Source organism: Spea bombifrons, chromosome 8 (assembly GCF_027358695.1).
Source record: "Spea bombifrons isolate aSpeBom1 chromosome 8, aSpeBom1.2.pri, whole genome shotgun sequence".
In the NCBI taxonomy this organism is placed as follows: Eukaryota; Metazoa; Chordata; class Amphibia; order Anura; family Pelobatidae; genus Spea; species Spea bombifrons.
Genome location: NC_071094.1, coordinates 360798 through 484406, shown reverse-complemented (window position 1 = coordinate 484406; position 123609 = coordinate 360798). Strand labels below are relative to the sequence as shown.

At 50.3% G+C, this 123609-nt stretch overlaps 16 protein-coding genes and 2 long non-coding RNA genes across 43 annotated transcripts; 8 read left to right on the top strand and 10 right to left on the bottom strand.

Annotated features, from left to right (window-relative positions):
* The first annotated feature begins 3210 nt into the window (after positions 1 to 3210).
* Positions 3211 to 9643, top strand: LOC128503384 (leucine-rich repeat neuronal protein 1-like). The gene is made up of 2 exons (XM_053473457.1): positions 3211 to 3482; positions 6575 to 9643. The coding sequence occupies exon 2, from the start codon at positions 6666 to 6668 to the stop codon at positions 8850 to 8852; it is 2187 nt and encodes a 728-aa protein (XP_053329432.1). The 5' UTR covers positions 3211 to 3482; positions 6575 to 6665; the 3' UTR covers positions 8853 to 9643.
* Positions 9644 to 14365: 4722 nt separating this feature from the next.
* Positions 14366 to 18271, bottom strand: ELK1 (ETS transcription factor ELK1). 3 transcript variants are annotated; one of them, XM_053473465.1, is made up of 7 exons: positions 17924 to 18271; positions 17705 to 17831; positions 17142 to 17350; positions 16451 to 16882; positions 15757 to 16146; positions 15505 to 15606; positions 14366 to 15326 (listed from the first exon to the last, which is right to left on the bottom strand). In XM_053473465.1, exons 3-7 carry the CDS (start codon positions 17346 to 17348, stop codon positions 15228 to 15230), a joined length of 1230 nt encoding a protein of 409 aa, XP_053329440.1. In that variant the 5' UTR covers positions 17349 to 17350; positions 17705 to 17831; positions 17924 to 18271; the 3' UTR covers positions 14366 to 15227. The 3 variants fall into 3 exon arrangements, 2 of the variants coding, with proteins under 2 accessions (XP_053329440.1, XP_053329441.1); XM_053473466.1 differs by having other exon boundaries at positions 16715 to 16882; XR_008355221.1 differs by lacking the exons at positions 14366 to 15326; positions 15505 to 15606 and having other exon boundaries at positions 16014 to 16146; positions 16451 to 16580; positions 16715 to 16882; positions 17924 to 18269.
* Positions 18272 to 20452: 2181 nt separating this feature from the next.
* Positions 20453 to 23658, bottom strand: UXT (ubiquitously expressed prefoldin like chaperone). Its single transcript, XM_053473475.1, has 6 exons — positions 23476 to 23658; positions 22980 to 23061; positions 22743 to 22810; positions 22144 to 22251; positions 21961 to 22024; positions 20453 to 20676 (listed from the first exon to the last, which is right to left on the bottom strand). Exons 1-6 carry the CDS (start codon positions 23544 to 23546, stop codon positions 20644 to 20646), a joined length of 426 nt encoding a protein of 141 aa, XP_053329450.1. The 5' UTR covers positions 23547 to 23658; the 3' UTR covers positions 20453 to 20643.
* On the top strand, positions 23627 to 26362 carry LOC128503392 (ER membrane protein complex subunit 3-like). The gene is made up of 8 exons (XM_053473468.1): positions 23627 to 23822; positions 24064 to 24121; positions 24837 to 24930; positions 25203 to 25307; positions 25660 to 25741; positions 25815 to 25894; positions 25967 to 26049; positions 26166 to 26362. Exons 1-8 carry the CDS (start codon positions 23668 to 23670, stop codon positions 26265 to 26267), a joined length of 759 nt encoding a protein of 252 aa, XP_053329443.1. The 5' UTR covers positions 23627 to 23667; the 3' UTR covers positions 26268 to 26362.
* Positions 26363 to 26432: 70 nt separating this feature from the next.
* CDK16 (cyclin dependent kinase 16) lies at positions 26433 to 37344 on the bottom strand. 3 transcript variants are annotated; one of them, XM_053473463.1, is made up of 18 exons: positions 37244 to 37344; positions 33769 to 33900; positions 32450 to 32608; positions 31432 to 31562; positions 31175 to 31300; positions 30972 to 31028; positions 30689 to 30803; positions 30082 to 30176; positions 29781 to 29843; positions 29469 to 29592; positions 29261 to 29381; positions 28961 to 29058; positions 28268 to 28373; positions 28153 to 28195; positions 27941 to 28031; positions 27773 to 27844; positions 26830 to 27549; positions 26433 to 26787 (listed from the first exon to the last, which is right to left on the bottom strand). In XM_053473463.1, exons 2-17 carry the CDS (start codon positions 33890 to 33892, stop codon positions 27509 to 27511), a joined length of 1566 nt encoding a protein of 521 aa, XP_053329438.1. In that variant the 5' UTR covers positions 33893 to 33900; positions 37244 to 37344; the 3' UTR covers positions 26433 to 26787; positions 26830 to 27508. The 3 variants fall into 3 exon arrangements, with proteins under 3 accessions (XP_053329438.1, XP_053329437.1, XP_053329439.1); XM_053473462.1 differs by lacking the exon at positions 37244 to 37344 and adding an exon at positions 34962 to 35079; XM_053473464.1 differs by lacking the exons at positions 32450 to 32608; positions 37244 to 37344 and adding an exon at positions 34962 to 35079.
* Positions 37345 to 38749: 1405 nt separating this feature from the next.
* Positions 38750 to 40455, bottom strand: LOC128503391 (endonuclease domain-containing 1 protein-like). Its single transcript, XM_053473467.1, has 2 exons — positions 40092 to 40455; positions 38750 to 39355 (listed from the first exon to the last, which is right to left on the bottom strand). Exons 1-2 carry the CDS (start codon positions 40392 to 40394, stop codon positions 38792 to 38794), a joined length of 867 nt encoding a protein of 288 aa, XP_053329442.1. The 5' UTR covers positions 40395 to 40455; the 3' UTR covers positions 38750 to 38791.
* A 675-nt stretch (positions 40456 to 41130) lies between these two features.
* LOC128503394 (immunoglobulin kappa light chain-like) lies at positions 41131 to 45245 on the bottom strand. 2 transcript variants are annotated; one of them, XM_053473471.1, is made up of 4 exons: positions 45154 to 45245; positions 44197 to 44248; positions 43416 to 43760; positions 41131 to 41546 (listed from the first exon to the last, which is right to left on the bottom strand). In XM_053473471.1, exons 2-4 carry the CDS (start codon positions 44228 to 44230, stop codon positions 41221 to 41223), a joined length of 705 nt encoding a protein of 234 aa, XP_053329446.1. In that variant the 5' UTR covers positions 44231 to 44248; positions 45154 to 45245; the 3' UTR covers positions 41131 to 41220. The 2 variants fall into 2 exon arrangements, with proteins under 2 accessions (XP_053329446.1, XP_053329447.1); XM_053473472.1 differs by lacking the exon at positions 45154 to 45245 and adding an exon at positions 44900 to 44972.
* A 915-nt stretch (positions 45246 to 46160) lies between these two features.
* Positions 46161 to 48109, top strand: LOC128503396 (lysozyme C-1-like). The gene is made up of 4 exons (XM_053473474.1): positions 46161 to 46318; positions 46699 to 46857; positions 47379 to 47457; positions 47939 to 48109. The coding sequence occupies exons 1-4, from the start codon at positions 46183 to 46185 to the stop codon at positions 48003 to 48005; spliced, it is 441 nt and encodes a 146-aa protein (XP_053329449.1). The 5' UTR covers positions 46161 to 46182; the 3' UTR covers positions 48006 to 48109.
* Positions 48110 to 48574: 465 nt separating this feature from the next.
* Positions 48575 to 49561, bottom strand: LOC128503115 (olfactory receptor 5V1-like). Its single transcript, XM_053473136.1, has one exon. It carries the CDS (start codon positions 49559 to 49561, stop codon positions 48575 to 48577), a length of 987 nt encoding a protein of 328 aa, XP_053329111.1.
* Positions 49562 to 53653: 4092 nt separating this feature from the next.
* LOC128503113 (extracellular calcium-sensing receptor-like) lies at positions 53654 to 57917 on the top strand. Its single transcript, XM_053473135.1, has 6 exons — positions 53654 to 53856; positions 54224 to 54515; positions 54855 to 55685; positions 56127 to 56354; positions 56654 to 56777; positions 56926 to 57917. The coding sequence occupies exons 1-6, from the start codon at positions 53654 to 53656 to the stop codon at positions 57828 to 57830; spliced, it is 2583 nt and encodes an 860-aa protein (XP_053329110.1). The 3' UTR covers positions 57831 to 57917.
* A 5923-nt stretch (positions 57918 to 63840) lies between these two features.
* LOC128503112 (olfactory receptor 5V1-like) lies at positions 63841 to 64776 on the bottom strand. The gene has a single exon (XM_053473134.1). It carries the CDS (start codon positions 64774 to 64776, stop codon positions 63841 to 63843), a length of 936 nt encoding a protein of 311 aa, XP_053329109.1.
* Positions 64777 to 86899: 22123 nt separating this feature from the next.
* Positions 86900 to 88064, top strand: LOC128503111 (olfactory receptor 5F1-like). The gene is made up of 2 exons (XM_053473133.1): positions 86900 to 87004; positions 87099 to 88064. The coding sequence occupies exons 1-2, from the start codon at positions 86900 to 86902 to the stop codon at positions 88062 to 88064; spliced, it is 1071 nt and encodes a 356-aa protein (XP_053329108.1).
* A 3331-nt stretch (positions 88065 to 91395) lies between these two features.
* LOC128503110 (olfactory receptor 5A2-like) lies at positions 91396 to 92343 on the top strand. Its single transcript, XM_053473131.1, has one exon. It carries the CDS (start codon positions 91396 to 91398, stop codon positions 92341 to 92343), a length of 948 nt encoding a protein of 315 aa, XP_053329106.1.
* A 1250-nt stretch (positions 92344 to 93593) lies between these two features.
* MBD1 (methyl-CpG binding domain protein 1) lies at positions 93594 to 104189 on the bottom strand. The gene is made up of 16 exons (XM_053473130.1): positions 104121 to 104189; positions 99822 to 99951; positions 99351 to 99462; positions 99134 to 99270; positions 98727 to 98812; positions 98523 to 98563; positions 98175 to 98318; positions 97348 to 97488; positions 97061 to 97117; positions 96873 to 96950; positions 96434 to 96598; positions 95957 to 96046; positions 95778 to 95837; positions 95393 to 95518; positions 95229 to 95303; positions 93594 to 95066 (listed from the first exon to the last, which is right to left on the bottom strand). Exons 2-16 carry the CDS (start codon positions 99929 to 99931, stop codon positions 94620 to 94622), a joined length of 1869 nt encoding a protein of 622 aa, XP_053329105.1. The 5' UTR covers positions 99932 to 99951; positions 104121 to 104189; the 3' UTR covers positions 93594 to 94619.
* A 3473-nt stretch (positions 104190 to 107662) lies between these two features.
* CXXC1 (CXXC finger protein 1) lies at positions 107663 to 113625 on the bottom strand. Of its 3 annotated transcripts, none has more exons than XM_053473436.1 (14): positions 113497 to 113625; positions 112956 to 113065; positions 111585 to 111685; positions 111096 to 111229; positions 110493 to 110648; positions 110145 to 110300; positions 109957 to 110064; positions 109572 to 109756; positions 109266 to 109473; positions 108967 to 109077; positions 108721 to 108770; positions 108436 to 108532; positions 108189 to 108341; positions 107663 to 108045 (listed from the first exon to the last, which is right to left on the bottom strand). In XM_053473436.1, exons 1-14 carry the CDS (start codon positions 113497 to 113499, stop codon positions 107899 to 107901), a joined length of 1719 nt encoding a protein of 572 aa, XP_053329411.1. In that variant the 5' UTR covers positions 113500 to 113625; the 3' UTR covers positions 107663 to 107898. The 3 variants fall into 3 exon arrangements, with proteins under 3 accessions (XP_053329411.1, XP_053329412.1, XP_053329413.1); XM_053473437.1 differs by having other exon boundaries at positions 110505 to 110648; XM_053473438.1 differs by lacking the exon at positions 110493 to 110648.
* Positions 113626 to 114503: 878 nt separating this feature from the next.
* Positions 114504 to 117079, top strand: LOC128504041 (uncharacterized). Its single transcript, XR_008355313.1, has 3 exons — positions 114504 to 114582; positions 115888 to 116236; positions 116983 to 117079. It is a non-coding gene; the product is annotated as an uncharacterized LOC128504041 (long non-coding RNA).
* A 3339-nt stretch (positions 117080 to 120418) lies between these two features.
* LOC128503401 (uncharacterized) lies at positions 120419 to 122584 on the top strand. Its single transcript, XM_053473478.1, has 3 exons — positions 120419 to 120547; positions 121300 to 121889; positions 122196 to 122584. Exons 1-3 carry the CDS (start codon positions 120479 to 120481, stop codon positions 122479 to 122481), a joined length of 945 nt encoding a protein of 314 aa, XP_053329453.1. The 5' UTR covers positions 120419 to 120478; the 3' UTR covers positions 122482 to 122584.
* LOC128503402 (uncharacterized) lies at positions 122467 to 123451 on the bottom strand. 19 transcript variants are annotated; one of them, XR_008355235.1, is made up of 7 exons: positions 123258 to 123324; positions 123074 to 123134; positions 122997 to 123026; positions 122845 to 122965; positions 122722 to 122783; positions 122615 to 122691; positions 122467 to 122584 (listed from the first exon to the last, which is right to left on the bottom strand). It is a non-coding gene; the product is annotated as an uncharacterized LOC128503402 (long non-coding RNA). The 19 variants fall into 19 exon arrangements; XR_008355238.1 differs by having other exon boundaries at positions 122722 to 122844; positions 122905 to 123017; positions 123094 to 123117; positions 123319 to 123451; XR_008355233.1 differs by having other exon boundaries at positions 122722 to 122874; positions 122905 to 123017; positions 123094 to 123134.
* Between the last annotated feature and the right edge of the window lie 158 nt (positions 123452 to 123609).

The window sequence follows — 123609 nt, the reverse complement described above, 5'->3', positions numbered from 1 at the left end:
TCGCTTCAAATGCACGCTGTGACAGGGCCAAGTTAACGGGGGATGCCCCGGACCTCCTGTCCCCGGGCAGAGACAGACGTTCTCGTGGGACTCTGGGTCGGGGGGCAGTTTGCACTAAGTGTTTTGGGGGTCTGTGTTGGGGATTGGTGTGCGGTTTAGCCGGGTCATGGAGCGTCTGTGTCCTGGTTCTGATCACATGACCCGGTAATATTTTGTAACCGGCCCAGAGACTGAATGTGGCTGCAGCTCCGGCCCTCAGAGGAACAATCAGGTAACCCGGCTGGGGCTCTTAATCAGCCAGCACAGCCCTGTCGGCCCCGCCGGCCCCCGCACTACAGGGGGGATAACACAGGTGGGGGAACCCATTGTATCCCTTAATCCCCTCACCTGATACATCCCCTGTATACTGATGGGATTTGTGATGGGATGGGGGTGATGGGATTGGGGGTTGGGTTCGGTGCGCAGTGAATTGAGATTATATATAAAGTTTGTTTGTAAATAAAGTTCTTGTTTTACTGTGAATGGCGGTCTGACTGATCCGTGGATAGCAGGAGCTCCGTATGAGGGACTGACTGGTGATTCCTCAGCCCTCAAACAGGGGGACCCAGTCTTGGGGACGGTGACCCTGTAACACTCACTTTATGGAAGTCGCTGCAATGAGCACCCAAAGTGGGGCAGTCACCATAGCAACTAATGGAAAGTCCCTGCTGATCGCTACACTTTTGCTCTTGCATTGTGTTAACTTTCTGATCTGCTGGCCGATCGCGGGGTTAATCCGGGGTGACCGGAGGACTCATGGCAAACATTCCACTCAAACTTTAATATTTACACAACCTTGGGGGCCACATCAGGCCCTCCCTGATACAGTAACAGAGAGACAGCCCAGGGACAGCCAGAGAGACAGCGTGGGACAGTCAGAGAGACAGCGAGGGACAGCCAGAGAGACAGCGAGGGACAGCCAGAGAGACAGCGTGGGACAGCCAGAGAGACAGCGTGGGACAGTCAGAGAGACAGAGAAGACAGCGAGGGACAGCCAGAGAGACAGCGAGGGACAGCCAGAGAGACAGCGTGGGACAGTCAGAGAGACAGCGAGGGACAGCCAGAGAGACAGCGTGGGACAGTCAGAGAGACAGCGAGGGACAGCCAGAGAGACAGCGAGGGACAGCCAGAGAGACAGCGAGGGACAGCCAGAGATACAGCGTGGGACAGTCAGAGAGACAGCGAGGGACAGCCAGAGAGACAGCCAGAGAGACAGCCCAGGGACAGCCAGAGAGACAGCGAGGGACAGCCAGAGAGACAGAGGAGACAGCGAGGGACAGCCAAAGAGACAGCCGGGAAGAGTCAGAGAGACAGCCGGGGAGAGTCAGAGAGACAGCGGGGAACAGCCAGAGAGCCAAGGAGATAGAGTCATCTGGAGAGAGACAGCCATGGACAAACAAAGTGACAACTGAGGGACAGAGAGACAGCAAAAAACAAAAAGAGAAATAGCAGGGGACCAACAGAGACACAGCAACACTAATGTGCCCATAGGCGATGCTGAGGGCCGACCCTGATGCCAGGAGCCCCATCAGAAGATTCTTCATTCATTCTCATTATGGTTCATGCTGCCCGTGTGAGGTTTGGGGTAACCGCATCCTGCCCCCAACCCCCATCACTTGAAGCCAGGCGGAGCTGATATTGTGAAAGGGCAGCTTCCCGGCAGGCAGGAGACCTCGAGAGTCTAAAGTCCGGCAAACGTATCATCGGGGGGAGAAAAACACGACTGGGGCAATTAGGGCACAATGTGAATGGGGCAGTCCCGCTGATTCAGTGTTTTTAGCGTGAGTCCCGTATAGACAGATTTATTCCCCTGGGGGCCCTTTAACCGTGTTACCCTAGGGCCCAACCGCATCCCGAGCTGCCCCTGCATCAGGATGATAGGAATGGGGGAAATGCACGGGCACTGAGGACGATGTTGTACGCGGGTGCACACACAGGCAGACACACACACTGACACATACACTGACACATACACACACACTGACACATACACTGACACATACACTGACACATACAGACACACTGACACATACACACACACTGACACATACACTGACACATACACACACACTGACACATACACACACACTGACACATACACTGACACATACACACACACTGACACATACACTGACACATACACACACACTGACACATACACACACACTGACACATACACACACACTGATACACACACACTGACACATACACTGACACATACACACACACTGACACATACACACACACTGACACAGGCAGACACAAATACACTGACATATGCAGACACACACTGACACATGGAGACACACACTCACACAGGCATACACACACGGACACATGGAGACACACATCGACTCACAGACACACACACGTGCATGCACAGACACATTATGAGTAAGCTTCTCAGGAAGAGCCCCACGTGCCCCATTTTCCCCGAACGCCCTACCGAATTACACAACAAAACAATAATGAGGTCATCGTTCCCCGGAACAGATCACATAACGTGCGGAGATTAACCCTGCGCTGGTCAACGAAGACACAACTCTGCGGAATATGATGATAAACATCACCTGATAACAGCAACTCTTCCCTCTGAACGTACAAAGAGTGCGTGTGTGTGCATTACTACACATCTGTTACACACAGCGATACACACACAGATACACAGTGACACACTGTTACACAATATACACACACAGGTACACAGTGACACACTGTTACACAACATATACACAGATACACAGTGACACACTGTTACACAACATACACAGTGACACACTGTTACACACAGCAATACACACACACAGTGACACACTGTTACACACAGCGATACACACAACGATACAAACTGACACACAAAAGGTTGACTGTGCCCCCTTTCTGAGAAAGAGCTGCTGGTAAACATGGGGTTAATGAGCTGGGGCCCTTTGTGGTGTGACTGTGCTGCCCGGCACCCGCACACGTATGATCCATATCAATGATATCACCATGTGCAGTCAGCTGCTATATCTGGATCTTTACACCAATCCATACTGCCAGGACATCCCTCCCCGCCTGGCTCCGGATTGGCCAAACTCAGAACCAGCTCCGCCATCCCATTGGCTCCGGGGCCGCTCGTCACGTTTCATGTTCCTTTTATCCATCGGAGAGAAAAAGCCACAAAGAGAAGCATGAGGGGGAGAGAGAGGACCCACCGACGAGCTGCCACGGACCCCGACAGACACTGACAGACAAAGGGAAGGAGGGTGAGGACTCCAGGAAGCCACCAAACAGATCGTCACGGCAGCCAACCAGCAAGCAACCGACAGCAACGGGAGACACGAGGACAGACAGCCACAGACAGACAGACAGAGAATGAGACACTCCAACAGATAGAAGGACAAGGAGCGGAAGGGGAACTGAAGTGAGAAACACCCCAAGGATTGAGGAGCCTCGTCCAGAGGGTAAGAGCATGTCTGTGTGTCTGTCTGCATGTCTGTGTCACGATGGCTGCTTACTCTGTATATAACGAGACACAGACTCACGCTCAACAAACCCAGACTCTGTCCCTCCAACTCACGCTCAACAAACCCAACTCTGTCCCTCCAACTCACGCTCAACAAACCCAACTCTGTCCCTCCAACTCACGCTCAACAAACCCAACTCTGTCCCTCCAAGTCATGCTCAACAAACCCAACTCTGTCCCTCCAACTCACGCTCAACAAACCCAACTCTGTCCCTCCAACTCACGCTCAACAAACCCAACTCTGTCCCTCCAAGTCATGCTCAACAAACCCAACTCTGTCCCTCCAACTCACGCTCAACAAACCCAACTCTGTCCCTCCAACTCACGCTCAACAAACCCGACTCTGACCCTCAAACACATGCTCAAAAAAACAGACTCTGTCCCTCTAACTCATGCTCAACAAACCCAACTCTGTCCCTCCAACTCACGCTCAACCAACCCGACTCTGACCCTCCAACTCACGCTCAACAAACCCAACTCTGTCCCTCCAACTCATGCTCAACAAACCCAACTCTGTCCCTCAAACTTGTGCTCAACAAACCCCACTTTGTTCCTTCAACTCCCACTCAACAAAATTGACTCTGCCCCTCCAACTCACGCTCAACAAACCCGACTCTGTCCCTCAGCTCGCGCTCAATGAGCCGAATCTGTCCCTCCAGCTCACTCTCAATAAATCTGACTCTGTCCCTCCAACTCACGCTCAATGAACCCGACTCTGACCCTCACCCCATCTAACGTGTCACCGCATCTAGCAAGTAACTGCATAACGCCAGACAACGGCAGCCTCCAAGGACCAAAATAAGTGGGGGATTTGATAAACTGTCTCGATGTGTCCCGAGTGACCGCGTCCTCATAACACCGGCAGACTCCGCGTCCTCCCACACGATGTATATACCTGGCCGTAGAGACCCCGATGGGGCCAGCTGTCTCTGGGCGTCCTCCGTCTCTTGTAAATCTGATATAATTAGGGTAACTTGTCATTTTTCTGTAACGAATGAACAATTTGATAATTGGAGCACGGTGAGAAAAGCGCTGAGCGTCATGAATATTAATTCCCTCATTAATATGGAGGTGCCAACGAATCAGGGAGAAATTAATGAGCACCAGGAGAAGGAGAAAGATGAGGATACAGAGCTTCGGTGACAGCCGCCATGAAAGAGACAGCCATAGTGTGACCATGTAATCAAGTATTTCTTCACCAAGAGGGTGGTAGATAAGTGGAATAGCCTCTCAGCAGTGGTGGTAGAGGGTAATACAGTGAGGGGATTAAACATGCATGGGATAGACATACGGCTCCTGAATCTAAGACGAGACCAACGACAGATTAATGTCTGAGCTCTTACTGTAAGTAGGGAAAGGGTCTGAATGGACCTTAAATGTCGTCTTAATTTTTGGGGTCTTTTCCCCCTGGCGAATTAGGACGCGGGGAGTGAAGTCTGGGAGGTAGCATTGGAGTGACGCTCTACCTCCCCGGTTCTGTCCCCAGCGAATTGGGACATTTGGGAGGTAAGCGTTTGAATAATTAGGCCCCCCAGGGGCAAGTAGACTGATCAGTAACACATAATGCCCCCCCCCCCACTGGCCTGGAGCCCCCCGCAGCCCCGAGACTTCCAAGTCTATCAGAATATTGTGAATATCGTAGGCATCGCTGGTCCTGTTTGGGTCCGGATCAGGCCCAGTCATTGGCTCAGTTTCTATCTGTGAATATCTGGGTTTTACGGACGGAGGAGACCCCATAAACCCGATGGGGGGGTGTCGCAGGTCTTGCTGCTCAGGTAACGAAGAAAACGTTACGTGGAGGCTTTCTGGCAAGGGTTAATTACAAGAAATAAACCCCGTCTCCATGCCAGAGCTCTCCCTGGTGCTGAAACATACAGCCAAATGCAACTGACTGGGGGTGAGTGCAAGCAGCACAGTGTTAATTGACTGGGGTAAGTGCACTAACTGCCCCCCCCTCCCCCCGATGAGCCGTTACTCTTGGTGGTTTTTACCCTGTCAGTAACCGGGGTCACATGATCCCCGGGGTCGGTCACACGTGGTGCGCTGCCGCGTTCAGAAGTCCATATTAGACACGGAACCTGCGGATGAATTGGCTAGTTAACCCTTTGTGTGCTGGGAGGGCGAGCGATGCATTGCAGAGGGTTTTTTGTTGTCGTTGCAACCTTTGGGCTGCGACTCCCCAAACACTCAGCTGTCGGAAAGGCTGAGCGTCATCGGAATTGCAGTCCGCGCGGCGAGGGTGCCGGGGGTTTCCTCCAGCCATCTGCCCCCCCCCTCAGTGCCGCGTGAACGGCTGGCGATGTCGTTCCTGTTTCCAGTTGCCGAGATAGAAAGCGCTCAGGGTGTTACCATGGCAACATCTTAGCTGGAGATAAAGGAGGCGCAGGAGACCGTGAAGAAGATTGGAGGGGATCGGCGAATGCGAAATTAGGCAACCAACGGGAGAGGGTGGGCTCAAGGCTGATGGATGGGGGTCCGCATTGTGTTGAGGCAGATGGATAAAAAAGGGTTAACAACAGGGAGGGGGTGGAAGTAAAAACACTGCAAGGAATCCAAAATATCAAAATGGCGGAGAGCGAGAGGATCCGAGTGAAAATTTAATCACTTCATTCAAAACAAAAATGTGACCGGTAATATTCTGGGGTGTACGGTGTCTGGGGGGGCTCCAGCGCTCAGGGGGCGGTCAGACGGCGGCTCCGGTGGGGGAGGTAGGCTGATCCGCCATTAGAACGTCACAGGCTGCGAAATAAGGGCAGGACAGCTGGAGACTGCGATAATATTCTGATTACGGATAAAGAGACATCCTAATCCGGTGAATTCACGAGAGACTCCGTGGCCGATCCCCTGACTTGGGTGACAAGGGCAGGAATATTTAACTATCTATTTTTTTTGTTATAAATTTCATATTCCATTTTGCGTTGGAGTTAAAATGAGTGCATAAGACGCAGCTTTCTGTTCACTTTATGAGTTAATCTGTGTTTTGAAGCCGTATTCCCTGCTTTTCATTCAATCTGCTTTTTTGTTTTATAGACCAACTCCATCACGTACTGGATTATCCTCCCATCGAGTCCCAACGAGCGTCCCATCTCCTGAGGACCAGTCCCATCTCCTGAGGACCACGATGACCCGAGGACCTTCCTGGACCAAACTGTCCCTCTGTTTGATTGTGTTACAATCGCAATTCCTCTGTTATCTTGGATTCTGTCCACCCCAATGTGTGTGTGAGACAAGGCCCTGGTTTACGCCACAGTCGGTCTACCACGAGGCCAAGACAGTTGACTGCAATGATCTCCTCCTCACTCATATTCCAGAAAACCTTTCCATTGACACCCAAGTCTTACTGCTTCAAAGTAATAAGATCTCGCGCTTAGGGTGGGAGCTCCAGGAACTGACTAACCTGACTGAGCTGGATCTGTCACAGAATCACTTTCAAAGCATCGAAGACCTGAGCGTGTCCAACCTTTCTCATCTTATTACGCTTTATTTGGAGGAGAATCAACTGACTGAGCTTCCGGACTACTGCTTGAAGGATCTGGAAAACCTTGAGGAACTATACATTAACCATAATCAAATCAGTTTTATTGGTCCTCGTGCCTTCTCTGGCTTGGGAAAACTTTTAAGACTTCATCTAAATGCCAATCGTCTAAGTGTGATAGTTCGAAGGTGGTTCGAAGATCTACCAAACCTGGAGATACTGATGGTAGGGGAAAATCCGGTGACATCACTTCAAAACTTGAACTTTCAACCGCTGGGGAGACTACATAGTCTGGTTTTGGCTGGAATGGAGCTGGAACACATTCCAGAGAACGCGTTTTTTGGACTGGATTATCTGGAGAGTCTGTCATTCTTTGATAATCGATTAACAGAAGTTCCCAAGGAAGCTCTAAAAAATCTAAACTTGTTGAAGTTCTTGGACCTCAACAAAAATCTCATTAGAAGGATTGGAAATGGTGACTTCAAGAACATGCTGCACCTGGAGGAACTAAGCCTCAATTCAATGGAGGAATTGGAACGTGTGGATTCCGGCTCCTTCCAGAACCTACCTGAGCTCATAAAGCTAGAAATCTGCAATAATCCCAGATTAACACACCTGGACCCTGAGGCATTTGGTCCAAATGTGGGCTCCCTGAAGACTTTACTTCTCAATAATAATCGACTCGCCATGGTGCCTCTAAAAGTATTTCAGTCGCTCCCAGGGCTCGCTGAGATTAGTTTATATAGCAACCCTCTCCGCTGTGATTGCCAAAATAACTGGAAAGCTCTTTCCTCCCTAAGACTGGTGGAAGCGCAGGCCACCCTGTGTACAAGCCCACCGTTGGTCAGTGGACACCTGTTCCTGGAAATCCAGGGCCAAGCGTGGTTAAGCAGATGCCCACCCTTAATAGATGCACACTCGTTTCCTTCTCAGCTTTACCTCTCCAAGCACCAAGTTGTAACCCTCACTTGCCATGCTAGTGGCCATCCACAGCCAGAGATTTACTGGGTGACCCCACATGGAGAAAGAATATCTGGGGCCACTGGTAGAGTCAGAATCCATCCAGAAGGATCATTGCAGATCATGGATGCTATAGAAGAAGACTCTGGGTCCTATATGTGCCAGATATGGAACTCAGATGGAACTGACAGCAAGAGCGTGGTGGTCTACATTAACGGCACTCAGGAGCAGGAGCCGATGACCCTTCTGATGGTCTCAAAGAAGGTGCATTCGAGTTTTGTGGTGGTGGAGTGGAAAATGCTGAGTGGGTCAGGAATGGCACCAAGTGTCCTTGCCCCAGTTCAGTGGTCCTCAGCAACAATGAGAATACACAACCCACATATCAGTTACACGGCCAAGGTCCCCCTGGAGATACAAGAATATAATCTAACACACCTTCAGCCGGCCACCAAGTATGAGGTGTGCCTCACTGTTTCTTCTGTATCCCGGCCAAGCCAACAGTCGTGCCTCAATGTCACCACTAAAGATGCTTCTTTTTCTATGGAGGTGGTGGGCAAGCCAGTGAGCATCGCCCTCTCTGCTGCCCTCGCTTCCCTAGTTGCAGGATTATGCATGGCCGCAATTATCGTATATGTGGGACACCACCTCCGGCACAAAAGCTGTGGACACTCGCTTAAGAAGTACATGCAAAGGGCCTCCTTCATTCCACTCAATGAGTTTTACCCTCCGCTCATCAGCCTTTGGGACGGAGAGGTGGAAAAAGAAAGAGAGAGCAGCTTGGAGCAGCCAAATTTGGTTCCACCTGAAGATGACAAGACGTTCCCTGCTGCAGCCCAAATCGACACCTCAAAGACTTACATGTGGCAGCCTTGAACCCGTGTAGGACTGAGTACAGGATCATCATCACAAAGTAAAACTTTGAGGTGTTGTAAACTCCGTGTGTAGGCACAATGTGGAAGTCTTAGAAGTGTTTTGTGAAAAATGGGGTGATTTTAGCACAATTTTACCCCAGTGGGTGTGGAAGGCACCGGAAGCTCGGAGACAGTCAAAGAACTATTTGTTGACTTTACCATGACTTTCCAGTTCGAGTTCCTTCTAAAAACACAAACTGTTCGTGTTTAGGCTAAAAAAAAAGCTAATTGGCCGGGGAACTGGATGGGGCAAGAGGGGCAAAATCTTCAGTGCCCGGGAAGTATCTAAGACCTTGCAGAGAGATTTAATGAAGTCCAGATGCAGCGACCGAACCTCGATCAGCGGGGTCCAGACCAGCATCCAACCTCATCACACAGATAACAAAGTAACACGGACATGTCACATGCGTGTTATCTTCACATGCACCACACACGCACACCTTCACAAGCACACGAAGCCGCAGAGCAATGGTTACGCTGTAAGTGGGTGTTTGTACCTGGAGAGCAGACAGGTTGCTCGATAATTGCGTATGACTTCTTTGTGTATCTGAGGAGACTCGGGCGGGCGGCGTGTAGTTACATTTATCTCTTAGATGTCGGAGATGCCTGTTTGTTCCAATAATTAGTATTTCTACGTGTTCTAAGTGTTATCGGGGTGAAAGAACAAAACGTTTTATAGCAGTTACAGAAATGGACGACGGATGTGAAGGATCAGTATCCTCTTTTCTCGAATAAACCTTGTATTAAAGCTGATTCTGGTGTGTCTGCATATTTCCATGGAAAGCCTGAAACTGATAGAGAGGGGGGAGAAAAAAAGAGAGGGGGAGGTGAAAGGAGAGAGAGGGAGAGACAGAGGAGAGAAAAGAGGATAGGGAAAGAGAGAAAGGAGAGAGAAGGAAAGGAGAAAAAGAGTGAAAAGAGGGAGAAATGGGGAGGAAAAAGATTCAGGGAAAGGAGAGGGAGGAGAAACATTTCCTTCAGTTACTTACTTGTGAACTTTCAGTATTATACTTTTCTCTCGGAAGGGATCTGGACATCGATGAATACAATTCATATCTGATTTTTATTTAAGGGAGAAATATACAGAAAGGAGGGGAAAATGGTGAGAGAAAAAGAGGGCGAGAGATATAGTAAAAGGAGAGAAATAATGAGAGAAAACAGGGAAATGAGAGAGGAGAGAACAGAAAGTGAGAGAGTACGCACTCACACCATTTCCGCCAAAAATATATATATTTTGTTGGTAAATTCAAAGAACTGATATTTATTAAAATCTTTTATTTTATGAGAATACATTTTTCAGCAAATGCGAGAAATACATTTCCCAGTGACAGCATAAATAATATACTTTATAACAAACATCACTAAAGTCAGCAAAATAAAGTTTAAGACTTTAGCAGAAACTTTCCCGTTCCGGAGACTTTTCCCCAAATGCGCATTTTAAGATCAGAACACACAAAATATTGCATAAAACTTTTACCTATCACCTGAAAAAAAAATCTGAAATACCAAAAACTTGCATTCAGTTCTCAATGAGACCCAAACTGCTCCGGATCCCCGAGCCCCGCGCAGAGATCGCCCTTTTTTTTGGCACGCAGACGCGGATCTTTCTCCAAGACCCCGGAAATGGCGATTGGCGAAGCCGGACTATTAGAAAAAGATTCAAGAAAAGGAAAGCTTTGCCCGGGGGAGGGGGGGCAGACCCAGCCCCCGAGGAACATAAAAGCCCTGAAAGTTCTCTTCTATCCTCCAAGGTGCCTTCCCAGCATGTGTGGGGTTAAATAAATTGGCCCAAGGTTACGGCAACCTTAACAGCTCTCGTGCAAAGGCCACTGGCAGCGAAGGGTTAAACAATCTTACGCACTAAGACTTCGAAAAGCTTTAAAATATTAATATTTGTTACATTAGTTTTACCAGTTTCTGTCCCAAACGCCAAATTCTTTAGCTAACCTTAATAAACCAGTGAAAGGGGGTTTACAGACCTGCGCATGTTTTACACGTTAGGGTGAGCGGGCTTTACCACGGACGGGACACGTCTAGAGAACACGTTAAAATCGCTGGTGCGAGGTGCATTTTTTAGCGTCTCCGTGACAAGCGCTCGCCCGACATCAAAGCCCCTCTTTATCTGTTTGCCGCTGAATTTGCATGATAACCCCTCCCCATTCTGTTGCCCCTCCTCTTTGGTTCCAGAGAAGGGGGGGTTATTCGTTATGCAGGATTAGCCCTGCTGGGGGGTAAATACTCCCTTCTTGTTAAATAAATATCTGAACAGCGAGAGGACCGATTGGAGGAGAGAAAACGCCGGCTGCGGAGGGCTTAGGAAATACGGCTACTGATGAGAGTCCTCGTTCAGGGCAAATCCCGGCGATTACCCATCCTGCGTCGGCCGATACGCGTCACTGGGGGTCACTGGGGGTCACTGGGGGTCACCAGTTTGGGACAGAGAAAGATTTAACTGCTTTAATCCGATTATCCGCCGGGGTGCCGGGGCTCTATCAACACCAACCTGCATTTGGAGGCTCATGGGGTGTGTAACGAAAACCCTTCTTTGCCCCATTACCCGGTTAATTAACCTGTTCCCTGCCAGAGGCCTGCACCACATCACCGCGCTGCCCCCTAGTGGAGAACGAGTGACTGTTCCTTTAAAAGGCGGCTTCCGACATCTCCGTCACATCGAAAACCGGCGCCAAGGAAAAGCTTCTCAAACCCGAGCGTTTCCTTCATTTTCCTGGAATGTTGGAGGCTTCCGGAATTATTACATAAATTACATAAAAACAACAAAAAAAAAAACCCCCCAAAAACTTGAGGTTTACGAAAAACCCCAACTGGCTGAGAGAAACCGCAGCAACTGGCAGAACAAGCAGCGATCACAAGCAAGAAAACCCCAGGAACACGGCGCACGTAACACAAGCCGCGAATCGCTCGCCCTCTGCCGCGGGGTCAGTCGCCTCGGACCGCCACACCGCGCGCGACACCGGCAGCAGCACTGAGGCTTTGTCCTAAAAGCTTACAATCTAAAGACACAAGCAGCTGACGTGGCTTTCAGTGGATGCCGGTTGGCGCATATATTAAGAAGATATAAGGCCCTGGCTCTCCTTCCCTTATTAAAAGCACGTTTCGCGCATGTTAAAACAATAAGGCTCCAACCTTAAAATAATGCGCACGACGCCCAGAAAAAGCCAAAATCTGGCTCATATTCCCACCACGAAAACGCACAAAGTTGTCCCTTTAAAAAACATATTTATATTCTTTCACGTCCAATGGGATCGCGCAGGCGCAGTCAGGACCCCGGACACTGAGAAATGCGTTGAGTAAAGCACAGAGCGGGTTGTATGTCGTATTCTGTTGTGCTTGGAAAAAAGAGCAGCAAAGTGAGAGTCTCGGAAACTCAGCCGGTGAGACGCTGGAGACAGCGCGGCCTGACACGGAAAGAAACAAAACGCGCATCGCGGCCGCACCGCGCAGGAAAATCCGGGGTTTTCCCAGAAGCCCTTTCAAGGACAAGACGCCCATGTGGTTAAGAGAAAGGCCTCAGGAAACAGGAGGGAGAGACCCGAGGATGCACTCACTCCCGTCAATTAAAAAAAGTTACCCTGACCAGTCTGTGCTCAGGAGGTGTCGCCGGGCCCCCCTCCCACATCTGGCATCAATGGAACATTCCTGAGGAGTTCTTTGGACGGGTGATCTCAGACCACCGGTGGGAATGGGACTTCCAGCCTGGTCCGTGGTCGTCTACAGAAAAGGGGGTGAAACACAAAGTAAGGAATGGAGTTCAGAGGATCACCTGTCCACGGAAACTCTGAGCGGCGAGACAGAAAACACGGAGCAGAGGAGGCTGCGGTGTGCGAGGGGCAGGAAGCCGGGCCGGGGACCAGATGTCGCTTCCCCTAACGGCAGGAGGGTAACATAAAAAATGGGGTGCATGCTAAGCTGAGTACCCCGTTTAGTTTTAACCTCTGTCTGCTCCGTTCTGAATGAGGTGCGATTATGACCAGTTACTTTTTAACGAGCGGAAAAACCTGTTTTTGTGACTTTACCATTTGTGCCCCATTGCAACCTTTATACCCCCTTTTTTTATTCTACAAGGTGCGATGGTCCTGGGTGAGCACACCTCACCCCCCAAATAATGCTTTATAGATTAATGCAGAGGTAGAAAGCTGTAGGCCGATCGAGGAAAGCATTAATGGTTTGATGGTTTGGAGTGAGAAGCTGCCGCGCATGTGAGGGGAAAGCAGGCTGATTTAATGCAGGTTAAAGTGACAAAATGTGGCGGGAAAGACTTACAAGCGCGAAGGAGAAGATGGGTGACAGCACAGTCCAAAGAGTCACCTACGGTGAAAATATGCACGAGGAGCTCAGGATGATGACATCAGATGAACTTTATGAGGTGAGAGGGAGACCAAAGAGTCTAAAGTTCAAGGTGGCTGATCTTCATACTGCTCTTAGTAAGAAGGCGGCATTGGATAGAGCGTGCAGAAAGTAAGAAGCCCAGGCTGCTCCAAGTGCCCGTCAGAGTAAAGATTCACTATCCCTGGAACATGAAATGCAGGCGTGAGGCTTCCAGAAAACATCACAAAAACAGCAGCGGATAATTGTAGAAAAGTTGTGTGTGGACTTCAAGAATCACTCTAATATATCTCATTGCTTAGTGTAAATGACAGCCATCTTCTCCTGTCTATCTAGAAGCCATCATCTCCAAACCATCTACAGGCCAGTATCTGCAAGCCATCTAGAGGCTATCATCTCCAAGCCATCTAGAGGCTATAATTTCCAAACCATCTAGAGGCCATCATCTCCAAACCATCTAGAGGCCATCATCTCCAAACCATCTAGAGGCCATCATCTCCAAGCCATCTAGAGGCCATCATCTCCAAACAATCTAGAGGCTATCATCTACAAACCATCTAGAGGCCATCATCTCCAAGCCATCTAGAGTCCATCATCTCCAAACCATCTAGAGGCCATCATCTCCAAACCATCTAGAATACATTGTCTTCCATCCATCTAGAGGCCATCATCTCCAAACCATCTAGAGGCCATCATCTCCAAACCATCTAGAGGCCATCATCTCCAAACCATCTAGAGGCTATCATCTACAAACCATCTAGAGGCCATCATCTCCAAGCCATCTAGAGGCCATCATCTCCAAGCCATCTAGAGGCCATCATCTCCAAACCATCTAGAGGCCATCATCTCCAAACCATCTAGAATACATTGTCTTCCATCCATCTAGAGGCCATAGTCTTCTGTCCATTTGAAGGCCATTGTCTCCCAAGCAGAGGATGTATTCTGGATTCTCTCAATAAAGAAAACTCCAGGCGACTGAGATGTGCCTCCCCTCCATGTTCACCCGACATGTTCTACAGCATCCAGGTTTTGACTTCGGCTCCCTTGTTTGTCACATATTAAGACCTCTGCAAAGCTTTCAGTAAATTCCCACAAATATTACAGACACCATGTTTTTTTCTTTCCTCTAACTTTACCCTTAAAAAAATATTTTACAAATTATTTTCCACTGTCTGCTGAAAGATAAAAATAGAAAAGCTCGTGATCTCTGAGGCCGCTCCAGAAACCCGAGTAAAAAGGGGGTTTCTGAAGATGAAATATTTTAGTAAAGAAATAATTATCCAAACTATATATTTCTCAAAAGGGAATTCATGCAAAATATATCTCCAATTTCTACGCAAATTCAGGTAGCAGGAATCCCCCACAGAATATCTCGGGGCCACCGAACATTTCCCTGATAAACTCGGTGGCCACCAAGTAAATAAACATTAAGATTTCTACCTGAAAGCCAGCAGTGACCACGTCTGGCCTGCTTCTGCTGGCCCATTAGTGCCATCTCTTTGGGTAGCCGCTCATCTACCTTCCCGTAGTGCTCTTAAAAAAACCTAATGAATTCAGTCCTTTCTTCAAGTCCTCCTTTTAATAGCATGTGCTGTCCTCACCAGAGCAGCGAAAAATCACGCGTGTGAAGCACACGTCAACAATTCTCGGCTTCTTTCTAAACCTGATTAGAATTCTGTTTGCAAACTTGACGAGAGACTCGTTTTATTCTCTTGTAGGATAGACAGGAGCTGGATCAGAAACACAATTCCAAAGCGGGCTTCACAAGGAGCGGGGGTCTTCTCGTGGAGACAGAAGGAGCCAGAGCTCACGGGACGGGCTGTGTCCACACTGGTGTCAAAGCACAAAACACGCATGTCCTTTAATAGTTAGACACAACGCAATCTTGGTATTGCGGCGGATTTCGTCCTAGGAAGCTCAAGTATGGTGAAATGGCGCGTGTACTGTAAGACATTTAATCTCCGTGAGGAATCGATGGGCCGGTATGGATTCCTTATGGCTTCTGAGGTCCAGGAGAGAGGACAACCGGGGTGGACAGCCCATCCACGCTGAGAGTTGGCACGTGAATCTGGTTACTTCCATTGGTGGGAAACTGAAACAAGAGAGAAGGGCATGAGATACTTCAGAGGGGTGCAACGGAGATCAGAAATACACATGAAGGCCGTGTCCCTGGCTTTACAAAACTGTCCCCAACCATCAACGGCCACATGTACGCTCAGGATCGTAACAACTAAGAATCGTAGAATGCACTTCTCAGGAGACGTGTTTACCTGGAAGGAGAGTTTGGCCGGGCTCCGTGGAGCTATCGGGCTGAGGGTACTCCAGAAATGAATAGATGGAGGCAGAGAACTTGGGGTGAGTAGCAGCGGGGTCTGAAAAAACAGAGATCTTATTTCAGAAAATGTATGAACTTCAATAAATGCCCCTTGACTGCATCATTATAAACTACATTATGTGCACCCCCCCCACCAGCCACTAATGGAACCAAAGCGAAGGTCCACCATGGAGTCTTCTGGACTGACCAGAGAGTGAGACGTGATCACAGATGACGCGCTCCCAGGCGGCAGCAGCGAGTTTACTCCAGGGTTCATCTTTTCCTGGCCAAGCACAGCAGAGAAGGGGAGTTCTAAATCTTTTGGCTTCTTCCCCTTTCCAGGAGGCCCCTCGTTGGACGTGGCTGGAGTAGAATCCTCCTTCTTCTCTCCTTCCTGGGATTCTGTCTTCATGTTGAGGTCTTCTTTCTCTGGAGAGTCTATGAGTACCACAATCTCCTGCGTATGTGGTTCTTCTGAGCTTTGGACCTTTAACTCAGGTAAAGACGTCAGGAAAACCTGTGGCTCCGACATGTCCTCGGTTCCAGCGAGCGCAGTGTCCTCTACTTTAATATCAGGCGTAGGGGGGTCCACAGTGACCTGTGACACAAACCAAAGTGCCCAATAAACATGTCCATCTCACTTTGGCCATCAAGATTTTTACCTTCCTGCTGTAGGGTGATGTCTAGGTATATAAACTCATAGCACTAGAAGCCACGTATGGAATCTATACCCCTACCACATAGTGACATATAGTTATGTATTGTAGCTAAACGACACAGAGACACTGCTGCCCTCACCATTTTCAAAACCTACATTTTTGGAGTTAGTTTCGCCCCTAAGCTCTGCCACCCAAGACGTAACAGTGACATACTAGGACATATGAACAAACAAAGCGTGTTACGTGTAACTGGAGTTCGTCTGAGCTGTGAATGTTGACTTCCACAGACAGGGCTCCATCATCCTGCTCGGCCGGCTCGAGCGACGAGACGTCCATGTCTGGTCCTTTGGTCTCAACCGTGGACATCGGCTCGCTGGTCGGAAAAGAGTCCAGTTTGTTAGTCCTGGCTGGGCCGCTTGGCGGGCCTTGCAGAGACTGGATGGTGAAGGTGGAATAGAGGCCAGAACGCATGTACTCGTTACGACTGGTCTTCGAGCTGCTCCTTACCATTTTGGGGACATAGGGAGAGCTGTCTGCGGATTTGGGGGGTTGGCTCGGGTCACTCGCAGACTCTCTACATTTTCCGTCTTCTTTTGAAACCTCGTTGCCACCGGGATCGGGATAGCAGACGAACTTGTACACAAACTTTTGCCCACTCACTTTCTTGATGATGTTCTGTACAATGAAAGATGATGTTATTAGTCTGGGCCGCGCCAGGTAACCACCGCAGCCACATCTCGATTTCCAAGATGGGCTGCAGCCCTCAAGCGAAGCGTGCGTGGGGCAGATGGAGAGCAATCTGCCACCTGAAAAAAGTTCACATAAACCACAAGCACATAAAACAGTTAAGATAACGCGTGTGACACGTGGGGCAAGTGACCAGATCCCACCCAGACACAGTCCGGCATGTCCAGCTGTCTCGCCGTCGGCTCACCTTGTCGTAGTAATACCGCAGAGCACGGCTCAGTTTATCGTAGTTCATGTTCGTTTTGTTTTTGCGGAGACCCCAGAGCCGCGCCACCTCCTCGGCGTCCAGGAGCTTGAACTCTCCGTCGTTGGACGTCCAGGAGATGAGATGCCGGTGACTCTGCTCCTCTAACAGCTGCAGGAGGAACTGCCAGAGGGTCCCAGAGGGGTCCATCCCTGCGCGCGAGACAGAGAGGGTGTCAGAGACAGGACACGTCCACGAAAGACAGCGGACATGGCCGGTGGGGGAAAGACAGTACATGTCCCACGGAAGGAGGAACCAAGAAAGTGCATTGGAGAGCGCACGCTCCGTGGTGAGAGAGCGCGAGAGTGCGTATCGCACTGAGAGAATAAGAGAGCTGAACATGCAGTGTGACAGTGACACCGGGAAGAGAGCGCTTTAAGCAGCATGTGACAGAGGCTTTAACAGAGAAGGAGAAGACGAGATGTTGGATAAGCGGCAGGGTTCAGAAGCCGGGTTTGCGCGAATATTTGGGGGGCGCTCGGCCCCCAGAAGCATTTTCTTCTCACCTGACTCTTTCAGACTGCTCCATGCCCTCTCACCGCTCAGTACTCTCCCCCACTCCTCCACTCTCCCGCTGGCTCTCCCCCGCACTCATCATGTTTACAAGGAGATGATGTTGTGGAGAAGCGGACACTGCGATGGCAGAGAAGCGACAGTGTGGGAGGAACGTGGACATAACACAGCAACACAAGCCCCCCCCCCCATGTTTGTCTCTCCTCTCTCACCTGTCTGCAATCCGAGCTGTCTTACTGGCCGGATCCTTTCTGCCCCTGCGATGTCTCAATGCCCCTGCGAGTCCATGCACGCCGGAGGCTGCGGGGCAACAAGCCAGCCCTGGGCATGGTACAGGGAGGAGAGCAGGCTGCACCCCCTCCCCTGCTTCTCTCTGGCCTATATCGCTGCTCTCTTTCCTCAGTCCTCTATCCACTCCTCCCCATCGCTTTTGATCCAATGGTGACCCCTCCCCGGGTTTAGAGCTCTACTTTCTGCCCCTCTCTCTGTGTCTCTCCCCTTCACCCCACAAACACCGGAGAGAATCCCCGTTTTACGTCAGAGGGAAGAAGAAACAGTGTAGGGGGGAGAGGGAGGAGAGGAGAGGGAGGAGAGGAGAGGGAGGAGGTGACAGGGGAGGGGAGAGGGAGGCAAGGATCCATGTCCCTCTACAACACAAGTGAGGAAGAGAGGGATACTGGGATCATAGGGAGATATTGGGATCTACGGGGGAGAGGGATACTGGGATCATAGGGAGATATTGGGATCTACGGGGGAGAGGGATACTGGGATCTGACAGGAGGAAAGGGGAATGTGGAGATTTGTGGATGGAAAAGGGGATGCTGGGATCTGATGGATATTGGGGGATACTGGGATCTGATGGATATGGGGGATACTGGGATCTGATGGATATTGGGGATACTGGGATCTGATGGATATTGGGGATACTGGGATCTGATGGATATCGGGGATACTGGGATCTGATGGATATTGGGGATACTGGGATCTGATGGATATTGGGGGATGCTGGGATTTGATGGATATTGGGGATACTGGGATCTGATGGATATTGGGGGGTGCTGGGATCTGATGGATATTGGATGATACTGGGATCTGATGGATATTGGGGGGTGCTGGGATCTGATGGATATTGGATGATACTGGGATCTGATGGATATCGGGGATACTGGGATCTGATGGATATTGGATGATACTGGGATCTGATGGATATTGGGGATACTGGGATCTGATGGATATTGGGGGAGTGCTGGGATCTGATTGATATCGGGGATACTGGGATCTGATGGAAAAGGGGATGCTGGGATCTGATGAATATTGGGGGGATGCTGGGATCTGATGGATATTGGGGGAAACTGGGATCTGATGGATATTGGGGGATCTGATGGATATTGGGGGATACTGGGATCTGATGATATTGGGGGATACTGGGATCTGATGGATATTGGGGATACTGGGATCTGATGGATATTGGGGGGATACTGGGATCTGATGGATATTGGGGGATACTGGGATCTGATGGATATGGGGGATACTGGGATCTGATGGATATTGGGGGGATACTGGGATCTGATGGATATTGGGGGGGATACTGGGATCTGATGGATATTGGGGGATACTGGGATTTGCTGGATATTGGGGGATACTGGGATCTGATGGATATTGGGGGATGCTGGGATCTGATGGATATTGGGGGGGATACTGGGATCTGATGGATATTGAGGGATACTGGGATCTGATGGATATTGGGGGATACTGGGATTTGCTGGATATTGGGGGATACTGGGATCTGATGGATATTGGGGGGATGCTGGGATCTGATGGATATCGGGGATACTGGGATCTGATGGATATCGGGGATACTGGGATCTGATGGATATTGGGGGGATACTGGGATCTGATGGATATTGGGGATACTGGGATCTGATGGATATCGGGGATACTGGGGTCTGATGGATATCGGGGATACTGGGATCTGATGGATATTGGGGGGATGCTGGGATCTGATGGATATCGGGGATACTGGGATCTGATGGATATTGGGGGATACTGGGATCTGATGGATATTGGGGGGATACTGGGATCTGATGGATATTGGGGGATGCTGGGATCTGATGGATATTGGGGATACTGGGATCTGATGGATATTGGGGATACTGGGATCTGATGGATATCGGGGATACTGGGATCTGATGGATATTGGGGAGATACTGGGATCTGATGGATATTGGGGGATACTGGGATCTGATGGATATTGGGGGGACACTGGGATCTGATGGATATTGGGGGATACTGGGATCTGATGGATATCGGGGATACTGGGATCTGATGGATATCGGGGATACTGGGTCCAAGGATTTACTGGAGTCTAAGGGGGGGGTTACACGCAGTTCCTGTCTGGTAGGAAGGGGGGGATATAAATTCCACAGAAATGGCGGCACAAATCGCCCCATTACAGGCAGTGACAAGGCCGAGTTACCATGGTAACAAACAGAGCGCTGGGAGGCAGCCGCTCTCGGAAAGCGCTGTATCTCTTAACCCCTCAACTGCCAGGACCCAGCATCACTTAACCTCTAATCTGCTGCAGCCCCGCAATCCTTAACCTCTTCTTTGCTACAGCCCAGCACATAATCCCACACAGCATAGAGCTCTGCTTAACCTCTCATGTGCCAGAGGCCAAATCGTATTCTTTTGGAGCGCACCCCTTAACCCTTTCACCACAAACACAATCCATAGAGCAAGAATGTTTTTAATCAATTTATTAGAGAGACGACTTACATATAAATAAGGCTGAAATGCTTGATCATGCGCACACACACGCACATACACCAACACACACGCACATACACAAACACACACATACACACACACGCACGCTCCTCTGACTGTCGCGTGTTCGTGGGACGTTCACAGCCTTCTTATTAGAGACACCGCGTTAGTCTGAGAGATCCTGCAGCTCCCGCAGACCCTGGAAGAGAAATAAAGGATAAAACAGAACGTCTCGCCCGGCTTTCTATGTGTGACCCCTCGGGGGCGGACTGTCACTTTACTCCTGCTGTAAAACCCACCCGGACACGCTGAGCGGACTGTCACTTTACTGCTGCTGTAAAACCCACCCCGACGCGCTGAGCGGACTGTCACTTTACTGCTGCTGTAAAACCTACCCGACACGCTGAGCGGACTGTCACTTTACTCCTGCTGTAAAACCCACCCGGACACGCTGAGCGGAGTGTCACTTTACTGCTGCTGTAAAACCCACCCCGACGCGCTGAGCGGACTGTCACTTTACTGCTGCTGTAAAACCTACCCGACACGCTGAGCGGACTGTCACTTTACTCCTGCTGTAAAACCTTCCCCCGACGCGCTGAGCGGACTGTCACTTTACTGCTGCTGTAAAACCCACCCCGACGCGCTGAGCGGACTGTCACTTTACTCCTGCTGTAAAACCCACCCGGACACGCTGAGCGGACTGTCACTTTACTGCTGCTGTAAAACCCACCCCGACGCGCTGAGCGGACTGTCACTTTACTGCTGCTGTAAAACCTTCCCCCGACACGCTGAGCGGACTGTCACTTTACTCCTGCTGTAAAACCTTCCCCCGACGCGCTGAGCGGACTGTCACTTTACTGCTGCTGTAAAACCCACCCCGACGCGCTGAGCGGACTGTCACTTTACTGCTGCTGTAAAACCTTCCCCCGACACGCTGAGCGGACTGTCACTTTACTCCTGCTGTAAAACCTACCCGACACGCTGAGCGGACTGTCACTTTACTCCTGCTGTAAAACCTACCCGACACGCTGAGCGGACTGTCACTTTACTGCTGCTGTAAAACCCACCCCGACGCGCTGAGCGGACTGTCACTTTACTGCTGCTGTAAAACCTACCCGACACGCTGACCGGACTGTCACTTTACTGCTGCTGTAAAACCCACCCTGACGCGCTGAGCGGACTGTCACTTTACTGCTGCTGTAAAACCTTCCCCCGACACGCTGAGCAGACTGTCACTTTACCGCTGCTGTAAAACCTTCCCCCGATGCGCCGAGCGGACTGTCACTTTACTCCTGCTGTAAAACCTTCCCCCGACACGCTGAGCGGACTGTCACTTTACTGCTGCTGTAAAACCTTCCCCCGACGCGCCGAGCGGACTGTCACTTTACTGCTGCTGTAAAACCCACCCCGACGGGCTGAGCGGACTGTCACTTTACTGCTGCTGTAAAATCTACCCCGACGCGCTGAGCGGACTGTCACTCACCTCTAGGACCAGCCGGATGTGAGCCTTAATATTGGCAGCATCTCTGGACAGATTTTCGCTAATCCTGAAACGAGAGGGAGAGAGGGGGCCCCGTCACACAGGAATATGGCAGGCACGGGGTACAAGACGCCGGGCCGCGGGGGCCACAAGATTACAGGAGCCTCCAGCAGACGGAAATCTTACTCTGTCAGCATCTTGTTTTTCATTTCAATAAATTTCAGCGCTTCTTCCAGCGTCAACTCGGCAAAGAAACCAAATCCCAGAGCCAGGAAGATCTTGGAGGAGTCCGGACTAAAAAAGAGTGAGCGTGAGACGCAGGGGGTCCGGAGAGGGAGGGACGCGCGTGTTCTGAGTGTGAGCCGCAGGGGGTCCGGAGAGAGGGACGCGCGTGTTCTGAGTGTGAGCCGCAGGGGGTCCGGAGAGAGGGACGCGCGTGTTCTGAGTGTGAGCCGCAGGGGGTCCGGAGAGAGAGACGCACGTGTTCTGGGTGTGAGCTGCAGGGATTGCGGAGAGGGGGACGCATGTGTTCTGAGTGTGAGCCGCAGGGGGTCCGGAGAGAGAGACGCACGTGTTCTGGGTGTGAGCTGCAGGGATTGCGGAGAGGGGGACGCATGTGTTCTGAGTGTGAGGCGCAGGGAGTGCGGAGAGGGGGGCGCGTGTGTTCTGAGTGTGAGCCACAGGGAGTGCGGAGAGGGGGACATGCGTGTTCTGAGTGTGAGTCGCAGGGAGTGTTCTGAGTGTGAGCTTCGAAGAAGAGTGGAGATCCCGCAGACGTTACTCACACCTCGGCGCTCACATAGAAGTTGCATCCCAGGTCAACTTGTGTCTGTAGCGTCTCGGCCGGCAACTCCTGCAACGAGAGAGCGAGCGCTCAGTAATTCCACGCACTCCGTGGCAGCGCTCCGTTACCTCCAGTAACCCAACATAACCCCCCACGCAGATGCCCCCGCTGCCCCGGACGATGCCCCGCGCAGATGCCCCCCCGCTGCCCTGGGCGATGCCCCCGGCCCGCACCGTACCTGCAGCCGCTCGATCACATTCTTCAGCTGCAGATACTGACTGATCTTCTCGTAGACGGCGTCCCGATTCTCCAGCACCTTCCTGCCACGAAAGACACGTTCGGCGTCACTAATACCCTCCAATGTGCGTGAATTTACCCCCCGGGGCAGAGATTATTCTGTCTCCTCAGCGGGAGCCGTAACCGGCACGTCTTACTGAGTTTACGAGATCACAAGTCATGGGGCTCACGTGTAGACAATACACGCAACATCCAACGCGCATGCGGAACACACCGGGCACATTTCTCATGGGCAGCTTGCGTGTCAGCGGGTGCACTGATGCAGTTCTCATGGTCACGCGCGTCCTGAGCACACGGATAGGGTCATGTGGCGTGTGTTGGGGATAGGTTGTCTATGCCTCCCCTGCGGCACCTGACTCTGATTGTGTGAATAGTGGGTGGGGTGACAAGGGCCGCGGGGGAGTGGCTCGGGCGGGGCCTGGTGACGTGTCACATACCGCAGATCCCGCTGCAGGGTGTCAGTCACGAACGCCTCGTACCGCAGAACCTTCTCCGCTTTCCCCTCCATGTGTGGAGCTCCCAGCAGCTCCTGCGTCGCATCCCACGTGACTGGGTCCCGAGGTCAGACCAGCGGGGGCCATCTTGGAGCCGGGCGGAAGCAGGAGCCGGAAGTGTGAGCACACGGCAAGATGGCGAGCCCCGAGCTGCTGCTCGACTCCAGTATCCGGTTGTGGGTCGTGCTGCCCATCGTGGTTATCACGTTCCTGAGCGGCCTCCTTCGCCACCATGTCACCCGCCTGCTGCAGGCCGACAAGAAGACCGAGCTGGAGGCCCTGAGCGACAGGTGGGGCCCCGAGGAGCCGGCCATCAGAGCCCCTCTAACGTCCCCCCCCCCAAGGTCACTGGGAACCCCGTAATGTGCCCCCCGGGGACACTGGGAACCCCGTAATGTGCCCCCCGGGGACACTGGGAACCCCGTAATGTGCCCCCCGGGGACACTAACTTTCCGCCAATCACAGGGTAATCATTGGTCCCATTAACCCTCTCTGCTCCTCTCCCCTTGACCAGTTCCCTCTGTGTCTCAGTCAGGTGCTGCTCAGGAGCCGTATACTCCGGGAGAATTGCAAATACATCCCCCGACAGGTACGTCTGAACCTACGCCACGGGGCATCTGGAGCGGGGAGCGTGACTCTGTGCCACGGGGCATCTGGAGCGGGAGCGTGACTCTGTGCCACGGGGCATCTGCAGCGGGGAGCGTGACTCTGTGCCACGGGGCATCTGCAGCGGGGAGCGTGACTCTGTGCCACGGGGCATCTGCAGCGGGGAGCGTGACTCTGTGCCACGGGGCATCTGCAGCGGGGAGCGTGACTCTGTGCCACGGGGCATCTGGAGCGGGAGCGTGACTCTGTGCCACGGGGCATCTGCAGCGGGGAGCGTGACTCTGTGCCACGGGGCATCTGGAGCGGGGAGCGGGACTCTGTGCCATGGGGCATCTGGAGCAGGCCACGGGGCATCTGGAGCGGGGAGCGTGACTCTATGCCACGGGGCATCTGGAGCGGGGAGCGTGACTCTATGCCACGAGGCACCTGGAGCAGAGAGTGGGACTCTGTGCCACGGGGCATCTGAAGCAGGCCACGGGGCATCTGGAGCGGGGAGCGGGACTCTGTGCCATGGGGCATCTGGGGTGGTTAGCGTGACCCTGTGCCGGGGATGTATGTATGACAGACAGAGTGAATGTGCCACAGCGTGTCAGGGACGGGCAGAGCCACCCTGTGCCACGCAGAATACCCGGGCTGGAAGGAACACGCATGATCCGTGTAGCGTTTGTTACCTGACCCAGATTTCTCTCCTTCCTCAGTCTTTCCTGATGAGGAGGAATTACTTCAACGACGCAGAGAATGGATTCTTCAAGAAGACGAAGAGAAAAGTGACCCCGAAGAACCCGATTACCGGTAAACTGACCCGATTTATTACTGTGGTAGAAACCCAGAACCCGCCGGCCCCCGTCTAGTCGCCCGTTTCTCCATAATCAGTCGTTGGTCTCATCTTAGATTCAGGAGCCGTATGTCTATCCCATGCATGTTTAATACCCTCACTGAATTACCTTCTACCACTTCTGCTGGGAGGTTGTTCCACTCATCTACCACCCTCTCACTAAACGAAAAAGTTTTATAGCAGCTTACAAGCTCCCATGTCTTCACTCTTCTTGTTCTGCCACCCACAGATCCCACCATGATGACGGAAATGATGAAGGGGAACCTCACCAACGTCCTTCCCATGATCCTCATAGGAGGTTGGATCAACTGGGCATTCTCCGGCTTCCTTACAAGTAGGTGCAGAGTCCTGCGTGTGATGTAATCGGTGGCTGGACAGCGCGGGGTTAAAGGAGCGGTGGTTTTGCTTGGACCCCGATGCGTTTCACTGTGTGTTCTCTTTAGTTATTGGTATTTGACTCCTCCCCCTGCTGTCTACACGCTTCTTGCACATGCTCATTGGCCATTCCATCGAGGCAGCAACCAATGGCTTGTATGCATACATAAATGTCAGTGTTGAGATACGTGACATGTGATTGGCTAGCACCGGTGCTGCGCATGAGTAAGAAGCGTGCCACGGTATGCTCGCTGCCTCTGGTACCGGGGGGTTCTGAGCTGCTGCTGACTCTCTTCTGACATCTTTTGCAGCGAAGGTGCCGTTCCCCTTAACCCTGCGATTTAAGCCCATGTTGCAGCGCGGCATTGAGCTGGTATCGCTGGACGCCTCATGGTAAGTGCCCCCGGCGCATTGGATGCTGCCGCCCGCCAGGCTTTCCGGCCCTCACCTTACTCTTTGGTTGCAGGGTGAGCTCGGCCTCGTGGTATTTCCTCAACGTGTTCGGTCTCCGCAGCATGTACACGCTGCTCCTGGGGCAGGACAACGGTGAGTAACGGGCGGCCGTTAGCCGGGACGGGGGGGGGGATGAATGCCGGAATAATTACCGACTCCTTACAGCCGCCGACCAGAGCCGCATCATGCAGGACCAGATGACGGGGGCCGCGATGGCCGCACCGCCCGATCCCAACAAAGCCTTCAAGGTAAGACTTGTCACCATCGGCTAGAGAACGACCGTCTGCCGCTTTTGGGGGGTGGGGGGGTGTTATATATTATATTTATATTATATTTATAATATATATACAATAATCTGATTCAGGCTGAATGGGAAGCCATGGAGATCACGGAACATCACTGGGCGCTGGAGAACGTTGAGGAGGACCTGACTTCCCACGACCTGAACCTCGAGAGCGATCATTGAGCCGCGGCAGACGTGGCGGGTGCCGGCCGGGAAACACGCGGAGATTTTCAGACATGTTCTATTTTCGTACGGATGCAATAAAGTTCTTTACTAAAGCCGGAGTTTCCACGTTCCGTGGGGTGGGGGTTTTTACGTTTCGCCGAATCCAGAAAACATCTCCAGAACGCGGTTTGAAGTTTGGATTTTAATAGTCGTTCATACATGTGATATGTAGCGGGGAGAGGGGGGTTTCGCTCCGGCTCCTCTCCCACCGACACAAACGGATCATTTGTTTTAAGTTGGGAAGGGAACGCAGCCTCCGGGGGGGGCGGCAAACGCCCTCTCCATGCGCAGAATCGGGGCATCTGTGTTCTAACCCGCTCGCCTCACACTGGTCCCGCACCATCGTCTTTAGTATATCGGAAGCCCTCCTGTCTGAAGGGCCATTCCCCGTCTAATACTGACTCAACCCTACAACTTAATTCCTGAGTAAAACCTGGTGCCTCCGCTTTGGAGAACGCGCATGCTACACGCGTACGATCTCACGCTACACGCGTACGACCTCACGCTACACGCGTACGACCTCACGCTACACGGGGCACCTAGCCTAATTCAGAGACCCCAAAAAGATTAAATACACCCTCTGCAATATAAATGAGGATACGGTCATACTGCGATGGCTTAACATTGGGATTTGAAACCCCTCCCCCACTGATTACCTAGAACCTTTCTCCTCATCACACTCCACTCGCTTCCCCGCTCACTCCACTGCAGCGTCGTACTTCAAGCCCCCCACAGTCCTCTCCCGTTTCGCACGTGGCCCCCTTTTCTCCCCTTCTGATGTAGGAGGCTCCGAGCAAAGGCTGCCCCTGGTTTTGTGTGATCTAGAACCTGTCCGGTTCTGCGCCAGGTCAGGTGGCAGCTGTGAAAAGTCCTTCATATACAGGAGCCCTGCGGGGCATCCAGGGCCAAGGAAAAAAAAGTCAAGCACACAAGGGTAGAAGGGGCAGCAAGGGCACAGCATGACACACAGCAGGGGTGGGAAGGGTCCCAGGAGGGACAGCAGCAAATCGGCACGTAGTGTCCGTACTCGGATCGCATGGGCTTGGGAGATAATATGGGGAGTGTAGGTGCCACATGCTGGCACTGCCTAAGAGCCACGTTCACTCGTCCGGCAGCCGCGGGCACACACGGCACGGCCCGGCTCCACTTTCTTCCAGCGCTCTGGGTCTCTCTCGTCCTGAGGCCAACGCTCCATCCGTTCACCCGAGGACCAGGTTGAGCCCGTGAGACTGTATGTGAACTAAAAGAGACAGACGCAAAGACGTCACGTGAGCACCGCGTGTGTGTACCAGGAGCCAGAGCCCCCCCACATGCCCTAAAATCCTGCCCAACCCACCCATGTCCTACACGGAGCGTCTGTGGCCCACGCCACGGACCAACACTAGACCCGGGCCTCGGTTTGTTACCCTACATCCGACAAACGAAATCCCACCCCCCGCGGGCAGCGAGGACCGTCTCCTCACCTGGCTCAGGCACCGGCCGGTGCTTCGTCTCCGGTTCCAGGCTAATCTCTTTCAGTGTAAAGATGGACGTGGCTGGAGAAGAAAAGAGAATCCGCATTACCCCCAAGTGAAAAATACCCCTAAAAACACCAAAGCGGTGAGAAAAGTAACCGGCTGAGCGGCACTCACTGTCCGGTAGTTTGTGGATCCTCTCCCCGAGCTCATGGAAGTACGAGTGCCTCATTGCCTCCTCGGCGGAGATCCTGCTCCTGCCCTCCAGCTACGAGAAGAAAACATGAACCGGTAAATACTGCGAGGCGCGACAACCTCCGGCCGGCCAAACCTCTATGACCGGTATGAGCTCTGTGTATCCGCGCCGTGCGCCTCTGCGTTGCTCTTACCTGGAGTAGTTTGGATAACAGGTCGGCTCCCTCCGTGTCCAGCCTGCGCAGAGAGATAAGAATCAGTTTGCCGTCAGTGAATACCCGCGGAATCGTACCTGCGCCGGACGCTCACCTCGCTGCGTGCTTCTGGAGGGGATCGGGATAATATCTGGGATAATTGTAGGATTTAAATTCTTCATTCGAGAGAATTCCCGGCCACGTTTCTTCCGTGGGGGTCCCTGGGGAGACATCAAGAGTCATTTTTATTTCAACCTCCACCATAATATTGGAGCAGTCACCCGGGAGCAGTCACCCGGGAGCAGCGACGCACAGGAGCAGTCACCCGGGAGCAGTCACCCGGGAGCAGCGACGCACAGGAGCAGTCACCCGGGAGCAGCGACGCACAGGAGCAGTCACCCGGGAGCAGTCACCCGGGAGCAGCGACGCACAGGAGCAGTCACCCGGAGCAGCGACGCACAGGAGCAGTCACCCGGGAGCAGCGACGCACAGGAGCAGTCACCCGGGAGCAGCGACGCACAGGAGCAGTCACCCGGGAGCAGCGACGCACAGGAGCAGTCACCCGGGAGCAGTCACCCGGAAGCAGCGACGCACAGGAGCAGTCACCCGGGAGCAGCGATGCACAGGAGCAGTCACCCCGATCTGCACGCCCTTCCCACAGGAGCAGTCACCCCGATTCGCACGCCTGTCCCACACGATGCACAGGAGCAGTCACCCCGATTCGCACGTCCTCCCATGCGATAGATGGGGGCAGCCAACTGGATTATCACCCCCACCAAAACATGGGGAGTCCCGTTAGTGAAAATACCGAGTATGCGGAATATAAAATGCAGCTGTTCCTCCACGGTCGATCCTGGGAAGAGCGGTCGCCCTGTAACCATCTCGTAGAAAATGCAGCCAACTCCCCTAAAATAACAGAGACAGGATTAAGGGCGCCCCCTCCATCCAGCCCCCCCAACGCCACTCTCCCCACCCACCGAGCACGTGAAGCCGTCTCACACGGATGTAAAAAGCGTGACTCCCGGCACATGCGCAGATTACACCTGGCGCACTCGTTGTGTACTCACACCTCTCATACATCCCCCGATCCAAGCTAAGCGGCCCTCACCACATATCGATCTGCGTGGAGTATTCCGTGGACCCCAGCAGGATGTCCGGCGGCCGATACCACAGCGTCACCACCTCGTTGGAGTAGGTCTTGGTGGGGATGGATTTTGCACGGGCTAAACCTGGGGAAGGAAAAGCTCTCAATTAACAACCCTCTCTTCTCATTACCGCCCCCCATTCCCGGCCACCGTCTCCCCCCCCCCGCTCACCGAAGTCGGCCAGTTTAAGTTCCCCTTTCTCGTTGATGAGAAGGTTCTGGGGTTTCAGGTCTCTGTGAAGCACTTTACGCCGGTGACAATAAGCCAGACCCCGGAGCAGCTGGAAAAGGAAGAGCTGGGGGAGAAGGCAGCGGTCATTCATCCGTGCGGCTTGACACGTACCTGACCCAGCCCCAATGACCCAGCCCCAATGACCCAGCCCCAATGACCCACCCCCAATGACCCACCCCCAATGACCCACCACCAATGACCCACCCACCCCTCGAGTATCTCCCGGACATCCCCCCGCCCCGGTCTCCTCACCTTCACATTGTGGAGAGCTATGAGGTTACCGCAGTCGTCCAGATACTGCTTCAAATCTTTGTCCTGAAAAACATATCAAGGGTTACTCCGACCACAACAGGCTCCACGTCACGTCCACGACAACCAAACCTGGCCCCCGTTTCTTCACCAAACTCATGTTTTTTTTTTTTTATTGTGTCTGAATCTAGAACACTCCAGACAAAAAGGTCACACAGCGAAGGTTCTACATGACGGGCTATAACGAGAAGTGAGCGTCCCCACGGGCATCACGTCCCTCCGCGGCCACTTCCCCCCCACTCACCAAATACTCAAAGACGAGCGTCAGAGTCCTCTCCGTGTGGATGATGTCATGAAGGGTGACAATATTCGCGTGTTTTAAATCCTTCAGGAGAGAAACTACCAAGAAAAGCACAGGAGCAGAAGAGGCTTTAGTCGGCGGCGAGCTTCAGAAGGGATTTGAGAATCACGAGGCGCTCACTAATCCCGTGGACTCGTGCCCTCCGGACGTGAGACCTAAACCTGGGGCAGTTTACACTCCGGGGCCAATTTATTAGCAGAAATAGCCGAACGGCTACAAGTTGGGGATATAAGGCGAGCTGCGGCGCTCCAGGGGTTTAGCTGCGGTGGGACAGAAGAACGGGAGGAAGCCCCAGTGGCCGAGAGAACGGACTGACCGGCCACGAACACTCAAATAACCTCTACAAGCTGGAGAGCCCACCCTACAGCGAGGGTTTCGGCAGCAGAAGACCACCCTACAGAAAGCTGTACCCAATGACGGGGGGCGCTGAGCGCAGGCCTACAGGATCTCCCGATGTGATGAGCACGGGCGTAAACTAAGCTGCGGCCTTCTGGGGTGAGACCGCTGGCCACAAACCCCCCCCCCCGATCCCGACCTCCCCAACACTCACCCTCTCTGATGGCTGTGCACGGGGCTCCCTCCTCGTGTTCCAGTCGGATCTCCTTAAGAGCTACCAGGTTCTCGGTCAGTTTACTGCGGCCCTTGTACACGGTGGCGTAAGTGCCCTGAATTATGAAACAAAGAAACATTAACACGCAGAAGAGTGTCTGTGGCTCCCGCGCACCACACGCACTCCCGCGCCCTGCACCACGCGCACTCCCGCGCCCTGCACCACGCGCACTCCCGCGCCCTGCACCACGCGCACTCCCGCGCCCTGCACCACGCGCACTCACCTCTCCGAGCTTATCCAACTTGACGTAAGTCTCCAGCTTCCCAAACCCGATCTCCGACTGCAAGACACAGAGACACGAGAACCGTCAGCAACGGGTGCAGCAGATCTGCCCCTGCCACCCTCACCCCACGGGATTGTCGCACGCGTGCTCCCCAGACCCCGCTTCCCGTACGCACATTCAGGGCTGTTAAAATGGCCGCTTACCAGCGAAACGCGCCGTAGTCTCCTGCTCAGAGGTTTATCGAAAGGGGGGCTGCTGAGAGCCAGTTTCTCCAGGTACCCCTCGGGAAGACGGATATCAGCCGGCAGGGACAGGCGCTTATTGACGTCCTGCGAGAGAGAGAGGGGAAATGCTCATTACTGCCCCGAGAGGAGGAGAGAAGGGGGGCAAGCAGGGGTGAAGGAGGGCAACACCCCCGAGCAAAGGGGGGCAGAGATCGGGGATCTGGCTGAAACGTTACCTCCGTGGATATTTTCCGGGCCACGTTATTCCTCATCCGCACTCGCACCGGGGACTGGACCTCGTCGGAGGAGCCCGAGGCCTGGTCGCTCTCCCCATCGGAGCCCATCTTCAGGTCTTCATGTACAATCTCTAAACAGAAAGGGCGTGCGGGCATCAGAGGGGGAGGGATGCTAAATGCAGCTATGGGATAGGTGCTTGGCGTGCCCCGCGCTGGGGGGGAAACTGCCCCCGCGCTGGGGGGGGAACTGCCCCCTCATTGCAGACAGAAAGGAGGTATGAAATGGGAAGGGTACAGGGGCCACAGACCACATAAAGAAAACAACTCAAGACAACACTGGACAAGAGGAGAGCGCACAGCGCCCCCCGCAGGAGCCGGGAATACAGCCGCTCGCACAGCACCCCCCGCAGGAGCCGGGAATACAGCCGCTCGCACAGCGCCCCCCGCAGGAGCCGGGAATACAGCCGCTGGCACAGCGCCCCCCGCAGGAGCCGGGAATACAGCCGCTGGCACAGCGCCCCCCGCAGGAGCCGGGAATACAGCCGCTGGCACAGCGCCCCCCGCAGGAGCCGGGAATACAGCCGCTGGCACAGCGCCCCCCGCAGGAGCCGGGAATACAGCCGCTGGCACAGCGCCCCCCGCAGGAGCCGGGAATACAGCCGCTGGCACAGCGCCCCCCGCAGGAGCCGGGAATACAGCCGCTCGCACAGCGCCCCCCGCAGGAGCCGGGAATACCGAGGGGTTACAGGAGCAATCAGCAGTCACACAGATTACAAGGTTTTTTTTAAAGGGTTAATAACACAAAGTGCCCAACGTGGGGAAATCTGGGGTTTATTCCAAAAACAGAGAGAAAACAGTTTGCTACTCCGTGATCACCTAAAAGACACGCACACTGGTAGCAGGCGACGCGTTAAGCGAATCGCACACATCACACAGCGGTCCATTCACACGCACACAGCGTGACGGCAGCGTGTAAGCAGAGCGCAGCGCATGCACACGCAGACACGCACACACGTACCTAGTCTGCTGCTCCTGTTCAGGTAAGAGCTCAGGCTCCTGCAGATGGCGCTGTGAGGCCGGGGGATGGGCGGCTTTTGGAAGGAGCCGGCTGTGTACTGATGCAGGAAGGATTGCATGCTGTGGGACGAGAGGCTTCTCCCATTTCTGACGATGGGCTCTGAGGGGCAGGACAAGAGCAGGGGCAGAAAGAGGGGCAAGAGCAGGGAGAGGTGGGGGGGTCACGTAGGGAGATAGGGGCAAAGGGCGATATGGCAGGGGGCGGTAGCAGGTAGGGAACATGTATCGGGAACCCGTTGTAAGGATGGACGGAATAATGGAAAAAAGAACGTAGACAGAAATGAAGCCATTGGGGAGAAGGTGGATGGGTGGGAGTGCCACGGCAGGTTTGAGATGGGGGGGCGGGGGTAGCAGGGAGAGGGAGAAACAGCAAGGGAAAAAAAATTAACCAAAAAAAAAGGAAATCATAAAATATAAAATAATAATAAACGGAGAACCAAAAAACACAGGAAAGAAAATACCCAGATTTCCCCCCAAAATCAGCCGCATGCAAAGCAACTTACCTGCCGTGTGTCGGAGAAACACCCCGTGTCCCGAGTAACAGAGAGACCCACTTACCTGACGGGGGTCGCACTCAGGGGGTCAGTATAAACCCCCAAATCTCCTTCCAGTGACTGAATCATCATTCTCTGCCTTATCCTGTTCTCTCCCCCCCGTCCCCTATTTCACGATACATCTCCCCCCTCCACCATCCCATTATCTCCCCCCCTCCACCATCCCAGCACTCTCCACCATCCCATTATCTCCCCCCTCCACCATCCCAGCACTCTCCACCAGCCCATTATCTCCCCCCTCCACCATCCCAGCACTCTCTACCATCCCATTATCTTCCCCCTCCACCATCCCAGCACGATCCAACATCCCATTATCTTCCCCCTCCACCATCCCAGCACGCTCCACCATCCCTGTGCCTCCCCTCTCTTCCATCCCAGCGCCCGCGTTCTCCACCATCCCCGTCTCCCCTCTCCACCTTCCCAGCGCCCGCGTTCTCCACCATCCCCGTCTCCCCTCTCCACCTTCCCAGCGCCCGCGTTCTCCACCATCCTGGTGTCTGCTCTCCGCCATTGCTGGGTGTCCCTTACCCTTTCTTCCCGCCATCCTCAAGTATCTCACCCTCTGCCCTTCCATTCCTGACTTTTGGTGGGCTCTGCCCCCCATCGGCTCTCCCTTACTCACTCTACGGGATAAAGCAGTGTAGTGACTCAGTCTGGCGGGATCCATAGCCCCCGACGGCTGGGGTTCTCGGGAAGGGGCACTCACCGTTATCGCTGCTGTTCTCCTCCAGGTTGATGGGCTCGGAGTGGTCTCCAGGGTTTTTCTCCACCGCCCGCCCACCCCGAAGGGTCATGGAAAGTTGTCTTTTGATTTTTTTCATCCGATCCATGGCTCCAGCTGGAAGGAAAGCGGAAAATGAGGATTCTGGGCACGGATCGGGGGGTATGGGGGATGGAGGGGTAAAAAAGGAGGGGGTAAGGCAGAAACGAGTAACAATCACTAATAGCCGTCCAAGTCTGGCACTTATCTGCTGGAACGCGGAACACAATACACTACCGCGCTGCATATCCCCTGGCACTGAAAGGGTTACACCCTGCGCCACTAGGGCAATCTCCCGGGGCAGCTCGGGGCATCATTCACCATCAGCACAGATGTAAAGCAAACCTCTAGGACTCCTCGACATACAATCCGTGACTGCACTGAACGTCACAGCGCACTCTAATCGGTCTCTCTCCGTGCACAGTCTAACAGAGCATTCTAATTTGTCTTTGTCCGCTACATGTTTTATTCTTTTCCATGTCCTGTCATACGGCTCTGATCCTCTGCGGTAGCCACAGCTAGAGCGGCTTTGAATGTGATCGGCTGGTAACAGACCGCTACAGAATGTACAGAAAGGAGCCGCAAGGGCCTTGTTATCCTCTATGCTAGAAAGTGCGTGAGAAACATAATATCACACAGCACATGTACCTCCTCCTGCCTCCGGTGCTCGTGAACAGTCCATCTGTATAGGCAAATCCCCCCTACCCATAAGGGTAACGGCGTGTAAATAATACTCCTGCTACTATCAGCACATTCTAATTATCATTACTATTACAGCTGGACTATCAGAACATTCTAACCTTCATCTTGTTACTGTTGGATATCGCAGCATTCTAATCCTCCATCCTTAACCGCGGGACCATCAGCACATTCTAACCCCAGGCCCGTTACACTCACTAATCTCCCTCTAATCCATCGCCTGTTGCTTCAGCACATTCTAATATTCATATTATTACTGCTGGACTATCCGAACGTTATAAACCCCTCTCCTGTAATTCACGGACTGTCTGTGCCGTTGGAACATTCTAATCACCTTGTTACCTCAAAATTATCTGCACATTCAAATCCTTCCTCTTGTTACTACTGCGCCCCTCACACATTCTAACCCCAGTTACTACTGAGCTCAGCATCCTCTATACCTCCTGTCACGGTTGGACAAGCTGCTCGTTCCTCCTTCATGTTCCTGCGGGACCATCTGCACATTTGGATCTCTCTCCCGTTACCGTTTGTTACATTGTAATCCTCTCTTGTGTTACCACTGGATTATCAGAACATTCTAATCCTAAATCCTGGTATTGATGCACAGTCTGCACAGTCTAATTTCCCCAACAGTTGCTGCTGGATTATCAGTACATTCTAACATTTATCTCATTACTGCTTGATATCAGAGCATTCTAATCCTCATTCATGTTTCTGCTGGACAATATATCCCTTTCCTGGTTACTGCTGGCTTCTAAGAGCATTCTATTCCCCCGCTGTCACTGCTGGACTATCTGCACATTCTAATCCCCCCCTGTCACTGCTGGACTATCTGCACATTCTAATCCCCCCCTGTCACTGCTGGACTATCTGCACATTCTAATCCCCCCTGTCACTGCTGGACTATCTGCACATTCTAACCCCCCCCCCCGGTCACTGCTGGACTATCTGCACATTCTAACCCCCCCCCCGGTCACTGCTGGACTATCTGCACATTCTAATCCCCCCTGTCACTACTGGACTATCTGCACATTCTAATCCCCCCTGTCACTACTGGACTATCTGCACATTCTAACCGCCCATCACTGCTGGACTATCTGTGCATTCTAACCCCCCCATCACTGCTGGACTATCTGCGCATTCTAACCCCCCTGTCACTGCTGGACTATCTGCGCAATCTAACCCCCCTGTCACTGCTGGACTATCTGCACATTCTAACCCCCCTGTCACTGCTGGACTATCTGCACATTCTAACCCCCCTGTCACTGCTGGACTATCTGCACATTCTAACCCCCCTGTCACTGCTGGACTATCTGCGCAATCTAACCCATCACTGCTGGACTATCTGTGCATTCTAACCCATCACTGCTGGACTATCTGCACATTCTAACCGCCCATCACTGCTGGACTATCTGCGCATTCTAACCCATCACTGCTGGACTATCTGTGCATTCTAACCCATCACTGCTGGACTATCTGCACATTCTAACCGCCCATCACTGCTGGACTATCTGCGCATTCTAACCCATCACTGCTGGACTATCTGTGCATTCTAACCCATCACTGCTGGACTATCTGCACATTCTAACCCATCACTGCTGGACTATCTGTGCATTCTAACCCATCACTGCTGGACTATCTGTGCATTCTAACCCATCACTGCTGGACTATCTGTGCATTCTAACCCATCACTGCTGGACTATCTGTGCATTCTAACCCATCACTGCTGGACTATCTGCGCATTCTAACCCCCCTGTCACTGCTGGACTATCTGCACATTCTAACCCCCCTGTCACTGCTGGACTATCTGCACATTCTAACCCCCATCACTGCTGGACTATCTGCACATTCTAACCCCCCTGTCACTGCTGGACTATCTGCACATTCTAACCCCCATCACTGCTGGACTATCTGCACATTCTAACCCCGCTGTCACTGCTGGACTATCTGCACATTCTAACCCCCTGTCACTGCTGGACTATCTGCACATTCTAACCCCGCTGTCACTGCTGGACTATCTGCGCAATCTAACCCCCCTGTCACTGCTGGACTATCTGCACATTCTAACCCCCTGTCACTGCTGGACTATCTGCACATTCTAACCCCGCTGTCACTGCTGGACTATCTGCACATTCTAACCCCCTGTCACTGCTGGACTATCTGCACATTCTAACCCCCCTGTCACTGCTGGACTATCTGCACATTCTAACCCCCTGTCACTGCTGGACTATCTGCACATTCTAACCCCCCCATCACTGCTGGACTATCTGCACATTCTAACCCCCTGTCACTGCTGGACTATCTGCACATTCTAACCCCCTGTCACTGCTGGACTATCTGCACATTCTAACCGCCCATCACTGCTGGACTATCTGCACATTCTAACCCCCCTGTCACTGCTGGACTATCTGCACATTCTAACCCCCCTGTCACTGCTGGACTATCTGCACATTCTAACCCCATCCTGCGCTGTTTCTTTGGAATCTGCCTCCTGATACCCAGATTCTGCCCCACACCCCATCTGTTCTACTAACAACATCTAATGGCAGCTACCAGGTTAGCCCCAGGAGCCCCCTCCCAACTACCCCTGCATTTTGAGAGCTGTCGCTGCATCCTACCCCCGCCCCGTCACTGCCCTCTCTCCGCCAGATACCCCTCACTGCATCCTACCCCAAACACGCTGCCCCGGGCGGGGGTATAGGGGGGCAGACGGGCCGCTCACCCTGTCTCCGAGGGGCAGTCAGTCAATGACACTGAGAAGGCCCGGCGGCTCCCTGGAATCCGCAGCCATTGTTCCTGTGCGACCCTCCCCCAGCGAATCCCCGCCCTAAACGGACCCCGCCCACATGGAGTCCCTTCCCCTTCCTGCCCCCTCCTGACTCCTTCCCCTCCTGCTGCTGCGACACACAGATACACAGCACCGCTATACAACACAACACATCATATACACAACACTACTATATAACACACCACACAGATACACAGCACCACTATACAACACATACACAACACTACTGTATAACACACCACACAGATACACAGCACCACTATACAACGCAACACATCATATACACAACACTACTATATAACACACCACACAGATACACAGCACCACTATACAACACATACACAACACTACTGTATAACACACCACACAGATACACAGCACCGCTATACAACACACAGATACACAACACCGCTATACAACACAACACACAGATACACAACACTACTATATAACACACCACCGCTCTACAACACATACACAACACTACTATATAACACAACACACCCCACAGATACACAGCACAACTATACAACACAACACATCATATACACAACACTACTATATAACACAACACAACACACAGATACACAGAACCGCTATACAACACATCATATACACAACACTACAATATAACACCGCACAGATACACAGCACCGCTATACAACACATCACACATATACACAACAATACTATATAACACAACAAACCACACAGATACACAGCACCGCTCTACAACACAACACATCATATACACAACACTACTATATAACACAACACACCCCACAGATACACAGAACCGCTATACAACACATCATATACACAACACTACTATATAACACACCACACAGATACACAGCACCGCTATACAACACAACACATCATATACACAACACTACTATATAACACACCACACAGATACACAGCACCGCTATACAACACAACACACAGATACACAACCCTATATAACACACAGATACACAACACTGCTATATAACACTACACAACACATCATAACACACAGCACCGCTATACAACACATCATAACATATAGATACACAACACGGCTATATAACACTACACAACACTATACAACACACCACACAGATACACGGCACCTCTACACTTCTCACCCCCCCCTCCATCTCTCTTCTTGCCCCGATCTCTCATCCACCTTCCAGCCTCCATTCCTGGCATCCGAATTACAAAATGTCTCTGTTCCGCTTTTCTCTGAATTCTCTGGGAACGGAAGGAAGTTTTACTTTACTGATAGGGTGGTGGATAAGTGGAACAGCCTCCCAGCAGAAGTGGTAGAGGGTAATACAGTGAGGGTATTAAACATGCATGGGATAGACATACGGCTGCTGAATCTAAGACAAGACCAACGGCGGGCAGAGTCCGGAAGGATTACGTTTTTAGGGAAATAAGAGGCCGCGACGCCGGTTCAGAGAGCAAAGATCTTTATTGGGGGTCACGAGTCTCCCGCTAGACACAGTTGTTCTGGAATAAGGTGACGCTGACTCCCAGCAGAGACCGCAGCTGGCTCTGGAGGCTGGAGATACTGAGGCCGGCCTGGACCGTGTTGGCGTTGTTGGGGGCCAGTGAGCCCTCGGCTCTGATTGGCCGGTTGTTGTTGTCCAGGCAGCAGAAGGCGCTCCAGACGTGGCTGGGGATGTTAATTCTCTTCACCCCGTTTAAAGAAATCCAGTTGTTTCCCGGAACCGTTCCCGTGACGACGTACATCTTCCCGCAGGTGGCCGCGATGCTCCGCACTTTGGCCTCGTTGGACCTCCATGCGCCGCTGTTCAGTGACCCGTACATGGGGGCCACGTTGGTCAGCGTGTACGTGACCTCCTGCCCTGGGCCGTCGGGGTGGTCAGCGTTGGGGTTCAGGTGGCCCTTGTGGTAGTTGCTCCCGGTGTAATCCGAGTTGACGGCTTGGTTCTGTCGGATCAGATCCCCCGGCACCCCAGGCAGGCCCAGGTTACGAATGGCGGTTTCTGTCGCTGGCTGCAGCGTGATCTGTTGGGGGAGCCTGGTGTCCACCAGCTGGAACGGCAGCAGGGCATGGATTATAGTATAGACTACTAACGTTAATACTCCCGGAATTCTCTAATACCCCGCAGCGTTCCTAACATTCTAACCGAACGCTCTCGGAACCCGATGGATCTTTATTGTTACTGATAACACTGACCCGATCTCTGTAGGATAGATCTATAGCAACCCAGAACCCGTCGGCAGATCGGCCCCCGACTGCCCGACTTTATTCAGGGGCCGGATGTCTATCCCATGCGTGTTTAATTCTGTAAGAAATTATTTTTATACTTTTATTTTGTTCTGCACATTTTAGGCCTGAATGCAGGAACACGATATGGTATCAATTATGTGACGTAGCTTAGAGGATCTTCTGTGGAATGCCGGTGTATCCTATGACTGCTCCAATAGGATTCCTTAACGTATACCCTAACCAAATGTAAAGGGGTATAAATAGGCATGGTTACAAGGTCTCTTTCTACGCTCTCTCACCTTCATCTCACCAAGAATATTTTTATCCCCGTTTGTTCCACCACCCAGTACTGTATGTATTGATACTTTGTTATCGAATAAACCTGCTCAATAAGACATAGAAGCCGTGGTCTTGGTTGCTGTTTGGTCACTGGAGAAGTTTAGATATTCAAGACAAAGAATATTCTAACAAATACCCTCGCTGTATTACCCTCTACCACCTCTGCTGGGAGGCTGTTTCACTTATCTACGGCTTTGTGTAGAGGGAGGTTGGTCTCACCTGGGGCTCCAGCCGGAAGGTCAGATCTTCGCCGGTCACGTCACCGGGTCGGAAGTCCAGGATGTAGGCCGAGTATAAGGGCACCCGGTTCCCTTTGTGGTAAAGAGAAGCAAAGAAGGGGTTGTTGTAAGTCTCGTACATCTGGCAGATGGGTGCGATAACGTTGCTCTGACTGGAGAGGCTCTCGAACCCCTGGGGCGGGGAACCCGCATAGAACTGCCCTCGGCAGTCACTGAAATTTGGACTCACTTTGGCCCAGGCTGTGGTAACTGCAGCCAAGGCTAGTATGAGCCAGGTGGCCATGGTGGGGAAATCCAGAAAATGGAGGACGTGGTGTCTAAACCTGCGATACGAGGATCACGAGAGGGACAGGTCCGGTCGGCACAGTCCCTGCCGGTTTATAGTCCCCTGCGCTGGCCGGACATGTGTTGTCTTCCCAAACGAGTGACCTCCACAAGGTCCTGGGGACACCTGGCGCGTTCTCATTGAGCTGCACCATATCTTACCTGATCGTCTAAGTCGTACGCCGTCCAAACACTCCGTGACCTGCCGGGGGGGGGGGCTGGGGTGTGCAGCACAAGCTGCCGGCACGTGCCAAGAAACCCTCCACAGTCGTCGTCAGCCGGTCTGCTTTTTACCCTCCGCTGTACGTTAGGAGATTTGGGGTCTCGTCGGGCAGCAGCCGCCGGAGGGTTAATGCGAGTAGGAGCCCAGATAGAGGCCGAGAATCTGAGATACTCAGTCTTTATTTATAAACAGGAGTAACTCAAAGCAGAGGGTTCCGCCTCCCAGCGCACTCACCATGCCGGCACACACTCCACAACATGCTATGGTACTCACGCTCCACTATACACTCCACTCCGGTACACACTCCACTACACGCCAGTACACAACCCACTTGTTCCACTTCAGAACATTCTGAGGACACAGACCATTGTGGGGTCATTTTCACCAAGTACCCTTGATGTGGACGCCCCACCCCGCGTCTGACCTAAGTGTGTCACCCCGATGATGTCAAATAAGGAAATATCACACGGTGTAACCTTTGATCATCGCGTTTTATTGGCGTCGATAGGGTGTATTTTATCTCCAGGAGACGACGGACCGGAGACCTGCGCATGTTTGTAGCTTAATCTAAAATGTCCGGATAACAGTCGTGAATATCTTTGGAAATCAGAGTTCTGGATGAGTCGTGGCGCACTTCACACGAGACGCTGAGGCCACGGCGGGCTGGAAGCTCCAGGACGCTGGCCAAGGTGTAGGAGTTCTCTTCTCCCGAGGGTGAGGCTCCTAAAGTACCTTCTCCGGGGGTCGATTGGCCGCCCACCTTCCAAGTCACCTCGATGACCGGGGGGTAGAAATTGGAAACCAAGCACAGGACGTGGAACACGGACATGTCTTCCCGAGGTGGTCCGCTGGTTAGGAGAGTCACGGAGGGAGCTGAGACATCCCAACCTGGAAACCAACAACCTGAGATCAGCTTGGAGCCTTAAAGCTGCTGTCCCACTTAGACAACACTTTTATCTCTCGGCCTCTAATAGGTCGAGTGAACCAACTGCAGCAGATCTGTCATCTTATTCTCATCCAATGAGAAGAAGCGAGCGTTTAAGAAATATAAACAGACACAAAATGAGGAAGATGGGAGAAAATACGAAGCAAAGCTTCGGGAGGCAAAGAGCGTCATTAGATGCGCCGAAGGACACACAAGAGAAAATTGCCGAGATCACAAAAAAAGGTGATAAAACCTTTTTTAGATATATAAGTGGGAGAAGAAAACATAAACCCGAAATAATTATACTAAAGACAAATGAAGGGAATTATATAAATGGGGATAAGAGCTCGCCGACCGCTTAAATAAATCCTTTGATGGTGAGGGACCCCCATTAGCCAAGAGACACGGAGTGACGCGTGACACAGGCGTGTTTACGGAGGAAGAAGAAATTCTACCTGAACTCTCCAAAGTAAAAACAGACAAATCAATGGGATCCACTGAAAATGATTAAAAAGGGCTTCGAGGTGTCCTGGCAGATCTATTTAATCCGTCATTAACGGCAGGAGTAGTTCCAGAAGACTGGACGTGGCAGCCGTACTGCACAGAGAAGGTGTCAGGGAAGACTCGGCCGACTACAGACCAGTAAGCCTTACATGAGTAACTGGGAAATTACTGGGAACCGAGCCAAAGGAGAGGATCGTTAAATATCTGGAAGTAAATGGTTTGCGTGATCAGAAACAGCTCAGGTTCCTGCAGGGAGATCCTGTCAAACTGAGTAGCTAAGATAATACCCCGGGAGGGGCAGTAGATGTCTATCTAGATTTTAGTAAAGCGCCTGACAGCGTCCCTCATAGAAGACGTAAAAATACACTGCAGTGTTTGGGTTTGGATGCCAGAATGGTTGAATGGATCAGCCAATGAATGAGTGTCAGGAGGCAGAAGGTTCGGGTTAATGGGGTAAATTCAGAGGAAGTTTACGTGAAATCTGGGAATAATGTCTCATCGGTGATGGAGCTTCTGGTGAATATTAGTGGTAGATGCGGGTGAAGGTCTCCGATATCTTTGATTTTACATTGGTTGAGGGCCACCCCTGCCTTACACCTGATTGTTAGAATATATCGATTTCTGACCGACCTGATTGTTAGAATGTATCGATTTCTGACCGACCTGATTGTTAGAATGTATCGATTTCTGACCGACCTGATTGTTAGAATGTATCGATTTCTGACCGACCTGATTGTTAGAATGTATCGATTTCTGACCGACCTGATTGTTAGAATGTATCGATTTCTGACCGATGCCTGAGGAAGCCGGCGTTTGCAGTGGGCGCCCTCGTGTGGTGATACCGCGGTACCGCAGGTTTTTGTTATTATCACCTTGTTATTATTATTTATTGTTTTATATAGCGCCATCATATTCTGCAACGATGTACAACGGGGTTTACAAACACTGACTGATTCCTGAGATCTGTACAGTAAACAGGTTCCAAGCGTGTTACATGAACTAAAGGGCTATCCCGGAGCAGTGACGTATCCTGGGGGGGGCAATAATACCCCCGGTGTCCCGCTGCACAAAGGGCTGGTTATCAACCCAACCATTCTCTTGATGCTATGGAGGCCGTGACGGCTCAGTACAATGTCCCGGCATTCTGTTTCTTAAAGCCGTACGGCACCTTTTATTGTATTTGGGGGGCCGACCACAGAGGGTGGCTCCTGAGGGCCCCAAATGGAAAAGAAATCACTGACTGGGAATAAAACAAGGGGTCTTCTTATTTTTTCAGGGTCAGGGTTATTTCTAATATATAATTTTTGTTTATTCTTATTTTTACCCACCTCCAAAAACACTGAGGTGCGTTCCGTTGCCCCAGACGGGGTAGACGTGTTCTTTCTCTGGTAGGCACCAGTACACGCCACTGTCATGCGTAGTGACCTGCGCGATCTGCAGAAAGTTAGCACCGCCGCTTCTGATTGGCTGGAAGCGCTCGCCGAAGGCTTTGGACCGCTGGACACGAGAGTCGTTTCCGTGGCTCAGAACGTACGTTGGCGCGGCGCCCGGCAGCTGCTTGAACCAATGGATGCTGAGGTTCTCCTCCCCGTCCACCCGGCAGCCCAGCGTGGCGGTGCTGCCCGCGGGCGCAGAGACTCGGCCTTCTTGGTGGACGGGCATTTCCAAGGAGCCTTTAAGGAAATCACATAGAAAATGAACAATAATGAGAAGAAACAACCTGCTCAGCGCCAGGTAGAACGCGGGTATTTTGGGCCCAGATTTCCCCAGCGAGTCGGGTTCTTGCCCCACGCTGGACGTGACGCAGTTAACAGGGTAAACACTGAGAGTGTGAAATGAGGAAGGCGTTTAGTAAAGTGGTGACTAGGGGGGGTAGCTGGTGATCTGCTGTTATGGAAGTTAACTACGTGGGGTCTCAGCGGACAACCGCAGGGGTGGCCCAGAAAATGGGTGGGGCTTAGGGTGATTGTGGGTGGGGTTGGTAGGTAGCCACGCCTATTGAAAAATGTAGATTTAATGAGGCACTGAGGTCAGGGTTCAGATGAATACAAGAGGTAGAATATCCCCCCCTTGTCCTCGAGTCCATCACCAGTACCAGGAATTACTCACAGCACAAACACAGAGACAGAACCAGCAGCTTCATGGTGTAGATGGCGCCTCCCTGTATAACAAGAAGGGGCAGCTGATGAGCCATATACGCAGCACAGAGTATACTGTCAGTTCTATGCAATAAACAGCGATAGAGCACAGCATGCCGGCCAAGTGTCCATGTTTTCTTTACCAGTCCCACTACCAAATCCATGTGCCCTTCTTTCCTCCTCTGATGCTTCCTGTGCCCCCTTTTCCTCCCCTGACGTCCCCTCTCTACTCCTCTGATGCCCTCTCTCCCCCCCTGATGCCCCTCTTCTCTAGGAGGTCAGAATGTTTGCTGGGTGTGAGGGTATCGCAGGGTTCTACAGCCCTAAAAGCCCCGATAATGTGTATAGAAACAGCAGGAAAGGGCTTTATAAACTAAACGGGGGGAAATAACCCCCCATTATTCTTCTTCTAAATACCCCACTGGATGATGACAGTGGGGTAGAATAGGATGGAGTCCTTGTGTGCCCTGTGGCTGCTAGTAACGTCCTATCACATGCCCGTATCCCTATACCCCCAATGCCCCCTCTGTGCATCCCGTAAATCTCTGGGGTAGGGGCTGCAGAAGGTGGGGGGCATTTTCTCACATAAGTTATATTTACAAAGGAGAAGTCACGGGGTTACACTGGTTCCCGGGGGTAACTTTGAAATGTTGCCCGGGGATGGTTTATATCACCCAAGCCCCCTACACATCACACGTGCCATCTGAACAAGAGACCTCCGGGCTCCTGAAGGTTCTGTGAATCTCACTATATTGGCCCCTAAGCCCCCCCCACAGGCTTCACCCCGTCTGGGGCAGCTACATGTATCCACTTCTTTACATTTCCCTTTATTATACGTTGCACTCTGGCACGGGGCAACTCCACGGGGGTGATTGTTATATATGCCCCGTCGGGGGCCGCAGCCAATGAGCCTGCAGGTCGCACTCACCTGATAGTCAAACGAGTTCGCTTCGGATAATTATAGAGCCCTCAAGGCTGCGTCCTCGCTCTGCAAGTGTCTCTTTCCCATACTGACTGGGGAGCTTATCCGGGACAGCTGGCACGTGTGGCGGTTGCTGTGTTTTTTTGGCTTCTGCTTTTAGCCGTTTTGTGTTTTTTTTTTCCGCAAAAACAAGTTATTTTTAGCTGAAACTGTGACTTCTCCTAACGGCCTTTCCCGGGGTAATTGGGGGTATACAGGTGGGGCAAATCACTCCTGGATAGACCTGGCCATAAGGGGGCACTTTAGGTTTTAAAGGCGCATCAGAGTCCCACCTTTAACCCAAACATATAACGCTTTAATGACATGATGAGACTTCTGTGTCGCCCCTTATAATGTTATTGTGGGGACCGTTTGGGGCAATAGGGCCTAGAGCTGCTGCTGCTAATACCCAATGACCCCACCATGTTGCCCCGGGTCACAAACCTTCATTCTTATTGTATTTATGTCCCTGGCCTTCCTGAAATACCCCTCACCACCTTCACCAGAAGCCTATTCCATGCATTCACAACTCTTTCAGTAAATAGGAGGTTCTCAGGATATAATGAAATTATTTCTGTGTTTCTTTGTCTTTTGCCCCATCTGTGACCGAGGCACTGACTCCTCTGCTTGGCTGAGATTCATGGAGTTGGAGTTCCACAAGAGCCAGGGAGCTCCCTGCTGAGATAACAGGACTCGGGGCATGATGAGACCCCACAATGGCGTCAGGGACCCCTGCGGTCAGTAACCTGTTCACTGAGGGGTAACAGGCGCGTGGGGAGGGTGCGGGACTCTGCCGGCCCTGAGCCAAGACTTTGTTAAATAACAAATAAGATTAAATCCCGATCACGAGCGCGTTATCACCCCGGGCTTATCGCCCCGGGCGGTGGATCTTGGTTAATCGTTCATTGACTTTATCAGACTCTGCAAACAAACGGCTCTGTAAAAGCCGGGTCCGCGGCTGGACCTGCGCCACTCAGTCCCCAGACATCCTCCGCCATGAAGGGTCTCCTCGCCGTCCTCCTCCTGGCTTTCATCGCCGGCAGCCAAGCCAAGGTGTTCACCAAGTGTGAGCTGGCCAAGGTCCTGAAGAACGCCGGACTCGACGGCTACTATGGATACAGCCTGGCCAACTGTGAGTGTGACTCGCCCCCTGAAGACCCCCGCCGCTGGGGCAGTTTTAGCTTTTTCCCTGCTCTTAAATACCCAAAGGGGGTAAGAAGCCCGGCCGCTTTAACGCATGTAGATAACCTGAAAGGGGTATTTATTTGGGAAACTTGGTGTAGCTGACGTGAAAAAATCCCGGAGGGTAAAAAAAACGCCCCCCTGTGTCCCCGAATTTACCCCTCCTGCGTTACCTCCACCCGTGTAAACATGATAATGACGTGTAGAACCTGGCGTGTCTCATACCCAGTGCATTCTGATACCCGGGGCCTGCATTTGGGGGGGGCTCGCAGCTGCCCCCTGATGTCTTATTGGGGGGGTCCTGTTAACACCGTGTGGCCCCCGTTGCAGGGATGTGCATGGCTTATTACGAGAGCCGCTACACCACCAACGCCATGTACGACAACGGATGGAGCCGCGACTACGGCGTCTTCCAGATTAACAGCTACTGGTGGTGCAACGACGGGAAGACCTCCGGGGCCGTGTCCGCCTGCAGCATCAGCTGCTCCAGTGAGTACAAAAGCACGCCATCCCGGGGCAAATGTGCATTAGTCGCCGTGGAAACCAATGTACCCGCTCATTCCGCCTTGATAGGCTCAGCCAATTGCGCTGTCTTATTAAGCGGGGAGGAAGTGAACATGCGCAAACAGGAACAGGAAATATAGGGTCGAAAAAAACTGAAATTCTGATCATTCAAACTTTATGCTTTTCCCAGACCATTTTGTGCCCTATCACTGGGGTATTTGTGTAGCTGAGTGGGGCATTTAGAAGAAGTGGGTGGGGTTATTTACCCCGTTTAATTTATAAAGCCGTTTCCTGCTGTTTCTATACACATTATCAGGGCTTTTAGGGCCGTAGAACCCTGCAATCCCCTCATACCCCGCAAACATTCTGACCTCCTAGAAAAGAGGGGCATCGGGGGGGGGCATCAGGGGGGGAGAGGGGGGCATTATTTTAGGGCTGTGTCCTGCGACTCTTTCCTTGTTTAACGCAGCCAGGTAATTCACTAATATTTTGGTTCATTCCCCAAGATCTGATGAATGATGACATCAGTGATGACATCACATGCGCCAAGAGAGTGGTCCGTGATCCCAATGGCATGGGTGCATGGTAAGTGGCTGTCTGTAAATGTGGCACTGAAATGGGGTAAACGTCACCAATATTTTGAAATAGGCCCGCCTTGTGCTCTCCTTCATAATGGCGGAATAGCTTCGCAGGGGCAGCACTCACCATCTATAAGGGCGGAGCCTGCCAAAGTGGGAGGGGAATGAGGCAGGGAGTGGGTGTGGCCACAGAGAACGAGCGCTGTGTCTCAGATACTCCGGGGAGAGTTATGGAACGCAACAGGAACCGGAATGTTTTCTCTCGTGGCCTGAGATTAAATGACTGCTTCCTGTCACGTGACACTCGCTGCTCACTGAGACAGCAGCAGACGGCTGCCATGTATTGTTGCAGCATGAAATGAATAGAAATCCTGGCCACATGCGCAGGGTACGGCCAGAAGATTTGATTGGGGCGGTTTTTGGAAACTGAAGGGAAATTCGGCTTTTGGGACTCAACGATGAATAATTAATGTTAAAATTGTCTGCAGGGTCGCCTGGAACAACTACTGCAAGAACAAGGATGTGAGCAGCTTCGTGAGCGGATGTGCCCTGTAAATGAGACCCCCATTAATGCCCCCGCAATCCACCCCCGCAGAATGTGGATCTTTATGAATGAATGTTCAGTGAATACTGTCAATAAATCCTTAGAAGAAGTGAAAGCGTCTGAATCTGTTCAAAATGGAAAAGGGATGGCACAGGGGGGCATTGACGGGCAAATGATTAGTGGGGCAGGTGAGCTGCTCTACGGGAGAGTAATTAGGGGGGACCTGGCAGCCCCCGTATAGTATAGAGCTCCAAATCTAAGGCAATATAACACAAAGAGCAGCTGGCAGGGGGCAAGAGGCACTTAAAGCAAGAACCTATCAGACAAAAGGAATGGGGTAATAACACCCAATTTACCCCAAATGTACAATAAATACAAGGGAAAGTGAGGAACTCCCACCCCAGAAAGTGCCCCCTGTGTTACAGGGTTTTACTCCGGGAAGTGACCAGCACTGAAGGGCAGACATATAATAAAAATGTGGGTATAATTCAGCTCTGGGGGTTTCTCATCCAGAAAGACTGAGGCGTGTGAAACGCTTTGGGGTAAAGGAGCATGGACGCCCGTCCTGTACCAAACACTCCTAGTGCCGTCTGCACCCCAGTCTCTCTGACATTAAGACCCATTTCCCTACGATGGCTGCCCTCAGTGCCCCCTTCACCTGCTGGTTCCTCAGACTGTAAATAATGGGGTTCAGCATGGGGGTCAGCGTCGAGTAGATCAAGGAGACGGCAATGTCCACCTTCTGAGAGGAGCCCGTATTGGGCAGCAGATACATGAAGATGAGGGCGCCATAGTACAGGATGACCACGATGACATGAGAAGCGCACGTGGAGAAGGTCTTATGTCGACTCTGCCGGCTCGGCATCCTCAGGATGACCAGGATAATAAATACATAGGATGTGAGGATGAAAAGCAGACAGCTCACCCCAAATACCGCCCCCGAGGCCATGGCAAAAATATCATTCAGCCAGGTCTCTCCGCAGGAGAGCCGAATTAATGGCTGGACCTCACAATACAGGCGCTCTATCGAATTGCTGCCACAGAAAACCAGTCTGGACGTGAGGATGGTGTTGATGGTGGAGTTGATGAATCCACTCATCCAAGCGAAGGCGGCTAGACCCACACAGACCGTTCTGTTAATGAGCGCCGTGTAACGCAATGGTCGACAGATCGCCACGTAGCGGTCACAAGCCATGGCGGCCAACAGGATGCACTCCGCAGTGGCGCAAAGTGTGAAGAGGTAGACCTGGGTCATGCAGCCAGCAAAGGAGATGGCAATGGTGTCCTGCAAAATGTTGGACAGTGCGTTGGGTATCGTGATGGACGTGTAGCAGATCTCCAGGAATGACAGGTTCCCCAAAAAATAATACATTGGGGTGTGAAGGCGAAGATCTGCTCTAATCACCCAAATAATCAGACTGTTCCCTGTCAGGGTCATGAGGAAGACGACCAAGAAAGCCCCAAACATCGCGGGTTTTATGTTAGACAGATGCAAGAGACCCAGGAGGAGAAACTTACTGACCACCGTCTCGTTTATATGACCTTGGACCAGAGAAGCTCTGCCCATCGTAAGAGGAGATCAGACAGACGGACACAGAACGTCTTCAGCTCGGTCTCAGGAACCACCTAGAAAGAGCAGGATATCTGGATACGTCTCGGCCGGCATTCTGGAGAACATGACTCTTATCACCCATTTACGAGTCTAGAACACCCACAATGTTACCGCCATTATATAAAATATATAAACCTTCCCGACAGGCCCCGTTCCCCACGTCTAGCGATTTTTCTAGATATCTCAACCCCTTCATCGACGACGCTTGGAGCTCTGAAAATTGTGTACTTTATGTACACTCAATGTTTCTGGGGCTTCATACAAAAAAATCTGTTTTTACCCAATTATTGTGAGTTTACGGAATGTAATTTAAAACAAACATTTTCCACTTTTTCCTGCTGTTTCTATACACATTATCGGGGCTTTTAGGGCTGTAGAACCCTGCGATCCCCTCATACCCAGCAAACATTCTGACCTCCTAGAAAAGAGGGGCATCGGGGGGGGAGAGGGGCATCAGGGGAGGAGAGAGGGGCAGGTATTTGGGGGAGGGCAGGAATTTGGGGCAACAATGCGCCCCTAGGAAAACAGTTCAGGGGCTCCCCTACTGTCTCCCTTGGCATAAGCCACCACTGCCTAATGCCCCTATGATTCAGGTGCCCCAGTCTGCTGACCCTATCACAGCTGATATTGTTTAGTAACATTGGAGGGGGACGAGGAGGAGTTGCAGGGGGTCCTCAATAGACAGGATCGCCTGCTGTAAAGACTCGAAACCTTAATCAGTCGTTGGTCTCATCTCAGACTCAGGAGCCGTATGCCTATCCCATGCATGTTTAATCCCCTCACTGTAATACCCTCTACCACCTCTGCCGGGAAGTTGCTCCACTGATCTGCCACCCTCTCAGTAAAGTAAAACTTAATTCCATCTCAGTCTCTGAGCCTCTAGTGTTAGATTCTGGTCTCCTCCCGTCCTTTGCTAACGGCTTTATTTCCGCGGGTCGCGCGGCTGGATGCTCGCTGTTATCTGGCACGGAGCCCAAAGCCAGGAGGGCAATTAACGCAGATGAATGAATAACTAAATGAAGTCGTCGGGAAGGAGACCCGGCTCGGGTTTGCTGATCCTCCGATTGCTGTTTTTGGAAGTTTACAGTATTATTATTAATTCTCTATAAATTCAGGAATGGACAGGAAATAACCCCCAAGGCAGACCCTGCGCGGCCACAGACGGGGAAACACGACGGCCGGGGGCTTCTGCCGCTTACCTCAGAGAATCCGCCACATGGAGAGCTGGACAGAAGCTGGAGCTCTGTGCTCCGTTTATAAAGATTACTGCAGATCCTCCTGAGAACCCTGGATTCCTCCTAGAGATCTTACCTAGCGCACGTCACCCGTCCCCACCACCTCCTCCCGGTCGGCTCAGCACAATCACTCCAGGATTTCAGAAGGATTGGAGGATGAGACGCGAAACGAATCCAATAATTCATCATAAAAGCTCGCCGTGTAAATCTATTCCTTTCACCCGCTCGGTATTGGGGTCGGGTATGGGCTGGACTGGTCAGGGGGAAGCGTTTGTTCAACAATCCCAGGGTCCTACATCATGAGTAACAATTTGGGAGGAAAGAGATCAGGGACACATTTACATCCCAGGCACCGCTAGGCGCAGGTACATAAAAGCATCAAATAAATTCTACGCCAGGCATAGGGAGGAATTATGGTGGGGCTCACATAGGACTATTGGCCTTCTGTCTTGTCTTCTTTCATCCAGGTCTCTGACCTCCTCTCATTGTCCTCTCCAAGATGTCTCCAGCAATGACGCTCACGTTGCCCAATTCCTGTACCCTAGACTCACGCATTTCAACCCTCCTTGAAACCCATGAAGTTGCCCCATAACAACAACTGCCCTCTGTAATATCTTCTTATTCTTTTTGGTCACCTTCCTAGGTGGCTCATCCAGTGTGATATGACCTCTCCTCAGGGTATCCCACATGCTCTTCAGCCGAGCAGGGTAATTTTATGGAGTTCTCCATATAATGTGAGCTGCCCTTTCCTCCTCGCTCGGTTGTAGAGCTCACCGTCTCCACGTCTTTGTACCTTTTACCTGATCCACAGATGAGAACCTAACCGCCTGTCCTAGACCTGCGACAAAAAATAGTATAAATGAACCCTCCGTATGAATGAAACCTCCGTATGGCTTCACCTTTCATATGAATGAACCCTCCGTATGGATGAACCCTCCGTATGAATGAACCCTCTTTATGAATGAACCTTTCGTATAAATGAACCCTCCGTATCAACGAACCCTCTGTATAAATGAACCCTCCGAATGAGCAAACCCTCAGAATGAACAAACCCTCCGAATGAACAAACCCTCTGAATGAATGAAACCTCCGTATTAACTAACCCTCCGTATGAATGAATCCTCTGTATGACTGAACCCTTCATATGAATGAACTCTCTGTATGAATGAACCCTCCATATGAAAGAACCCTCCATATTGATGAACCCTCCGTGTGAATGAACCCTCTTTATGAATGAACCTTTCGTATAAATGAACCCTCCGTATCAACGAACCCTCTGTATAAATGAACCCTCCGAATGAACAAACCCTCCAAATAAATGAACCCTCTGAATGAATGAAACCTCCGTATTAACTAACCCTCCGTATGAATGAATCCCCTGTATGACTGAACCCTTCATATGAATGAACTCTCTGTATGAATGAACCCTCCACATGAAAGAACCCTCCGTATGGATGAACCCTCCGAATGAATGAACCCTCTGTATGAATGAACCCTCCGTATGGATGAACCCTCCGAATGAATGACAACTTCCAAAAAGTTATTTAAAAACTTCTTCCACCTCAAAAAGTTTTATTTCAACAAATAAATGATTGAGTTTGATGCCTCAATGATCTCATCTCCCCCACCATGATCGGCCCTGAGGGAAGGAAAACCAACATATTGCACCATCTTATTAACTCTTTGGACACTTTAAGGAAAATCAATTTGTAGCAATAGTCTTTCCTAACACCATTTGGTTTCCGCACCTGACGCCCCCCCTGGGAATGCTGTTCCGCACCGTAGGGGTTTCCAGCTTGCGTGTCTGACCGCTGCTGTGTATTTACCCCTCTTATAATCATAACCACGAGGCACGAATTCTGGAAAATACATAATTATAAGTCAGAAATTACAGTAATCGAATTTAAGTACACGGTGGCAGAAAAATCCAATAATTATAATTATTTTGCGCAGGAGGCGCTGGGAGCCCCAGCGGGGTCACACGGCTCCCCCCTGCCCTAGCAGCTTATAAATTTGGTGCAGACGGTATCTGGAGGGATCTCCGTGATCAGGCGGGACGTGAATGTGGAGGTTCCGAGGAGTAACGAGGTGAGAGTTACCCCCGTTCAGTGATCTTTGCAGTTTATTCACATTACGAAGGGCCATCCATGGCAAGACTGAGCTGGCCCTGTATAATGTATAGTTCAATGTATCAGGAGATTTTGAACAAACTATACATTATTCAGGGCGCTCTCGGGTTGGACCTTTCTTTAGTGAATAAGCCCTTTTTTCCCTAATTTCCTAAATTTGCACAGACAGTTTTGGCATTCAAAAACCCGACTATCCAGAGGAGCTTACAATCTACCCTCCTAATACCCTCAGGCATCATCCTGAAGAAACCATCCGTCCTCCCCACCTATGAGAGCCCACTCGCTGAAATCAGAACTCAGCCAAGCAGCCCCCGTCCTGCCGCCTTATTACCCCCTCACGCTTGATCTAATGCCCCACTATGGCTCTCCATACCCTCCAGAATAAAATTCCATCTCCTGTCCCTGACCTTTCAAGCAGCCCCTCTGTCTCATCCCCCCTCAACCTCCACATAGATTGTAAGCTCCTATGAACAGGCTCCTCTTCTCCTCCTGTCTGTGTTAATGTGTCTTCCTGTCATTGTCAGTTTTGTATATTTTCCATTTTATTGTTAAATATTTTCACTGTCCCCCTATTGTAACAGCGTTACGGCATCAGTTGGTTCTACATAAATACAATGGTATGTTATTCCACAAAGTGGAGCCTCGGCAGTCTCTTTCTGACTTTTTCTCTTATCAGCACTATAATGGGGCTCCTTTGGCAGCTGATTTTCATGATGTGGCGCCTCTCCTGCGCGGGGGGCACGAGCTGCCTCCTCTCTTCCTCCTCTCTGACAGAATATACAGAGAATGGCGATATCACTTTGGCTCTGATTGGTCCAATCAACTCGGCGTCCTCGCTGCCAGTGATTAATTTTACAGTCCAGCCAGCGCCACGCCGGTGTGACCTGTAAGTACACGCGTGGTACACGTCAGGGCAGTTTTGTGCAAACAATTACAGAAAGATTTGTAGCTGCAGGGAACTGAATCCTAGCCGGGGATATAAGAACAGTTCTATAGCGACTAACTCAGCTAAACCCTCCATGCTGCTCCAGATACCCCTTGGTGGTGTTCACCCAGCGTCACTCTCTCTCTGGTGACCCCGGCAGCCATCCCGTCGTATTCACATCTAGTTGGGCCAAATCCTGAATCTGGCCATGAAGTAAATGTTGGTCCCTGCTGGGTCCCAAATACCCAAGGGGCCCGAGCTCAGTTCTAGATACCCTGCGAGAGTCACCAGATTTAGAAGGGATCAGAATTTCTGCTTGTCTCTCCAGATTTCGCCGGGATCAGTACAAATCCATCCTCGCCTTGTTATTTGCGGTGGAAGAAGTCAATCAGAATCCACATTTCCTCCCAAATATCACACTGGGGTTCCGCATGTGGGACTCCTGCTTCTCCGAGATGCCTTCCCTTAGGGCCACATTTCAAGCCATGACAGGCAAAGGGCCCAGTGCCCCAAACTACAAGTGTGGGTCCCAACCACGAATCCCAGCCGTTATTGGAGACCCACTGTCGACTTCCTCCGTGGCGATTGCAAGACTCCTGGGCTTGTGGGGGGTTCCTCAAGTAAGTAAAACCATACATATACGTGTGTTTAATGCCCGCCGACTCCTCTAAAGGGTCAGCTCGGCCCCTCTCACGGAGTCTGATGTAGCCAAGGTCATCAGTGAGTTTCTTCAGGGCTCTGAACACCTGCTTTGTTCATGTGTCTCTCAGTCTCTTTTCTGAGTGATTGGGATTCTAAACGTCCAGATCTAGATTTAATTGATAGCCGAGAGGAAGATGAGGCAGGTTATGCTCAATTAGCAGACAAAGCACACAACACCCTCTAAGCCCCCCAGCAGACCCTCGGGGTTAATGTGAATGAAGCTCAGTCATAACAGGGAGTGTTATTGATGTTTCCAGGCCAGCTACGCCTCATCTCTTCCATCTCTAAGTAACAAGCTTGAGTTTCCATCTTTCCTGAGGACCATCGTGAGCGTCGACAGCCAGCCATATGCCGTCCTGGAGATGTGTAAGATGTTTGGGTGGAATTGGATTGGGGTTCTCATCTCCTCAACAGACTACGGAACACAAGGAGGATCCGTACTCAAAACAGAAGCCACCAGGAACGGAGTGTGCATCGCCTTCTACGAAACCATCTCCTCCGACCAATCCTTCAAACGAATGCCAAAAGTTATTGAAAGAGTCCGAAGGTCAACAGCCACCGTAATTGTCCTTTACGCCTCTCCTCCAGAGGTCAATGCCGTCTTTGTAGAGGTCCTTCAACAAAACCTCACCGGAAAGGTATGGGTGGGCATCGAGGCTTGGTATTCCTCGCCGGTGTTTCTTCTAGCAGACTTCTGGCACCTTCTTAACAATACTATAGGAATTGCCAGGAGCAGGAAAATACTCCCAAATTTCTCCAGGTTCCTCCAAACCCTCAGTCCTTCTAGATATCCCACCATGCTCGCAATCCGGCAATTTTGGGAGAGATCTTTTAACTGTAAGTGGGTAGCAACTAATAGTTCCCTGGGTTCCTTGAGCACCACCAGTCGCGTCTGTACTGGGTTGGAGAAGTTGGCGACAGACGACATCACAGAGTTTAATGACCCAACATCACAGGCTGTGTACATGGCGCACAATGCCATCTATGCCATAGCCCACGCTCTCAATGATTTGCTGTCCTGCAAAGACAAAGAAGGTCCATTCCAACAGAGTTCCTGTGCCGATAAGACCGACTTCCAACCATGGCAGGTAATTATAAATTAAGATGGCAGGTGACATTGGTTCTTTTCATAGAACGTTTACCATCACACAATGTCCAGTGACTTTGGACAATATTTATTTTGATGTCGAGGGGAGCTAGCATGGGTGGAAGGAGGGCAATTGGCCCTGGACTGCTCTGTTTTAAAACTTTTTTATATGTTTTACTTTTATATCATGGCTGGATCCTTTCCGTAGGTTCACTGGATCATGCATAATGAGTGTGTTCTCTGCTAAGTGTTTTTTATGCTGTTTTATTACTGGGGCAGTTGACTAGGCTTGCCCCCAGGGTGAGGCTGAATGGTGCCAGCCCTCTCCTGTGCATATGCGTTGCATAAGTTTGCATGGTACAAAACGTGGATCAAATAATCGATTACAGCATTAAAAACCCTGGGTAAAATGGTGGGTAAAATGTATTTGTTTCCATACCAGCTCCTGCATTACTTAAAGAGAGTGCGCTTTGTGAACACAGCCGGGGAGCTCGTCTCCTTCGATGCCAATGGAGATATTTACGGATATTTTGACATCTTGAACTGGCGGCTCGACGGGAATAACGTGAGCCGCTACGTCAAAGTGGGGACCTTTGATAACTACGCTGCCACCAGTCAGAAGCTCTCCGTGAACCACAGCCTCGTCCAATGGCCAGGAGGACATGGTCAGGTGAGACAACAATTGTGCAGGTAATTCAGGCTAGGTTGAGTGTCTCTACTGTGTCAGGCCTTATCTACCATATCTACTGCTATCCTTATTAAAGGGGCATTATATTCAGGTCTCCTGCACCAATTGGCGTTCCTTGTTGTGACTGGGAACACTGGTATCCCAAACTTGTTTGGACCATCTTGTTTGTCCAATGTCGACATCTTCACCAGTATCATCAGATGTTCTTTAACAACTTCTCACGTTTTCCTTTTGTTCTTTACCCATTCTCCTTGTAATTTCTGGAAATTCTGTCCTCCTAGGTGCCCCGGTCAGTCTGTAGTGACAGCTGCCCACCTGGACATTGGAAGGCCCCCCAGAGAGGTCAGCCCGTCTGCTGCTTTGACTGCATTACGTGTCCCGACGGGACCATTTCCAACCAAATCAGTGAGTAATTTAAAGCCAAACAGGAATAATTTGGGAAGATGATTCTCGGATAGGAATGTTAACAGGTTCAATGGGAAATGGTGGGGGGTTATAGCATAAAGTTCTAATCATAGACTACACTAAATGAGTATGTTTTCCTCCACTGCAGATTCTGTCACTTGCTTTACTTGCCCAGAAGATCAGTGGCCAAATACAGAGAGGTCCAAGTGCATCCCAAAAATTATTGAATTTTTATCTTACGAGGAGCCTCTGGGCTTGGTGTTGGCCCTGTTCTCGGTTATTTTCTCACTCATCACGGTTACGGTGTTGCTGGTCTACATCAAGTTTCGAGAGACCCCAGTGGTAAAAGCCAACAACCGCAGTCTCAGCTACCTCCTCTTGGTGTCCTTGATCTGCTGCTTCCTTTGCTCTCTGGTGTTTATGGGTTACCCGGTTAGGATGACCTGCACCGTAAGACAAGCCTTTTTCGGGATCACCTTCTCTCTTTGTATCTCCTGTGTTCTGGCCAAAACCATCATAGTTGTTATCGCTTTTAAAGCCACCAAACCTGGAAGCAATTTGAGGATGTGGGTTGGATCCCAAACAGCGATCCTGGTGGTCTGCAGCTCCTCATGTGGTCAGGTGTTTATCATCACAATGTGGCTGGTTATGTCCCCCCCATTTCTAGAACCCAACATGCACCTTGTGGTTGGTAAGATCCTTCTGGAATGTAATGAGGGGTCCATCATAATGTTTTACCTTACCCTGGGGTACCTGGTGTTCCTGGCCCTGCTGAGTTTTGTTGTTGCCTTCCTAGCCAGGAGCTTGCCCGATAGCTTTAACGAGGCCAAGTACATCACCTTCAGTATGATCATGTTCCTCAGCGTCTGGGCGTCCTTCATACCAGCCTATCTCAGCACCAAGGGCAAATATGTTGTAGCTGTCGAGATATTTGCGATATTACTGTCTAGTTTTGGGCTTTTGGGGTGTATATTTTTCCCCAAATGCTATATAATTATTTTGAGGCCATCAATGAACACTAGAGAGTACTTAATGTCTTCTAGGTCTTCTTAAAGAGGATAGCAAAAGGAACTGTTTTCTCTTAAAATTAATTAGTTCACGTTTTTGATATACCAATAAGTATAAGAAAATGTAAGTGTAATAATCTGAGCAATCATTTTTGGAAAGCGATCAGGAACATAAAAAAGTTTCTTTTGTATGAAGGTTCAAAAGTTCCTAATAAGTGGAGCTGACAGCAAAAGAGATTTAAGAGATCTTAAATATGTTCAAATAAGGGAACGAGATATAGCTTTTCTTGTAGTAGGAATCTTTCTGGTCTTGCAGATCTTCAAAGGAAGGACCCTATGCATAGGGTAGAGGAAGGTCCACATGCCGCTGATCCCATTCCATCTATGTCTTAATCCCCCATTGGTAGGACCACCAGTATGGGAGTAGAGGAAGGGCCACATGCCGCTGATCCCATTCCATGTCTTAATCCCCCAATGGCAGACATTAGTACCCGGGGATCAGGCACCAGAAATACCGACCATAGCAAGTGGATTGAATGCAGCTCTAATGAGTCAGTCCCCGTCCATGCGCTGAGCGACCTCACTCCGGGGAGGCAGGGTGGCCTCAATGGCCCTTATCCGCCATGAAATGTCTGTGTTATCTGAAAACAATGAGTGTCCAGGGAGACGATTAGAGTCTAATACCCCGGGGGCTTCATTCACTCTTCCAATTAAGAAATAATTTAAAAGAAAAGTAATTTCTGATCCGAGTAACTGAGAATATACAGAAACTGGGTTTATACGGAGTGAAATATATCATCTTCCAAACCAACTGACCGTAAATTGTCGCCTACTCTTCACTCGTCCGATTGGTTAGGAAGTGAGGGCCGCCTGATTCTCCTCCGTGAGTGAACATTCGCCCCGGTTTATCTGCCCCGCTCCTCTGTAATGCTCCTCCATGTAATGATTTCGCAGATACGCGGTATTTTGTGCTTCTACTTCCTACGTGATCCAGTTGAAGGTGTTGTTGGGCTTTGGTGAGCGGGGTAAACATCACTAAGGGGTATCACACTGGGGGTCTCTGCACTACACTGGGGAGTATAGCAGTATAGTCCCCAAATATACACCCGTTCACATCCCCTTCCCAGAAATACGGGGGGTAAGCTTTCTGAAAATGCCCTATGGGAGGCATGGACAACATTTCATGCCCCTACTCCGCAATCAGGGGTAGAGAGTGATGTCCACAGACTCGTCAGTAACTCCCAGGTCGAAGAATCCACAAGTTACACCATGTTACATCATGTTACATCATGCTACATCATGTTACATCATGCTACATCATGCTACATCATGCTACATCATGCTACATCATGCTACTTCATGTTACATCATGCTACCTCATGTTACATCATGCTACATCATGTTACATCATGTGGAGATCGGGGAGTTTCTGTGTTTATGGATAGCCCTATCCGCCCTGTTTGCATTTAATGAATCAATAAAGTTTTTATTCCAATATTTGGCGATATTATTACCACAAATCATCGCCACCTGACATAAAATATAAGATTAGAGATAATGCGCAAAATCAGAGCGCGGACTCGCGGCTGATCAGCCATGCAAAGCCCACCTTATGTGTATCCCACGGGGGCAACCCTCTTGACTTCCTGTTGTCAGGATGTGCAGTTTTATTCCTCCCCATTATTGCCTCATAACACCATTTCTAAGACACCGTCTGAATCCAGAGAAACGAGCCAGAATACCATATATTATAGAGCTGCATTTTTACTTATTTCACTGTTTTTACGAAAACTAATTATTATTATTATTATTATTGAGTCCGCGGTAATAAAATCATATCATAGTTTACCGTAACAATTAGCTGGTGAATTGCGTCCAATTAACTTGGCTGCTCGGAGACGTTTGGAGATCCCTCGGCGGGAAATCCCTCGGTGGCCAATTAAACGGATCCTCCGCTTGGTGGAACGAGGTCCCCGCGTGATGTCAGATACAGAAATACCCTGACCGGGGATTAAAGCTCAGGAGCGGCAGAGACTGGAAGTTCGTGGTAACTTTTATCATTAAATTCGGGGCATTTTGAGTGAATTTGGATGATCTGGAGATGTAATGGACTGGAAAGTGGACTGTAAAACATTGTTAAAAAGTATATTCCTAATTTTTTTGTAGTTGAGTTCTTGGAGTATTATGTACGGTATTCATGAAGCCGCCTGTAGGGGGCGCTGATTGCTGTTATGAGGGGTAAGTGACATTCTGGCCAAAAGTGGCAATAAATAAAAAAAAAGCCAAACAGCTAGAATGACACTGACTGAAAACTGCTCCTGCTTCTCATTATTCTACAGGTATGCAAAACTGTTTAAATAATATCATTTTACCTAAAACTGATATGTAAGAGATTCATAATGGCTCATTGATGGTGGACGTTCAGGTAAAAGCGAGCATTGAGCAAAGCAAGGTGTACAAGTCCTCCAAGCTGAAAAATAAGTTGTTATATCATTAGAAATATACGCTCCAACTAACAGATGCACAAATATGATATATATATGCTGCGTCCCTTTGCTGCATGAATATGTTACGCCTCGTGCTGCGTTATAGTGATGAATGTATTGTGCCGTGTGGTGCGCTGGTAAAATGGCGGTTAGCAGCCGTGCAGCATGAGAGAGGTAAAGAAACAGTAATGCTGAATTGGTGTAAATAATGGTGTAAATGAAACACGGGAAACGTGTTACCGGGATATGTTTATTGAAATGGTCCAGTGAAAAACATTCCAGATGTAAAGGAAAAAACACTGTTTTGTATGTTGTTACGAGCAGAAGGCATACTGTCAGACACAGAAGTGTACAGACTGAGCATCTGAAATTAATGAAAATGCACACCGATAGCGCTGATCTGTGAACCTAAAGAAAATCTGTTATCAATGCTAAAAATGTTATGGAAAATGTTATGCCTGCCTAAAATGAAAAAGTGCAATAAAAAAGCCAAACAGCTAGAATGACACTGACTGCCGGCTGCCTCTCATTATTCTACAGTGGCTGCCTCTCTCATTCCGCCATGTTTGAAACCAGATTCTGCCTGGATCACGTGGAGCTGTTTTTGGGAAACAAAATACTTCAACAATCTTAAACTTTGCATGAAAAATCTATTAAAAAGCAAATATCTCATTTAATAATAGAAAATACATTAACTCAAACTACGTCACCAAGGCAACATCCCAACAAGCGATCGCCTCCTCATGTCGACGATAAAATAAAGTATTATAAAGTAAAATAAATTCTCAAAGAGAATCTCTTCCTCTCTCTCATTTCTCTCTCCTTCCCTTTCTCCTTTTCTCTTTCTCTCTCTGCGTCTCTCTTTTTCTCTCTCCATGTCTCTCTCTTTCTCTCACTCCCTCTCCTGCTCCTTTTCTCTCTGTCTCTCTCTATTTTTCTCTCTTTCTCTGCCCCCTCCTCTAACCATGTCTCGCTTTCTCTTTCTTTTTTTGTCTCTTTTTCTTTCTCTCTTTCTCTTTATCTCCTTCTTTTTCCTTCCTTCTCTTAAAAAGGTAAATATATCATTAAATATACATTACAGAAAATATAAAAAAAATAAAACAAATTTATCCAAGAAAAAAAATATATAAAAAAAAAATAACCATTGCAAGAAAATTCATGAACCAAACAGCAGTATTTACAGAAGTATTTCACCCACGGACGTCCCTTTCATGGGGATGTTCATCGTGGCACATAAATAAGTGACTGAAAACAGGATTCTGGTAATCGTTGTATTGACATTGACCAAAAATGGCTGCCGCTGGCTACTGGTTGCTATCAGCAGCAAATTCAATTCTTCATACAACCTGTGATGTCAGATGATATGGAGTCTGTGTAACTCTCATTGAGGCTGCCATATGTCCGGCTGATAGGTATCACTGTATGACCGATGTCAGTGGTAAGAGCCGGCATGTCACACAGTTCTAAGCGTGACGAAAAGATGGCAGAAGTTTATAAAGCAGTCATTTCCTTCTATAATCTGCATTAGATCTTACGCAAGCAAATGTATAGATCAAACGGGATCTGAATGAAAGACATAGACGTGGAGCCAAGTCAACGGTGGCCCCGATACCTCCTTCACCATAAGGGACTATAAATGTCATAATGATATTAATAAACCTGTGTGCTGGCCTCTGATTGGTCCACTGGTGGTGATCTCTAATTAATACGCCTGTGGGTCGATCTCCCATTAATACTCCTTTAGGCCAATCCCTCATTAATACTCCTCTGGGTCGATCTCTCATTAATGCTCCTTTGGGACTGTTTTTCATTAATACTCCTGTGGGCTGATGTTTAATTAATGCCCCTGGGCCAATTTCTAATTAAAACCCCTGTAGGCCAATCTCTCATTAATACTCCTGTGAGCTGAACTCTAATACCCCTGTGGGCCGATTTCTAATTAATACTCCCTTTGGCCGCTCTCTCATTAATACCCCTGTGGGCCGGTCCCTCATTAATACCCCTGTGGACTGGCTCACAATAAATACGTTTGGGGTCTGATCCATAATTATTATGTTTATGTTGTGATCCTTGAGGAATACCCCTGGGACGTGGCCTTTAATGTATAGATAGATAAAGATGGATATATATATATATGAGGACAGATCTCTAGCGAAAACGTCTTTATTCATACAGACAGCAGCTCCTAAATGAATAAACCCATGGCCTGTCAGATAATGACACACAAATAACACACGTGGCCTCTTTCATCCCAACTGTGTAAAGAGTTTGGTTTTAAGAAAATCTAAAGGCGACACGTTTGGCTTTTTTCTTTCTTGTGAAATAATTTCTTGACATTTGAACTTTTTAATAGGTTGTGATGGAAAGTAACGGAAATCCGCTCTGCTCGCTGTAGTATCGTGTCCCTGGCAGTAGAGGGCGATAAAGAACCCATTATTGGCTAATGGGCTTTACCATAGAAGTGAAGAAGGCGGGGACTATTGGAAAATACCAATCCAGGAGGGGGGGGCATTTTATTTACGGTGTACCTTAGATTACTATGTAGGTAAATTATTGAATGTAGAAGAAAAAAGATAAGACCGAGGTCAGAGGCTTAAGTAATGAAATATGTTTTTATTTCCGCAAATACTGGATAATATGGACAAGGCAACTAGAAGAGTAAGATTAAAAAAGTAGCAGAAGGCCATGTCTACAAAAATACCCACCAGTTCATTGATTATCTGCCAGACTGAATCCCAACCAATCAACTAACCAACCTACCAGCTCATCTGTATGACTAATCCCCAACTAACCCAACCAATCAACTAACCAACCTACCAGCTCATCTGTATGACTGATCCCCAACTAACCCAACCAATCAACTAACCAACCTACCAGCTCATCTGTATGACTGATCCCCAACTAACCCAACCAATCAACTAACCAACCTACCAGCTCATCTGTATGACTGATCCCCAACTAACCCAACCAATCAACTAACCAACCTACCAGCTCATCTGTATGACTGATCCCCAACCAATCAACTAACCAACCTACCAGCTCATCTGTATGACTGATCCCCAACCAATCAACTAACCAACCTACCAGCTCATCTGTATGACTGATCCCCAACTAACCCAACCAATCAACTAACCAACCTACCAGCTCATCTGTATGACTGATCCCCAACTAACCCAACCAATCAGCTCATCTATATGCTTGAAGCTCAACAAACATTTTTCTGTGTTTAATTCTTGACTAAACTGATAAATAAAATTCTTTGTGGTAGATTTCCCTTCCCTTAGTCGTGTTATTAATCCCCAGCAAACCCACCTTCCTCACCTAACTACCCATCTGCCTGACCTATCACTAACCAACCCACCCGCCTGGTTTATATCTAACTATGCTCCTCTCTTGCCTATGTCTAGCTAACTCAACTGTCTGACCACCTCCCAACTAACCCAGTTGCGTGTCAGTTGCCTGGTTGAGTAGCTGAATGCAGCTATTTAATGTGGGCCATTAGTGGGATGATTGGTGGTTAGCCTCCTCTAGAGGCCCTCACTAAAGCACCAAACTGGCTGAAGGCCCCACTCATGCCTCGGAGGACATTCTGAACGTAACAAGGCTCTTTATCGAGCGTTTGACGTCTTTGTTCCTGAGGCTGTAAATGATGGGGTTCAGCACCGGGATGGCCATACAGTAAATGGCCGACACCACGCTGTCCATGCTTTGAGAGTTGCTGGATGTGGGTCTCAGATACATGAAGACGAGAGCGCCATAGTACAGAGTCACCACCGTGATGTGGGAGCTACAGGTGGAGAAAGCCTTCATCCTCCCCGCCAGGGACGGGATCCGCAGGATGGCCGTGATTATAAATACATAGGAGACCAGGATGAAGGTCATAAACCCGATACCAAAAACCGAGGCCGAGACAGTGGTGAGGACCTTATTAGTACGAGTGTCGCTGCAGGAGAGCTGGAGCAATGGCTGCACCTCGCAGTATAGGCGGTCGATCTGGTTGAAGTCGCAGAACTGCAGAAGCGAGGTGGGGAGACTTTGAATGACAGAGTTAATGACGCCGCTGGTCCACGCCGTGGCCGACAGCTGGAGGCACACGGATTGTCTCATGATAATTCTGTATCTCAGTGGGATGCAAATGGCCACGTACCGGTCGTACGCCATGATGGCCAGCAGAATGCACTCGCAGGTGGCGCAGAGCGTGAAAAGATACATCTGGCAGATGCAGCCCAGAAAGGAGATGGTGTTAATGCCCCTCGTGATGTTTGTGAGGATCTTGGGGACGGTTATGGACGTGTAACACATCTCTAAGAAGGACAAGTTGGCTAGGAAGTAGTACATGGGGGTGTGAAGGCGTCCGTCGGAGATGACGGCCGAGAGAATTACCACATTCCCCACCAGCGTGACGAGGTAAATACTTAGGAAGGCGACAAAGGAAAGAACTCGGAGATAAGGGACGTTCGGGAGACCCAAGAGAACAAAGATGGTGGCCGTGGTGTTGGCGGTCATCGTTCTTTATCTACATAAACAAATAGGATCGTCATAAATCAGAGACACCTTAACCTCAGGGCACTGTACAGCGCTACGGAATATGATAGTGCCACATAAAACAATAATAATAGAATCCCAGAACCTGCCGGCAGATCGGCCCCCGTCGGCCCGTCTAGTCGCCCATTACTCCTGCTGTAAAGACTCAAACCGTAATCAGTCATTGGTCTCGTCTTAGATTCAGGAGCCGGATGTCTATCCCATGCATGTTTAATGCCTCACTATATTACCCTCTACCACTTCTGCTGGGAGGTTGTTCCACTCATCTACCACCCTCTCAGTAAAGTAAGGCAAGATTTTCTTACATTGTATTCAATCTGCCCCAAACCTTTGCCCCCAGATGATGTAATAAAAGCTTGTGATATCCTGGGAAAGGCACAGGAGAGGAATGTAACGGGATTGTGACTAGAAACAAAAATAACAATTAGCAGAAATCATGAATAAAAATCAATAATAATCAATAATATAAATAATAAAAGGCGCCGCCCTGACATCGGGGTAACAAATAAAGCTGCGGATGGATATTATTTCCCGTTTCCTGCCCCGTGTCCAAAAACAAACAGTTTGAGAAATGGAGATTTACGGTTTGGCCTCTTTTTATACCCAGATATCGCAGCAATCAGAGGGGCAAAAACCCATCCACGGGGCTTAAATGTTACTTTTACAAATCTGCCCCAACATGTGAACTGCGTCAGTCCCGGGTCTGCCCCAGAGACCCTCGGAGCAGCAGAAATGCCCTTTGAATGAATGCAGTTCCAGCGGGATGCCCGGGGGTTTTAATGATCCTTTTTTCATGCAGCGCGGGGTGGGGGGGCAGTTTTACTTCCCAAGTAGGCAAATGCTACCCCCAACACAGGGTATTACGCCGCGGATACCGTGCAGCGCGGCGGCCGGTGAGTCGGTGCCGGTGTCTGCGATCAGCTCTGGGCTGCATCCCTGGGACCCGCCGCGCGTACCTGGGGGCCCTTCTAACTGAACTGCCCCAGAGATTCGGCAAATATTAACCCTTTGATAGCCCATCATGAAAATTCTATGCAGTGACTCACCAAATGTTTTAGCCAAATGGCTCTAATAGCGGTCGTCATGGAAACCTTGACTTGTCATTATTTTAAGATAAACTTATTTGAGTCACCTGCATTCAAGCAGGGATACCAACCCCAACATACTGGGGGCAAAAGCACCAACTGGCTCAGGGGGCAAACCTTAAGATTCCCAGATCTGCTGCTGCACATACACGTTTGTGTATGCACATAAATACAGTATAACATACATAACACACGCGTTCCGTGACACGCATAGCCTGTAAGTAGTTTAACCCATTAGGTGTCAGAGTGCTGCGGGAATCACGTTGCATTTTGTGTACCTGCGGGGCAGTTTGGTTACCCCGGGGTTAGGTGTCTTTTAAGCAGGGGCCGATAAAATGACTCCCCACAGCCCTGACAGACCTTCCCGATTCTTTGTCTCCAGTCCCAGGAATCAGTCGTTGCTCTTTTCAATAATAACCAGAGCCCCCTGTAATACCCCTACAATGCCCCCTGCAATACCCCCTGTAATACCCCTACAATGCCCCCTGCAATACCCCCTGTAATACCCCTACAATACCCCCTGTAATACCCCTACAATGCCCCCTGCAATACCCCCTGTAATACCCCTACAATGCCCCCTGCAATACTTCCTGTAATACCCCTACAATACCCCCTGTAATACCCCTACAATGCCCCTGCAATACCCCCTGTAATACCCCTACAATGCCCCCTGTAATACCCCTACAATGCCCCCTGTAATAGCCCTACAATGCCCCCTGCAATACCCCCTGTAATACCCCTACAATACCCCCTGTAATACCCCTACAATGCCCCTGCAATACCCCCTGTAATACCCCTACAATGCCCCCTGTAATACCCCCTACAATACTGCTGCAGTGCCTCCTGGAAAGCCCATTGTAATAACCCCCTGTAAAGCCCCTTGTAATGCCTCTTGCCCCATACCGAGGGCTCCATTGCTGGCTGAGCTAATTCACTGACTGCGGGATGTGCATGGAGTCAGGCCACGGGGCAACGTCCGCTTACCTGGGCTCACGTGTCAAACAGGAGAACACGCTTCCCACCCCGGATCTTTATAGCGTGTGTGTGACACGTCCCAGATCCACAGAGAGCGGCGGCGAGCGAGGAGAGGGACGCGGAAACTCAGGAGGAATCAAAGCGATTGTTAATGAAACGGAATAAAAACCCCAAAGGAAAGGAGAGCGACCTTTACCAACAGCCAACAAATGCCCCGGCGGGGGGTAACTGGGCAATAACTGCCTCCCAGCTTGGCCAGGAAAGCTTAATGTAACCCAGGCAGGAATATGTCTTGGACCGGGGCAAAAACTGTAAGACTCAGGAGCAGAACCATCATAGTTCCAGTTGCTCATTAACTACAATCCCCATCACCATGACCCAAAGTATGATAGGACTTTTAGTCTTATTAACCGTTATTTAACTGGTTCCCTGAGTCATACTCCACGTAACACACGGACTTTGGTCTCAAAACACTTTATTTATGAAGATATTTGCTCAGGTACCAACAGCTGCCTGTAGGAGTGAGGAGGGATAGGTGTGAAGTCACAGGGGTAAGTGTGGGAGCAGAGAGTGGGGGTTCAGCATGGACGGACAGAGAGGGATGGTCAAAGTCCTTGGTACGCCGTCATATAGAACACTGCAAAGAATGAATCTTTTATTGTCGGAGGGCTGCGGGGATGGCGGGGATGGCGGGGGCTCCAGTCCATTTCCTGCGGGGCCGCACAGCGCGATCAGTGGATTTCCTGGGACACAAATCAGCCGAACAAAAAGCACTTTCTCCGTGCAAAACAAGAGAGTGCCTCGGTTTGGCTGGTTAGTGCCCAGCAACGGGGGTCCCGAGGGTCCTGAAACATTCAGTGTGAGGGTCTTCCGTCTTCTTCTCAGCCTTCTGGATCATACAGACAGCGGCAGGGAGGGTCTGGAAGGGGCACTTTATCCTCAGGGGATCTGCTGCCCACACAATGCCCCAAACAAGCAAACACTTCCCCAACCGGGGGACACAGGAAAGTGCTTTGTTTGGGGTGCTGAGTGCACAGGCTAAAAGCGGGGGCAGAATCACACAAAATAACACATTATATACACCATACATACAATCATACATACATACACCAACTATACATACAATCATACATACACCAACCATCCATACATACATACGCCAACCATACATACACCAACTATACATACAATCATACATACACCAACCATCCATACATACATACGCCAACCATACATACACCAACTATACATACAATCATACATACGCCAACCATACATACAATCATACAGAAACACACCATACAATCATACATACACCAACCATACATACACCAACCATACATTCATACACACCCCAACTATACATACATACACCAACCGCACATACATCACCCACGGAGGTTCACGTAGATTTGCTGAGACCCAAATCAGCCGAACAAAAAGCACTTTCTCCACTTGGAACAAGAGAGTGCTTCGGTTTGGCTTTTCTGAGTTCAGATTCAGGGGTCCTGAAAAAAAAGGGGTTGAAATCCGCTCCCCGTCTGGTCCCTGGTGCTCCCCTCGGCCCCTGTTCCTCCCCTCGGCCCTTGTTCCTCATCTGGCCCCTGGTCTTTATTGCCCACACAATAACCGAACTAGAAAGCACTTACTCATAGAGGGTAACAAGAGAGGGCCCCAGTCAGGTTAATGTGCAAACACAGAGTAGTTTGGGGTGGGGGGCATTAGGTTGGCACTAGATACATTGTTCAGTTTTTACCCCTCGTACCCAGACATAGCTGCCCTCACGATGCCCCAAACATGGAAGCACTTTCCCAAAGTGACTAATACAGGAGAGCACTTAGTTCAGGGTGCCGCGAACACAGACGTGCTCCAACCTCGGGCGCTCCGGCAACCGTCCGGCGACCATTGTTAATCCACGCGATAACCAAACTAAGAAGCACTTACTCACAGATATCAACAAGAGAGGCTCCTAGTTTGGCTACCGAGCAGACACGGGGGTCCACACCTGGAAACACAGCCCCCTCGGGGAGAAGAGAGAGACGCAGAGTGACATGCAAACAAATTGGTCCAGTCGGTTATGAGATCAGAGTTATGAGGTCATTGTCAGTTTCAGAATGTCGTCAAAAAGAGTAAAAATCCCCCCAAAAAGGAAATGCTGATTTATACAACGCCCAAAACGAGAAGCACTTTCTGACATCAGCCGAGCACAAGACAGAGCTTAGTTTTGGGTGCCGTACAATCAGAGCAAAACATCAGTGTGAGGTCACTACGAGGAGAGTGAGGTCATAGTAAAGAGTAAGAGGTCATTGCGCAATTTATAGGGCAAATTAAGGGAAAAAACGGTATTAAAAGAGCCAAAGATGAAGGGCCCGATAACACAACGCCCAAAACAAGAAGCACTTTCTCATATCAGTGAAGGGGCGCGAGACAGAGCTTAGCTTTGGGTGACGTACCATCAGAGCAAAAACATCGGTGTGAGGTCACTACGGGGGGTGTGAGGTCACAGTAAGGAGTCAGAGGGTATTGTACATTTTCTGGGGCAAATTAAGGCAGAATAGTATCATAAAACCTAAAGATGAAAGGTCGGTTAATACAACGCCCAAAACGAGAAGCACTTTCTCACCATCGCTGGAGGAGCACGAGACAGAGCTTAGTTTTGGGTGACGTACAAACAGAGTCAGTGCTTCCGATGTTAGCAAAACCATTTCTTGTTGATGAGACCGGAGAGACGAGAAAGACACGAAACAGATCAAAGGTGTACTGGATCTAGAAAACAAGAGAAAGGAAAGAGATGAGGCCACCGGCCATTAGAAGGGGAACCGGGCGATGGTTAGGGGGCATAATGTCGCAGAGATAGGTTGTCGGTGGTTGGAGGGTTAGAGCATAGAGGTGGAGTGCTGGGTTTGGGGGCATATGGTTGGGGGTTAAGGGGCACAAGGTTAAAGGGTTAGGTTGTGAGGCATGTGATTGGAGGGATGGGGTACACAGGGTTAGGTTGTAAGGGAAGGGGCTAGAGGGTTGGAGGTTTGGGGTAGAAGGCTGGATTAGAGGGTTGGAGGTTTGGGGTGGAGGACTGGAGGGTTGGGGTAGCGCTGCAGTGTTGGTGTAGAGGGCTGCAGTGTTGGGGTAGAGGGCTAAAGGGTTTAGGTAGAGGGTTGGAGGTTTGGGGTAAAGGGTTGGGGTAGAACGCTGGAGGATTTGGGTAAAGAGCTAGAGGGTTGAAGTAGAGAGCTAGAGGGTTGGGGTAGAGGGCTGCAGTGTTGGGGTAGAGGGCTGCAGTGTGGTGGTAGAGGGCTGGAGGGTTGGGGTAGAGGGTTGGAGGGTTTGGGTAGAGGGCTGAGGGGTTGGGGTAGAGGGCTGGAGGGTTGGGGGTAGAGGGTTGGAGGGTTTGGGTAGAGGACTGAGGGGTTGGGGTAGAGGGCTGGAGGGTTGTGGGTAGAGGGCTGAGGGGTTGGGGTGGATGGTTGGGGTAGAGGGCTGCAGTGTTGGGGTAGAAGGCTGGAGGGTTAGGGTAGAAGGCTGTGAGGGGTTGGGGATAGAGGGTTGGAGGGTTTGGGTAGAGGGTTGGGGTAGAGGGCTGAGGGGTTGGGGTGGATGGTTGGGGTAGAGGGCTGTGAGGGGTTGGGGATAGAGGGTTGGGGTAGAAGGCTGAGGGGTGGCAGAAATAGAGGGTAGAATCAGCGGGTGACAGAGTTAGGCATAAATACAAGCAGTGTCTCCATCTTACCTGTTGGGGTCTTCTCCTCTTCCTCCTCTGACCCTGCACCTTTTTATAGGTCCTCCCCACTCTAAATTCATCCAATCAAGTTCAGAGCCAGGGGCTGGCTGTTTGCATTTGACTGGTGGGGGTATTATTTAATTGTGAACACACAGGGGTAGAAGGCGGGGGTAAGAGACCTTTTGGACTCACATCTCGAATCATAAAGGAGGTGTTCGTGGTGGGATCTCGCATATAAAAGACCTCTTGAGAAACAATGGGGTCTGTTTACCTCCTCGTTGGCTCGGGGGCTCTGAGGGTCTTATCTACTAACTAATTAAGTTAACATCAGCATTCAGGTGAATGGGACCCCTTCGCCATCTTAATCCAGTAGGCCTGTAGATCAGGCTCATTGAATCCTTAAAGACAGCAAAATATTTTATTTAAACCCTAAAGAAGGACAAGAGATAAAGTGTCAGCGATTGGAGGAGACGCGTTAACCCCTTAATATACACCAAAAGCAGGTAAAGCCAGGGCCGAAACTGCTTCCTGCTGGAAAAAAGACCTTAAAAAAAATTTTGGAATTATTAAGCGGCAGATATTGTTGACCCGCAAAGTATGTAATAAAGAAATCCCAAAAGTGCCCAAAAATGAAGCATTTAATGTCCTACTTGGGTCAACAGGAAAAGATAATTCCCTAGAGTGTAAGCTCTTGGGATCAGGGTTCACGCTGTGGAAAGGCAGATCTGGTCATCTGTGGCTCTCCTCTTTACTCTGCGTCTCTCCGGGGTTCTACAGTTTAGTCTTGGGGTGAATGGCCGGATTTTAAAGGGTAAAGGGGCAGATTTTCTGGGTATCAGTGTGAAGGGGCAGATTCTGAAGGTTGAAGGGGCAGATTTCCTGGTATAACAGGGGACTCTGTTCCCAAGAGCTTACAATCAAGTCATTTATTGGGGCGTCTTGGAAGCTGACACTCTAAACATATATATATTGGAGGAAACGCTCCCCATAACCTGATAATATGACACCCGGCGGCTCTTCATTAATACCAGAATGCTCATGGCTCCCATTCTAATACCCCAGTGGGGGGCCGAGGGCTAATCTACTCCCTATCAACACCTCCCAAGCTGCCCGTTTGGTCTTTTAAATTGCAAATGGCGTCTCGGCAGAATATTCAACATCCTGTCGGCAGATTGTGAAAAACACACATTCCGGCTCTTCATTCACTGATTAGTTTCTGAGAGATGAAAAGCCAGGTGATACTTTCAGGGGCAAATAAAATGCAGGAATTTACCCCCCTCCCCCAGAATTAAACCCGTATACAGGGAGAAGATAGGGGCAATTCCAGACCGACACCAAATTATATATATTATTTTATATACTACAATATAATAGCGGAGGATCCCTATAGTATATTATATATATTAATGAGGATCCCTATCGTATATTATATAGTAGCAGAGGATCCCTATAGTATATTATATATTAGCGGATTATCCCTATATTATATTATATTATATATTAATGAGGATCCCTATAGCATATTATATATTAGCGGATTATCCCTATAGTATATTATATATTAATGAGGATCCCTATAGTATCTTATATATATTATATATTAGCGGATAATCCCTATAGTATATTATATATTAATGAGGATCCCTATAGTATATTATATATTATATATTAGCGGATAATCCCTATAGTATATTATATATTAATGAGGATCCCTATAGTATATTATATATTATATATTAGCGGATTATCCCTATAGTATATTATATATTAATGAGGATCCCTATAGTATATTATATATTATATATTAGCGGATTATCCCTATAGTATATTATATATTAATGAGGATCCCTATAGTATATTATATATTATATATTAGCGGATAATCCCTATAGTATATTATATATTAATGAGGATCCCTATAGTATATTATATATTATATATTAGCGGATTATCCCTATAGTATATTATATATTAATGAGGATCCCTATAGTATATTATATATTATATATTAGCGGATTATCCCTATAGTATATTATATATTAATGAGGATCCCTATAGTATATTATATATTATATATTAGCGGATAATCCCTATAGTATATTATATATTAATGAGGATCCCTCAATATATATATGTTTAGAGTGTCAGCTTCCAAGACGCCCCAATAAATTACTTGATTGTAAGCTCTTGGGAACAGAGTCCCCTGTTATACCAGGAAATCTGCCCCTTCAACCTTCAGAATCTGCCCCTTCACACTGATACCCAGAAAATCCCTATAGTATATTATATATTATATATTAGCGGATAATCCCTATAGTATATTACATATTATATAGTAGTGGAGGATCCCTATAGTATATTATATATTATATAGTAGCGGAGGATCCCTATAGTATATTATATATTATATAGTAGTGGAGGATCCTTATAGTATATTATATATTATATAGTAGCGGAGGATCCCAATAGTATATTATATATTATATAGTAGCAGAGGATCCCTATAGTATATTATATATTATATAGTAGCAGAGGATCACTATAGTATATTATATATTATATAGTAGCGGGGGATCCCTATAGTATATTATATATTATATAGTAGCGGGGGATCCCTATAGTATATTATATATTATATAGTAGTGGAGGATCCCTATAGTATATTATATATTATATAGTAGTGGGGGATCCCTATAGTATATTATATATTATATAGTAGTGGGGGATCCCTATAGTATATTATATATTATATAGTAGCGGAGGATCCCTATAGTATATTCCGGATGTTTTTGCTGCCGTCGCCTATTTCCGTTATTATATTCCCTGCTTTTGGAGACGATTCATCCATTGGCGTCGTTACTTTGTTTGTGAATCAGAGAACAATCTGGAAACATTAGAACAATCTGTGAGATCACACGCTGAGGATTAACCCTGTCTGTGTTCTATTAATGTCTTTAATAAACCCACACTCATGCATGTTTACGTTCCCCTTACTGTATTACCCTCTACCACTTCTGCTGGGAAGCTGTTCCACTTATCTACCACCCTTTCAGTAAAGTAAAACTCCATTCCGTCTCTGACTCTCTAGTGTTAGATTCCGGTCTCTTGTTGTAACTTTTCTCCTCCTTTGAAATAAATCCCCTCCTGTCCTTTATCCCTTTATGGATTTAAATGTCTCTCCCATTTCTGACCCCCCTTTCTGTTTATACGATCCACGGGACCCCCTATCTGTGTATACAATGCACGGGACCCCTCTATCTGTGCATACGATGCACGGGACCCCCTATCTGTGTATACAATGCACGGGACCCCCCTATCTGTGCATACGATGCATGGGACCCCCTATCTGTGTATACGATGCACGGGACCCCCCTATCTGTGCATACGATGCACGGGACCCCCCTATCTGTGTATACGATGCACGGGACCCCCCTATCTGTGCATACGATGCACGGACCCCCTATCTGTGTATACAATGCACGGGACCCCACTATCTGTGCATACGATGCACGGGACCCCCTATCTGTGTATACAATGCACGGGACCCCCCTATCTGTGCATACGATGCACGGGACCCCCTATCTGTGTATACAATGCACGGGACCCCCCTATCTGTGCATACGATGCACGGGACCCCCCTATCTGTGTATACAATGAATGGGACCCCCCCTATCTGTGCATACGATGCACGGGACCCCCCTATCTGTGTATACGATGCACGGGACCCCCCTATCTGTGTATGCAACGCATTGGACCCCTAAGTGTGTATAAGACTCGGGGGTCTGGCTGTGACCTCTGCTATCAGTTCAGGGGGCCGTCCGGAGACTCATCCCTTTTGTTTGCCCTCGGCAGGGAGTTTGGCCGCATTCCATTCAGTGATCCCGGAACGGGAAGGGGGTATTTATGTAAAGTGATCGGAATCTGCCTCATTAACACACCTATCAGAGTCCCCGCAGATCCTGCCCCCGCCCCGCATTCCCAGCAGAGATGAAAGAAACCCCCAATCCGCCCCAAACCCCCCTACCCCCCCCATGCCCAGGTGCAGGGGCTTGTAGGACTTCATACTAAGCGGGCCTTTTGCCTTTAACAGGAATATATCACCATTTGATTGTAAGCTCACGTGGCAGCGTCCGTATCAAACACCTCAATGATTATACCCTGGGAAAGAATATTCTACTAGATTGTGAGCTCCTGGGGTCAGGAATCTAACTGCCCCGGCGTTCACTCCGTTCACTCCGTTCGTTGGAATAACGGAAAATGAGATAAAAACATATTGCGCCCAGAAAAAGAGACCTCGGAGGTCCCGAGAGCTGGCGTGACCCTCCGGGGGGGATATAACGGGTCGCAGATACTGTGAGGGGGGCATTCTGTGGATTAGAGTGTTACGGGCCTCAGTAGGAGTTAAGGATTTAAATACGCAGAACTAGCAGTTTCTGTTACATAAGATTTTTGATAGAAAGTCTCAGGAATGATTTCAGCCCCAGCTTCACGCCTTAGGTTCCGGTATGGAACAGGTTAAACACGGCGTCTCCACACATGTTTACGCGGCGGGAGGTCGGGGGCTCGGGAGACACGGGGCGGCCTCTGCTGGGGCTCATTACCTGTAACTACCTCTCATTAAACAAACAGAATTCCAGCAGGAGCGCGTCCGTCCGCCGGGGCCGCAAACAAACTTCACGCGGAAATTAAAGTGAATCTCAGACAAGACCCACAAACGGTTAAATTACGATTTATATATCGCCGTCATACTCCACAGCGCTGTACAACGTGTACTATTATTTATATATCGCCGTCATACTCCGCAGCGCTGTACAATGTGTGTTATTATTATTTATATATCGCCGTCATACTCCGCAGCGCTGTACAATGTGTTATTATTATTATTATTTATATATCGCCGTCATACTCCGCAGCGCTGTACAATGTGTGTTATTATTATTTATATATCACCGTCATACTCCGCAGCGCTGTACAATGTGTGTTATTATTATTATTTATATATCGCCGTCATACTCCGCAGCGCTGTACAATGTGTTATTATTTATATATCGCCGTCATACTCCGCAGCACTGTACAATGTGTGTTATTATTTATATATCGCCGTCATACTCCGCAGCGCTGTACAATGTGTTATTATTATTTATATATCGCCGTCATACTCCGCAGCGCTGTACAATGTGTGTTATTATTATTTATATATCGCCGTCATACTCCGCAGCGCTGTACAATGTGTTATTATTATTTATATATCGCCGTCATACTCCGCAGCGCTGTACAATGTGTGTTATTATTATTTATATATCGCCGTCATACTCCGCAGCGCTGTACAATGTGTTATTATTATTATTTATATATCGCCGTCATACTCCGCAGCGCTGTACAATGTGTTATTATTATTATTTATATATCACCGTCATACTCCGCAGCGCTGTACAGTGTGTTATTATTATTATTTATATATCGCCGTCATACTCCGCAGCGCTGTACAATGTGTGTTATTATTATTTATATATCGCCGTCATACTCCGCAGCGCTGTACAATGTGTGTTATTATTATTTATATATCGCCGTCATACTCCGCAGCGCTGTACAATGTGTGTTATTATTATTTATATATCGCCATCATACTCCGCAGCGCTGTACAATGTGTGTTATTATTATTATTTATATATCGCCGTCATACTCCGCAGCGCTGTACAATGTGTGTTATTATTATTTATATATCGCCGTCATACTCCGCAGCGCTGTACAATGTGTGTTATTATTATTTATATATCGCCGTCATACTCCGCAGCGCTGTACAATGTGTGTTATTATTATTTATATATCGCTGTCATACTCCGCAGCGCTGTACAATGTGTGTTATTATTATTTATATATCGCCGTCATACTCCGCAGCGCTGTACAATGTGTGTTATTATTATTATTTATATATCACCGTCATACTCCGCAGTGCTGTACAATGTGTGTTATTATTATTTATATATCGCCGTCATACTCCGCAGCGCTGTACAATGTGTGTTATTATTATTTATATATCACCGTCATACTCCGCAGCGCTGTACAATGTGTTATTATTATTATTTATATATCACCGTCATACTCCGCAGCGCTGTACAATGTGTGTTATTATTATTATTTATATATCGCCGTCATACTCCGCAGCGCTGTACAATGTGTTATTATTATTATTTATATATCGCCGTCATACTCCGCAGCGCTGTACAATGTGTGTTATTATTATTTATATATCGCCGTCATACTCCACAGCGCTGTACAATGTGTGTTATTATTATTTATATATCGCCGTCATACTCCGCAGCGCTGTACAATGTGTGTTATTATTATTATTTATATATCGCCGTCATACTCCGCAGCGCTGTACAATGTGTGTTATTATTATTTATATATCGCCGTCATACTCCGCAGCGCTGTACAGTGTGTTATTATTATTATTTATATATCGCCGTCATACTCCGCAGCGCTGTACAGTGTGTTATTATTATTATTTATATATCGCCGTCATACTCCGCAGCGCTGTACAATGTGTTATTATTATTATTTATATATCGCCGTCATACTCCGCAGCGCTGTACAATGTGTGTTATTATTATTTATATATCGCCGTCATACTCCGCAGCGCTGTACAATGTGTTATTATTATTTATATATCGCCGTCATACTCCGCAGCGCTGTACAATGTGTTATTATTATTTATATATCGCCGTCATACTCCGCAGCGCTGTACAATGTGTTATTATTATTTATATATCGCCATCATACTCCGCAGCGCTGTACAATGTGTGTTATTATTATTTATATATCGCCATCATACTCCGCAGCGCTGTACAATGTGTTATTATTATTATTTATATATCGCCGTCATACTCCGCAGCGCTGTACAATGTGTGTTATTATTATTTATATATCGCCGTCATACTCCGCAGCGCTGTACAATGTGTGTTATTATTATTTATATATCGCCGTCATACTCCGCAGCGCTGTACAATGTGTTATTATTATTTATATATCGCCGTCATACTCCGCAGCGCTGTACAATGTGTGTTATTATTATTTATATATCGCCATCATACTCCGCAGCGCTGTACAATGTGTGTTATTATTATTTATATATCGCCGTCATACTCCGCAGCGCTGTACAATGTGTTATTATTATTTATATATCGCCGTCATACTCCGCAGCGCTGTACAATGTGTTATTATTATTTATATATCGTCGTCATACTCTGCAGCGCTGTACAATGTGTGTTATTATTATTATTTATATATCGCCGTCATACTCCGCAGCGCTGTACAATGTGTGTTATTATTATTTATATATCGCCGTCATACTCCGCAGCGCTGTACAATGTGTGTTATTATTATTTATATATCGCCGTCATACTCCGCAGCGCTGTACAATGTGTTATTATTATTATTTATATATCGCCGTCATACTCCGCAGCGCTGTACAATGTGTGTTATTATTATTTATATATCACCGTCATACTCCGCAGCGCTGTACAATGTGTTATTATTATTTATATATCGCCGTCATACTCCGCAGCGCTGTACAATGTGTTATTATTATTATTTATATATCGCCGTCATACTCCGCAGCGCTGTACAATGTGTGTTATTATTATTTATATATCGCCGTCATACTCCGCAGCGCTGTACAATGTGTGTTATTATTATTTATATATCGCTGTCATACTCCGCAGCGCTGTACAATGTGTGTAATTATTATTTATATATCGCCGTCATACTCCGCAGCGCTGTACAATGTTATTATTATTTATATATCGCCGTCATACTCCGCAGCGCTGTACAATGTGTGTTATTATTATTATTTATATATCGCCGTCATACTCCGCAGCGCTGTACAATGTGTGTTATTATTATTTATATATCGCCGTCATACTCCGCAGTGCTGTACAATGTGTGTTATTATTATTTATATATCGCCGTCATACTCCGCAGCGCTGTACAATGTGTGTTATTATTATTATTTATATATCGCCGTCATACTCCGCAGCGCTGTACAATGTGTGTTATTATTATTTATATATCGACGTCATACTCCGCAGCGCTGTACAATGCGTGTTATTATTATTATTTATATATCGCCGTCATACTCCGCAGCGCTGTACAATGTGTGTTATTATTATTTATATATCGCTGTCATACTCCGCAGCGCTGTACAATGTGTTATTATTTATATATCGCCGTCATACTCCGCAGCGCTGTACAATGTGTGTTATTTATATATCGCTGCCATCGCCGTACAACCCATAATCAAGGTCACCCCACCTAAAAACTGCCCCTGCTAGACACTCCCTCCAGCACGGTAACCGGGAAACCATTCTAACCCCCCATTACTTAGATGCTCTAGAACCCCAGAACCCCCCCAGCAGGAGAACCTCTAGCACCCCAGAACCAGCCAGTGAGTGACCCAGCAGTCCCATGTTATAACACCGGAGTCTCCCCGCTCACAAACCTCAGCTGACGCATCCACACAATCAGGCCCGGACTGGCCATCGGGCACACCGGGCATAGGCCCAGTCAGCCCGGTCCTATTTTAAGGTAGGGGCCTGGAGCTGCAGCTCCATCAGCCCCTAAGTCAATCCGGCCCTGCCGTGGGCCCGGTCACAGTTGCTGCTTGCTCCGGCAACAAGGTAAGTAGGGTTAGATAGTGAGAAATGGGGAGAGGGGATAGATAGTGAGAGGGGGTACATATTGAGAAGGGGGGTACATAGTGAAAAAGGGGAACATAGTGAGAAGGGGCAGATAAGATGGGGAGAGGGGGTAGTGTGAATGCATATGAGAATGAATGAATAAATGTGTGGATGAATTGTGTGAATGCGTATGAGAATGAATGAATTCATGTGTGGATGAATTGCTTGAATGATTTGTGAGACTGCATTAATGAATGTGTGAATGATTTGTGTGAATGAGTAAATGCAAAGATGGTACATGAAGGGTGGGCTTTAACAATAAATAAATAAATAAATAAATAAATAAAAATGGGCTGCTCGGCTTAAATGCCCGGGCCTATTTTTTGTCCCAGTCCGGGCCTGCACGCAATTAACCCCCAAGACTCCGCATTTACACCCATTTTATAAAAAAACAAAAACAACAAGACATTAAATAGAAGTTGCAATTTATTTCAGATTTTCTGTTTCTTCTCTGTGGACAGCGGGGCAGGAGCGGGGGCAGGAGCGGGGCAGGAGCGGATATCACCAGTGTAACTAAAACCCAGCTTTCCCAGACAAGTGAAATATTAAAAAATCAGCGTTTGCCCCGCCACGTCCAGCTCCACGGACAACCGGGTCTCCACGGGATGAGAGCCACTTGCCCTGAACCAGCAGCTTACGAGGGGTTATCTAATGGAAAATGTTTGGCTGTGATGCCCCCGGGGGCCGGCTAGTATAAAAACACCTCCTAGAGGGACTATGGAGATTGAATGGCAACAAAAAGTCCGGTGGCAGAAGGTGCAAGAGTCCCCCCCCCCCCCCGGAGAACGTGGATGCCCCCCCTGGAACCCAAACGGTAACAAAGGATCTGGATGGGGATGAAGGCAAGAAGTTTAAAGAGCAGCGGTGGGGACCGGCCTTGAAGTTCGTGGAAAGGCCACAAGATATCCTCACTGAGCATGGTGTGGAACCCGTCCTCACGGGACCACCGACCGGTCCACCCATTTCTCACCGGCAGGCGCAGAGTCCATGGAAAACCACGCGTGGCATTAACTAATCGTGCAAAAATATGCGAAATCCCGCGCGGGCTCCTGCCGGGTCTCCAGAGTCACGTTGTCGTACACGAGCCCTTTCCACACACCCTCTTCCACCAGGTTCACGGTCTCGCCATCCACCTTGGTCTTCCTAATGTAGGCTTTGAAGGGGATGGACACGTTTTCTATCTTTGATACCACCAGCTGGGCTATTACTTTGCTGCGCGGTGGGACGGCCACGGTGGCGCTTCTCTTCTCCACTATCGCCCTGTGAGTCGTCGCCGTCTTCTGGAAGCTCCCGTTGTAGGTTACTGTGGCCTGTAACGACATGATGGAGAACGCGGCGGAGAACGTGGCGCTCAGTCCCCACGCCCGGGCCCACTGTGTGGTTTCCGTGGTCCTGGTCTCCCAGTTGATTTTGAAGTCGTGATTTTGAACCGCGTCGGTGTCGTTGACAAAGACCTCTTTCTTCGCCACGTGGGGGCGGCAGGTCAGTTTGGAAACGTCCTCCAGCTGGACGTCCGAGATGTCAAAAGAAGGCAGGTACAAGTCGCCCATCCCGGTGCGGAAGCGGCAGCAGTCCTCCACGCTCGGGCGGCTCACCTCTATGACGTTCTCGTGGTGATGGAAAGTCCGGCACACAAAGTGGCCGTTGGAGGCTTTCAGCATCACCTTCTCCCCATCGTGGAAAACCTCAAACTCGCAGAGCTCGTCCGGGTGGCTCTTGTCCATTTCCAAGTAGGCGACGCCGTCGTACACCACGCAGCTCACGTACATGTCACGGAAATCCCGCAAGTGAACCTTCCCGCTCTGGAGCGAAGACACGTGGAACTTGCTGGTGAGATCTTTGGTCTCTCGAGCCTGGAGACGGTACTTGGAGCCGATACAGCAGGAGCTCCAGAACATGTCGTTGTCCGTCTGGAAAGAGACCCCTTCCTCGGTGTCCAAGTGAACTCCAAGAGGACCGAGACCTTTGGAGACACCCTGCAGGAGTAAGACAAAGTTTAATAAGAATATATACGTATTCCTCGGGGTAATTAAACATCACCAAACCCCCCCCATCGGTGGGACAGTAAGTCTCGAGTGCCCAGAATGCCCGGTGTCATCCACCAAGACACAAAGCCTCTTACCATCTGAAGCTCTCTGGAGGGATTCCTGAAAAACGGAAGAAAGAAAGAAATGTTCAGAAATAATAAAGTTATCCTGACTGCTCCTCACCGACCCGACTGCTCCTCACCGACCCGACTGCTCCCCCATGCCCAGGACCCACCTCTCAGGCCACGGTCGGGGTCCACGGCTGCATCCCCCGCACTCAAGCTGCCATTTAAAGGGACCACCTACAAAAAAAAAACATTACAGCTCCAAACACCCGCCAGTCTGTGCTTTCTATCCAATATTATTCTCAGGGTCACTGCTCTGGCAAACAGCCCTGCATGAATTTAGGTGTCCCAGCCGGGCATTATTTGTAAGGACTGGTGAGGCTAATGGTGAGAAAATGGCGGCGGATGAGCACGGGGCCATCATCAGGAGGGGAACTAACAGAAAAGGGGGGGAGATGCCAGGCAGCACCGGACATGCGCAATCACACTGGGGGGGTCAGACTTATCCCAGCACCAGCGAGCCCTCACGTTAGTCTGTACTCACCACAACCCACCAGCAGCTTCCACCAAACAAATAGGAATCTGCCCCACCACCAGGGGTATTTAATATGTTGGAATGGATCAGGTGTTGGATTTCACCCTTAATCACAGATAATTGGGGCATTTAAACAGATTTGGGATGTAAATACTCGTTTTCTGGACCAGGTCTTCTTCCCGAGACTTGGGGCAAAGGGGCAAGTTTTGCATGACCTGGAACTGATTTCTTCCTACCCTGAGGACACTGATGCCCTGTCTGGGGTTCTTGCTGATATGTAGTTGTACTTGCTGCTTGAATTCAGGTGACTCAATTAAGCAAACGAGCTCTGAAAAGTCAGGCTTTTACCTGGGAACTTGTGTTTCATGTAATGAGATGTGAAAGAGTTAAAGTTTAAAGGCCCCCCCCAAGACCCCCAGATGGTCCAAGAGTCTCCTTCAGGAAAGTATAAGGGAATTGGGGGCCAGAATTATCCCTGTGAACTCCAGCTGCTGTAGACTACAACTCCCATTATGCACAGCAGAGTCGCGTGTTGTCTGTTGCGGTACGGACGATGTTACCCCTCTAACTACCCCCCGACAACAACGTTACAGACAGCTCCGCACGCTGACCCTTCTCCCCAATGTCTCAAAAGAGGAGGGCACTTTTGTGTTAGGGGGTGCTGTTAGAGGCGTGGCTGGGGTATTTGGGTAACTGAGTGGGGCATTTAGAAGAATAATGGGGTTTATTTACCCTGTTTAGTTTATAAAGCCGTTTCCTGCTGTTTCTATACACATTATCGGGGCTTTTAGGGCTGTAGAACCCTGCGATACCCTCACACCCAGCAAACATTCTGACCTCCTAGAAAAGAGGAGCATCAGGGGAGGAGAGAGGGGGCATCAGGGGGGGAGAGAGGGGCATCAGGGGGGGAGAGAGGGGCATCAGGGGGGAGAGAGGGGCATCTCGGGAGAAGACAAAAAGAGGAGCACAGGGGTCTGGGAGCGGGACTGGCCAAACTAAACAGGGACATTAGGGAGTTATTCTCCTGCTTCAGGGTCAGCTCATTTAGAAAGGTATGCGGAGAGCCCCCTTTAATCCCGTGCGGGGGTCCCCGTGTCTGAACGGAGCGTCGGTGCCCCCCAGGCTGCCCCGTACAGCAGGGTAGAGGCGCCATCTGCTGCCCGCGAATGGAATTACCGCCTGGTAGCAGAACCTGATTCCATCTTTACAGTTAGGCCGGCCTATCATACAGGCTGCCTAGGGGCCACCAGCTGGCAGAGGACGTCGGCGTGAGAGCAAACAGGGTGCAGGGCGGGAGACTTCCCCAGGGCCCTATAAACCCCAGGGCACTATATACCTGTCAGGGCCCTATAAACCCCAGGGCACTATACCTGTCAGGGGCCTATAAACCCCAGGGCACTATATACCTGTCAGGGCCCCTATAAACCCCAGGGCACTATATACCTGTCAGGGCCCTATAAACCCCAGGGCACTATATACCTGTCAGGGCCCTATATACCTGCCAGGGCCCTATAAACCCCAGGGCACTATATACCTGTCAGGGCCCTATAGACCCCAGGGCACTATACCTGTCAGGGCCCTATAAACCCCGGGGCACTATATACCTGTCAGGGCCCTATAAACCCCAGGGCACTATATACCTGTCAGGGCCCTATAAACCCCGGGGCACTATATACCTGTCAGGGCCCTATAAACCCCAGGGCACTATATACCTGTCAGGGCCCCTATAAACCCCAGGGCACTATATACCTGTCAGGGCCCTATAAACCCCAGGGCACTATATACCTGTCAGGGCCCTATATACCTGCCAGGGCCCTATAAACCCCAGGGCACTATATACCTGTCAGGGCCCTATAGACCCCAGGGCACTATACCTGTCAGGGCCCTATAAACCCCGGGGCACTATATACCTGTCAGGGCCCTATAAACCCCAGGGCACTATATACCTGTCAGGGCCCTATAAACCCCGGGGCACTATATACCTGTCAGGGCCCTATAAACCCCAGGGCACTATATACCTGTCAGGGCCCCTATAAACCCCGGGCCACTATATACCTGTCAGGGCCCTATAAACCCCAGGGCACTATATACCTGTCAGGGCCCTATAAACCCCAGGGCACTATATACCTGTCAGGGCCCTATAAACCCCAGGGCACTATATACCTGTCAGGGCCCCTATAAACCCCAGGGCACTATACCTGTCAGGGCCCTATAAACCCCAGGGCACTATATACCTGTCAGGGCCCTATAAACCCCAGGGCACTATATACCTGTCAGGGCCCCTATAAACCCCAGGGCACTATATACCTGTCAGGGCCCTATAAACCCCAGGGCACTATATACCTGTCAGAGCCCTATAAACCCCAGGGCACTATATACCTGTCAGGGCCCCTATAAACCCCAGGGCACTATATACCTGTCAGGGCCCTATAAACCCCAGGGCACTATATACCTGTCAGGGCCCTATAAACCCCGGGGCACTATATACCTGTCAGGGCCCTATAAACCCCTGGGCACTATATACCTGTCAGGGCCCTATAAACCCCAGGGCACTATATACCTGTCAGGGCCCTATAAACCCCAGGGCACTATATACCTGTCAGGGCCCTATAAACCCCAGGGCACTATATACCTGTCAGGGCCCTATAAACCCCAGGGCACTATACCTGTCAGGGCCCTATAAACCCCAGGGCACTATATACCTGTCAGGGCCCCTATAAACCCCAGGGCACTATATACCTGTCAGGGCCCTATAAACCCCAGGGCACTATATACCTGTCAGGGCCCTATAAACCCCGGGGCACTATATACCTGTCAGGGCCCTATAAACCCCTGGGCACTATATACCTGTCAGGGCCCTATAAACCCCAGGGCACTATATACCTGTCAGGGCCCTATAAACCCCAGGGCACTATATACCTGTCAGGGCCCTATAAACCCCAGGGCACTATATACGTGTTAGGGCCCTATAAACCCCAGGGCACTATATACCTGTCAGGGCCCTATAGACCCCAGGGCACTATATACCTGTCAGGGCCCTATAAACCCCAGGGCACTATATACCTGTCAGGGCCCTATAAACCCCAGGGCACTATATACCTGTCAGGGCCCTATAAACCCCAGGGCACTATATACCTGTCAGGGCCCTATAAACCCCAGGGCACTATATACCTGTCAGGGCCCTATAAACCCCAGGGCACTATATACCTGTCAGGGCCCCTATAAACCCCAGGGCACTATATACCTGAAATAAATCCCCAGACAGGTGGGAGCCCGTCGCTTTAACCCCGTCCCCGACACATCCCTCTAAGCCTGAGCTTTGTGTTCCAGTCCTGAGAAAGTTTTCAGTTCCAGTAAAACTTTGTTGAGTTTCTTGTGTGTTTGGGAAAAGTTGGGCTCTGTGGAGACCCGAGGCTGTCTCGGCCCGCTGAGATCTGTCGCCCCGCTGAGATCTGTCTCTGTGGGGTGATGTGAATGATTATATCAGGCGGAGGAGAGATGAGAGCTCAGGAGCGACGGGTCCTGTCTGTGAGTACGATTTGGGGTGAGTTCTGTGATAACGGGGGGGCCGGGGTGACCCCAAAGCCTGTTACTGGTGTGAATATTCCATGAATCATTATTCCTCCCCGCGTATCTGTAAGCAGGGGCAATCGTTAATATTATTATTGTGATGTCTGTATTAATGATGATGTCATCGTGGAATTTTCTGCATCCTCAGAAGTCGCTGGGAGTCGGATGATCTGGATTATATCGGGAGATTCGTAAAAAGGAATCCATCGCCGGCCATGAGATCCGATCCGTCGGCCGCCGATACCCCAGGTCAGTCTAACAGGAAATAAAGAAAAGGGGGCAGAGCTGGAGGTCGTTGGGTTTAGAGCGTCAGCTTTTGGGACCCGGTTACTGATGGAGTTAATGAGCGCACGTTGGGTCTTTGAGGAGTTCTGGTTTCAGGCGACACGAAGAGCAAAAGAACCCCCCCTGATATTGTGACGGCTCCGTGTCCCGTCAGCTCGGGTCCGTCCACATCCATGCGCCTCGCACTCAACCGGTGACCCCCCTCCCCCAATAACCAGGACTGGTTTCCGGGGGCTCGGAACCCGGTGCTGTTATGGGGGCCCCAGCGCTGACATTGCTTCAGTTCCAATCGGTTTCTACGGTTATTATAACGATTTACAGCTCCTGAGTGCAGATCGGGTGTACACGCGTGTAAGTGTTAGTGCGTGTAGCTGCTGAGTGCAGATGAAGTGTACACCGGTGTTAGTGTGTGTGCGTGTAGCTGCTGAGTGCAGATCGGGTGTACACGCGTGTTAGTGCGTGTGCGTGAAGTTGCTGAGTGCAGATGAAGTGTACACCGGTGTTAGTGTGCGTGCGTGTAGCTGCTGAGTGCAGATCGGGTGTACACGCGTGTAAGTGTTAGTGCGTGTAGCTGCTGAGTGCAGATGAAGTATACACCGGTGTTAGTGCGCGTGCGTGTAGCTGCTGAGTGCAGATCGGGTGTACACGCGTGTTAGTGCATGTGCGTGTGGCTGCTGAGTGCAGATGAAGTGTACACGCGTGTTAGTAAGTGTATTAAACGGCAATCAGTCTATAACATAATGTCTGCTTGTTTCCTGATCACACGAAGCTCTCTGTCCTGCTTCCAGTTTCAGCAGCAGGCGACGTGACAGGATGGATTGTAAGCTCTTAGGGTTTTTTGCTGCTCTTCCATTGAACAAAATTATGTGAATCGGTGGTCACTGTGAAAATTATATAAATAAATTAAATGACCCCCCAATGGGAAACACAAAACACTGGTGGCGCAGGACCATACGGGGAGGAAAAAACTCACACACCTGGAATACTGAAGTGCCTGTGGAGCCCTTTATTGCTTCTGCGGTGATTCAGATTCCCAGATTGCAGCAAAAACAGGGAGAGATCCAAAACTCCATAAAACCACCCAAAATGCCTCGCGCTGATACCGCAGTGAAACCAGATGCCGTCTCCAGCGACGCAAACGGCGGTAGCAGCAAAGTCTGCGCCGGTGCACCATGGGCTGAAGGGAAGCGGGTTTGCCCCTGGGGGTACTTCCTGGGGCACTCGTACTGTGGGGTGCAGCACATGACTGTTAATACAAACACTTTGCTTCCCTTGTTTTATTCAGCTCCTTGGTGACCCCATGGCCAACGTGATCCAAGGCAACCGGTCGTCGGTGTCGGTTTTCCAGGTGGTCGGACTCTCCGATGCCTCCGAACCCCAGATCCTTCTCTTCCTGATGTTTCTCTGCATCTACCTGATCACGGTGGTCGGGAATATTGTGATTCTCACGCTGATTTCCTCTGACAGGCGACTTCACACCCCAATGTACTTCTTCCTCGCAAACCTCTCCATCATCGACATCATCTTCTCCTCCGTCACCGTCCCCAAACTCCTCTCCATTCTGCTCACCGCCCAGAAGTCCATCTCCTTCCTCGGATGTCTCACCCAACTCTCCTTCTTCCAGTTTCTGATGGTGGTAGAGTGCTACCTTCTAGCCGTCATGGCTTACGACCGATACGTGGCTATTTGCTTCCCGCTCAACTACACTCTCATCATGAGCCGAACGGTCAGATGCGGGCTGGTGGTTGGGTGCTGGGTTTCTGGGATTTTGAGCTCGATTGTCCAGGCAGCTTCAGTCTCTCATCTTGACTTCTGTGGCTCCAACCTGGTGGACCATTTCTTCTGTGACGTGACTCCCCTCTTTAAGTTGTCGTGCTCTGACACGCTAGTCAGCGAGACCCTGTTCATGATGGTCGTGATCTTTGCTGGGATGGGGCCGCTTATTTTCATCCTCCTGACCTATGTCCGCATCATCGCGGCCGTCACCAGAATCAGCTTGAGTCGAGGGCGGTTCAAGACCTTCTCCACCTGCGCGTCTCACTTCACCGTGGTGGCGTTATATTACGGCAGCGGGATTTTCAGCTACATATGGCCGTCGTCCACCTATGCCATGGACAAAGACGTCAAAGTGGTGGCTGTACTGTACACCATCATGACCCCCATGCTGAACCCGATTATTTATAGTCTGAGAAACAGGGAAGTCAAGGAGGTTCTTAAAAAATCCGTCGGGGTGAAAAAGGCAAAATATTAGAAAAAAAAGGGATGGAATAATTAAAATAATAAAGTTGAATTTATCTGATTGTCTGTTATCACTCACTCAGTCGGTCTTCACGTGCAGCCTGTCCCACCCCCGAAAACCCACTAATATTCTCTATATTATTTATGTATAATAAATATACATATATATATATTATATATATGTATATTATATATATGTGTGTGTATATTTATTATATATATAATATATATAAATATATACCATATTGGCCCGAATATAGGCCGCACTTTTCCTCCTTTGTCTTTAAAGTGGGGGTGCGGCAAATAATCGGGGGTTTAGCTCAGGAATGCGCAATTCGTATCGCCCGACGCCCGGGACATGCAGTGCCGGACGGGTGTTTTTTTTTTTTTTCAGCAGCACTCCAGAGGATCTGGATCCTCCTCTCCGGCAGCCGACGGACGTCCACGGGCTGGCCCTGGGGGGGAGGCATATCAGGGGGCATAAAGCATATTGGGGGCAGAGTGGCATATCTGGAGGAGCAGAGGGGAATATGTGCATTATGAATTTAGGGGGACCTTAAAGTGGCTATTGGTTTTCCAAATTTCTGTTTATAAATAACATATGCCAACAGGTACCAAAAATGTTAAAATACATCGATTCCTGTTTATTAGGTAAAATACAAATTCCACTGTGAACTATCTTTTCTTTACCAATACATTTTTCTCAAAAATAGCACCAAACTTTAAGGGTGCGGCCTATAATTGAGCCAATACGGTAATATATAAATATATAATATAATATATATAAATTTATTATATTTATAATATAATGTAATATATTCCCAATTTAATATAAAATATTTGCAGTATAATATATTCCTAATATATTTACTAATATTTCAACTAATATAATGTAATAGATTTCCAATATAATAATATATTCCTAATAAATTTACTAATAAATATATACTTTACTAATATATTAACCGATATAATGTAAAAGATTTCAAATATAACATATTCCTAATATATTAACCAATATAATGTAATATATTTACCAATATTTTAACACATATATTGTAATATATTTCCAATTTAATATAAAATATTCCTTATATATTATACCAATATAATATAATATAATATATGTTTCCAATATAAAATAGTATAGTACTAATATATTTACTAATATTTTAACACATATAATGTAATATATTTACCATTATTTCAACCAATATAATGGTAATAGATTTCCAATATAATCTAATACATTCCTAGTATATATACTAATATTTTAACTAATAAAACATATTATATTTACCAAAATATTAACCAGTATAATGTAATATATTCTCAATTTAATATACTATATCCTTATATATTTATCAATATATTAAGCAATATAATGTAATAGATTTCCAATATAATATAATATATTCCTAATATATTTACCAATATTTTAAATAATATAAAGTAATATATTTACCAATATATTAACCAATATAATATATTTCCAATATAACATAATATGTTTACCAATATTTCAGCCACTATAATATAATATATTCCTAGTATATTTACCAATATATTAACCAATAACATATAATATATTTGCAATATAATATATTCCTTATATATTTACTAATATTTTAACTAATAAAATATAATATTTTACCAATTTGTTAACCAATATAATGTAATATATTCCCAATTTAATATGAAATATTCCTAATATATTTACCAATATATTAACCAATATAATATAATGTATTTACAATATAAATAAATATATTCCTAATATATTTACTAATGTTTTAACTAATATAATGTAATATATTTACCAATATTTCAACCCATATAATGTAATAAATTCCCAATTTAATCTAAAATATTCCTAATATATTTACCAATATATTAACCAATATAATATAAACTGAGGGTAAAGGTGATGGACTGGCCAAGCATGTCTCCAGACCTAAACCCTATTGAGCATCTGTGGGGCTTCCTCAACCGGAAGGTGGGGGAGCGCAAGGTCTCTGACATCCACCGGCTCCGCGATGTGGTCATGGAGGAGTGAAGAGGACTCCGGTGGCAACAGGCCGTACACTCACTGCGTTACATTGTAGCAGAGAAGTCATTTCTTCAGAGTTATCACATGAACAGATATAATAACATATTTACAAACATGTGAGGGGTGGACTGACTTTTGTGGGATAATATATATAAATATACCGTATATATATATATATATATATATATATATATATCCAGACTTTAAAGAAAATCAGTCACTTTTTATCGTTCTGTGTGTTTTGGGAAAGTTGGGCTCCGCGGAGACCCGTGGCCGTCTTGTGAGATCTCTGTCCGTTGGGGTTTTGTGAATCATTATATCTGGCGAAGGGCAGATGAGTTCTCCGGAGCGACGGGTCCTGTCTGTAAGTACGATTTGGTTTGAGTTCTATGATCAGCGTGGGCCAGGAGCGGCCCCCCATCCCCTGCATGTTCTTTCTTATCAGATGTCGCAGTAACAGGGAGCGATCGCCTCGTTCGATGTGTCCCCGACTTTATATAATCTATATATTGAGGTGTTTCTGTAACGCAGCGACGGGCGCAGATATAAGTAATAAATAGGGAGGTCGTCTGATTATATATATAATATATATATAATATATATATATATATATAGCATTTATACAAATCGTCTTATATTCCTGAGGTTATTACACCGTTATCATGATTTAAATTTGCCTCCTTTGATTTGATTATATATATATATATAATATATATAATAGTCTCATGTTTATGGAATGGAGACTGGGATCATGGGGTATTATTTATAGAATTAGTGTCACAAACCCCCCCGAAACAAAGATCTGAACGCAGCTGATGGGTTATTGTGGTCTGGCCCATTTCTGAGCGGGTTAACCGCGGAATAATCACCACGCGTTCCTCATTTTCAGACGGATTATTATTGATAATAACGATAAAGGGTGTGATTAATGGAACCATCAGCCTCTGAAATTGGAGACCTGCAACCCGATAGACCTGTGGAGATCATCGCTCCGTCTGGGGACGGTTATGTAGTTAATAGATCACTGGTCGCGTTTGGAGAAGGTTCCGGGGTGAAGGAGGGTGGTTGGGCGATGGTGAAATCCCAGTAAATACACGAACCGGTCCTCCAGCAGGACCTCTCCCTGGCTAAAGTGTAATAATCAGGAGCCGACGTTCCCCTAACTAAATAAAGCAAATTATCAATGTTTTGGGAAATATAGAAAGATGATGACACAATTGATCTAAAAGATGAAAGCAGTGCAGATGCTCAAACCATCTTTCTTCCAATCGTTCCTCAGCTCGCTGCCGACCCGATGTGGAGGTTTCAGCAGGAGAACCGGTCGTCGGTGTCGGTTTTCCAGGTGGTCGGACTCTCCGATGCCCCGGAACCCCAGATCCTTCTCTTCCTGATGTTTCTCTGCATCTACCTGATCACGGTGGTCGGGAATATTGTGATTCTCACGCTGATTTCCTCTGACAGGCGACTTCACACCCCAATGTACTTCTTCCTCGCAAACCTCTCCATCATCGACATCATCTTCTCCTCCGTCACCGTCCCCAAACTCCTCTCCATTCTGCTCACCGCCCAGAAGTCCATGTCTTTCTCGGGATGCGTCACCCAACTCTCCTTCTTCCAGTTCTTCGTCGTGACCGAGTGCTACCTTCTAGCCGTCATGGCTTACGACCGATACGTGGCTGTTTGCTTCCCGCTCAACTACACTCTCATCATGAGCCGAACGGTCAGATGCGGGCTGGTGATCACTTGCTGGGCTTGTGGCTTTGTGAACTCAGTGGTCCAGGCCGTTTCAATCTCTCATCTTGACTTCTGTGGCCCCAATCGAGTGGACCATTTCTTCTGTGACGTGACTCCCCTGTTTAAGTTGTCGTGCTCTGACACTCTGGTCGGGGAGACACTTTTCCTGCTGGTGGTGGCCCTTGCTGGGATGGGGCCGCTTATTTTCATCCTCCTGACCTATGTCCGCATCATCGCGGCCGTCACCAGAATCAGCTCGAGTCGAGGGCGATTCAAGACCTTCTCCACCTGCGCGTCTCACTTCACTGTGGTGGCGTTATATTACGGCAGCGGGATTTTCAGCTACATATGGCCGTCGTCCACCTATGCCATGGACAAAGACGTCAAAGTGGTGGCTGTACTGTACACCATCATGACCCCCATGCTGAACCCGATTATTTATAGTCTGAGAAACAGGGAAGTGAAAGATGCCCTAAAGAAAGCAGTAGAAGTAAAGAGAGTAAAATAGAACGCGTGTCCGTCCCGGCCCTGAACCCGCCGCTGCGTACACATCTTGGGTTAGGATTAATAAAATGACCTCATAACGGCCTTAAGTACCCCCCTAAGCCTAACCCCAATGTGACCTGATATTATAGGAAACCCCAGAATGGGCATCGACACATAATGTGGTCAGGGTGGCAAATGTTTGGGTTTCCATGACTAATAATTGGGGGCGGGGGGTAGACAGGTAGCTTTATCACAATCACCGGCCCAGACCCAGGAGAACGTTTGTGACTTCTGGCCCTGGCCGGCCCCTGTCCTGATACGGCTGCCTGAGATTATCTGCCATTCTCTCCGCGGCCCCCGTCTAGTCGCCCGTTTCTCCTGCTGTAAAGACTCAAACCTTAATCAGTCGTTGGTCTCGTCTTAGATTCAGGAGCCGTATGTCTATCCCATGCATGTTTAATACCCTCACTGTATTACCCTCTACAACTTCTGCTGGGAGCCTGTTCCACTTATCTTCCCCACTCTCAGTAAAGTAACCGACCCTCTAGTGTTAGATTCTGGTCTCTTGTTCTCCTCCTTTGCTTTAAAAACAGTAATAATAATAAACAGCGTAATAATTGCCCTTCGACGAGGAAAATCACGACGACGACAGCTTTATTCATCAAACTTGTGTTAACAGATCTCAAGCTGAACACCAGCGTCTCCGATATTCTGCGCAGATCGTTTAAAGCCTTTAATTTATGAGTCCCCAGAGACGCGATTCTTGCCTGTTTTTACCCAATTTTCCACCCCATTGATAAACTAGATCACAATAGCTTAAGGTGGAGTAGAAGCATGGCTGTGTGCTCAGGAGAGGGGGTAGACATGCAGAAACTTCCATAAAAGGCACCTAGTAAAAATCTTAATTTGAGCTACTTTCTATCAAAACGCTGCAATATCTCTCAAACACATCAGCAAGGAACTGTCCCGAGTTTTGGGAATAGTCCCTACAAAACAAGACTTAATTCTCATAAGCAAAAGGAACAGCGCTAGTCGGAGACGTCAGGCCAGAGCTCAGGGTGAGATCGTAAATCAGAAACAATGCTTAGAGATGGAAAATTAAATTTTCGTTAAATATTTATTCTTACGAAACTGTACATATTTACCTCGCTTACAATCAAATAAAAGGCAAAAAACGCAAAGGGAATCGAGGCTGGTGGTTTTTTGTTTTTTTGTGAAAACGATCATTTTCCCCGAAACACTTTGTAACAAACTGAAGCGAGTCTCGTGAAAGAAAATGCAGAACTCTTTCTTTATTTAAAAAGCAGCCACTCTCCACGGAGAGTTAAAGGGAAAGAACGGCAGCAGCAGGTACTGCGCAGGCACGAGGCGGCAGCTTCCACCCCCACAGAGCGAAGGCCGAGAGGAAGACTACGGACACGAGTCGAGAAATATCGGCACGGGCGGCTGCTCGGCGTTAACGGGAAATAAGAAAATAAAACCAAAGCGGAACCTGAAGATTCTATGGGATTTTTTTAAACATTTCGATAAACTTTACATCCTGCGGCCCAGCCTCAGTTACTTCCAGTGTAAAAAAAACCCACAAAAATAAACAGAAGTGTGAATTGTGAGCCGACCCGTCAAAAACTACGAGTCCAGACGCACAGATACGCCGGCTGGCCTAACGGTGCCCTCTCACCCATCCAGTCCCTCCCTTCCAGCAGCCAACATGGCGGCCAAATACACGCAAACCGCACTCGACTCCAAACACATCGCCACAAACAGCCTGGAAACGGAGACCCAGGAGTTGTTCATTATACAGAGTTAGGGCTACGTGGCCCCCTGAGCCTCTCCACCCTGTCGGCCATTACACACAACACAAGCAGCTCGGCTTAGACAATCGCACCCGTATCATTCAGCACAACATGGCTTTTAATTGGTCCCTTTCGTAGAAGCTGCAGCGTGGCGTCTTGCGATCCTCTTGGTGCGCGCCGGCGTCCTCTGCTCCCCTGAGTATCACATCAAAGCAATGAAATCCGTGAGGCGTTTACATCCATAACATTCTCACCCCCCCCCCAACTAAAATCCGAATGGAGGTCTCGCAGAAAACTGCTTGGGTCCCCAAACCAGAACGTGGCTTGTAATAAAGGCCATTAGCCCACCACAGACATGGCCGACAATCCTCCACGCAGAGCCTCGGTCACTCCCCAGACATCATGGCTTCTTCCCTCTGATGCTCTCCTCAGCCACCGATCTCACAAGCAGACCAGAATCCCCAGTTCCGTGTCCCTGAGCGCAGGCTCAACCCTCTCTGCCCAGTCACAGGTCACTGCCTGAAGGCCACGGGATTTTGCAGCATTCCGGGCACGGGCCCTCGTACACCAGCACGTGGCACGCCGCGGAGAGCAGGCCTTGCTTGGGGACTCCTGGACAAGGACGATAAGCTTCCAGGTCACAAATAAGCTCCACTACGTCGTCCACCGTGGTGAGGCGGCTCGGGTGTACAGAGTACAGATTATGAACGGAGGGGAGAGGGCGGCCCTTTACAGTCACAAAGAAATGGAGTCCGGGCTGAATGTGAATAACGGTGTCCGCCATCGTGGATTGCTGGGACCGCTGCACCAGCTGGATGTTGGGGCCGGTGGCCGGCAGCAACTCCCAGTGTGCCGGTAAAGGAATCTCAATCAGTTCGGTCATAAACTCCTGCAGGACTCGGTCTAAGCCGCTCATGGCCTGATAGGCGCCCAGGCTGAAGATCTCTGTGATCTGCAGGGAAAAAAACAGCATTAATGAGCAATTCATTTCACTCAATAAACACTACTTTCAAATCATTTTACTCACAAAACAGCAGAACCCCCCACCCCGCGTACCAAGCTGCGCCTGACCCAATCAACAGAGATTAACCCCAATAACGCAGCCGCCACTCACCACGGGAGTGCTTTCATCATCGTCATCATCATCCTCAGAGACCAACTCCTCTTCCTTCACAGAGCGATGCAGGTTCTGGGACCAAAATCAGAGGGGCAAATATCAGTGACCGACACGAGAGTCTGAGAAAGACCCCCGCCTGCCCCCAACTGACAGCTTCTTACCAGCGGCTCCTCGTCCTCCTCCACCACATACGTGATGCTGTATCCCTCCTTGTCCTCGTCGTCGTCTTCTTCTTCTTTTACAATTTGGGATGTTACCGCTTCTCCCGCACAACTGCCTTGGAGCCCCTGCCAACACAGGAGAGGAGCCGGAGGGCATGGGTACAGGGTGACCAAACCAGACCTCAGAGTAACCAAGAGTGCGCGCCAAGTACAGCCATCCCCCGATCGGTAACCCACTACGTATACCAATTACAGCGATCCCCCTATCAGTAATCCACTACAGGCATCAATAACAACGATCCCCTGATGGGTAATCCACCATGTATGCCAATTACAGCGATCCCCTCACCGGTATCCCATCGGTGTTTGCGCAGGAGGTGCTTACGTCTACAGATGTATCCTGTTTAAGGAGCGGTATTTGGTGAGACTCGTCCTGGTCCTGACTCTATAAAGACAGATAGGATATAAACATGGAAAAAATAGCCATTCTCCGCCAGACCCACAGACACAGCCCACCCGCAACTAACACGGAGACCCCAAACAAAGGCTTGGGAAGTGACCGACCTGAGCTGCCGTCTCTGCTGCCTCCTGCTTCAGATTTTCCAGCAACGCGGGTTGTTTGGAAGACTTGAGGAAGGGAGCGATATTCTTCTCCTGGAAAGACAGCGAATGAGTCCGAGAACGGGGGGACCGCCACACGGAGAACACAACAGACCCCAAAACTCACAGAAAGACCACAGCACCCCCACAGAAGCTGAAGCCCGCACAGGACACGGCATGCACACGAGCTCCACACACACAGGACACGGACGTAGCCGGAACCAAAACCTCCCCGGTCACGCTGTAGAGTCTTGTAAACATTAAGTTACAATTTCTCGTCCGCCAAAGCCCACCATGGCTGCCGGCAGGAGCCACACGGAGCTGCAGTTACCCCCAACGGGGCTGTGATGCGGGTCCTCAGAACCACTATAAAGCATTAGGGGCGCCGCGCTTTACTGGGAAATGGATGGCCCCACCTACATACTAATAAGCCACACCCACCATGGCAAAAAGCAGGCACTGGCGCCAGCGGCACTTCTGCCGTTTTAAATTACGGCCACCAAATTTCGGCTTGTCCCGGCAGAAGTCACACCTGCCACAGTCCACCTTCTGCAGGCAGGCCTCACACTCCCCGCACCTCCGGTTCTGGCGGCGGCCAGCGTGTCGCTGCGAGACAGAGGGGGTGAGGGGCAAAACAAAGCCTGTGGTGAAAAGGTGCTGCCGCTCCCCCCGGCAGAAGACAGGGCGATAGAAGTGCTAAAGCAGGAGAGGAGGAGAGCCATGCGCAGCAGAAGGCGAGTACAGAACAAGCTGATCCGATAGGCCTTTTGCAGAAGAAGAGCCGAGGCGTTCAGGCTGCGCAGAAAGAAACGCCAAAGGATGCATGGAAAAGAGCGCCGGACGCGGCCACTTTCTACAGAGATTCCGGACGGCCACCAACCTGGCTCCGCGGAGCTTCCTTTTCCTGCGGTGGCTTCTCTTTGGTAACCAAAGACTGTTTCTGGTCAAAGACAGAGAACTAAGAACATTAAAGTTAAACATGAAGGACAATGGAGGCCGATATTCACTGCCTGAGAAATAAAACACCCCGGTCACCCCAGTCACTACTAAACAATCCAGCGTACTTACTACCGTCATCTTCTTAGTGCCAAAGCTTTTCAGGTCCGACGGCTGGATAATTATCTTCTGCAAGAAACGAGATCGGAGAACGCGGTTATCCTGCCCTTCATCCCGACATTAAACCCCAGAGCGTTTCTTCCCAAAATCCCCGGTCCGCGGTCACCAACAAAGACGCGTCAAGACCACGGTCAATCCTGCACTGCTCTTAATACTCTCAGCCAGCGGCTCCCTCGCGAGACGCCTCCCACAGGCACAGACAGCATCACACTCACGGCTGGCTGAGCCTTGCGACCTACCTCTTGGTTGCTCCTGCATATCCGCTTCAAACATGTCTTTTTGTTCTGCTGGCCGGGGTTCTGGACCAGCTCGATGCAGGCGGAGCAGTCGCCGCAGTTAGTCGTGGAGCAGCAACCCTCGCAGGTTCCGCAGTCACCAACCTGCCGACGGCATTAAAGAGCAGGACGCACAAGCATTACATTTTAAAAAGGAGAGCGCCTTCTGACCGTTACATGGAAAGCGGTCAGCGTACCAGGGAGCCACGTGTCAAACCAGCAGCGAGATAACATTAACAATAATAATAAGTTATTTATAATAATAATTAATTCTTTCAGAACCCCTGAAACAAGCAAAAAAAGCAATTTAAACCAAGACCTGCGCGCGGCCGGAAACTTCCCGCTACTCGGTTTCTACGCGCCATTCAAAGCAGCAGAACGTTTCCACCTCGCAAAGAGTAAAGGACGCGTCTTTACCGCTCACGGGACGCCAGTTATTTCATTCAACCTGCACCGGCAGAGATAATCCGCGAAGGGGGTAATAACAACGTTTAAAGGAGTTATACAGAATCCGGCAGGGCAGGATCCGGGAGGAGCGCGCACAGAGGTCTAGGATCCGGGCAGGAGTGCAATGGACCGCTCGCACGTCTCCTGCCACGTTTCACACGCTGGTGCGTTAGGGAGACACGGGCAGACCACCCGAGAGTCTGAACGGACCCGGAGCCCTCGCTCTGACGTTACAACAAAAACCTTTCCAGCCGTCTGCTCCTCGGTAAACCCCCACTCATCACTCAGCAGTAAAACCGCCAGGATAAGCCAGCGTCGCCGAGACGCTTTGGGACGTTACACACCTTGCGGAGATCCTGCAGGCAGCGCCTCCTCACGCACTTCCACGAACTGCCGAACTCCGGGTTGTGGGAGCGCAGCAGACAAACGGTGCAATAACCACAGTTCTCGGGGACCTTGCAGGCAGCACAGGATCCGCAGCCTACGCTCTGCAGAGAGAGAGAATCCCGAGCATCCCGAGTATCAGTCTAAAGCAAACCGGTGAGAGATTCCAACCGCACTCACACTCTGCGCTACTCAAGCACCCCGTACATGACAGCTGGGATAACTCACTCACACTCTTCCCTAAAATAAACATCCAATGCCCGTATGCCGCGCTGCCCCATTCACACCTCTCGGAGGGGGACACTCACTTTGAGATACTTCTGTTCTCTGTTGAAAGCTCGTCTGTAAGCTGAAATAAAACAACCAGCAATGATTAGTGAACCTCACCATTAGAGGTCATTCTGAGGCACACTCAACAAACACCAAAACATGCCACACAGCGTGGACTAGCATGGATGAGACCGGAGCCCGGCAGGTGCGGGAAGGACACCAGGTGTCGCGCCATCTCTTACCTCTGCAGTCGGCGCAGTACCACATCGTCCGCTTCGACTTCCCAAACTCCACTCCAGCAAACCACACTTTACAGCCCTGGCAGAGGCTAAAACAAAAGAGACGACCACATTTACCCCAGTGCTCAGCAGGGAGTCACACTCACCAACCACTCACACCTATCCACTACACCAGACATTCGCATCTGTGGCTTACAGGACTAACCCGGTGATCTGACCCAGACACGTCTTCCATCCCATCGCTTAAATAACCCAAGCACGGCATTCTCTGCTATAGACTTCCTTCAGCCAATGAAAAAGCTCGGTGCCCTGCGCTGACCCAATTCAAAGCCGTAGACCCCCCCAGACCAATCGCGGCTCCGATAATCGCAAGCAAACCGCGCACCAGCCGGTACCCCCCCTCCACTTACACAACCAGCTTCTCCTCTGTATTGTTATTGTCCGGGGGCTCCAGGCTCGTGGACAGAGGCATAGAGACTCGTGGTTTTTTGGGTTCGTGTTGGACTGCAGGTTCTGATGGTAAACTTGGCCTCTTAGGCTTATTCCTCTGAGAAGACAAACCGGGTGGCATCAGCGAAAAGAACAACGCAACAATCACCCAAGGGTGGCGGGACGGAGAGCTCTTACCTCTGCGTGCGAGATTATGGCTCCGCTCTTAAAGTCAAAAAACGACAAGTCCACCTCGTCCCCTAAAAACTTGGCCAATTCAATCTTACTCCGGATGCGCATTCCTGTGGGACTGCAGGGGAGGAAAAAGAGTTCAAAGTGAAGCCGTAGGACGGACGCCAAGAGCATCCAACTATCTGAACGTACTCATTAAACATGGCCGCCCCCAAACATTGGTCTAACCAGGCGGGAGCGATTCAGCGCACGCACCCGGTCTCAGCGTGGAGATTACCGAGTAACAAGCAGCAAATACTTCGGGATGATAGAAATCACCCGGTACGGAAACATTTCATCCAGAAAATATAAGATGGGACGGAACAGAGCGCGGGAAAACAGGTCCAGACCCCGATTACTGACCCAAACACACCAGGAATATGGTCCCCTAATCCATGCGCGGCTGGCTCTGTACAGCTAAACACGCAGGGCCGTTACCTTTGGTAATAAGTGTCCGTGTGTCCGCACGAGGCTCCCGATTTCCGCGTGGCTGCCCTGCGTTTCCATCCCGGACCGAGGATCGGCCAGGCCTCCCAGCCTTCAGACATCTCGCCAAGATGGTCAGGAACTGAAATAAGAGGGGCGGAAGGTGTGAGCGAGCGCGAGGCGGTTACAGGCGGGGACGTTACAGGGGTGCGGTGAGGAGGTTACAGGCGGGGCCGTTACAGGGGTGCGGCGAGGAGGTTACAGGCGGGGCCGTTACAGGCATGCGGTGAGGAGGTTACAGGCGGGGCCGTTACAGGGGTGCGGCGAGGCGGTTACAGGCGGGGCCGTTACAGGCATGCGGCGAGGCGGTTACAGGCGGGGCCGTTACAGGCATGCGGTGAGGAGGTTACAGGCGGGGCCGTTACAGGGGTGCGGCGAGGCGGTTACAGGCGGGGCCGTTACAGGCATGCGGCGAGGCGGTTACAGGTGCGCTGCGAGGCGGTTACAGGCGAGGCGGTTACAGGCGCGCGGTGATGCGGTTACAGGTGCGCGGCCGTTACGTGTGCGTTGCGAGGCGGTTACAGGCGGGGCGGTTACAGGCGAGGCGGTTACAGGCATGCGGCGAGGCGGTTACAGGCAAGGCCGTTACAGGCGCGCGGCGAGGCTCTGATCCTCCTGCCGAGTTCTCACCGCATTGCTTCCAGCCTACGACACACAAGCTGTGGGAGGAAATGAAACAGACGAGGGCCGGCTGTGAGCCCCGACAGCGAGCGACAAACAACCGCGCAACGCAAGACGCCGAGGTCAGCTCGCTCCTCCAGCTTACGCAACTAACAACCACGAGACGGGCAGAGAACCAAAACCGAGCTCCACCGGCCTCGTCTCACAAACCCCGACAGCGTCTCACCGGCTCCGAGTCACCGATACCGAGATACACTCCAAAGAATACGGCCCCAAACCGCAATGCTGCAGCCACGCACCGCTTAGCAGATCTGGGTCTGAGGACGGAGTTCATCGCGTATGATATACGGGACAAAATTCACCAGAATCCGCCAAAAACAAAGAAATGACTCGCCGCTACGCGTATAAAGAGCGTTCCAAAACCCGCACGCTACCCTCTGCCTTAAACGTAGAAGGAAGCTCTTCGATGAGGAACTAAAGCTTTGAACCCAGCAAAGCACTTCCGACACATCACCGGCTCCACACCCTGGGATGACGATGATGATGATGACGGTAACATGTCGTAACTGACGTGTCCGCAGAGACTAATGGATTGTTCCGGTCATCCCCTCCCCCAGCCCAGTAACTTGTACCCCAGGAGCGGCCGTGGCCCCAGAAGCCTCAGGGTTCACCGGTTGCTGTTATTATTGTTGGACATTCGGCGGGTCTGAGCGTCCGGAGAGCAGCTGAACGTTACCAAGCTGTCACCGCTGCCTTGGAACCCGCGACGCAGACGACTTGTTCCGTTATCTGCGATCCCGCACCGACCTCTCCCCGTTATCAGACGCACAGCCATAACCGCCGTCCTCCCCCCGGCCCTCCACTTCCCGTCTACAGGCCGTTCCGGTCATTCTGTGCCTCGATCCGTCACTCATCTCTCACTCGGGGAAAGCAGTCCTCTCCTGGTGGATTAAATCCTCCCCTCCCCCACAGCGCGTGGCCGATTACCGGTTCTATTTCAGATCTACTAATTAGGCGTTAATCATAAAGGATAAAAGCGACTTCCCCGTTAAAGCATCGCTGTGTCCGACCTCCCTTTGGGGGTCATCCATCTGACGGACACAATTAACCCATTGCTGGCAGAAGGTATGCTGGCGCTATAGAAGTGCGACACGTCTATTATTTTTCCTTCGGTGCAGCGGTCGGCGTCCGCCGAGATAATCGGCTTCTCCGGGAATGATCTTTGCTGTCTTTAATTCCCGTTTAGCTGAACGGATATGAACACCCTGCCGGCGGTGTGCTCGGTAGCCTTACAGGATCTACCGAAGTATATTTGTAATTAACCATTTCACGCCTGAAACGCTGTTTTCCAATTTCTGTATAAGCCGTCCAGCAATCTAAGAAAATATCCGACCCAAGATTTATGTTCGGGCCGAACCATCAGGAACTCGTACAATAAATTGTTTGCGGTTATACCCTAACCCGTAACAACCTCGTCGGGGTAACATGCGCCACGAGTTACCCTAAAGCTCCTATCACCAACTGAACTTATCTCCCAAACACCCCCCCAATGGCTGCGGTACCGCCACTGGTCCCGACCGACACTCGTCCCGACCGCCACTCGTCCCGTTCTCACACAAATAAAGCCGACTTTTGCGCATGAGACCAGCAGCCGACGACACGAACAACACTTTCTACCAACGCCTCCAAACCTTCACGCCGGTTCTCCGTCCTTATAGAAAGTCCGTATGGATCGGCGCCAGCTGACTGACCTTATGGGTGTCCGACACACCGTCCACTTTAAACCGACTCGCCCGAGCACCCAAACCGCCCCCCTCCCCAACCAGCAGCCTGGCGGGGAGATAACAGACAAGTCCCGCCGCTTCACACTGGTTTTACGAAGCATCCCCGCTCTCCACACGTAACGCTCTCCCCTATCAGCAAGAGCAAGGAGGCCACCGAGGAACAAGCATGACGTGGGGAACCTTTACGACGTCTGCACCCAGCGTAGCACTAATGTACCAACTGCCACGTATGGTTAGGTGAGCGGACGCCGGGTGCTCTGCTCCAGATAACGTTTCCTTTGGTCAGTACGACGTCCTACCGGTTCACGATCTCCCATATAAAGTGTGAACGGTCAGCGTGGGAATTGCCGGTTAAGCGAAGAGAGGTTTAAAAAAGTAATTTGATTGCAGAAGCAGTCGGCTTATCATAAGAACGGAACCCTTATTATTCTCGATAGTAACGGCAGCGCGGAGCCTGCTGGCGCTAAATAAAGAAAACGGAATTTGAAAAGTTGGCATCGTACGCGTTCGTCCGCCACCGGTGCGCACCAACCCCGTCCGCCAGGAGAGCCACATCAACCGGCACGCACCAACCCCGTCCACCAGGAGAGCCACATCCACCGGCACGCACCAACTCCGTCCGCCAGGAGAGCCACATCCACCGGCACGCACCAACTCCGTCCGCCAGGAGAGCCACATCCACCGGCACGCACCAACCCAGTCCGCCAGGAGAGCCACATCAACCGGCACGCACCAACCCCGTCCACCAGGAGAGCCACATCCACCGGCACGCACCAACTCCGTCCGCCAGGAGAGCCACATCCACCGGCACGCACCAACCCAGTCCGCCAGGAGAGCCACATCAACCGGCACGCACCAACCCCGTCCACCAGGAGAGCCATATCCACCGGCACGCACCAACCCCGTCCGCCAGGAGAGCCGCATCCCCCGGCACGCACCAACCCCGTCCGCCAGGAGAGCCACATCAACCGGCACGCACCAACCCCGTCCACCAGGAGAGCCATATCCACCGGCACGCACCAACCCCGTCCACCAGGAGAGCCACATCAACCGGCACGCACCAACCCCGTCCACCAGGAGAGCCACATCCACCGGCACGCACCAACTCCGTCCGCCAGGAGAGCCACATCAACCGGCACGCACCAACCCCGTCCACCAGGAGAGCCATATCCACCGGCACGCACCAACCACGTCCGCCAGGAGAGCCGCATCCACCGGCACGCACCAACCCCCTCCGCCAGGAGAGCCGCATCAATATACTGATCGTCCGTCCCCCCACCGGTGAGACGCCGGATACAAGCCAGCGACCGCAGCCCGGGAGTCCACCTGGAACAGTCCCCGGAGATGCGTCGCTGGTTACAGTAACTTATCAGCCGACGGTTACCGTCAGTCACCTAGGTGACAGCGGACGGGGTTGTTTCTTTCTGCGTTATTCTCCCTGGAACGTTCCACGATCCGCAGGCCTGGCGCCCTGCTTCCGAACGAGCGTTTACTGCGCGCCTCACCGGCTCCCTGCTTCCTATGCCCCGAGCCCAGATACCGCACCCCATCAGCTCTCAGACCTGTCGGGAGCTTCAGAGTCCCCGGGAGACGCTACCCAGCCCCTCTATCAGAGCCTGCGGCCCCCTGGGGCTGCCTGTGGACAGGGTAACTGGGGCAGCACTATTCATGGGCAGACACAGCTTAATGAAAACTACTTCTCAGGGTGGGGGGCTCACTTTACTCACCTATGATCTACATGCCCAGAAGCCAAGGTAACTGCGCCCCCCCCGGACCCCGAGAAGCCCCCCCCGTCAAAGCCCCTTCTGCCCTCCCCACATACCCTCCCACTCGGGGTGTAACTTACCGCTCCGGACTCTTATCACTCACGGATCGCTGGCAGAGGCGGGCGGGAGCGAGACAGGAAGCGGAAATCAACTTCCCACCACTTCCGGAACAAACAACCAGTACTTGGACGCCATTACAGGGGTTTCCAAAGCGAGGCTTGGAACTCACAAAGTGTATTGGTCGCGAGTTTGCTGTTGCCCCACCCCAGCGCTCTGATTGGCTCTACCGTTTCTGAAATGGCGGCTAGTGTGCGCGGTTTCTCGCCTTCTGCGTCATATCGCAGGGCGGCCCTGAGGCAACAGAGGGAGCCGAGAGGACCCGAACATATGCGTGGCTTCTTACCACACAGACTCTTCAGGGGTCCCCGGTGGTGGCAGGAGAGCCCAGTGCCTCTCCATACAGCAGGGCTGTGGGGTTAGTGTGGGACCTCAGTATAATGCCCAGGGGGTGTGGTGTGGCCATGTCTGCCCTGTATAAATCTGCTGTGTGACCCAGGAGCTGAAGGGCATCTGCTGGTTATCGGTGGCCTGTGTTTTCTGGCAGCCCTAGTCTCAGGGCCCCCGAGCGTGCTGCAGCGGCTGGTTACTCCCCGAGGGGTATATTTATTTATAGTTAAGCCAGTCCTGCTGGTGGGTATTAAATCACTTTTGATTCATTAAGTGAATCAGAGCATGCGCGGCACCCCTGACGGTCGTCTCCGTGACTAAACTGACCAGCAGAATCTGGTAACGAAGATTCAAAAGTATCGGCAAAACCGTGACATCTCTTCGGCATCGGCGAGCCTGCATCGATCGAGTTCGGAAGCGTTTGCTGCTACAACGGATGGGATTGGGACCAGCGCTTGGGTGAGCGACTGCAGCCCTGTAAGGTCGTCCCCGGAAGCGCTCGTTCAGACGTGTGAGGGGCAGGACAGAACGAACACCGTTTATCTGGGGAATGCGACCGGTCAGCAAATGGTGGAACTGGGATTATTTCGCTCGATCCCTCTCTTGCTAAGCGGCAGTTGTTCTGAATTCTGATCAGAAGGCGGTTTCTTTGGGTGATGGGGATATACTCACCGGCCTTTATGTTTTGCGGTACGGTGACTACGTGGCGGTACATCTATTTTTGTCATGATGATGTTGGGCCAGTTGTTGGCGTGATATGTGAGCACCGCTAGGATAAAGAGGCTTTTAGCAGAACGACTTATTTGTAGGAATTTTGTGTAGGGGCGACAGAAGGTCACAAAAACCTCCATGTATCGAAGGAAAAGTCAGTGGTGTGACGTGCAGCGCTGCTGGACCGGGAAACCGAGGTGGGTAAATAGACCGGTCCATCCGAATTCAGACAACTGCAAATTCGGGGATTCGTAAGAAGCCACGAAAAGGCCGGACCCTCGACAGAGCGGATGAAGCAAAATTTGTTGGCCCACAATTTCATTCTTCAATTTCGTTCACACCCTCTAAGTGTTTCAGCTCCTTCCTCTGCCGACCACATCTGCATCTTCTTATTCTTCACGTTCTATCTTCGTCCGCGTCTTCACAGACTTCCCCCAAAATGACGGCACTTCCAGTGACATCCGATCCTCCAATCAGGGCAGAGGTGGAGTCCTGATTGGAGGATCGGGTGAGCGGATATCACTGGAGGCTCCACTATTTTGGTGCAGTCCACGGCCACGGATATGCGGATGAGGGTTTGATGAACAAGAAGAGGCAGAGCTGGTTGGCCGAAAAAGTAGGGAAACCTTTAGTGAGTCTGGGCCCCGGACAACCGATTTTTATCTGAACAGAAATGTAATTTGTTGCCCGAAAATAAACTGAAGAATTTGAATTGTTTGTGGACCTTTTGCACACGTTTATTGAATGTGAACACCCGTGTGCAGGGGCATTAAAGAGCCGTTATAATGACACGGACTGCTCCGGAGTAGGAAAGGAGCCCAAGCATCTGATGCATCAGGGCGAGCGCTCCCGGCTGGCTGCATGAATGACCCTGCGTGAAACCGGAAACGCAGAACGTCAGATGCAGAAACGCAAGTGTGTGATTTCACAAGAAACCTGGACGAGGTGGAGCCGGGAGAGATTAGTGGATGGAATATCCGTGGCCCAGGGGTAGATCTCCAGCAGCGTGTTAGAGTATTGGCATCAGACCAAAGCCTGATGAACCACAGCTGTAAGTAACCTGCGGTGCCGGGATTTATCGTAACGCTATCGTTCTCCGTGAGACTACATCTTGAGATAGAGCGTTTGGTTTGCTGTTCCTGTTATTACCGTAGCAGAAGACAAGCGTGCAAAACCCTGTGCGTGAAGGAAAGAGAACTTAAGGAGTCATCATAAAACATTTAGAAGAGGATCGTCCAAGAAAAGCTTCCAAACAGAAGATAATTGCTAGGGATTATATTTACATATCTGTATCCCAAACTACCTACTAGAACAGTGGGAACATCTAGCGGTTACTGTAATGGCGCAGCAGTGAGCGAGAGTTGAAGCAAGCTGGTGGCACGGGGCGGCACCCAGCACAACCCCGGACACAGCTTGGCCAACTCTTCTTTCATACTGAGAAGTTACAGTAATTAGAATATATTAGTCTGAACGCGATGAGCTCACACTCCGCTCTCCACGAGCCAGGCTCACCAGCTGTATAGTGAGCATCTTCTAGATACCCGCAATCCGTTCCCGCGCCTATCACAGACGGCACGTCAAGCAGTCCAGAGGCACTGGGCCGACCGCCTTCAAAGACCATCTTGGTTAGATGACAGTGTGTGAAAGATTTGGTTAGATTGGTTTCACACGAGGCTGCCTTTCGAGCGTCGGCAGTATAATGTACGTGGCCAGAAATAAAAACACGTACGCTACATCCGTTTATACATCGGACATTTATTGGCACAGAGAAAGTCTTGCATCACATCAGTGAATCTAGAGTTATGGCCACGTACCACAGAAAGACTATTCTAGGTCCATCAGCTCCGTGTGATCCCTCAGAAGGCAGCTTACCAGTAACATAAACACGTTCACCAGTAAAGACCACAGAGGCGAGCGCGTGGCACCTGGGCTACTCGTGCCATCCCTCGGGTCCTGCAAACCTCAGAGCAGATGGAACCTAAAACCAGGAAATTAGGCCACAAAACAGCAGTACGAATAATGACAGCTTACAAGACGTGTTTTATTTAAAGCGTAAAAAAAGGTGAATAGAGGACATCTGCGTTCTCTCGCTAAAACTCCGACGGCGAGAGTCGATTAGAAGCTTTGCGGGGCCATAACGTTTAAACCCCCCCCGCCACTGCTACCAGGGAAGGCAGGCTGGGGGGTTCTAGGATGACCACCGTAGAGCAGAGAGATGCGGGCAAATCTTCTGCGTATGAACTGGGACCACAGACCGTGGCTGTATAAAAGGCCGATGCATATACTGGCAAGAAGGTTCCCGTAGCCTTTCTGTACTATTAAAAAGACCCAAACCACCGGGTCGGAAGAGAACGCGGTAACGACATCCCCAAAGAGACCACGCAGGCTCCTACACGTCTCTGCTTCAAAACCATTCACTTTCCGCAAACACTGCGTTAGCGAGCTCAGTGCGAGCCAGTGCCGCGTATGCGCGTTAAATACACATGACTTTGTTGTTTGAGAAAGTGTGAGCTGTAATGAACCGGGAATTCTGATTAGATGAACCAAACAAACTAAAAAAATCAAATACAGAAACTCCCTACCTAGCAGGAAGTTACCACGGACTGCTCAGAAACAAATAAAACTCCAGGGAGATCCATTTAGTTATAAGTCTTAGAACATTAACCCGAAGCACCGTCTACGTTGGCGGCTTCGTCTTTCTCAGCGCTCCATGTTGGTGCGGAGGTCCGTGGTTACCGGGTCGTGCTGAATCGTCTGGTGCAACATAAGCGCCAGAAGGCCGGCTCTGTTGGTCATCGCCATACGGACGTTACGCTCCTGTTCAAACAGTTCGTCCAGCTTGTACCACTGAAAAGCAAGCAAAACACGTGTGCAGATGTCACGCAACACTGGAAGGCAGGCAAGCTAAACACCTGTATAAGGTCTCGGGGAGAGGTATGGGGCGTGCGAGTAAGACATTGGGATGCAGTGATCCTGCGGTGGAAACTTACCACACGAACGCGCTCAAGGTCCACCTCTGCCCGGCGGAGCTTCTCCCAGCAGTAATGTCGGTTACACTTTCTCTTCGGGATTCTGCAAAATTCACCTGTCAGCTCGAAGACGTCTTTCACCATAGGGCAGCCACACACCTCGTCTGCGGGGACCTAGTGCCAAATGGTACATAAGGTGGTCAGCAGCGGCGTACACGCGAGACCGGCCGTCTCCAATGCAGAAACCACCTAGAAATGGAAAGTTTACCTTTGGGTCTCGGGAATGCTCTGGACACAGAACCTGAAGCCGCTTGCAGTAGGTTTTACTCTGTGGATTGTACACGTCGCAGAAAAGACGCGTGGCCCTGGAAAGGGACGGCAGTAAATTCCAGGCTCACATGCAAGCAAAGGCTCGGAGTAACCGAAGGAGAAGCACAGTAACAAAAATATTCGAGAGGAGACAGAACGGTGTGAGCATAAGGCGAGTGAGTGAGGAGGGGGACACTAAACAGCCAACAAAAAAAGTTACCCCCTGCCCCATACCCTTCCTTACCCTTCAATCCTTGTTGGGTACATGGATCCAAAGGACGTCTGACTCTCATACTGTGGGAGATAAAACACATCACACCTGAAGCTCTCTCTGCAGCAGATGTATATTATTTAAACAATGTCCTATTTAAGTGCTGCCCACAGTCTGATGCCAGCAGCAGTCCGACCAACAGACCTGTAAAACTGGCCTGACCTCGGACCCAAACCCAATAGACCCTACTCCAGGAACCAGTACAGATAAAGAACTGACCTTAGCATAGCAGCGCTCCATGTGCCTCAAAGCAACTTTGGGGTTGATGGGATGGCCACAGGACACACAGAAGATCTGCAGGTCAGTGTCATCGCTGTCACCGTCGTTGGTCTGAAGGGAGAATGCAGATTAAGAAAAGCAGCTCTAGTGTGGTTACGCTCACGATACTGGTTCTGCATCGCAAGTCTCCAATCTAATCGCCCTGACCATGAAGTACCCCACCACAGTGGCAGGTCCCCAATGCTAGCTCCCTCTTGCAGAAACATCAGATGTTCCCTCAGACCCTCCACCCCGGTCACCTCTTCATCCTCTCGAATATGCTGCTGTTTGGCTTTACTGATCACCGCCTCCAGCTCGTGAAACTTTCTCTCCATCTCCTGCAGTTTGGTGCGAGCCTGTTGCTGCTCCCGACGGATCCGTTCCAATAACTTCTTTCCTTGTTCCTCTGCTATACAAGGGCTCTGCTGCCACTGCTGGATACGCTGAGGAAGGATCTCATAGATCCGGCTAAAAGCAAAAAAAAGGCAGATGTGATTCTAACATCAACGCCAAAGAAGCATCTCACGCCACGGGTAGAAACGTACAGGCCGTGCCACCAGACTCACTTGGCCGCCAGCTTCATGCCGCAGTCGTCAGAGCAGTACTTGGAGGTTGCTCGAGCGGGCTGTACACAGCTGGGTCCCAGACACTGGCGGAGGGAAGAGAAGTCCCGGCTCTCCGTGCGGTCGGTGTGCTTCGCTTTGTCCTTGTGCCTCTGCTTCTGTTTGTGTCTCTTACCCTTTTCGTCTTTCTGAATCAAGAAAGGGACCACTTAACAGTGAACACCCACAACGGCAACGACCCCAACAGGCAGATCCCGAAAACCCAAGTAACGCTACACAATAAGCAAAGGGCGACGGCGCTCAGTACGATGTTCGGCTTCGAAGGCAGACAAAAGCACCCTGCGAAGTCATTTCGTATTAAACGGGAGCAGTCAGAATAAGCCGTCACCTTTTTCTCAGACTTCTTCTCACGTCTCTTCACGTGCTTGACCTTCACAGCTCTCTTTCTCAGAACAGAGTCCAGGAATGGAGTATCATCCGTGTCACTGAGCCATGGCTGCGGAGACAAGTTCTTAGGTTAAAATGATGTATGATCCACGTGAACCCCCCCCCCCCCTCGCAGTACAGCTCACACACCAGGTTATGGTCATCAAAGGCTCCTCCAGCGCACAGCTCCTGATATAATTCTGGATCCAGCGCGAGGTCGTCGTCCGACAGAGAACCGGCGAGGCTGGTCGGCTCCGGCGTATCCCTGAACCCCGATGACTCGTCGTCTCGCACGCGCAACATTTTCTGAGAGAAAACGACAAAGCACGAGAGGCGCGCAGCGACACGTCAGGGAGGAGAACAGTCATACCCAACCGATCTACACCGAGGGCTGCGGTTATTAACGAGTGCTCGGGGGATACACGAGGGGCGAGACATACTGTTTTAAGGAGATCACGCTTTGGACGGGGTAGGGCAATGCCGTCCAAACACTCTTACCCTGGCCCTCACTTGGCATTGACGGAGCCGGCACTTTTGCCGAATCTTGTTGGGACCCCCAAACTTCTTCATATCTCTGCAGAAGTCACACTGACCACAATCCTCATTACGGCTACACGACTCGCACTCCCCGCACATGCGTGCAGAACGCTTAATCTGGTGGCAGAGATTAGTTCATTAAGTCACATGATAAGCCGGTTACAGTTCCTTGGATACTACCGTCTGCCCTCTGACATCACCATCCGCGCTCACAGGGGCCGTATGACTGAGCGCAGACGTCCCAAGCGCCTCGCTTTAAATTTATCAACATTAAACCCTCTCGCCATTCTTCGAACATTAAACCGCAGCTTACGCGCTCTCCCCCGTTCTTCCAACATTAAACTGCAGGTGCCCCCCCTCTCCCCCGTTCTTCCAACATTAAACTGCAGGTGCCCCCCTCTCCATTCTTCTAACATTAAACTGCAGCTGCCCAGCGCTCCCCATTCTTGTAATATTAACCTGCAGGTGCCCCCCCTCTCCCCCATTCTTGTAACATTAACCTGCAGCCGCCGCGCCCCCCCATTGCTTTAATTCACTTTATTATGCATTTGGTTATGTGGTTACTTTGCTGCTGCTGCTGCTGCTGTTTTTCCTCCTGTCGCTCTTGTAGTTCTCTTCGCTCTCCTCCCGATCCGTTTCTCGCTCCCTCTCCTTGGATTTCTTGTGTCTGTATTTTATTTCCAGAGTTGGGTTTTTGTCTAGAAAAATTAGAAATAAATTGTCATAAAGTTTTTCTTATGATTCCCAATATGATTTAGACTGGTGCTAAATGGTTAGTAGCGATCATGTTTCCAATTTCCCCCACCAGCCCCCTCTTCACCCCAACACTGCATGCCCTCCAACTGGCCCCCTCCCCCTTACCTCGGCACTGCATGCTCCCCACTGGGCCCCTCCTCCTTACCCCAGCACTGCATGCTCCCCACTGGCCCCCTCCTCCTTACCCCGGCACTGCATGCTCCCCACTGGCCCCCTCCTCCTTACCCCGGCACTGCATGCCCCCCACTGGCCCCCTCCTCCTTACCCTGGCATGCTCCCCAATTGCCTCCTCCTTACCCCGGCACTGCATGCAGTACCACTCGCGTATAGCCTTTGCCATCTTCTCTGTAATGTTGATGCAGTGTCCATGGAACCACTCATTGCAGTGATCGCAGCCGCTGTGTGGGATTAAGACAGTTTATGGCGTGCTGGGTATAGGTGAGATATGCGTGTAGCTGCGGTGTGTATAGGTGAGATATGCGTGTAGCTGCGGTGTGTATAGGTGAGATATGCGTGTGTGTACCTGCGGTGTGTATAGGTGAGATATGCGTGTGTGTACCTGCGGTGTGTATAGGTGAGATATGCGAGCGTGTAGCTGCGGTGTGTATAGGTGAGATATGCGTGTAGCTGCGGTGTGTATAGGTGAGATATGCGTGTAGCTGCGGTGTGTATAGGTGAGATATGCGTGTGTGTACCTGCGGTGTGTATAGGTGAGATATGCGTGTAGCTGCGGTGTGTATAGGTGAGATATGCGTGTAGCTGCAGTGTGTATAGGTGAGACATGCGTGCGTGTAGCTGCGGTGTGTATAGGTGAGATATGCGAGCGTGTAGCTGCGGTGTGTATAGGTGAGATATGCGTGTGTGTAGCTGCGGTGTGTATAGGTGAGATATGCGTGTGTGTACCTGCGGTGTGTATAGGTGAGATATGCGTGTGTGTAGCTGCGGTGTGTATAGGTGAGATATGCGTGTAGCTGCGGTGTGTATAGGTGAGATATGCGTGTGTGTAGCTGCGGTGTGTATAGGTGAGATATGGGTGTAGCTGCGGTGTGTATAGGTGAGATATGCGTGTAGCTGCGGTGTGTACAGGTTAGATATGCGTGTGTGTAGCTCCGGTGTGTATAGGTGAGATATGCGTGCATGTAGCTGCGGTGTGTATAGGTGAGATATGCGAGCGTGTAGCTGCAGTGTGTATAGGTGAGACATGCGTGCGTGTAGCTGCAGTGTGTATAGGTGAGACATGCGTGCGTGTACCTGCGGTGTGTATAGGTGAGATACGCGTGCATGTAGCTGCGGTGTGTATAGGTGAGACATGCGTGCGTGTACCTGCGGTGTGTATAGGTGAGATATGCGTGCGTGTACCTGCGGTGTGTATAGGTGAGATACGCGTGCGTGTAGCTGCGGTGTGTACAGGTGAGATATGCGTGTGTGTAGATGCGGTGTGTATAGGTGTGATATACGTGTGTGTAGTTGCGGTGTGTATAGGTGAGATATGCGTGTAGTTGTGTCATGTGCGAGTGGTGCTTGTGTGTGTATGTATAGGTGACATATATGGTGCTGCGTGTAGCTGCGGCACGTACTGTGTGTAGCTGCAGTGTGTATAGGTGACATATGTGGTGCGCGTGTAGGTACTGCGTGTAATGCGTGTACACATGTGACCTCGCTCCTCACATCATGAAGCAGTTGATGTCGGGCTTGCGGCACACGCAGTACACCGGGGCGTTCTCGCCGTTCTCCGTCTCCCCGAGTCCGGCCAGCTCGGGGTCTGAAAACTCGCTCTCCTGCGGACAGAAGGAACCAATCACAAGAGCCCGTCTTACTCCTGGGGGGGGGCAGTTATATTATACACAGTTCAGGGGGAGCTCGGCCTTTATTATGCATGATACAGTTGGGGGCAGTTTGAGTGATTATACAGTATCCAGTGTTCTGGGGCGCTTTGCACTATACACCATGCTGAGGGAGGGGTTAGCTTGCACTATACACAGTTTGGGGAAGGGGCAGTTTGCTCTATACGGTGCTGTGGAGGGTAATTTGAAGTATACACAGTGCCGAGCGGGGGGGGGGGTTGACGACACTCTACACTATTCATGGTACCGGGGGTTCAGTATGCGGGGTGCCGGGGCTGTTATATGAGGCACGGATGAGTTTTGTGGCCCGGGGCCCCTCCGCGCAGATCATATAAACACTTATTATCCGTATGTTTTGTTCTCACCATCTTGTCCGCTTCCGGTCTTGATGTTAGCTCCTGGGAAACTCGTACTTCCGCTTCCGGTCCTGGCGTGACGTTACGGGGCGGATCTGACTGATTGACAGTTGGAGACCTGGGTCTTAATATACGCAGATCTCTGTATAAAACCCCGACCTCTGTAAAACACAACAGCCCGGCCTCTGTATAACACCCTGACCTCTGTATATCATAACACTCTGTATAACACCCCAACCTCTGTATAACATAACACTCTGTATAAAACCTGGACCTCTGTATAACAACACTCTGTATAACACCCCGGCCTCTGTATAACATAACACTCTGTATAACACTCCGGCCTCTGTATAACATAACACTCTGTATAACACCCCAGCCTCTGTATAACATAACACTGTGTATAACACCCCGGCCTCTGAATAACATAACACTCTGTATAACACCCCGGCCTCTGAATAACATAACACTCTGTATAACACCCCGGCCTCTGAATAACATAACACTCTGTGTAACACCCCGGCCTCTGTATAAGACACACTTTGTTTGGGAGTTTGAGATAGTTGTCGGGGTTCTCAGCGTTTCCGCGCTTATGGACAAAAAATGTCTGAACCCCCCCCATTCCCTCTCTCCTCTCTCTCTCTCTCATTCTTCCCTCTCTCCGTTTCTCCCTCTCTTCTCTGCGCTCTGTCACTCTCTCTCTCATTCCCCCCTTATTCTCCTCTCTCTCTCGCTCTCGCTCCCTCATTCTCCTCTCTCTCGTTCCCCCTCTCTCTCCTCTCTCATTCTCCTCTCTCTCTGTCACTCTCTCTCTCTCGTTCCCCCTCATTCTCCTCTCTCTCTCTCCCTCTCTCTCTCTCTCTCTCTCTCTCTCCCTCTCTCTCTCTCTCTCTCTCTCTCTCTCTCTCTCTCTCTCTCTCTCTCTCTCTCTCTCTCTCATTCTCCCCTCTCTCATTCTCCCCCCTCTCTCTCTCTGTCTCTCTCCCCCCCCTCTCAGGATGTAGTGACGCCGACCCATTTAACACCATTTAGTGTGAGGCTGGAGAGGGTGTGAAAGGAGAGATCACTGGGATCCGCTCCACCGAGGCAGCAACGGTGAGTAAACCTGTAAGTGTGAGTGTGAGCGGACACGACAGCCTACACTACAAGTATTTTATAGTTTGTGTCGCTGTGTGTGTGTCACTGTGTGTGTCACTGTGTGTGTGTGTCACTGTGTGTGTCGCTGTGTGTGTCACTGTGTGTGTGTGTCACTGTGTGTGTGTCACTGTGTGTGTGTCGCTGTGTGTGTGTCGCTGTGTGTGTCGTTGTGTGTGTGTCGCTGTGTGTGTGTGTCGCTGTGTGTGTCGCTGTGTGTGTGTCGCTGTGTGTGTCACTGTGTGTGTGTCGCCGTGTGTGTCACTGTGTGTGTGTCACTGTGTGTGTCGTTGAGTGTGTCGCTGTGTGTGTGTCGCTGTGTGTATCACTGTGTGTGTGTCGCTGAGTGTGTCGCTGTGTGTGTGTCGCTGTGTGTGTCACTGTGTGTGTCACTGTGTGTGTGTCGCTGAGTGTGTCGCTCTGTGTGTGTTGCTGTGTGTGAGTGTCGCTGTGGGTGTCGCTGTGTGTGTTCCCTCTGCCACCCTCTAAATGAAATGCCCTGCCGCGGGGGTCTCGCTCCGGTTGGTTGGCTCCGGTTGGTTGGCTCCGGTTGGTTGGCTCGGGGTGATTGACTCCGGGTGATTGACTCCGGTTGGTTGGCTCCGGGTGATTGGCTCCGGTTGGTTGGCTCGGGGTGATTGACTCCGGGTGATTGACTCCGGTTGGTTGGCTCCGGGTGATTGGCTCCGGTTTGTTGGCTCCGGTTGGTTGGCTCGGGGTGATTGGCTCGGGGTGATTGGCTCCGGGTGATTGGCTCCGGTTGGTTGGCTCGGGGTGATTGGCTCCGGTTGGTTGGCTCCGGGTGATTGGCTCCGGGTGATTGGCTCCAGGTGATTGGCTCCGGTTGGTTGGCTCAGGGTGATTGACTCCGGGTGATTGACTCCGGTTGGTTGGCTCCGGGTGATTGGCTCCGGTTGGTTGGCTCCGGGTGATTGGCTCCGGTTGGTTGGCTCCGGTTTGTTGGCTCCGGTTGGTTGGCTCCGGGTGATTGGCTCCGGTTGGTTGGCTCCGGGTGATTGGCTCCGTTTGGTTGGCTCCGGTTGGTTGGCTCCAGGTGATTGGCTCCGGTTGGTTGGCTCTGGTTGGTTGGCTCCGGGTGATTGGCTCCGGTTGGTTGGCCTGGGGTGATTGGCTCCGTTTGGTTGGCTCCGGTTGGTTGGCTCCGGTTGGTTGGCTCCGGGTGATTGGCTCCGGTTGGTTGGCTCTGGTTGGTTGGCTCCGGTTGATTGGCTCCGGGTGATTGGCTCCGGTTGGTTGCCCCCGCAGGTTGCCCGGTATGGTCGAGGCGTCTCCCGGCAGCTCTGAGGCATCGGTGAGAACTCCAGGGCGTCTCCCAGGGACCAAAACTTGTGTGAGGCTCGCCGGAGAAGAAGCCCGGATGGATCCAGGTATGGAGTTTGTCTCCGGCGGCGGAACGCAGAGTCCCGGCCTCACCGTCACGTCCCGCTCCTTTTTTCTCCCCCAGGCGCCGTGACGACAGCACCTCCCGTCCAGCAGCTCCATCGGGGGCCGGAGCCCAACGTGACCAAGCAAGAGAGCAGAAGACCATCCGGCAGGAGGAACCCACAGGGCCCCAAACCGTCAGCCAGGCACCTAGAGGAGGCAGCGGGGGATGGTGAGCAGCCCGGGGTGGGGCAGATTGTGACGGTGGGGTATTTGGGAGGGCTGAGATGACGAGAGGGACCCTGGCGGTTGTCATCTGTCTCTTTTAACACCTCGACCTTCACTGTCTCTCCCTCTGCAGTTTCGGACTTTGCAGCCTCTCTGCTTCTTGCCTGTCTCTTCTGCCACTTCTCAGACTGTCTCGTCCTGCTCCCGGGGACCTGCGGTCTCGGCGTGCGCTGTCTATGTTCCTCGCTGCCTAGTGGTTGTCTCTGTGGCCCCGCGGAGCTCTGCTGCTGTCACTGCTCGTCCTGTGATAGCGTAGACTGTGGCTTGGTGGACGTGTGTCAGCACAGCGCCGAGTGCCTGGAGCTGGCCATGGAGGTCTCGGCGCTCTGTAACCACTAACCCCAGAGCTGTCTACCAATCCGTGGCCCTGAAGCGTTCCATTTTATGGGTAAATACGATTTATGCCCCAGTGGGGTGTGTGATGAGACTTCCCTGTATGGAGACCCCAAGACTTGGGTTTAAGGGGACACTAATGTGACAGGCAGTGAGTGCAACTGTCTAGAAAGAGAGAGACAGACAAACATTGCCGTGCGGCCAGGAGACAGACAGAGACGTCACTGTACTGACAGGAGACAGAGAGCTCTACCTCTCTCTGCGGTCTCATAGATTATGAACTTATGTTTTTATCACGACTCCCCTCTCTGTCTGTCTCATGGATGCATGCTGATGCCTCTCTGTCTCTCTCTTTAGACAGCTGCGCTCTCTGTCTTCTGGCCACCCTGTTCTGCGAGGTCTCTGTGCTGTGTTCGTCTCTCCCGGGCTGTGTGAGCTGCGGTCCGTGCGGCTGCGGAGCTTGGTGCGGCTGTCTCTCGGAGAGCGCTCCGTGTGAGCCGGGCTGCGTGCTGCTGGGCGAGACGTGCCGCTCCTCCGACTGCCTCGACATCTTTCTGGAGTGCTGCGCGCTCTGCTTCCCGTCGTGATTGGTGGCGGCAGCACCTGTCGGCGAGACCATCCAATGAGACGCTTGGAAATGCTGTCCACCTTTCAGCGCCGTGGGGGAGGCAGTTCTGGCACTCAAGGGGTAAAAAAGAAACGCATCTCTAATACCCCCGAACAGCTGCAAATACCCCCGCCGGCCAGAGACCCCCCACAAGACCCCCAGTTTATAAAATATCCAGAGATGTCCTTATCAGGTCGGTATTAACCATTTGAGCTCCGCAGTGCATGGTGAGTTAAGGGTTAAGCTTGTGATTGCTGGGTGGGCACTCACAGCCCCAAAGCCCACCGGCTGTTATGTGTTTGTTACCCGAGGCCACGGCTGATGAGATAAGACCCCTTCCTGCTGGTATTTTCCATGCCGGACCCCCTGTCTGTACAGGAAGGGCTGGGAGAATCCTGTTGATTTCAGATAATCACCCCGGCCCCCCACCGGCCCCCGCGGCCCCCGACGGGCTGTAAATACAGAATACCAAAGTGTTTCTTCCCATCATAAAATCCATCATCACTTCCAACGCATTACCGAACTCATTACTGCCATTATCCCCACTCACTGCGGCCGGGAGCCACGAACATCACGTCACCCTCAATCAGGGAGAAACACGCACACTCAGGGGAGAAACATGCACACTCAAAGGAGAAACGCACACTCAAAGGAGAAGCACGCACACTCAAAAGAGAAACGCACACTCAAAGGAGAAACGCGCACACTCAAAGGAGAAACGCACACTCAAAGGAGGAATACGCACACTTAGGGGAGGAATACACAAACTCAAAGGAGAAACACGCACACTCAAAGGAGAAACACGCACACTCAAAGGAAGAATACGCACACTCAAAGGAGAAACACGCACACTCAAAGGAGAAACACGCACACTCAAAGGAGGAATACACACACTCAAAGGAGGAATACACACACTCAAAGGAGAAACATACACACTCAAAGGAGAAACACGCACACTCAAAGGAGGAATACGCACACTCATAGGAGAAACATGCACACTCAGGGGAGAAACACGCACACTCAAAGGAGGAATACGCACACTCAGGGGAGAAACACGCACACTCAAAGGAGTAATACGCACACTCAAGGGAGTGTGACCCTCAGTTAATGGGCAGGTCCATTAGATTGCAAGCTTTTCACCCAACACCATGCCTACGGCAGACTAAGCATGCGCCGGATCCTGTGACGCTCTATGAGTTCGAGCCGCTGATGTTATGGCACCCAGCAGTTTGTTTGATGCATTCGTGTAACGGGGGTCTCCCAGCCGCCTCCTGCCCCTTTCAGATTCGGGGGCTGCCGCTAAAATAATATTTGTGATGTTTTGTGTTTTTCATGAATAGCCCCTCCCCGGGGTAAAATACTTTACATGTAAACCCTGTTATTCCTCCCCTACGTGCCTGTAACCTTGTACTGCTGGCGTTTCCCGTTATGTTACTTTGTGTCAATAAAGCTTTATTGTTACTTATTAAAAAAAGTTTTTTTTTCTGGAATGAGGTGATTTTTTTATATGAAATGCCTTTCACCACACCCCCTAAAACAATAAATAATAATAAAACAAGTGCCCCCTCTGGCCATGTGACGTGGGTAGTTAATATCTCCCCCCCTTTGTCTGGGTGCAGTTCAGTCGGTCCCCTGCGGGGGCAGCAGACGGCTCGTCACGCAGCGATCGCTGTCCGGTGCTGAAATCTCCGCATTTAATTCATCTAAAGAGCGACCCCCTTATTACTCCCTGGGTGTAGTATTGGGGTCTCTGGGACTGGGGGGTAGTATTGGGGTCTCTGGGACTGGGGGGTAGTATTGGGGTCTCTGGGACTGCGGGGTGGCAGTGCGGGCCCCTGAATGCAGTGTAGTAGTGGGCTATACATACTGACAGTAAAGCTCTATATCGTATTAGGAGGGGTATCTGCGTGCGGGGAGGGGTATCTGTGTATTAGGAGGGGTATCTGTGTGCGGGGAGGGGCATCTGTTTATTAGGAGGGGTATCTGTGTATTAGGAGGGGTATCTGTGTGCGGGGTATCTGTGTATTAGGAGGGGTATCTGTGTGCGGGGAGGGGTATCTGCGTGCGGGGAGGTGTATCTGTGTGTTCGGGTAGCGGTATCTGCGTGCAGGGAGGGGTATCTGTGTATTAGGAGTGGTATCTGTGTGCGGGGAGGGGTATCTGTGTATTAGGAGGGGTATCTGTGTGCGGGGAGGGGTATCTGTGTATTAGGAGGGGTATCTGTATGCGGGTATCTGTGTATTAGGAGGGGTATCTGTGTATTAGGAGGAGTATCTGTGTGCGGGGAGGGGTATCTGTGTATTAGGAGGGGTATCTGCGTGCAGGGAGGGGTATCTGTGTATTAGGAGTGGTATCTGTGTGCGGGGAGGTGTATCTGTGTATTAGGAGGGGTATCTGTGTGCGGGGAGGGGTATCTGTGTATTAGGAGGGGTATCTGTATGCGGGTATCTGTGTATTAGGAGGGGTATCTGTGTATTAGGAGGAGTATCTGTGTGCGGGGAGGGGTATCTGTGTATTAGGAGGGATATCTGTGTGCGGGGAGGGGTATCTGTGTATTAGGAGGGGTATCTGTGTGCGGGGAGGGGTATCTGTGTATTAGGAGGGGTATCTGTGTATTAGGAGGGGTATCTGTGTTTTAGGAGGGATATCTGTGTGCGGGGAGGGGTATCTGTGTATTAGGAGGGATATCTGTGTGCGGGGAGGGGTATCCGTGTATTAGGAGGGGTATCTGTGTGCGGGGAGGGGTATCTGCGTGCGGGGAGGTGTATCTGTGTATTAGGAGGGATACCTGTGTGCGGGGAGGGGTATCTGTGTATTAGGAGGGTTATCTGTGTGTGGGGAGGGGTATCTGTGTATTAGGAGGGATATCTGTGTGCGGGGAGGGGTATCTGTGTATAAGGAGGGGTATCTGTGTGCGGGGAGGGGTATCTGTGTGTGGGGAGGGGTATCTGTGTATTAGGAGGGATATCTGTGTGCGGGGAGGGGTATCTGTGTATTAGGAGGGGTATCTGCGTGCGGGGAGGGGTATCTGCGTGCGGGGAGGGGTATCTGTGTGTTCGGGGAGGGGTATCTGCTTGCGGGGAGGGGGATGCAGCGGCGGGGGGTGGAGGCTCAGCTGCTGTCACAATGCAGTGGAGGGGGGGGCTGCGGGGGGGAGTGTCCCCTCCCCCCGTGTCTTCGCTGTCTTCTCGGTAGCCGTCTCAGTAGTCACAGCTCGTCGTCTCGGGGCAGCCTCATTCTGCAGGGATGTTGGGCCCGCATGTCCTGCTGGTGGCTGTCACTGTCTGTGCGTCTGTCCTGGGGACTCTTGGCAAGGTCAGTGTCCGTTTGTCCACCTCTCTGTCTGTCCGCGTCCCTCTGGGAGCAGATACCCCGGGGTCGGGGGATAAGATCAGCCCCCCAGTGATATGATTATAGATTGTCAGCTCATGCGCGCGGGGCCCCTTCCACTCTATCCTAATGGTAACATCGCTCCGGCGTCTGCTGGCGCTATACAACAATAAAATGCTCCATTGTTCCTCCAGAGCCCCCTCCTCCCATATACACCCTGTGCCTGAATCCCCCTCACCCTGCCACCAAATGCCACGGACCCCCTATGAGGTGAAGCCCTAATTATGTGGCCCTGTCACATTCTGCCCCGTGGGTCTGTAATGCCCCGGGGAGCGCCTGCCATCATCCAGCTAATTAGCAGTAATGACATTTCTGTTACGCGGCTGCAGAGAGACAGCAGGAGATCTGCGAGAGAGAGACGGGATGAGACAGGAAGGGCCTGTGACTGCGTGACAGGGAGAGGGGGCCGGGGGTTATAGGGTATTAAGCATGATGCCGCGGCAGCTCTCAGGGTATATGCGATGGTGCTGCGTTCAGGCAGGTCTCTCTCTCTATATATATATGTGATCAGGGCGGGTCCCAGTATATATATAGAGAGAGTGTTGGGGTGGTAGAACACAGGATGGAGGTCCTGATGGGGGTCTCATACTATCCCGAAGTATCAGTAATATGATAATTCATATCAACCCCTACGTGAGTCGATTGCCCCATGGTGCCACTCTGCTCTTCTCTCCCAGCCCCTGCTTGGTGTTTCCCATGATGACCTTGGGATACGGCGCGTCCGTAGGAGCCTCCCGGCGAGCGGCCCATACGAGGCCGACGTGTTGTCCTATTTGCCAGCAGAGAATTTGCGTAACGAGCCTTTATACCCCGATATAAGCCAAGCGATGCTGGCCCGGCTCGCTGCCTACCCCCAAGAGGAGCTGCTCGCTCAGGCTTTGGAGAGGATGGCGTCCCGAAGAGTGGAACCCAACCAGGAGAACCTCTCCTTCCAGCAGCTGCTAGAAGACGGTCAGCGCAGGGAGAAGGAGAACGTCTACCTGGCCAACCTCCTTCACTTGTGGAACCAGATCGGCCAGGGCAGAGGATACCCGGAGCAGCTACAGGGTCTCCGAGGACCCCTGAAGCCCGAGGGGGACGTCCAGAGGACCTACCAGAACTACGACGAGAACGGCGCGGGCTCCGTGCGGCCGCCGCTCTCCAGGAACCAGATGGCCCAAGCCCTGAGCCATTATCGGCAGGACGGGCCGTACGATGTGGGCGCATTTCGCATGCAGCCGGAGGAGCCCAGTGATGAAGGCGTCCCCGTGGATGAGGAAATGCTAAGGTGAGAAGGAGGGCGCCGTGGTCTTGAGGTGGGGAGGGGGTTCGTAAGACACAAAAAACCCAACTTCCCAAAATTATTGTTATTATCTTTTATTTATGAACCGCCAACAATTCACGCCGCGGCAAAATGTGCCCCACCTGGGGTCGGCGGCAGTTCCCCTGGAGATCCTGTCATTAATGGGGGTAGTTAAGTGACACAGCGTCGGCGTGATGCTTGCGTGGATTTTCGGGGCAGTCTGTGAGGGGCCACTTCCCAGGGCCCATCATGGCATGTAGCGTGTTCAATAATCACATGTTGTCTTTGTAGGTACTTGGTCACTCGTGTCCTCTCAGCCATGAGTGAGGCCGAGATGCCGCAGCGGATCGCACCCCCTCCCGGCCGCCGCATGCGCCGCTCCACTGACCAGGAGATTAACGGAGATTTCACCTCCAACCTTCTTCGTGTGAAACGATTGGACGATGACCCTGATGCAGACTACGAATCCGCAGGGCTCCTCCGCAGGAAGCGGATCGATGGGGATCTGGAGACCCGGCCCAAACACTTCCCGGACCAAAGGGTTACCGAGCAGCTGCTGAGATACCTCCCCAACTAACAGTCTACACGTATAGCCTCTACATTATCTATACATACACACCTCTACCCCTATATAACCTATACATACACACTCATACCCTATATCACCTATACATACACACCTATACCCTATATCACCTATACATACACACTCATACCCTATATCACCTATACATACACACCTCTACCCCTATATTACCTATACATATACACTCATACCCTATATCGCCTATACATACACACTCATACCCTATATCACCTATACATACACACATCTACCCCTATATTACCTATACATATACACTTATACCCCTATATCACCTATACATACAGACTCATACCCTATATCACCTACACAAAAACACCTATACCCCTATATTACCTATACATACAGACTCATACCCTATATCAACTATACATACAGACTCATACCCTATATCACCTATACATACATACCTATACCCCTATATTACCTATACATACACACTCATACCCTATATCACCTATACACACACACTGATACCCCTATATTACCTATACATACATACCTATACCCTATATCACCTATACCCCCATATCACCTATACATACACACTCATACCCTATATCACCTATACATACACACTCATACCCCATATCACCTATACATACACACCTCTACCCCTATATCACCTATACATACACACTCATACCCCATATCACCTATACATACACACTCATACCCCTATATTACCTATACATACACACACTCATACCCTATATCACCTATACATACACACTCATACCCTATATCACCTATACATACACACTGATACCCCTATATTACCTATACATACACACCTATACCCTATATCACCTATACCCCCATATTACCTATACATACACACCAGCCCCGCTCTGCAGCTTTGTGGTAGATACGTGTTGCTCTGCATACTGTTCACGCCGCGCTGAATGTACCGAGACGGATGCAAAGTGCTCTGCAAACAGGAATCATTCATTCCGCTCTGTGTATCGCAAACTGTACCGCGCTGCGCGTTTAGCTACATAAAGCTCTGCATCTGTACACGGCTCCGCCATGTCATCGTCTGTTTAATGAACGTTTAATGTTTAATGAGGGTATCCGGGGGATTGGCATGTTTGGGGTTTG

What these genes read in the sequence shown, in the direction of transcription:
- LOC128503384 (XM_053473457.1), top strand. Translation starts at nt 6,666, where the DNA reads ATGACCCGAGGACCTTCCTGGACCAAACTGTCCCTCTGTTTGATTGTG.
- ELK1 (XM_053473465.1), bottom strand. Translation starts at nt 17,348, where the DNA reads ATGGACCCCTCTGGGACCCTCTGGCAGTTCCTCCTGCAGCTGTTAGAG. An exon ending in TGCGGTATTACTACGACAAG is followed by an intron (nt 16,883 to 17,141) that starts GTGAGCCGACGG and finishes TTCATTGTACAG; the next exon opens with AACATCATCAAGAAAGTGAG. An exon ending in TGATCACGTCTCACTCTCTG is followed by an intron (nt 15,607 to 15,756) that starts GTCAGTCCAGAA and finishes CTGTTTTTTCAG; the next exon opens with ACCCCGCTGCTACTCACCCC.
- UXT (XM_053473475.1), bottom strand. Translation starts at nt 23,546, where the DNA reads ATGGAGGGGAAAGCGGAGAAGGTTCTGCGGTACGAGGCGTTCGTGACT. An exon ending in AAAAACAAGATGCTGACAGA is followed by an intron (nt 22,025 to 22,143) that starts GTAAGATTTCCG and finishes CTCTCGTTTCAG; the next exon opens with GATTAGCGAAAATCTGTCCA. An exon ending in ACATCCGGCTGGTCCTAGAG is followed by an intron (nt 20,677 to 21,960) that starts GTGAGTGACAGT and finishes TTTCTCTTCCAG; the next exon opens with GGTCTGCGGGAGCTGCAGGA.
- LOC128503392 (XM_053473468.1), top strand. Translation starts at nt 23,668, where the DNA reads ATGGCGAGCCCCGAGCTGCTGCTCGACTCCAGTATCCGGTTGTGGGTC. An exon ending in CTGGAGGCCCTGAGCGACAG is followed by an intron (nt 23,823 to 24,063) that starts GTGGGGCCCCGA and finishes TCTGTGTCTCAG; the next exon opens with TCAGGTGCTGCTCAGGAGCC. An exon ending in ATTCTCCGGCTTCCTTACAA is followed by an intron (nt 25,308 to 25,659) that starts GTAGGTGCAGAG and finishes CATCTTTTGCAG; the next exon opens with CGAAGGTGCCGTTCCCCTTA.
- CDK16 (XM_053473462.1), bottom strand. Translation starts at nt 35,025, where the DNA reads ATGTGCAGATGGTCCCGCAGGAACATGAAGGAGGAACGAGCAGCTTGT. An exon ending in GGAGAACAGCAGCGATAACG is followed by an intron (nt 32,609 to 33,768) that starts GTGAGTGCCCCT and finishes CCTGCCCCTCAG; the next exon opens with AGCCCATCGTCAGAAATGGG. An exon ending in ACTTAAACTGGCCGACTTCG is followed by an intron (nt 29,382 to 29,468) that starts GTGAGCGGGGGG and finishes TTCCTTCCCCAG; the next exon opens with GTTTAGCCCGTGCAAAATCC.
- LOC128503391 (XM_053473467.1), bottom strand. Translation starts at nt 40,394, where the DNA reads ATGGCCACCTGGCTCATACTAGCCTTGGCTGCAGTTACCACAGCCTGG. An exon ending in CCTTCCGGCTGGAGCCCCAG is followed by an intron (nt 39,356 to 40,091) that starts GTGAGACCAACC and finishes CTGCCGTTCCAG; the next exon opens with CTGGTGGACACCAGGCTCCC.
- LOC128503394 (XM_053473471.1), bottom strand. Translation starts at nt 44,230, where the DNA reads ATGAAGCTGCTGGTTCTGTCTCTGTGTTTGTGCT. An exon ending in TCTGTCTCTGTGTTTGTGCT is followed by an intron (nt 43,761 to 44,196) that starts GTGAGTAATTCC and finishes ATTTCCTTAAAG; the next exon opens with GCTCCTTGGAAATGCCCGTC. An exon ending in GCACCTCAGTGTTTTTGGAG is followed by an intron (nt 41,547 to 43,415) that starts GTGGGTAAAAAT and finishes GTTGGTTTCCAG; the next exon opens with GTTGGGATGTCTCAGCTCCC.
- LOC128503396 (XM_053473474.1), top strand. Translation starts at nt 46,183, where the DNA reads ATGAAGGGTCTCCTCGCCGTCCTCCTCCTGGCTTTCATCGCCGGCAGC. An exon ending in TGGATACAGCCTGGCCAACT is followed by an intron (nt 46,319 to 46,698) that starts GTGAGTGTGACT and finishes CCCCCGTTGCAG; the next exon opens with GGATGTGCATGGCTTATTAC. An exon ending in CTGCAGCATCAGCTGCTCCA is followed by an intron (nt 46,858 to 47,378) that starts GTGAGTACAAAA and finishes TCATTCCCCAAG; the next exon opens with ATCTGATGAATGATGACATC.
- LOC128503115 (XM_053473136.1), bottom strand. Translation starts at nt 49,561, where the DNA reads ATGGGCAGAGCTTCTCTGGTCCAAGGTCATATAAACGAGACGGTGGTC.
- LOC128503113 (XM_053473135.1), top strand. Translation starts at nt 53,654, where the DNA reads ATGGGGCTCCTTTGGCAGCTGATTTTCATGATGTGGCGCCTCTCCTGC. An exon ending in GCTTGTGGGGGGTTCCTCAA is followed by an intron (nt 54,516 to 54,854) that starts GTAAGTAAAACC and finishes TGATGTTTCCAG; the next exon opens with GCCAGCTACGCCTCATCTCT. An exon ending in GGCCAGGAGGACATGGTCAG is followed by an intron (nt 56,355 to 56,653) that starts GTGAGACAACAA and finishes CTGTCCTCCTAG; the next exon opens with GTGCCCCGGTCAGTCTGTAG.
- LOC128503112 (XM_053473134.1), bottom strand. Translation starts at nt 64,776, where the DNA reads ATGACCGCCAACACCACGGCCACCATCTTTGTTCTCTTGGGTCTCCCG.
- LOC128503111 (XM_053473133.1), top strand. Translation starts at nt 86,900, where the DNA reads ATGCCTCGCGCTGATACCGCAGTGAAACCAGATGCCGTCTCCAGCGAC. An exon ending in CATGGGCTGAAGGGAAGCGG is followed by an intron (nt 87,005 to 87,098) that starts GTTTGCCCCTGG and finishes TGTTTTATTCAG; the next exon opens with CTCCTTGGTGACCCCATGGC.
- LOC128503110 (XM_053473131.1), top strand. Translation starts at nt 91,396, where the DNA reads ATGTGGAGGTTTCAGCAGGAGAACCGGTCGTCGGTGTCGGTTTTCCAG.
- MBD1 (XM_053473130.1), bottom strand. Translation starts at nt 99,931, where the DNA reads ATGTCTGAAGGCTGGGAGGCCTGGCCGATCCTCGGTCCGGGATGGAAA. An exon ending in GCCTGCAGGATCTCCGCAAG is followed by an intron (nt 97,489 to 98,174) that starts GTGTGTAACGTC and finishes TGCCGTCGGCAG; the next exon opens with GTTGGTGACTGCGGAACCTG. An exon ending in GCACTAAGAAGATGACGGTA is followed by an intron (nt 96,951 to 97,060) that starts GTAAGTACGCTG and finishes TAATGTTCTTAG; the next exon opens with TTCTCTGTCTTTGACCAGAA.
- CXXC1 (XM_053473436.1), bottom strand. An exon ending in CCTTTGATGACCATAACCTG is followed by an intron (nt 110,065 to 110,144) that starts GTGTGTGAGCTG and finishes TTGTCTCCGCAG; the next exon opens with CCATGGCTCAGTGACACGGA. An exon ending in TACCCAACAAGGATTGAAGG is followed by an intron (nt 108,533 to 108,720) that starts GTAAGGAAGGGT and finishes GTCCCTTTCCAG; the next exon opens with GGCCACGCGTCTTTTCTGCG.
- LOC128503401 (XM_053473478.1), top strand. Translation starts at nt 120,479, where the DNA reads ATGTTGGGCCCGCATGTCCTGCTGGTGGCTGTCACTGTCTGTGCGTCT. An exon ending in TCCTGGGGACTCTTGGCAAG is followed by an intron (nt 120,548 to 121,299) that starts GTCAGTGTCCGT and finishes CTTCTCTCCCAG; the next exon opens with CCCCTGCTTGGTGTTTCCCA. An exon ending in GTGGATGAGGAAATGCTAAG is followed by an intron (nt 121,890 to 122,195) that starts GTGAGAAGGAGG and finishes TTGTCTTTGTAG; the next exon opens with GTACTTGGTCACTCGTGTCC.